At 42.3% G+C, this 141,017-nt stretch overlaps 12 protein-coding genes across 15 annotated transcripts; 6 read left to right on the top strand and 6 right to left on the bottom strand.

The window, feature by feature from the left end:
• Positions 1–29,804: 29,804 nt before the first annotated feature.
• fbxl15 (F-box and leucine-rich repeat protein 15) lies at positions 29,805–33,931 on the bottom strand. Its single transcript, XM_061095098.1, has 5 exons — positions 33,804–33,931; positions 33,317–33,476; positions 31,920–32,422; positions 31,600–31,818; positions 29,805–31,411 (listed from the first exon to the last, which is right to left on the bottom strand). The coding sequence occupies exons 1-4, from the start codon at positions 33,827–33,829 to the stop codon at positions 31,629–31,631; spliced, it is 879 nt and encodes a 292-aa protein (XP_060951081.1). The 5' UTR covers positions 33,830–33,931; the 3' UTR covers positions 29,805–31,411; positions 31,600–31,628.
• A 1,708-nt stretch (positions 33,932–35,639) lies between these two features.
• On the top strand, positions 35,640–37,165 carry gpx9 (glutathione peroxidase 9). The gene is made up of 5 exons (XM_061095228.1): positions 35,640–35,771; positions 35,875–35,968; positions 36,677–36,807; positions 36,904–37,034; positions 37,108–37,165. The coding sequence occupies exons 1-5, from the start codon at positions 35,640–35,642 to the stop codon at positions 37,163–37,165; spliced, it is 546 nt and encodes a 181-aa protein (XP_060951211.1).
• Positions 37,166–39,171: 2,006 nt separating this feature from the next.
• On the top strand, positions 39,172–42,588 carry ndufb8 (NADH:ubiquinone oxidoreductase subunit B8). Its single transcript, XM_061094891.1, has 5 exons — positions 39,172–39,277; positions 39,526–39,652; positions 39,808–39,907; positions 41,444–41,599; positions 42,425–42,588. The coding sequence occupies exons 1-5, from the start codon at positions 39,187–39,189 to the stop codon at positions 42,515–42,517; spliced, it is 567 nt and encodes a 188-aa protein (XP_060950874.1). The 5' UTR covers positions 39,172–39,186; the 3' UTR covers positions 42,518–42,588.
• Positions 42,589–42,772: 184 nt separating this feature from the next.
• On the top strand, positions 42,773–55,138 carry sec31b (SEC31 homolog B, COPII coat complex component). 3 transcript variants are annotated; one of them, XM_061094546.1, is made up of 26 exons: positions 42,773–42,877; positions 43,993–44,221; positions 44,380–44,575; positions 44,684–44,779; positions 44,873–45,013; positions 45,467–45,609; positions 45,690–45,789; positions 45,890–46,051; positions 46,275–46,427; positions 46,518–46,748; positions 46,838–46,912; positions 47,036–47,128; positions 47,222–47,336; positions 47,445–47,623; positions 47,747–47,873; positions 48,050–48,195; positions 48,517–48,690; positions 48,788–48,940; positions 49,067–49,256; positions 49,335–49,733; positions 49,891–49,929; positions 50,522–50,580; positions 51,341–51,466; positions 51,550–51,669; positions 51,799–51,870; positions 53,362–55,138. In XM_061094546.1, exons 2-26 carry the CDS (start codon positions 44,019–44,021, stop codon positions 53,539–53,541), a joined length of 3,672 nt encoding a protein of 1,223 aa, XP_060950529.1. In that variant the 5' UTR covers positions 42,773–42,877; positions 43,993–44,018; the 3' UTR covers positions 53,542–55,138. The 3 variants fall into 3 exon arrangements, with proteins under 3 accessions (XP_060950529.1, XP_060950530.1, XP_060950531.1); XM_061094547.1 differs by having other exon boundaries at positions 43,973–44,221; XM_061094548.1 differs by lacking the exon at positions 49,891–49,929.
• Positions 55,139–57,109: 1,971 nt separating this feature from the next.
• Positions 57,110–63,074, bottom strand: scd (stearoyl-CoA desaturase (delta-9-desaturase)). 2 transcript variants are annotated; one of them, XM_061094475.1, is made up of 7 exons: positions 62,958–63,074; positions 62,696–62,800; positions 62,135–62,415; positions 60,472–60,602; positions 60,161–60,366; positions 59,541–59,773; positions 57,110–59,250 (listed from the first exon to the last, which is right to left on the bottom strand). In XM_061094475.1, exons 3-7 carry the CDS (start codon positions 62,388–62,390, stop codon positions 59,051–59,053), a joined length of 1,026 nt encoding a protein of 341 aa, XP_060950458.1. In that variant the 5' UTR covers positions 62,391–62,415; positions 62,696–62,800; positions 62,958–63,074; the 3' UTR covers positions 57,110–59,050. The 2 variants fall into 2 exon arrangements, with proteins under 2 accessions (XP_060950458.1, XP_060950459.1); XM_061094476.1 differs by lacking the exon at positions 62,958–63,074 and having other exon boundaries at positions 62,696–62,888.
• Positions 63,075–65,820: 2,746 nt separating this feature from the next.
• dnajb12b (DnaJ heat shock protein family (Hsp40) member B12b) lies at positions 65,821–70,331 on the top strand. Its single transcript, XM_061095150.1, has 9 exons — positions 65,821–65,953; positions 67,123–67,300; positions 67,385–67,530; positions 67,625–67,798; positions 68,207–68,280; positions 68,459–68,568; positions 68,993–69,165; positions 69,323–69,439; positions 69,546–70,331. The coding sequence occupies exons 1-9, from the start codon at positions 65,821–65,823 to the stop codon at positions 69,563–69,565; spliced, it is 1,125 nt and encodes a 374-aa protein (XP_060951133.1). The 3' UTR covers positions 69,566–70,331.
• Positions 70,332–71,147: 816 nt separating this feature from the next.
• ddit4 (DNA-damage-inducible transcript 4) lies at positions 71,148–73,273 on the bottom strand. The gene is made up of 3 exons (XM_061094650.1): positions 73,153–73,273; positions 72,741–72,944; positions 71,148–72,259 (listed from the first exon to the last, which is right to left on the bottom strand). Exons 2-3 carry the CDS (start codon positions 72,916–72,918, stop codon positions 71,760–71,762), a joined length of 678 nt encoding a protein of 225 aa, XP_060950633.1. The 5' UTR covers positions 72,919–72,944; positions 73,153–73,273; the 3' UTR covers positions 71,148–71,759.
• A 1,450-nt stretch (positions 73,274–74,723) lies between these two features.
• Positions 74,724–77,927, bottom strand: anapc16 (anaphase promoting complex subunit 16). The gene is made up of 4 exons (XM_061094884.1): positions 77,832–77,927; positions 77,468–77,621; positions 75,461–75,535; positions 74,724–75,366 (listed from the first exon to the last, which is right to left on the bottom strand). The coding sequence occupies exons 2-4, from the start codon at positions 77,607–77,609 to the stop codon at positions 75,257–75,259; spliced, it is 327 nt and encodes a 108-aa protein (XP_060950867.1). The 5' UTR covers positions 77,610–77,621; positions 77,832–77,927; the 3' UTR covers positions 74,724–75,256.
• A 171-nt stretch (positions 77,928–78,098) lies between these two features.
• On the top strand, positions 78,099–88,945 carry ascc1 (activating signal cointegrator 1 complex subunit 1). Its single transcript, XM_061094742.1, has 10 exons — positions 78,099–78,500; positions 78,910–79,012; positions 79,120–79,217; positions 79,319–79,497; positions 79,576–79,709; positions 80,577–80,696; positions 80,791–80,915; positions 81,549–81,622; positions 82,228–82,372; positions 88,701–88,945. The coding sequence occupies exons 1-9, from the start codon at positions 78,386–78,388 to the stop codon at positions 82,342–82,344; spliced, it is 1,065 nt and encodes a 354-aa protein (XP_060950725.1). The 5' UTR covers positions 78,099–78,385; the 3' UTR covers positions 82,345–82,372; positions 88,701–88,945.
• A 4,291-nt stretch (positions 88,946–93,236) lies between these two features.
• LOC133027994 (testican-2-like) lies at positions 93,237–127,561 on the top strand. Its single transcript, XM_061095184.1, has 11 exons — positions 93,237–93,413; positions 111,452–111,460; positions 113,201–113,246; positions 119,688–119,802; positions 122,941–123,049; positions 123,570–123,684; positions 124,353–124,472; positions 124,581–124,799; positions 125,753–125,815; positions 126,732–126,869; positions 127,416–127,561. The coding sequence occupies exons 1-11, from the start codon at positions 93,237–93,239 to the stop codon at positions 127,559–127,561; spliced, it is 1,257 nt and encodes a 418-aa protein (XP_060951167.1).
• Positions 127,562–130,328: 2,767 nt separating this feature from the next.
• On the bottom strand, positions 130,329–135,285 carry sar1aa (secretion associated, Ras related GTPase 1Aa). Its single transcript, XM_061094699.1, has 7 exons — positions 135,223–135,285; positions 134,188–134,260; positions 133,845–133,964; positions 133,364–133,429; positions 132,323–132,426; positions 132,089–132,220; positions 130,329–131,982 (listed from the first exon to the last, which is right to left on the bottom strand). The coding sequence occupies exons 2-7, from the start codon at positions 134,243–134,245 to the stop codon at positions 131,866–131,868; spliced, it is 597 nt and encodes a 198-aa protein (XP_060950682.1). The 5' UTR covers positions 134,246–134,260; positions 135,223–135,285; the 3' UTR covers positions 130,329–131,865.
• A 1,290-nt stretch (positions 135,286–136,575) lies between these two features.
• ppa1a (inorganic pyrophosphatase 1a) lies at positions 136,576–139,709 on the bottom strand. The gene is made up of 11 exons (XM_061095217.1): positions 139,649–139,709; positions 139,177–139,241; positions 138,623–138,676; positions 138,224–138,343; positions 138,040–138,126; positions 137,828–137,954; positions 137,620–137,747; positions 137,333–137,418; positions 137,110–137,179; positions 136,692–136,731; positions 136,576–136,604 (listed from the first exon to the last, which is right to left on the bottom strand). Exons 1-11 carry the CDS (start codon positions 139,707–139,709, stop codon positions 136,576–136,578), a joined length of 867 nt encoding a protein of 288 aa, XP_060951200.1.
• Positions 139,710–141,017: the final 1,308 nt, after the last annotated feature.

Here is a 141,017-nt window from a genome sequence, read left to right as displayed (position 1 = left end):
AGTGGAGCAGTTTTGGAATAGATCCAGCATTCCCTTTTTTACTTCCTTTAACAAGTGTCCTTCTAGTTTCCTTTCCTTAGACCTCCTCAATACAAAGAAATTCATCTTCCTGATCCATGCATGTGTACGTTATCACACGCCTGGAGGAGTAAAACTGTTCAGTATTTCACAATGAAAGGAGAAGATTGCAGAGAAGTGTCTTTCTATCCCAGTGATCAGACTCCCTTAGAGTCATGCGTGACCCCTTGTGAGGGTCCGGACCTTACACCCAAATTTATTGGATTGTTCACTGGCGCAGGCCTCATCCCTCCACCAGGTTTGATGCAAATCAGCTCTGTTCTATTTGCTCAGTCTTGCTGACAAATAAACAGAACAAACCAACAGACAGAAGCAGGAGGTGACACCAACACAGAGGCTGGTAACTAAGGCTATTGTAAATCCAGCAAATAAAAATAGGGCCAAGGCGCAAGACCATGCTAATATCTTTATTATTGTATTCTGTATTTGAACCTCTGTTAATTATCATCAAAACATGAATATTGTCTTAATCTTATCTTTCCTTTTCTTCTATGCTTTTCTCTTTACTGTTGACTCCTTTACTGCAAACTGAGTCCAATGAGCTGTTGCATTACATGCGAGTCATTCTGTTTAAACACTTCTGTATGAAACAAATCAAATTCATAAACAAAGGAATGGCTGACCTTATAACTGTTGAGTTCCTCTAGCTTTTCTAACTTTGGAGTGTTAATCTAACAAATGAGATGAACATGAGGATTTCTTTTCTAGAAAACAGCATGTCCTCCTCGAGTCCGTTTTCTCTGCTGGAAACTCAATGAGACCGCCATTGACCCGTTCAGTCAAAGGTTTGATCTTTCTCTTTTGTGCCGTGTTGATCAGCTGGTAAATATTTGATGGAACCTTTTCTCTTTAGCACATTTTGCCTCCTGGTGTAACAGGAGGATAGTGCTAGCAGCTGGGAAGCTGCTAATTCACCAGGGTATTCCTTACCAGCATGACACAACAACCTGCAGCACGACAACAACATCACCTGCACTGCCAGCATCACAAAGAACTTTGAAGAAAGAGGAAACACACAGAAACTTAATGAAGGGACGTTCAATTACTTCTCATCCGATACCCTCATTGTCACGCGTGTTGCTACAGTGTTGACCTTAATGAGTGTCTTAATCCACACAGGCATCACAGTTACGACCCTTAACTTAAGACCCGCAATTGAAGAGAGCTGCTTCTCTTCAAGTTTGAAACAAAGGCACTGGAATCCAGAGGAAAGCAGAAATAAGAAGAAGAAGAAGAAGAAGAAGAAGAAGAGCTGCAGTATATAATTAATTAAATGAGACTAATTAGGAACATGAGAGCAGGTGCCAGGCTATGGGCTGACAGCGCAGACAGCCAGACAACAGGAAGGAGAAAAAAAACCTATGGGTAAGGGGTGTAACGTGACAAGAGGAGGGACAAAGCAACTTTCTGTGTTTTGTCACATGAAACCTCCAAGGAATATATGTGACAGAAACTGTAGACCCAGACGCCATGGGGGTCTCTCCCTTTGTTTAAGACAGATTTTCATTTTGCCAATTTGAGCTTGATGCAAGCCAGAGATTTTCCTCCTCATTATGTCTGCTCATGGATTTAAAAAGACAAAATAAAAAAAAACAGAAGAGAGAGACTTGTACCGCTGAGAAACTATATGTGCAGCAGCTCACCGGAGACAACACGGAGCATTTAGAGATACTGTGCATATGAATTGAAGCGAAGGGCTTGCATCACAGACTGCTCAGGCTGGATATGCACTGCTACACCTTTGTTTGACAATGCATCACCTCTGCTGCGGATACGTGCACATTGGCGTACACACTACTCCGGAGTTTTAGAGCCGCCACAACAGAGAAGTTTGGAAAACGCTGCCGGCTTCGTTTTAGTGTGAAAACTCCCGGGGATGCTTTTTAGTCTGGACAGGCAGAAACGATGCAAACACATTAACAACCACTTGCTGATTGGGTCTTTTCAGTCACGTCATAGCCTTCACTGATTCGTCAGGCTCCTACCCCCCCAATGATCCAATGATATAACTGCTCACATGCATAGGAGACGAACTGTTATTCAAGCAATAAGCAACAGTTCCACAGCTAACAGCCAAATGCTTCCAGTTTACATTAGCACACGCATATGCAGTGTAAGTGATCGATATCAAAATATGTATTTTCAGACGTGTTACTATGGACGGGGATTAAAACTGAAAGAGTCAAAACGCTTGTTTAGACAGAGAACCATTTAGATAACAAAACATAGTATGGATGAAGTCTCAGCCTTTTTGTTCTATATATAGAATTCCAGCAATACAGGTCCAACAGAAAAAGTAATAGTTCCAGAGTGATATCAGCACGAATAACCTTTCTGTTACATAACTAGAGTACAACATGTAAGAGAATCTGTATTGTGCCACAAAAGATCCTCTTGTTTTGCTCACACATATGTGGTTCACCACATTATGGAAAGTCCAGCTAGTGCAGCCAGAGATGCTCAGAGGGGGCATCAGCCTATTTTATCACAATTTGCTCGCTAACCAGTTACAAATGTGGCATGTGATGACAATAATGAGGCTTGATGTCACTTAGCCTTTGGGCCGTGTGTGTGTGGAATAGCAAAGCAGGATGTCAGGGAGCTGCAGGTCCTCCACTCCGGTACTGAGAGGCTTCCTGCACGGGAGGTGACAGACACCTCGGTTAGAGAGAGAGCCGCCTCTCTAACAGCATTATAAATTACTGTAGATCCTATTTGTGTCAGTGGAGGCAAGTGGGGGGAAAATTCAACATCAGCCTATTTATTCATTTACTTATTCCCTGGCTCGGTCAGGCTCAGTGCTGCCGGGGAGGAGCCGTGCTCCCCTCTCTGTAGTGCCTCTCTGCCTCAGAACAAATGCTGTGTGTTTACTGGGACACATGGGCATTTTATTTTAGAGACACCGGTGACATCAGAGTCAGTCAGGCCAGAGGAGGGAGAGCATCACAGCAAAACCATTTTTTTCTCTACTCCCAAGCTGAATGAATTCAGAATTTTTAAATAAACCTGCATGAATAAACAGTACGAGTAAAAATATTCTTGCTGGGACATGGATTTAAAGAGATCATTCTTCTATATTTAGTAGTCCTTGTTAGTGTTTGACAAAACAGGTTAAGCGTAAATATGCAATATGAGTAGGTTGTTCTTTAATAGAATAAAACCAAACCAAAACTAAATATATGACCATAATGGAAACAATTGGTAGGCTCTATCAACTCTATTGTCACAGTTTGGTTTAGTTTGTCACGAGAAATTTGTGAAAGATTGAAGTAATGATAGTAAGGTTTAATGTCGACAGGATGCCAATTAATGTTCTCCTTTGCTGTATTTTTGGCTCTATAATGCTACACTTAGTTTTCTCCACAGAGGAGAAGTCACATGTTAGGAAAACTCAAGGTCGTTTCAAACATTTCAAGAGTTTTGATTCCGATGCTGGTGATTACAAGCAAATAAGATAGTAACAAAGAATAGTAACCATAAAATGTGTCATAGGTCTGAGTTAAATTATAAAACAATTATTGCTTTCTAGGAACAACCTAAAGTAGAACCAATGAGAACATGAGATAAACAAATTATACTATTACATCGTCTAAAAAAGAATTTAAATCCAGGTAAGAGAGAGATTTTTCTGACTGTTAATAACAAGATTAACATTTCTTACTTTGCGTAATCAATAACACAAGACAGAGAATGAATCTTTAAAAAATGCATGTCCTTGCTAACAGTGAGAGGTGTGATGCAAAGATACAAAGTAACTGAAGCTTAAAGTTTTCTGTTATTGCATGCATCCGTTTATTTAAAAAATACAATAGCTAATAAAGAAAAAGAGACAGCACTTTTTTTAATTATCGTGGGATGGCGTGGACTGTGCATCATCATTAGTTTGACTAAATAGCGTCGGTCAGTGACTCAAGCAGTGGTAAATGGTACAATTAGCAGGCTGAGCAGGGAGAGGTATATTCAATTTGAAAGCCTTCTTTCTTAATCCATCTCCTGTGATCATGAGAAATGCTGAGCTGTGGGCTTTTACGCTCAATTTTAATCAGGTTAATTCCGAGTAAAATGTCAACATTGTAATCAAGAACTAGCACACTCCAGCAAAACAGTAAATGTCCTCGGACGCTAAATTTAAATGTCCACCGCCTTTTATCTTCCTTATCTCCATCTTAATGTTCTCTGTCCTCTTGTGTCTGCACAAATTCCTCTGTGCACAGTTTGGCACATTTCCTCTTCAGCTGAGCATATTTGATTAGCAGCTAAGGAAAAAAAAGGAGCTGAGATTAGTTAGAAACCTACATAGCAACCGACAATGAATAGCTTTAACTACAGACACCAGGGAGGTGTTGACATGCTTCCTTAACATGAATCTGTTGTTCCTTGTTCTACTTCTCCCAGTGCCCCAGTGCTTAATCCCTCAGTGCACTTGCTCCGTAACCCCAGCAGGTGCAGTGGGAATCTATAAACACAGCTGGTGCGTCTCAGCGTCGAAACCTTCAGATCTGCCCTCACCTCCCAACCTCTCCCCACCAAAGAGCCCCCCAGTTTACCCAGAATACCACACATAACCCAGATTCACGATGCTGGCGGATTCTTTAATCAGAGCGGTGGGTACAACAAGAGTTCATGTCAACTAATTACAAGTATTCAGCGTTGCCGTCAGGACTTAAAGACATTTCTCGGGGTTAAAAAGCCACTGACAAAGCTTGTGCATCAGCATGAGACATTAAAACTCTCAGAATCTCTTAAAAATCAGGATCGCCTATTTTATTTGCATTTACTGTTGGTGTAAACTGAGAAATAATGTGATTTTAAACAACAAATTCAATTGCAAAACCAAGAAATTAGAGGAATAACTCCGTTGTGTAGCACTGATAATAGTTTTTGACAGCTATGATAAGGATTAAGGGAAATGTGCACTAATCTAGACTAGAGCAAAAAATGTGTTGATCCGACATCTCGATAGAAAGGTAATCATATTTACTGCAACCACTAGAGGGCTTTGTCACTTCAACGTAAAAAGACGCCGTGATTTTGGGGCTTTTGTTGAAACATTTGATGTTGTTTTTGTGACTTTACAAAAATTATCCATTATAGTTACACGTTACATCAATTATTTATATTAGAATTTTGTGGTTATGGTTTGGTGGATTTACCTATCATTAAAATCAGATTTCCATTGACAAATCTATGTTTCTATAATATTGCAAGTATAGTTTTTCTACAAAACAACCCCCAACTAGCTGGTCTGCTCCTCGGCATTATAGCAATATATACACACAAATGCGCACAAATTACACGCAATGCACACAAGCACCAGCTGTTGCAGGATTTTGTGTAATACATGCACGTTTTAAGTGGATGACCGGTAGTGTGTTTTTTCGAATGAATGTATATATTAATGTATATGTAGTGTCACTTATTTGATTTCAAGCGTTTAAAAATACGAAATCAAGACAGAGAAGTGATCTATGATTGTAAAACCCTTATAACTTATGACAATAGCTGTTAAAATAATTTAATACCTTACACTGCATCTGTTTTCCTGCTGTATGTACAGACATGTCACTGGGTGCCTCGTCTCTCTTCTAGGAACTTGATGACTCGGGGTATCGGCTGTCTCATTCACTCTGATTTAATGTTCTACTTGGCTTTGCATTTTAACTTGTTAAGGTGTCGTGGTCTATACCTGCCCGAGAACGCTGGTCCTGATTGCTTAGGAAATTCAGCGGTGCCTGTGTGTAATGAGAGTGGACAGAGGTTAGAACAGCTCAATAGAAGAGATAACCAGTCTTTGATCCAAACAGCCATGCAGAACATACAGGCAATACCATCAGAAAATGTACTGTCAGGAATTTTGGAGTTTAAATTACTCCTGATTAACCTGAGTGGAAGTGGAGGAACAGTTTCGGTCAACTTGAACAGGCTGAAAAGAAACACGAAGACAGTTGCTCACAAAAAAAGCCGTCAACTTTTCTGAAATCTGATACGGCATTTACACAAAGACACAAATAGAATGCAATGCTAAACATAAGCTATTCATACTTACACACATCTAGGAGTATTATTGAAGCTCTTATTGTAATGAGGCTTTTTTATGTATGCACCTGTCACTCACTTCCATCTAAAGTGATGGTGAAGTGTGAGAACAGCCTTCACTGATCAAGATCAGTGAACAGTCTCATGTCTGCAGATGTCTGCTTTGTTAGTATCACTAAACATCGACACATCAAACCACTGCAACGAAACATGAAGTAGAAAGACTTTTAAATCTCTCCAAATGGCATTAAAGCTTTGATAAGAAGGCTGTCAATCCCTCTACTCAGTATCTTTCATACTTCGCAAGGAAGCCATTTTCGCCCCCTTGTCACGCCCCAATTATTAACCTCAACACACCAGTGATTTCACCTCTTGTGTCAACTATTGTCAGGTGTAAATTATGCTTTAAAGATTGTATTCCACATCCAAGCTAAGCTAACTAGCATCCAGGCTTACAGTGGACGCTATTCTGATTAGCTAATGCTAGCACCATAGAACGTGTACTCCCAGCTAAACAGAAACAAAGCCAAAATTACCAAGATGCCAATGATCCATCTTGCGCCAATGACGTCATTCTGCACCAGACTCTGTAGACGATTCCATTGGAGAAAATAAAAAAATATGCATTTGGTTATTCAAACTAGTTTTGGTTAAATAATGGCACAAGTCAAAAACCCATGGATACAATAATTTATAAGCAAAAACATTTTTCCAGCTGAAAACTGACAGTAAACTGATATAACAAAGACAATAATGAAAAACAGGAAAGTGATTATTTTTCTTCTCTTCAAGATAAAAATGGCCTACTATCTGTTGATGTCACTGCCCCCTGTAATTAATATTTTTCTTCAATCAGGGTTATGTTTGGATTTTTATTAAAAGTGTAAATTGATACTAAACATTGTCTCAAATCCCTCGGCTCATTAATATTCACAAGGGTGAGTTTAAAAAAAACAACACCTCAGCCACATTGTGACAGTGCCTTCCAAAACACCTGAGGGGGGGAATGATTTCCTCATCGCCAGGCTAATGGCGTTCATTTCTGTTAATCTGTGGCCCAGTGTTTTCCAATTTGGAGGGTGTATCCTCACTCTCCACTGTCTAATGTGCTCCAGGGCCGGGGAGAGGCCAGCCGCTCCTCATCTTGTGGCACTTGAATAAATGGAGGCAACCTGATCGCTGGGAAGGACGTGGCCAGGCAATAAAGCAATTAAGACGTTCCAATTCTTATCCAAAAGACAGGGCAGCACAGCTCCAGAGAGAATTAATTTGTATATAATGGTTTCTTCTTTTTTTTGACTCACATATTTAGCTCCACGGCTTTTTGGGGCCCTTTTGTGTGGGGAGTACACTCCTCCATTGGCTTGTCAGATAGATGGAAACAAATCTGTGGTTAATAGGTCCTCAGTGGACAAAAGAAGTCTATTGGAGAGTTGTTCTGTAACGAGTGGGAGGACAGGAAGTGACCAGAAGAAAGGACGCTGATAACAGGGTTGACAAACAGCTGCTCTTCTGTGGGTTGACCGGCTCTTGAGAAGATTACAGATACTACTGACAATGAAAAAGGCAAAATGTTTACCAACAATGTATCAGGTAGAGTTAGCAATCATCAAATATATAACTTCAGCTTGAACACACTTAATTAATTTGTTAAGTTTTTAAGTTGGTCCAACATGTCCTCTTTTCACTATAGATTTAACACATGGAGGTACCATGGACCATTGTTGAAAGGATTAGTTCACCCAAAATAGCACAAAGTTTCCCAGTTAACTCTCCTGGCACAGCCACACATGTAGCGTTGGCTGTTACGGCTTCATTGCCATTAGTCTGTCTGTTAGCAGGATTACTCAAAAACACCTGAACTGATTTCCATGAAATTTAGTGGAGGGGTTGTAGCAGGATTCATCAAACAGAACAGAAAAAAAGTCAATGCTGACTTGAAGCATGAGACTGGAAGCACTTACATTTAGACTGTTTTATCCAAAGGGATGATCTTCAATTATTCCAAGGGAATTTTTACCTCAGCCACTCATGGGTCATAACACACCAACTCCAGTCTCCACATATTTGTACTGTACAGCCATCTAAAACAAAACATATACCCGTTTAAGTGACAAACCCGTTTCTTTTCCATTAGTAATATAGGTTTTCTGACATTTAAGCGTAATTCGGTTCATTACAGCCAATTTTCTTTTGTAAAGAATTTAACTGTTGTCCCAGAAAAACTACAACAAAGGAGTTCAAAGAGTGATAATCATTTTCTAATCACAAGTGTGATGGCTTATAGACACTAAATGTTTGAGAGCAAACAATTTTCTCTCCAGCTGGTCTCTTTATAGATCATGAAAATATACTACTTAAATCAATGGGAGACATCCCACACACAATGGCAGCCCTGCTGTTCAATGATGGCTTTTGTATTGGGGATAATCTACTAAGGTCATCAATCATGTCACGCATCCTCTTAAAAAGAAAAAGAAAAGAAAAAACGGGCTGAGGAAATGGATTGAAACATACATTTTACAAAGCAAGTCACACCAAAAAAGACAAGTGAGCCCACGTGAATTCTGTATATATAAGAAATGCATATGTTTAGCACCATGCTAGGGGAATAGTTTAGATGAAACACAAAGGGAGTCAATAAGGCAAAGTGTTCCAAATTCACTGTCAGGCATGTGGAGAGACAGGCGTTTTCACAGCTAAAGACTCCCTGGTTGAGCTGGAAATGTACAATTGACCCTGTCTGCCTTTTCAAAATGGTGCAACATTATAACCTGGGGGAATGTGTTGTCATCCAAATGAGATAAGTTTATTTTCTGCGATGTAGCATTTGTTCCATCAGGCGGGGAGGCTATAAAGCTCGACGGATCAGTGGGGAGTCGAGCTCGGCACATGTGGTGCGAACAAGGAGCCCGACGAAAAGGCTTGGCCAGCGCCCAAATCTCTGCCTCTGCCTTCTGTGCGGGCCCAGCCTTGGAAAGCAGGAGGCCACAATATTGTGGAACAAATTTCCTCTAATCTGAGCGTGCTGGTCCGGGGGCTCCGGCGGGAAGACTGCTCTCCTGTGCCCTCCCCGCCTGTCCCACAGATCAGCCCAGTTTACCCTTCACAGTGCCAACACACTGCAAGACGGATGAAGTGTCGGCGGGGGGGGTGAGGGCTGCCGGGATCTCGGCCTTCACACAGACCGCTCATGTGTGCTCTCAGCAGGCCAGAGCTTTGCCCTGGAGAAAGGAGCCGAGTGGAGAAGAGCTGGCACGGGATTGGCCAGATCCCACCTGCACCCCCACAGCCACCGCTCGTACAACTTTAACAACTTTAAAGCATGTCACCGTCAGTCTGAGACTAATTGTTGTTGCTCTTTAAATCGAGTCAAATACAAAAATATTAACTCATATTTAGTTTTCTTATTGTCTGGGTGCTCAAAATAAAACATTAACAGATGCAACCTGTCCCATTTTTACAATCACACACACAAGAAAGAAACGCATATATTCTTATACATTCTAAGTGCAGAGCTACTTCTGTTGTCAAGGACTACATTTAGATTAAATGCGGTGCCATAGGCGCCGATGGAGACAAGTCACATGCTCTGCCGGGGACTGTATCCATCAGCTTCCAGTCATTTTACAGCAGCATGCGGAGCTCCTCGGCTCAGGATTGATTGAGACAGGAAAGGAGTGGGAGTGATGAAATATATAGCAGATAATTATTTATAGTGGCGATGCTGTGAAGCTCCTCCAGCACTTTCTTTTTTTGCAGGGAGCTTCTCAGGAAATAAACATTGTTTATACACCACAAGTTTGAGTGTTAAAACTTTAAAGTGACAGCTTAAAGATGAATTCTCCACGCTTATGTGTGACGACTTTCTCTTGATTTGAGAAGTCATGAAAAGATTATCATGACAGAATAACAATTTGAAGTTTAAACTAGTTCACATATGACTTTCCTTACATTTTATTTCTGGTTCTACTCCGGTCAGTAAATTTCTTCTCTTATCTGAACTATTTGGTGTTTCCTTGTTTGTGTGGAAAATACTTTACCTATGAAGTTTAATTAATTCAATCAATCATTCTTTGTTTATTTCAAATTGATGACTTGATGGGTTTTTTTAACATCTTCCTCCTAAACAATGTCATAAACCTTTTTGCAGTGTTAATAACTTCTGAGTAAAAACATCCTGACACCAGGCAGGTGGATAAATATCAACACTGGACATCATAACAGGAGTCAGATGACCATATGTGTGGTGGAAATACATTTGGACTCTGTTGTTGTAGGGTGTAAAGTGATAAAACACATTAAGTTGCCTAAAATGTACTTTTTTGGTTTATATAACTCCAAACAACATAAAAGAAATAACTCAAACATGGATGCTTTGTTTCCTGTGCACATGGATACTCACATGTCAGACGGATTCTGCCAGGAACCATGAAAACCTATTTGGGGAGGCGAGAACAGAATGTAAATACACTGACAAGTTTTTTCTGAACACAAAAAGCACAAAAAGTATTGTTTAATACGGTGTCTTAAGAATGTTTCCTTAAATTATAAGCAATAATACACTTGATCACGATCAATAGGCCTCATCTATAGACTTTATTTTCTATAAACAATCTTTTCTATTTATATACAGCACTAACTTGCATTCTATTTCTGTTGTGGTCATTTAAAAAGGAGGTAGAAGACTGTGAAGCACAACAGTTTATCAGTCTTCATCTCTGGACGGCTTACGGGAGCCCATTCTAGGAAATTTTCCAGCTGCAAAGCCTAGCTGAGCGCCGTTAAGCACCCGAGTGCACCCCGAGCCATTTTCCATTTGCAATAAACCCCGTTTGAAACAGGGCAGAACAACAGAAAAGTTGACTTGTTAACACGGGGAGAAGGAGGAGGACTTGTATGGTCTCAAATGAGCAGTCTGCAGTCTGGGGCATTTTCATGCACCCCAGGAGGGGGGGAAGGGATGGAGGGGGGGGGACAGGCAGGGAGGAGGAGTGTGGGTGGGGGGGCTGTGATTTCCATAGCAACAGTCAAGTCCCCAGCTGTCATGTTTGGGCTGAGATAGGTGCTGTGAGCATAGGGACCACTTAACCCCGGCCACACTTCAGCTTCGGAAGTTAAGATGCTGCTGAGTGTCTGTGCCGGGCCTCACTTAGAATGCAAACTCTATACCCCAGGGAAGATAAGGGAATGCTTCTGAATTAACCCGGAGATACGGGAGCTATGCAAAAAGCCTCCTCAGAAATAATTAACCATTAATGTTTTTGGATGTCATTGAATGAAGTGCCATAGAAAAAAAGAGAAGGCACAGTGAGATCATGGAGCCAGGCTCACACACACAACGATCGAACAATGGTGGGGGTCTATTGTTTAGTAACCCGAGAAGATCAAAAGTATATTTTCTCTAAGATATTTGAATCCACTCTAGACTTTAATCATAAATAATAATTCAAACCTTTTTATCCCAGCCGGTGCCGTGGGACAGCTCTATAGTTTATAGATCGGTAATGTCAAAATAAAAGCCTTGACAAATGAAATTGTACTGCAATTTACTTCATGCAATATTCTCTGTAAAAAAAGACGATCATCTCGCTTATTATTCTGCACCATTGTCCAGGTCACATGGTTTATCCCGACAATCACGAGCAGCTGAGCGCTCCTGATGCTGAAATGAGCAGAAGTGAATTCAAATTAAGTGTGAAGCTACAAGCCTTTGGTTCGACAGGGAACATGGTACCATTCAAGTGTTTAAAGTGGGGTCCTTCAGTTGATGAAATACACCACAGGCTAACGTAAGGTCAGAGCATGAGAAGCAGAAAAAATGGAAGTAAAATACAGAGTAAAAACCTCTTTTACTCTCAGTAAACAGAAGTTGCTGAGAGGACATACGTTTTATGACTTTCCCAGCTAATAAGTTAGCTCATTTAAAATGCTACACATATAAATTGTGTTGGCCAGTCAGCTGTTTTTAACCTTCCACTGTTTGTATTGGTCACTCGTTAGGATGTACGGCTAGCGGTTAACCACTGAGAGATTCCCAGCGGTTAGTATTACCGTGGAAAAGTTAAATTAACATTAAAACCGCACGGTTGATTACCACAGTGTAAAGTTCATGGTAAAAACTGTCAAGCATCAACCACAATAAACATTAACAAAACACACGCAATATGTGTTTCAGTCATGCTAACATTCTGCACCAGCTACTGAGTGTTAGCTAGCTAGCTAACAAACAACATTCTTATTAACAAATTACAAAACACACTCAACATTCAGCCAGTGTTTTAACAAAACACAAATAAAACAACAATGCAAACATGTTTAAAAGTTCGAGAGCTAGCGTGCTGATGACGTACCGGGAAAAAGTGAGACGCAACACTTCCTCTGTGGTGGCTGCTTCCAGAATGAGGCATGGTGGCCGAGAGCTCCCCCTTCCGGACGCTGCAGGCATCACTAATCAATCACAAGAATGAGGCTCAACAGGTAGATCCCAGATGACCCCCTCTGACACACGTATGGGTGTTTTCAAGGTTTTTAAACCTGATCATCATTTGTAACATTTCAAACCTCTCATAGAACATTTTAACCTTTTTAAAGAATCGTTTTGATGAGTCTCTTTATATTTACAGTTGTGAAATAATCACCTGTTTGACGATTAATGAAATTTTGTCCCAATGACTATTTGACAGATTCTCAATTCATCAATCCATCACACTGAAATGTGTTTTAAATCACATATTCTTATTATACAGTAAAATCATGTTATATCTTACTGCTTCATATGACACACATATTCTAATACACTTATAATAATCTTTTTACTTTTATTTTTACTTTTACATATATTTCTGAGACTTTACACACATCCTTTTATTCACTGTACTCTGTTATTATTGAAACGCTAATCTTGGAGTAAGCTTGAACAATAATTTCCCTCTGTGTTAATAAAGTCTTATCTTATCTTATCTTAAATACCCACAGCCCATAAAAGCAGTTGACTGTACAATCAGGGTTAACAATAACCCCTTAACATCCATCAATATTTAAAATGAGATTAAATATTATCCAACTAAACAGGGGATTAAGTCAAACGGCCTCTTCAGGAGCCACTTCAGCACATGATCCTTGTTTTAACCGCGGCAACTGCTCATTGTAAGTCGTCGGCCACACGCTGTGACGCTCTGTCCCCGCTGAGTTTTTCCACAACCTAACAGACATTGCTCTCGACAGGCCAGACAAAATGTCCCTGTTGTTTTGCAAGGGAAAATGTGGCATTGTCCCTCCGTGGCAGTCCCCTTCTGGGTGTGAATGGCCATCTAATCAAGCTCTGCCTTTCACTGCAGCTGGTTTACAGCGAGCAGCGGGGCTGACCTCTGAGGGGCCCGCCTCCCCCCTCCCCGTCCTCTGGGACCCTTCAACAAGCTTTAGAGGCCAAATGAGGTGTAAGTCTATTAAAAGGGAGTTTGTGTGTAGATCACGGTCCCTCTGGGGGTGGGAGCCTTTGCCTTGTCATTCAGGTGCGGCTAATTTCCTTCTGCTCCACACGCAGACGTGAGGCCTGTGCCCGTGGTCGTCATCGCGCCTCAGACGGGTCCCGCTGCTAGAATTTCAAATGACAGCTTCTCGCCGAGGCGGCAGGTGATTTATTAAAACAGAGCAGTGAAAACAAAGAGAAGTGGCCCTAATGTTGTGGATTATTTTCACAGTGAATACAGTGTATAGCTGTGGCGCGTTCGGAGTCTATGATCCAGCTCATTTATGAGGCGCATAACTAGTGTAAATACCACCGGATGCAAATTAGATGGAAAAACAAACAGCGACATTTATTTTGCTCGCATGTTTCACAATAGTCCGATTCAGGTGGAGTTTCGGGACGTGAACGGAGCTGCGATGACAAACATTTGATCGAGCCGACTGCTGCTTGTTGATCTGAAACAGAAAGAGAGAGGCTGTGAAAAAAAAAAACAGGGAACGGAGGAACAAGGCCACGGGCGATGCTTGAGTGAATACGAGTCGGAATCTGAGGCATAAATTGATTGGAAGTGAGGGTTGTCAGAATAACATGATGTTCTACCAATCAGGGTCCCATAAAGAGATCTGATTATCGCAGTACCACAGAGGCACCTTCAACCTCGCAGCTCCAAACACAGATACAAGCGGAGGAAAAACACCTGACAGTTACAGTGCAGTCAGGACAGGGATGGGATTTTCTACTTGGTGGCTCCAGTGTACCGGCCTTGAGATGAAGCAAACACCAGGTGCAGTTCACATTACATGTGTTGCTGTCTTGTGATCGGGAGTCTTGGAGTCGTTGTGAGTTCATACGACTCAGAGAGGGTGTCAAACACTTCATGATCTTTCAGTAGGAGAACCACCCGACTCCTATGTCCTATGTTTGGCCTTTATAAGCTCTCGAATCTCATTGTATCTGTTGACAAATTCATCAGCACCCCTTTTTCATCCCTTGAGATATCTCTATTCTTTTGGTTTTAACAGACATTTTCCTGCTGTATAAACACTTAGGCTGACTCTGACATTTTCTGGAAATTTGACTATAGGAGGCTGGCAGGAAAAGGTCCAGAAAATGTTCTCAACAACCGTCTTGGAATCTTTGCGTTTTCAGACACAGCCTCTCCGACACATTTGTCTGGATTTCAGTCTGAAAGCAGCTAATGTGTCTTGCCCCATGTCATCACTCTTTGTTTTAGCAATGTTGCCATGTTACTATAGCTCCCAGTGTTATTTTAACCCATACAAATGATATAACTTAAATACTTCAAATATTCTTTCAGGTTCAGTACGTTAAAGTCATGGTCATAGTGATAATACAGAGCCAACACAATGACAGATTTACCCCTGTCCTTTGAGCTCACTGTGTGACGACTGAAATTACTTCCGCACAAGTGAAAAGACTTCCTCCATAATAGATCTCTCTGCACACCTGAGTTGTTCTTTATCTCCTCAGCGTCTTCAGCTTCGCTCACGAGTACGCTCTCAAGCAGAAAGACTAATTTCCTAAGACCAGGCCTGCACCTCATGCACGTATTAATGTCTCACCTCTGAATCATGAAAGCAACTGTGCTTGATGATGAAGAAAAAAAAGTGACACACTACTGGATTTTTGATTAACCCCTTGAGCCTCCCTCCCAACAGACTGACCTGATATTTGGCTGAGGAAGAGCTTTTCGGGATCAAGCATTGACAGTGTTTGTCAGGGGGGGCCGGGGTCAGCCGAGCAGCATTAACCTCTGGGAGACCATCTCTGTGCAGTGCATTAGTCACATGGAGGAGGAGGAGGGACATCCTGTAATAGATTATTGACCAGCGGGCAGCGGCCTGCACCACACCATGTGGTCCTAGCCAGCTACTGACCTCTTCATCACAGATGGAAGAGCCCACCTGCAGACTGGAGGGGACACACACAGACACACATACACACATGCACTCACTCCCATGGCAGCATAACCCCGGCGACTAATGACAAACACACAACGAGTAAAATTCTCTGTTTGGTTGCAAGGTAGTTAGCAGGACAAGGAACCTGAGGGGTATGCAACCATATTCACTCATAGCTATAAAATGGGAGTCTTGGCTCATCAAATTGAAAGTGTTGGGGAAACAACAATTGCTTCCATGAACTTAGACTACCTAATTAAAGGCAGGCAATTTCTCTCCGAGAGTCACACTCAGGATCTTTAATTGAAATCAAAATGAATATGGCTGGAGCACAGAGAGCAGGGTGGAGCGAGAGCTGGGGGGGGGGGGGGCGGACCACATTCTCTGCCAACTCGTCAGCTTGTGTTACTACATATTTGATTTCCTGAAAATAAATTTTGTGAAATCCACCTTTACATTTTTATGACAAACAATGTTTTAAAGCAGCCAGAATTCACAAAAGTAAGAGAATAAAACAAACCTGAAGACAAACCCACAAAGACGAGAGCATCTCAGAACCGTTGCCAATATCATCTGTGCTCTGTTTCCCTTTGGCTCAGCCTCACTGTTTTTTTTTGTTTTTTTTTTAATTGTTTGATAATTCATCTCCAAGCTCTAATTTACCCCCCATCGTCAGCCCTGTATGTTCAACCATCGTGTGAGACATTCAGCTGAATTTCAAATGAGCTTGTAGCATATAAAGCCTCTCTTCCAGGGAAAAGCACCTATTTATGGGCATGTTTGTTTTCCATCAACATTAACCCTTTGGGCGAGGAACGTCCGTATGCCGCCTTTTCAAGAGCAGTCCAAGGAACGTCCTTGGGCGGGGAGTCACACTGTTTCAGTTGTCTGGCGTCTCAGTGACTCCCAGGGTGAAAATACGAGATAATTAATGCGAGTACCAGTAACCGGTTAGCTTAGCTTTGCACAAAGACCGGAAACAGGCAGAAACAGCTCAGTCCGAAGGTAGCACATAGTGTTTTCTGCTGGGAGGTTGGACAAAGCTGAGCAGTTTAACAAAGAAAATAAAGACATTTTCAGATAGGAACTCATGAAATGCCATGAAAATTGGATCCAGACATTTGCTTTTCACATATTAAGAAGGCGGCAGGAGATTGTCCAAAAAAATGTCCTGTACATTCAGGTTGAGGGTGGTGTCTGGGTTGAGCAGCAGAGGACAGGATATATTGTATAAATTGTGCGGCGGAAATCATGTGTTTTTGTTCACAGCACATCGATACTGGTGTTGGCCTTTAATCGCCAAAAGCTGACAAATCTAGTTTTCTTTCCATGTCTTTGTTTCCTTCTTCTAATTGTATGGCACCTTTTCTTTCATCCATAGATATTCCTTTTGTTTGTGTCTTTTATTTCAGGTTTGCGTCCGTCAAGTGTTAGAAAAAGGCCTTTACAGACTTTATTATCTTGTCCTCCTCGTTCAATACGCAAATATTAAGAAAACAAATAACTATATATCATAAGAAAATCAGCAGAGTTATTAATAGGTCACTTCCTGCCTCTGCCTGCACGCTGCTGATCCACCTCTCGCCTGAATAATGCAGAGGATTTGTTGCTGTTGTGAACGTGTCTGTGCAGAAAACCTCCCGCTGCGTTGTGTATGTGTGAAAAGCAGACTGAGGGTAAACTCCGGAGCTAAATCTCTTCCCACATACAACCCCAACAGAAAGATGTCAGGTGAGTATCTCTCTCAGATGTAAAAAGAAAAGGATTTATCATTTGCAGATTTTTTGGTGTCTATGAAAAACCTTTAAACATAAGAACATTCGCTATTCCTCAAGAATCCCTGTGAACCTTTTCGAATGTGCACCGAACACATACATCCAGGCGAAGAAACGCCCACGCACCCACACAGGATTGAGAATATGAGGCTATCAGAGGCGCGCACATTACATTGACTGGTGGAGGTCTTCACTGTTTAAGTGGAGCTGCCTGCTGAGGTTTTCCTCGCCGCCAGCAGGCCTATAAGAGTGGTAAGTGGCGGTGATGAGACACTGTCCCCTGTGCCTCCTTCAGCTGCCATTCCCTCTAAATTGAAACAGAGTCCTGCAAATAAATGCCACATTCGGAGAGGGGAGAACGCCTGAAAGTTGCATTTCATATAAGCACCCGTTGGGGAATTGGCCCCGGCACAGTCTGCTTTATTCGCTCTGCTTTTTGTTATTTATATGATGAAGGAACACGGCTACGTCAGGGTCATTCAGTGTTCATTTATCTTTTTATGTTGTGTTCTTCTGAGGCAAGCGGCTACAGCCAGGCTGCCTATAGCAACACCATGCAGCCGCCCCCCCCCCCCCTGCCATGATTCTGAATATTACAGACATTCTTATTCTGACGCTCTCACCTCTCGGTATCCATCTGCATTAGCTTTACCCCTTGTTCATTAGCTGTGAACGGCATCTCTCCTTAAGATTAATTGAAGCCGGGATAAAAGAAGATGGCTCCTTAAGTGTGGTCCACGGCTTCGTTATTCATGTTTGCCCGAAAACAGCGACTGTAAATCCTCTAAGTTGTTGTTAAGCTGCCCGTATTACCATACGTGTGCCGTTTCCACGGAGTGACAGACCCCCTCTGGATCAAATGGGGACTATTGATCCTGCAGCACTCCATTTCAAGTTAATTGTGCTTGAAATGAGGTGCACACACTCAAGCATACCTGCATCGGGAAGGTTTTATTTATTTATATTTGTCAGGGAACCCGTGTCAGAAAATATTCAATTCACGTCTTGTTCAATTTTGCTCAAAAAGAAGCCGGTTGTGCTGAAGTATGCTCTGGAATCCGCTGAAACAGATTGAATCAGACTATGCTCCTTGGTGCGACATGAGACTCGGTCAACGTGGGAGCGTTCTAAAGGCAAAACGATGCAGGGGATCGGCTGGACTTATAGTGTGGCTGTGATTTAACCTCACCAGTGGAAAAAGCCTCATCAGATTCAGCCCCCTCCTCCTCTTCCCTCACACCGCTCCCCAGCTTCGGAGCCTCATTCCCCCCGGTAAGTAAACCTGGCTGTAATATTTCAGCAGAGGTCAGGAGAAATCTGGCCTCCCCGTGACCCCCATTCCCGACGATGCTAACAAAGCAGCCTCTAAGGTAACCAGGCATGACCAGCCCTGGCAGAACCGAGGAGGCTGGAAGCGCCGGAGTTCCTCGGCAGACGTCCTGCTCAGCCTTCAGCGTGATCATGTGCCAGATTATGACTTCGAGTACACACACATACTGCAACCTACAAATCACTTATCGCCCCGCAGCACAGCGAGGCTTAAAGTGGCGGGAATGCGGAGTGGAAAAGAGGCACAGGAGATTAAACGTTTCAAACATAATCAAATCGGAAACAGATCAAATCCCTTCCCCTTAACATACTCTCATGATGCATTATATAACCTCACTAAAAAGCCTCCAACGTAAAGCAAAACACTCCATAATGATAAAATACACCGACGGGAAAAAAACTTGAGATAAGATAAATTCATGGTTAGACGTGAACTGATCATTTTCACTTTAATATATCAAGTCCACACCACAGGCAGCCTCAGTGTCGGTGACTGGCAGCGAACGTCACAGCCCCCTCCGCTGGCCCCGAGCCAGAACAACCCCATTTATAGAGCAAACCCCTCCCGCGGTTTGTTTATAAGCCCATTCTTTTATAATAGTATATATAAATAAGTGAAACTGTGTAATGGATCGCATTAAACAGGCAGGCATATTGAGGCAGGATTTAATTTGCATGCCAGATTAGCTTGCTATTGGTCGGGGCAGCGCCGTAGGGCAGCCTATTCATTAATAGGATCTAGTCTCTTCAAATCCATTAAGTCAATTGAACCCATACATAATCTGATTTCAGCGGCACCATGTAAATGTTGTACTGGGACAGGCCTTTGCTCTCTGCTAACTGCAGCGGTGTGCTGGGATTTGAAGACGTGAGGTGGGATTCGTAAATAAAAAGGTAAAACATATAGTGTCCATGGAAATCAGTTAGTAGGCTACAGCATGGGATGTCACGTCACAATTTATCAGCTGTTTTCAGACATGAGGTCCTGATCATTTCTGGAAAATTGGTTGGATGTGCACAGGGGTTCTATGAATAGTTTGGGATCATATTATAGGTGCTTTTTGGATTTAGGGATGCTATTAAAATAATTTGTATAGATTAGATAGACTGTAAATAAAGATGGGAGACACGATGGCTTCCCAACAAGTGAAGCCAAAGTGTCGCCACCTGATGGCTGGCTGCGGTATATGTCATAAACCCCTCCATGTTAGTGGATGGGACATGGGTCAAACAAAAAGTACACTTCAAATATATTTTTTTGATTTTAGGTAATTCTTGCCACAAGAAGCGTCAGTTATTTGATTCAATAAAAACAGGGTGAATCATCATAACTGACAGTTGAGACTTACTCGTGATTGGTCGAGCACGTGTATCAACAGGACCTTGATGCCTTGGCTACATTCCTTGATCCCTTCTCCACAGACTCTGGTTCTAAATGCACAAGATGACCGCGATAGCAACTGAGACATTCTGGCTTCATTTCTTGACAATGGGAGGAAGTGGAGATGCGTCGTCCATCTTAATACACAGTCAATGATAGTTATAGTGAGCCGTTTGTAACTATGGGTGAGAAATGCTGCTCCAGGTACAAAGTTGAGCAACTGAATTAAGAAACACAATGTGCATAATACCTACTTATACAAATTCAAGTGTCCTGTCGTAGCATTAAATATAAAGCAACAAGGCAAAAAAACAGTTCTGTCCAAACACCTATTGTAAGCATCAACTCTGCATCCACAGATCATCGGAGGCGGCGACTCCCTGCCATGTTAACAAACTGACGGCGGATGCAGGGGGGGGGTTGGTGGTGTCAAGATGACCTAAATCCTTGTTTGTGAGGCTGGCTGGTCAGAGCTGAGGAGGGGAACACTGCTGGAGGCGCTCGGAGGACAAGGCCCAACGTAGACCAGGTCATGCCTGAGTGACCCGATGAGCCCCAGATTTACACACTGTACACACCCCAGCATCTGGGCCAACAGGGAGCCACACACACACACACACACACACACACACACACACACACACACACACACACACACACACACACACAGCTAACTCACAGATACACACACATCCACACTATCACTGGGAAGACAGGACAGGGACTCACCATGGGGAAATCTATACAGTTTATAATTGGGGGAAGGCTACTGAAGGAAGAAGAGAACCATAACAAATCTACACAAGGGTGCATGAGGCTAAATAGACCTGAATGTCTGAGAGGAGACTCAGAAAAAGGGGGATGATTTCAGGAGGGGAGATATGATAAATACATTTGGAGCAGTGCAAGAGTATAAGTGTGTCTGTTGTGTTATCTGTCAAGTCTGTGTTTTCCCTCAATTTTGGGTAAGATTTTCAAATGGAAGTTCACGCAAAACATTCACGTTCAGTAGTACATGTATTTGGTTGGTTATAGGTTAAAAAAAAGTAAAAAATATAACTAAGGGATTACAGTAGGAGGTTGTTAAATATCTCTCACCTTAAACACGTCATTCTGAAAACCCTGAGCTGTGTGTGTCGGAGGATTTGTCACCTCCGCTGTGAGGTTTTCCTGCTTTTTCAAAACACACAAAGAGGGAAAATTAAATCCTTGGAGGAGGATTTAGACACTTATATAACTCCCCAATTATAAAGTTTTTTTCCCCCCTTCCCCTTCAAGAAGCCTCAGTGCCCTCCCTTCTGTTTATATGACTCACAAATATCTAATACTGAACTGTGTATAATGCCAGTGTGCCCACATGACTGCAGAAAAGGCTCTTTCGCTTTCTGCCCGACTGAGTCAGGCATAATGGGAGGCTTGAAAAGCTGCAAGCTTAAACCAGCACAGTCCTGACAAAGCCTCGGTGGCTTGCTGGGAGACTGTGCATCCCGGGAAGTTGGCAAAAAACTAATTTTCAAGAGCACTCAGCATGCTCCTAAAGCTGTCTAATGGAACCACACCCAGGCCGGACGCTAAATACCTCCACTCCTGCATGGGCAATTTGCTGACAATGACGAATGGAGTGATCACAAATTCAAATTTAAGAGAAAGACATTAGAAAGGATGGAGAAAGAGCTTTTCCCAACATGCAACACTCTACTGTATGGCCAAAAGTATGTGGATGCTTCAACCGTTAAACCAGTATGTGATTGTTGAATATATAATAGTTACTCCACTCTTCTGTGAAGGTTTTAAACAGTTTGTCAGAACCAGGTTGTAGATCTTTTCTTCCAAGTAGCCACAAGAGCATCTGTGATAATGTCTCTGATGTTGGGTGATAGGGTTTTATTAAGGTCAGTCCAGTTCTTCCACACTATAGTGCTGCAACTAATGATTATGTCAATCTAAAGATAAATTATTAAGACCAATAATAATCAATTCATTGCCAGGTGAAAACACCACTGAGCTTCAACACAACATCTCACTTTGAAGACACTTGTTTCATTTATATATATCATCATATCATATACAACAACGGCAAAGAGAAAATACTCTAATGAGACACTAGAACATTTTGAATTGCGGGACTTTATTGTGATGCACTTTTTATTACTGAGGGTCGGGAAGAAATGAACTCCTAAATGAATGAATAATGAATAACCTTAATTTTGTCCATAAAGAATGTGTTATCCTTATCGATAGCAATACCTGAGTTCTGCACAATGTCTGAAATGAAAAACTAAAACTGGTTAATTGAAATCCGTGTGAAAAAGAAACAAACTAAAGCGAATAAACTACCAAAACAAAAATGTAACTAATCAAACACATTGTTTATAAAGTCTGGTTATAAAAATGCACATACCTGTGTGTTCTATCCTACGATAAGGTAAGTAAATCTGATTCACGAGAGAGTATCTTGTACAAAGAATGCTTGGTATTTTCCTCCGTTCTCTCAAAAGACATATTTTATGATAAACCACAATGACGCTGAGTCATCGAGAGGTCCCTTTTTGACCCCCCCTCTTTACCTGATGGCCTCAACCCTCCCTTTCCCCTCGACTTATATTTCAACCAACCTTTGGTGTACCTGTTTACGTGTCTGTGGGTGGTCCGGCTGGAACTTTATACAAAAAAAAGTCCCTTCCCCCTCACACACTGGCAGACCCAGGCAGAGAGAACCTGTTTATCCGATATAAGTAAACGGCCGAAGCTGCTGGCTTGTTTTGCAGTTTACGTTTTGGCAGAAAAGGATTGAGGGAGGGATTATTCAGCGAAAAGAGAAAGAAGTCCCCCTGGTCTGGCCTCAGGACCACCTAACCTGTGGCTTCTATTCCTGAACCCTTAATGTGTGTGTGGTTGGGGGGGCTGGGGTGGGGGGGACCTTTTTCTCCGACAGTGCTTCCCCATATTCCCTGACCCCACAGAGACATACAGTGGGCAAATATAAAGCAGGGCTTCATGAAGCCTGAGCTTATCTGGGCTCTGAAAGTATGTGAGACATGCCTGGGAACAAAAGGCCGTCTCTCAGCCTGGGAGCGGGCCAAGGGGATCTCTTTCAGCGGCCACAGATTGCCCTGTGTTTTCTTAATTGACAGACCCTGGCCACATTTGATAGAAATGACATGCAGCTGGCAGACAGCCCCCGTCCGTCCAGGTAGGGACCACCTTTCAGCAGCGAAATTGTCCTCAATCTGCTTCATAAAGAAGTTCCATGGAGGTCTCCCACGTCTGCGTCACACACGCATGGTGCTGTGGTGGGTTCATCTCGCTGGGCTTTACACCTGCGTGGGAAAAAGTTGGTTGAAAAGTTGTGGGGCCAGCTCTCACTCATCTATGCTATACAGTGGAGGTTATTTCACAAACTGATTTATTTATCTACAAACTAAAGAATCCTATATTTCACTGATTGTATTTAAGTCAACTTTTAAAACCTATAATTCTATTTAAAACATAACCAGCCTCATGCTAATGAATATATGTCAAAAAATGTTCATTCATAATGTACAAGTGGTATATTTCTTTCTTGTAAACCCTCTGGTATCCACTTTCTTAGTTTTCTCTATTTAGATACTGTAAAGATCTATATGCACAATGGCCTCTGTGTGGCTTCATGTTCCCTATACCCCCAGTCTGAGGAAAGCACGTCCTCCGCTGGCCACACACAGTAGTGCACCCTTTTTTTATAGCAGGCCTGTCAATCAAAATGCAACCACACAATCTGTGTTTGTAAATTGAAGCCTGATATCGAATCTTCAATAGAATTAAATGCTACTTTAAATAGATATGTGGTAGTTTGTTTTTATTGGGAAAAACCTTAAAATCTTTAAATTATGCTTTAAAAAAGTGTCTAAAGCAACATATTAAACTTAATTCACTTTTTTATTTCCTCTATAAATTGTTTGTATTCTGACTTAGTATTATTATTATTATTTGTTTCACTGTGGTCATGATTTGTTGTAGGTTGTGTTTATGTGACTGGAAGGTCCTGAAAAAAAGCAATATTTCAAAAGTTAATAAGAGCAAGAACAAATCAAAACATGCTGTAGGGATGTGAGGCTTTGATTTAAAAAAAAACAAAAACATATTATATGGAGGTTCAGTCCGAGAATGATGGTGTTAATAATGACTGCATTTAAATACTTTTCCATTCAAATCTTAACAACTTCTTCTTTATGATAGTGTGTCTTTAGTGTGTCGCCACTTCAGTGCTGAAAAGATGCTAAAGCGTCTCGTCGATCTTCTCATGATGACAAGCAACAACATAAACTGCCCAAATTCCTTTGTCACGTCACATATTGTCCAATTCTCTCGTGTGCATTTAGATGCCGGGCATCAGAGAGGCCCGAGCTCCACAGGGAATAAAGAGGACGACATATGGCATCCATGTCTCAAGCCCTGTGATCCGCGTGGGCTGATTTCCCATCCGGTGCAGGAGAGAGGGGATTTCAGGGTGCCAAACGGTGTTGGTCCCCTGTGGATATTACTGGGCCATGGAAGATAAGAAACCAGCCACCCCAGACATCCACGTCCATCAGGGACAGATAAGAGATGAAAAGGCCGATCAGCTCCATCTGAACCTCCTCTGATCTACTACAGGCTGGATGTGCTGCGACCTTAGAGCGCTCAACACCAGAAGTTTTCCTTTTCTTTTCTTTTGGTTTTCTTACATTTACGTTCGTACTACTGCATAAGTATATTTCAATAATTGAGTGTTTATTATTTTTTCTGTTTTTATGAGGGTTTACCAGGGTCCTGATAGATCAAGTTGTTTATTTGAGAGTCAAACAGTCCACGTGAACTTAAAGCAAATGTGCAACATCTTTCACAAAACACAGTTATCCTGAAAATCACTCATCCAAATACAATTAGTCAGAAATGTGGGATATTATTATACTAAAGAGTGTAATCCTTAAATGGTAATTCAAACAACTATGAAGTTTTAGATGGTACAACCAGACCTCAACAGCCTGTCATTCTTTATGATAAGCAATACATTTATACACAATATAACCAGGTAATTAAATACAATGAACAACTCGCCTCTCGACTTGTCCATGTGAAATATCACTAATAAATTCAAATCTTTACATTGAGACTCATTTCCTTTCAGTTCTCATCCCAGGCTGCTTCTTCACATATAACAAAAACAAGAAACATTTTAAATCAAGGTTTAAATTTAAAAGCTTAAATGTTGTACTTGAAGTAGACTGAAAATAAGAAAGGTCATTGGTCTTTTAGTGACAGCAATAACTCTGGTTTTCTATAAAAGGTAATTTTCATTGCACAGCTAAAACAGAATAAGTAAAGGAGATACTGAAATCAAATAGGAATAACTTAAACCTACTTAAAATATACCTAAAATAATGTAATATGTTTGCCTTGGCCTGTTGGGGTATAAAGGGGGAATCTAAGGCCTTTAACCTTTAGTGTGTAAAACATTAAGCTTAAAATGTTCTACACAGAATCAGGGAAGTTAAAAACTTGAAAAACCTTGTTCACCAGCGTATGTTCAGCATATTCAGGCATTTCAGTTGCATTCTGACACCTCCTAATCAAATACTCCAAATATTAGATGATGGACTGGAGAAGTGTTGGTTTAAAAGCAGGTCCATTCCTCCACTCTCTCAGCCCTGAGAGTAACCCCCCCCCCCCCCCCCTCCTGCCCCAGCCCTCTGACACCCAGGGTTGAGTCCCTGCCCAGTCCCTGGCACCCAGAGGCCAAGTTGCTTTAGTTATGCTTAATTTACCAACGATATAAACACACGCTGATTTACCTAATAGAGAATACAGTATACGCATACAAGAAAAAAAAACATGATGAGTATTCGTCCTGGCAGGAGCATTTTGCCCTCTGACTAATCGGGGCTGTTAAATTGTGAGTAACTGTGTTGAACTTGTGTCCTCCAGCCAACAGAGATCAGAGTTCAGCATTGTGCTGTAATCGCAGATCACATCTTGTTATGCTTAGTGGACACTGAGAGATGCCGGAGGCTGTCATTTACTTTGCAGGAACACAAAGATCTGCTTCAAGACAAAAAGCAAAGTCTGAATTCGGTGAGCAAAGGCCCAATTTGAATTAAACACCATCCATGTCTGTAGATGGGGATTTCCAAGAAATGAAGTGTGATGATTTGGAGGAGGATATCTCTTCATGTTTGATTCCACAAAATGATTAACACATTTCAAAAAAGAAATACAAAAACATCACCTTAGCCTCGTCTGTCTCATTCAGCCGAGCTGCTTCACTCTGACATGAAGGAAACTCGCAGTATTATTTGACAAATGGAGCACAAACAGCAAAATATGTGTTTAGTACATGTCCCGGCCCGTAGATTAATGACATTAACGAAGTTTCCATTAGCGCAGCGATCGGGGGAGACAGAGGCGTCCATGCGTGAATCCACATGACTGAATCACTGATAAGAGAAAATGAAACACATCTCTGTGGGCCAAGAGGGGCCAGGAAACGCCACTCCAAATTAGCCCGCGGCCCAATTTGTTGTTACTTCATTAACCGACCAGCATCTGCAGAGGAGGGGAGGGAAGTTGTGACCCATCTTCAGTTGAAAAAAAATTCCCATCTTTGATTTGGAGAAGGCCTCAGGAAAAGCAGCTCCCTGTGCAGAAAGGGTGGAGTGGATCAGGGATGTGACAGGAGCTCCATCAGCTGGCTATTGTGCCCGAGCAGAGTTTCACCTGGTTGTGAATCCCCTTCGTAAACATCTGGAGCATGACAGTGAACAAGAGAGGACACGTGGGTCTGTTCAGCTCAGGTTTCATGATCTCAAAGCTGATATCTCCCCCGTTGCTCTATTGTTTCACTGGATATTCACGACGACCATGAAGTGTCTTAACGTAAGAATTGTGGGAACACAGAGTCTCAGAAGGGAGAAGACCAGGTTTTTGGAAAATGTGCAGTTAAATCATTTGAAATACTGAAACTTTTTACACACACAGCCACGTATATGCCTCCCCTATATATAAAATATGTTATTATTGATATACTGTAAGGTGTAGGTAATGGCTTAATGGCTTAAACAGGTGAAATCACTAGAATATCACATCATAAGTTCCCTCAGCTCAAGGTGATGGATTCAGCAGATGGAGAAACCGGCACCTGACGGTAATGCCATAAAGATAGTGGCAGATATTTTAATTAATATTGTCATTCTTTTATTCTAGTGAATTTTTTGTTGTTTCTCTTAATCACAACATCTGCTATAAGCAATGATTGGTTAATGAAGACACCACCAAATGACGATGCTGGAGTGGAACCCAGGGTTCCTCCCAAAGAACTGGGCCAGCACATTCTTCAGCCATGCAGTCAGGGAACAGTCGAGTCCCTCTGGCTGTGAGGCTCCATTCATTCAGAGCAAATCACACCAAAAATGTCTTAATGAAGAGGTAAACTTAGTGCGGCCTAACTAAGCGGTTTGCGGGGCCGGAGCCGGCTGACCATGTGTTCCCTGTCCGGGCCCGGGGTAAGGGCCTCGGTAATTAGGGAGGATGCTAATGGCTCTGACAAGTCTGAGTCCCTGGAAAGCTGGAAACGTCGCTTCAATTAGACGGCACCCTGAAGACGTCTTGTGTGGTGTTGTCATTCATTCCACTCGGAGGCTGCAAACACACATATTCTAGTTTGTTTTGCTCACATCCCTGAAGCCTGAAGCTTTTTCCATCACCAGCACCTTCACTTCCCTCCCAAACCTGAGCCCACCAGATTCTAAACACACATGTTTATTCATGCCGATTTTTAAAACCCCGACATTATTTCCTGCTTGGTTGATCGACATTTCGATGGCCACGCTCACAAAAGCCACTTTAATGTTGTCATTAGTTATGCTTCTCTGGTGGGCAAAAGATGGATCCCTAAGTCCCGGGATCCAACGGGGCCGTGTGTGAATGGTTGGGGGAGATAAACTACATCAAATGAACGGGGGAAAGACTCCTTCACTGATGGAAGACGGCGGCGGAAAAAAGTCTGTTAATTAAAAATATGAAAATGAACAAAATCTCTGACACAGTTTTGGGCCCGTCTGAGCAGCTACAGTGATTCTCGCTCCACCTTATAAGAACTTCATTTAATTAACAGGAGGCTGCAAAGTATCCTCAAGCAGTTTCTAATTATTTTCCTGAGCAGATTTTTAAGATGTGTATAAACGACTCGAAGAATTTAGCTAATTCTTACTTTATTATTCAGTTGGGTGATGTTACATGAAAAATATTCCCAAGTTTACTTATTTCTCTTGTTTTTTTTCAACTTAAATGTGGTTTTATTTGCAGGTGGACTTAAGTTACATTGACATTCAAGTCTCTTGTTTGACTTGTATAAATACAACATGAAACACAAGGTAACTGACCTTTAGGTATGAGGTCAAAAGCTAGTTAAAAGTAGAACTTACATTTGAGACTTACACTTTACCGTCATAAGGGGGGAAGCCTTATATATTTAATACATATTCTTTCTTATATCATAGAATGAAAGTGTTTGGTAATGGTTGATGAGATTCAATAAAACTATATTTATATATATATATATACATATATATTTAATTGTTTATTGGAAGGATAACAGTCAGTAAGTTACTCTGTCAGGGAGGACATCGAAAAGCAAATTTAAAAAAAACTCAAATTTATTCCTTCTTTTAATAAGTACAGTATATTACATGCTGCCAGGGGCTCAAGCTGCATTCTGAATAAAATGAAGCAAGCACATTGTTGTGCCTCGGTATAAAATGATCAGTTTCTATTGATCAATAATTTAGACAAGTGCCAGATTATTGGCAGGGAGACAAAATATGTTGGGCCGGCTGCGTTTGAGAAAACCCCCCATACACTCAATCACTGGAACAGAAATTGCTCCATGGTATATAATAACGCAGCGATGTTTCTTTCCCCCTCCTGCAGATCAATGCTAATTGAAGTCTTACATGATGAATGTAGTCTGAAACGTTTTTAACCCAGTGGCTGCTGGACAGGAGCGTGGACGGTTCACTGAGCACATGAGGTGTTTTTACACACATTATTGAGACTGAGCAGTTACAGCTGATTTGTATAATTCCCTTTGCGTGCATAGGAATATTCTCCACTGTGCATCATTTGATCACTTGATGGTTTTAAGTGTGAATAAAATACAGAGAGATTATTCAAAGCGAGTGGCTTCGCGAATTGAAATTTCACAACCACCGATGCTGTAAAGTCTCCTCGGTGGCAGAAGGAAAACCGGTCGATCCTCCAAATGTAACTCTCTGTAGGTGCACGCTGAGCCTGTGGACGGCACACAGCAGATGGGGTAAACCGTGCCATCAAGTGGAAAATAGACCTGTTGTGTTGTCACAGAGACAAGTTACAATGTAGTCTGCCCACCACCGGACCTCCAGGGGAAACTGAGGGAGTTTAACACCTAGCTGCTGCGGCAAGGGGATTCTTACTGTGCATTCACTGCATCAGGTAGATGATGCTTCTGTTCACAAACCTCCTTAGTAATCAAACAACAACTTCCCATCATCTAAATCTTAGAAAAAAAGATTCTTGGCCTTATCATAGAGGTTCCTCCTGATACTAGCAGTTGATACATTTAAATAACAGACCTGCATGCACTGTTAGTTTAGATGTAATCATGCAACATGTAGAACATAAACATCCTGACTCACTGCTGCCACCTTGTGCCTCTTTGAGTCATAGACATAGGATGTTGTGCTTTTACAATGCTGCTAATATAATTTTAGAATACCATTTACTGCTTTTTCCAAACAGACGAAGGAGGAAAGTGATGGTGTTGTATTTTATAATTTAATATTTGTTTGTATAAATCATACATTTTGTTACAGGGAAACATTTCAACACAGTTGCTTTGTACAAAAGTAATTTCAAAGGCTTAAAAGGAAAACAGTCATAATAAACCCCTATACTTATTTCAAACATGTTCTATGCATTTATCACCTACGTCAAGGATGCTTTTATCCGTATGTCTGTTTGATTGTTTGTTGGCAGGATTATGGAAAACTACTTTACTGATTTCCATCACATTTTTTGGAGGGGTAAGGCTTGATGTAAGGAGGAAGATTTTGGTGGACTGACAGACAGTGAGGCCCTATTGAAATTGTAAGGATTATTATTATTATTATTTAGGCAAATGAATTGGCTTTTTGAGGGCTTTAACATGCTCAAATTCTTACCAGGAAAATTTGAAAAATGGTGAAAATTTATTTTGCATTTATTTATTTTTTATTTTTTTAAAAAGCAGTCTGCTGCTGCTTGTTTCCATGTGATGTCCTGACGCTGCCCCATGCTGGCTGCTGGGTTCCTCTGTTGTCCATAAAAGAAAATCTTTATTATCCTTCAAGGGCAATTTGATGTACAACCAGCAATGAGTGCACGACAAAATTAAACCATTATATACAATTATTTTAAACTTTTTATAACAGTTCTCTACATTTTCTTGAATTTCTCCTGGAACAATTAATGGATATTGATAAAAAGTCATGTTAAGGGGAATGATACATTTATAAGGGTTTGCAATTTGGTGCAGACCCAAATAAGAATCTGGTTGTAGTGTATTTAATTGTGGTTTCATACAGGGACTGTTGGGCCTTGGTGGAGATACTCTCTCCACACAATGCCATTTAGGTTGCTAATCTAGATTAAAGGGTCGCATCACACAAAACAAAACAAAACATTCCCAGTTACCCCAGCATCATTTAGCCATTAAGACTTGATTGAAGTGTAATAACTGTTGCTTAAAACAGTTTTCATCAGGAAACATTTAAGCACTGTAAACAATGAGGTCTGATGATGATCCTGAGGAGACATTCTTCCTGGAAGACACATGATCTACACAACAAACAAAGCGCCTTCACTGTGTTGTGATGGCAGGCAGAGGTATCAGACAGGAAGATAATAAAAAAAAAACGGGGTGAATACAAAACAAAGGCTGAACAGAGCTGGTGGTAAGTGGGAAAAAGCTAAACATTGGGTGAACTTTTCCTTTAAATGGACACTTAACATGCAAAATGAGACGTTTAATTCAACTCAAACATGTTTTAAATGTTTCTAAATTAAACATAACTTTTACGGCTTCTTTTTTCCTCTCTCACAATATCATGTACACAAGGTACAAACAATACAACACACTCACTGCACTTTGGTCGGAATTGCTTTTTTTTAAAAACCCAGATTATAACACCCCCAAAAAAGTGCTGTGACATATTTTGGACATGAGGCAGCAATTCTTTAAAATGTTAAATGGCTTTCTTCAGTCATTTAAGCATTTTCAGTACCATCTTGAATACGTATCTCATATTGAGTGCAACACATTCAGGATTTTTTTCGGATTGTCTCACAGCAGCTCATGAGCGTGTGACTGCTGATATGAAGACACCTGTAGGAAAGAAATGTGAAATGTTGATTACCATCGATTGACTGTTTCCAACAGTATTTGTTCATGAAATGTATTATGAATTAATTCACTGATTTGAAGTTCTGGCCACCTTTGGATGTTTGAACCTTGAGTTTAGACATTAACATGTATTGAGCTTGTAGAGTAGATATACTGCTGATACCACCTACCTGTGTCGTGCAGATTCATGACCCTTTGGTTATATCTGGAGATTGATAAAAGGAGCGAACCCCAGCACGTCCTGAAGAAGCACCAGAGCCCTCTGTAATGGCGGCTCCACATCTATCACAACGTTGCGCTTCCGTAGAGGATCGAGGCTCGACTCTGTCACATTGTGGCAGTGATTCACCTTCAGGGACTGGAGCTTTGGGCAATACTCCGCAACGGTCCTGTGAGCACAGCACGCATAAGACATTACGGATGGTCGCACAGATGAGACGATACGTGTCGACACAAAGTTAGTTGGATTCTACTTGAGAGTAAGAAGTACCTGATGGACTCGTTTCTGACCCTCAGGCAACCCGTCAGGTCCAGCTGCTCCAGACCCCTGCAGTTCTTGGCCACCTCCTCCACCGACTCGTCAGTGACGTTGGCGTTGACTGCCAAAGACAGAGACCTCAACTTCAAGCACTTCTTGGCCAGGTAGCAGATGGCGTCGTCCTTGAGCTGGCGGCAGGCGGTGACGTCGATGGACTGCAGCCCCCCGCAGTGGTCGGCCAGGCTGCGCAGGGACAGGCTATCCACCCACTCGCAGTGCGCCAGGCCGAGGTGCTGCAGGTGGGCGCAGCTCAGCGACACGGCCACCAGGGAGTGGCGGGTGAGCCAAACGCAGCCGCTCATTTCCACTCGCTGCAGATGCTGGTTCTGGCCGATGACCGGCAGCAGCTCCTGGTCCGTCACCCAGTCGGAGCAGTTCTGAAGCGACAGCCTCAGGAGAACCTTGCTGTCCTTTAACATGGAGCAAAACGCTTCCTTGGGAATGCTTTGTCCAATCTGTCAACAGAGGAGAAAGCAGACTTCTTCAGGTACCGCAAACAACTTGCCTTTCAGTATCAGCAGGCCTTGAAACACACTCATTCCAGTTCTGCATAAAAAGGCCTTAAGAAGTTTTGGAAAGTATGATATTTCATTTACAAAGTCATGTGAATGTGGGAGACAAAACACTTAAAAAAATGCAAGTGAACTGTGTGTGAAGAAGGCTTTTATTACATCTGCCAAGAGGTTGTTTTCATATGCATTTATTTTATCAATTTTTTGCCTAATCCTGCAAAGGAACAGACATTTTACCATGAAACTTACTTTAACATTAGGAGATTGGACATTTTTCAACATTTTCATTTTGATTTCTTGGAGAATAACTCATGGATCTTGATGAGGGGACTTTAAGGGGACTGATATTTCTAATAGCCAAACTAAATATCTAGTGAACTTAAAAGAGGTTTGATTGGTTTAATTTCCCTTCGGGGAAGAATAAAGTACTCTATCTATCTATAAGAGGAATGGGCGGCAAAGGAGTGTCATTTTAGTGTTATCCTCACAATCATTCAGAAGAACAGTTGTTAGGATCTCATTTTAGCAGGAAATGCAATCAATTTATAACTGTTTTTTGTATCTTCTACCACTTATCTAGGTCCAGGTTCAATAGATCATAAACAATCACATGCAAACTAGGAAGAACATCTAAATTCAAGTAAAATCTCTGGTTATCAGATGCCTAGTTGTGACTTTTAGGTTCCTGTAAGATCTCATGACAGTGAAATCTGTGTAACATGTGTGATATTCAGCTTCACCCCACATTGCACTGAGAGGGACACACAGTCCACACACTCACCGGGGACACACAGTCCACACACACTCACCGGGGACACACAGTCCACACACACTCACCGGGGACGGGTCGAATGTCCTGCAGTTGGACAGGTAGACCTGGACGAGGCTGTGGAACTGCTTGCTCACCCGCTGCAGACTCACCACATGCTGCAGGGGCAAGTAGCACAGGATGTGAGGGACCAGGACGTCTTCCCAGGGCAGATCCAGGAGCTGACATCTGCAGAGGACATACACACACACACACACACACACAACTGAGTGTTTACAGTGTGTACAGCTGACACAACACGGTGACACGCTAACCCTGGGGTTTAAAGGGCAGGAGAACAGCAGCGGGGTTACATGAGCAGACTGGAGGGTCTCTACCAGCGGTGTCCCGGGGGGGTTAACATGCACAACACAAGTCAGCTTCCATGCTTAACACACACGGACACACACGGGCTCGGTGACTCGGCCGTTGTGTGTCTGTAGCCGCTAGCGGAGAAGCTAACCTGCCCCTCTGGGTTTGTGAATTAAAAAAACACTGCATTTTGAAGCCACTCACGTCCGTATCGTGGCTTCTTCACTCATTGTGAGTCCGAGGCGTTAGACACCGTTTTTCAACGTGTGTTGTTCTTCAGGCGAGCACAAAAACAACGTGTTTATCTTTAGCATCTTCCGACCGGTTGAGGTGTAGCCCGACCCGGTGCTGCCTTCAAGGACCGTCGGAAGAATGAGCCACAATGTTGTTAGTTCATTAATTATTTACTATTGCCATTATTCTTATTATTCTAATTATTAACAATAATAATAAAAGAGATCATGCTAAACAAAACAACAAGCAGCATTCAAATCCAACAGTGTATGTATACAATTAAAGGATGACAGTGATAAACATGCTAAAATTTTAAATAATATATCTCCACAAGGATCATCCTCTTCCCTGAATCAGGGACGGACACACACACGATAATTTGTTCATCATCTAAGGGTGCTTAGTTCCTCACTGGAGTCAGCAGGTGGTTTGCAGGTCGTTCTACAACACTAAGGTCGCGGGTACGATCCCCAATCTTTCTTATCTTCGTGCTGGCAATATACTGAACTCTTAAAATTGGCAGGATTTCAATCACCTATTAATTGCAAAATATATTACACTATGTAAATTTTAATTAATTAATTAAATATAAAAAAAGAAAAGTTAAATTAAATGGATAAAAAAAAATGCGCGTGCAATTCCTGCGCAATGGGCTTCTGCGCAGGATGTGGGTGCACAGTTTTTTTTTAGTTTTTTTTATTTTATTTTATTTTTTTATTTCATTTATTATTTATTTTTTTATATATATATTTAATTTGAAATGGTTATGGTTCATTTTTGTTTTTAAATTTACATATTATTAGATATTGTGCAATGAGTAGGTGGTTGAAGTCCTGCCAACACGACAGCCTGCCAAACTTACACATGAGTTCGGACCTAGCTCCTGTGTCCACTGGTGTCCTGGTTCCACCCATGGCAGCGTAGTGGCGTGGGGCTGGCTCATCCCTGCGACCCAGGGAGCGCATTTCTCCACGCTGGTTCAGGGGTAAATGATGCTGGTCTTCACAGGTGACTGACCTACGCAAGCCTGTAGCTTCTGTAGCCTGTAGCTGTGTAATCTTCTGGCATTTCTGTGGGGAAAAGCCGAGAATTGATGATTGAGGTGATTCACTAAATATATACGTCAAAAGAATTTATTAAACGTCATATGATATATATATTTATACCTAGAGTGATTTGAGCCTAGTATGTCATCAAAGGTGGAGGCGTTTACAAGGAACAAGTGAATGCAGCAATATATCAAACATATAAAAAAAGTTCAGAATTTCATATAAATGAAAATAATATAAATGTAATTATTGTGACAAAGAAATGTTTTCGCTTTCCTTTCAGTGCTTCCATATTTTACAGAAAAAAGTACAAAGCAGGAAGTTCAGACTATGATTTCATGTAAAAGAAATAATATATATCTGTTGAAAAAAACTTCAATGTAAAAGATTTGTTTTGTGATTATCTCTTTACTCTGAGACCTCGTCAAACTGTCAGTTGTAAAGAGGAATTAATGCAGCTAAAAATAAGTAGAAACATCTATAGGTGCCCACATGTTTGTTTAAATTATTTTATTTCCTAATCCCAATCGGCTGCCATCAGCTCCTCTTGCCGATACACATGTGTTGAACAATTGACCCCCCCCCCCCCCCCCCCCGCCGGCTCACCTCTGTCCAGAGAAACAATGAAGGCAGTCACGAGGAACAATTGCTGACCCATGAGTTATGTTTGCGTGAATGAGATGACCCAACAGGAAAGCAGAGTGAATACTCACTCCTGACTGACTAACAGTCCCCCTTTACAAGCTGGAGCACAAACATGGCGAATAAATCAGTGTATGATTTCTGTGCTGAGACCCTGGACGGACAGCCGGTTCCGCTCAGTAAGTACAGGGGTAAGGTGCTTCTCATCGTCAACGTTGCCACCTTTTGAGGGTCAACTATAGAGGAGGTAATATCCCGCCAGAGCCCTGATTGATTGCGGTCAGATCCATAACAACGGGAGTTGTGTCACTTTTATTAGAGCCGTTTGCTTTTGTGTCCTGTTCCCTCAGTACCACCGACTGAATGCACTGATGGAAATGTTTGGTGGCCTCAACTTCACTGTCTTAGGATTCACCTGCAACCAGTTTGGTCTTCAGTCACCTGGTGGGTTCATTGAAGCTTCTGAAATGTGACAGATTGTAAATCTGATAGGACAATAACTGTATTAACTGCACGAAGAGAAATACTGTACTGTGGAGCCTCCCATAATACTTTGTGGAATGTAGTTTTACTCAAGCTCTCTATTAAGGAAACATTTTTAGATACTGCTTTTTGCTTTATTTAACTATTTGGATTCCACAATTTATTTGACAGCTATATTTGCTAGTTAATATTCAGATTCAAATTTGTTGTATGATATGACGTTTACAACATCCAACATATTATTAAAGATGATACACAAAAATGTATTCTGTCCAAAGTCCCAAAAAGAAGGTACAAATTTTTTATTTTTTTTTCTTCTTCCTATATATTGTGTAAAGGAGGACAATCACTGAACTTCAGTATGTAAGGTAGATGCGTTTATAGCCGACCACAGTAAAACGCTGCTATATGAATGGGGCCATTTTTCTGCCTAACGAGTACCTTTACAATTGATATTTGAAATACATTTACTGCTGATACTATTTGTGTGTGTTTTTTTTTTTTTACTGTTATTTACATTTATGTAACGGTATTTTTATATAATTAAAGGATCTAAATACTCATCTCTGACCTACAAACAGTTTGTTTACGTGTTCACACCTGTATACAAAGATCAAGATCACCTGTATACAAGATGTATACAAATCATTAATACCACATTTTTTTCAGAGGTCAATCATGAAACCCTCAATATTCTGAAGTATGTGAGACCTGGTGGAGAGTTTGTGCCCAAGTTTCCTGTCTTTGGCAAGGTTGAGGTGAATGGATTAAATGAAGAGCCTCTTTTCAGCTATCTGAAGGTAGTATATTTACACAGAATCACATTCGTTGTTATATGGTATATATTCTCTGTCAGAAGTGCAGCTGTCACCTTGATCATTTCTTGTTCACCACAGGAATTGTTGCCATTTGTGAACCCTGTTATTGGAGATATAAAGAAATTCTACTGGTCCCCAATCAAAGTCAATGACATCCGGTGGAATTTCGAGAAGTTTCTCATAACTGCTGATGGCCGGCCCTTCAGAAGGTAAAGTAACATGAGCTATGGCGCTCCTTTAGATCTAACATGCATAACATCTAATGTTTTCCCTTTACTGCAGATATGAGCTTCACTGCCCCATTGACAATGTGGAGAAGGACATAGCAGAACTTCTCTGACGGACTTTCTGAAGTTGAACACCGGTGGCAGAGTGACGATCCCCCAGTAAATGCACACATGCACCTGAGCTGGATCTGATGGGAAGAGGAGCAGGACTCAGAGCTTTAGTGCATTCACTCTGAGAACAGTTCCCTTCGGCCACTGGAGGAGTTTTCATGTCACCGTCACACTTTTGTCTAATGTTATGGGCATTGATACTAGAATTCAATAAAGCATTACAAAACAAATCTTTTATGAATGGCTGCTTTTGTTGTCTCTTGTTGTCTCTTTTGTAAAAGTATCCCATTACAAATTAATCCTACACTTCAGTAGAGGTATAATCAACAGACTATACTTAAGGTATCAAAGTAAAACTCGACAAAAAATGTTTCCACATTACGCTTTACTATTCTATCAGAGTCTGCTCATATCCTCCTCTATGATGTCCTTGAATCTAAAAATGCAAATCAAGATGTCAGATAAATATAGTGGAGAAAAGTACAATATGTCACTCTGAAATGGAGTGGATAAGAAAGTTTTTATCTACTTGAACAATGTTCTTCTTTGCCTTACCGCCACCATTATGTTACTTGTTCATAATTAGGGCCCGAGCACTGACATGAAAGGTCAGGTGAGACCCTATTGAAATTGTAAGGAATATAATTATTATTATTCAGGCAAATGAATTGGCTTTTTGAGGGCTTTACCATGCTCAAATTCTTACCAAAATTTGCAGAAAGTTAGAAAGTGGTGAAAATTTACGTATTCTGAAGGAATTTTCAATGGGCATCGCAAAGTGGCTCAACGTTGCCCCCCGAGACCCCTGGAACGTGTTCACATTGACCGGTCTTCACAAAAATCGATATACAGGTGTATCATGACCAGACAAACAAAAAAGTCTTTGGGTGCAATTGGAAAAACACAATTTTGCATTTAGTGGCCATTTTGGCCATATTCCACATTTTTACTTTGATGTACTTGTACCAGGGCTTTCATCGAATCAAAGGTCAGGTGAGACCCTATTGAAATTGTAAGGATTATTAGGGCCCGAGCACAGACATCAAAGGTGTCTGGTGAGACCCTATTGAAATTGTAAGGATTATTATTCTTTCTTATTATTATTCAGGCAAATTAATTTGCTTTTTGAGGGCTTTAACATGCTCAACTTCTTACCAAAATTTGCAGAAAGTTAGAAAGTGGTGAAAATTTACGTATTCTGAAGGAATTTTCAATGGGCGTCGCAAAATGACTCAACGGTGCCTCCCGAGACAGCCCGAGACCCCCGGAAGGTGTTCCCATTGACCGATCTTCACAAAAATCAATACACAGGTGTATCATGACCAGACAAACAAAAAAGTCTTTGGATGCAAATAGAAAAACAAAACAGGAAGCCTGCTATTTTGTATTTAGTGGCCATTTTGGCCATATTCCACATTTTTTCTTTGATACACTTGTACCAGGGTTTTCATCAAATCAACTTCAAATTGAGATGAGTGTCATCACAACAAGATGGAGATAAAAACTGACTGACGGATTTTTTTTTAATCACACGGTGTGACCGTGGCGTAGCGTCAAAGTTTGATTACACGCCATTAAAACACGATGTTCCATGGACCATGAATCCTTTGATTTCAGTCTTCCTAGATCAAAGGAAACTTTATGTCTTGCACAACTATTTATTATCTTTTTTATCTTTTTTTTATCTTATTTATCTTTAAGGCAAAACGCATGCAACACTTCAAAATGCATGTGCTCGGGCCCGCCCAGTGCTGCTTTGCAGTCCTAAAAAAATTCTTACCAACATTTGCAGGAAGTTAGAAAGTGGTGAAAATGTATGTATTCTGAAGGAATTTTCATTATTAATATATTTTGTATTAAAATGCTATATGTAAATATTATAAATAACGTTTATGTACAATTCTTTATTTCGTTATTGTCTGCATTAAATAAGTTCGCGAATATTCCACATTGAATTGGTCCTTATGTCGACCTGTACTTCCAACCTTGCGCATGCGCCCTGCTCATTTGTCAGACCGTCAACATGGCTGCTGTTGGTTTCCGACGCTTGGCCCAGGCTCTCTGCAGAGGGAACCGGTCCGGCCTTCCGGCCCTGGTGTCGGGAAGCAGAGCGGGTGAGTCCTGTGTTGTCTTCTCGTCTTGCAGCTTGATGTACTTTTCTGTGGATACGTGAGTGGAAATGTGAAATTCAAGCCCCTGAATGGACGTAACCTTGACATGCTAACGTTAGCTCATGCTAGCTGAGCGGCTATCCTGAATGAGAGTGAAGTTGGTCAGATTAGCTTTGTCATTTCTTTGTTTTCATTCGCCTTCTTAGAGCTTTATAACTTGTATTGATCGTATATATTTGCTTGTGTTTCAGCCTCTGGGTTGACGAAGGATGGTCTGCCTGGTGCGTTCCCGCAGACCCCAGCGGAGAAAGCTGCTGCTGCAAAGAAGTACAACATGACGCTGGCGGAGTATGAACCGTATCCGGACAAGGGAGAGGGGTGAGCTTTATTTTGAAAATCTCTGCCTGATGGGAGTTCAACTGGGGGTGCTGAAGGAATGTGTGGAGCTCGTTATTTGTTTTGTTTACCAGGTACACCCACACTTCACAATGAAAAGTGACACGGATAATAATGCCATCGTTGTGTTTTTGTAGCTTCGGTGACTATCCAAAGCTACAAGATAGATCTCAGCATGAGAGGGACCCCTGGTACAAGTGGGACCATCCTGACCTGAGGAGGAACTGGGGAGAGCCGGTGAGATACTGGTTTTATTAACTGCTCCTGGAATGATTTGGTTCTGTTTATTACATTAGGTAAACTAATGAAAACCCACAACAAGCTCAGTGAAACATAAACATTTGAATTACACTACACCTTATTACTAAGTAAAAACATACAATCAGTACTGCTGAATCAATTCAATACAAACACTACTGTACCCCCCACCACATGCACACAGCTCATCCCTCTCCACCATCACCTTTGTTGTGTAGATACACAGAATCAATAGATAATATAACGCATTAATACTGAACCAATGAACATATCTTGGATCCAATAAAATAAGTTTACTCTTGAAATGTCATTAATAATGAATCACTAAAATGAATATTGGCTGATTAACATGTTTTAAATCATATATATCAGCCTCAAAAATCCAGTATTGCAAAGCTTACCATTTTTTAACCTTATGGCATTCAGATATCAATTGCACATTAATTGCAAGTAGGGTTGCAAAAATTCCGGAAATATTCAAAGTTGGAAACTTTCCATGGGAATTAACGGGAATAGACTGGAATTAACGAGAATAAACTGGAAATGTTCTGGGTAATTTATACTAACTGTATTTACCTTGTCATATACAGACATAAATATAAACATTTTGTTTTGTCATAGGCTTATTTGAGCTCTGAGGAAGCTTTGGGCACTTGACTATATGCTTCTGCATGTTGTGTCATTCTTAACATAGGTCTTTGCACAGTATTTGCAAATGTACACAGCCTTTCCTTCTACATTGGATGGGGTGAAATGCCTCCACACATGAGATAGTGCACGTGGCATTGTTCTGTAGAATAAGATGAGAAAAAAGTTTGTAAAAAAACACTAATGCAACAATTGGAATCGTCTGTAAACATATTTTACAATTGATGGATAAATTAATGGAAATAGGCTAGATGAACAGATGAACAATCCTCAATCAGCATGCTAATATATTCTCCCCAGTAATATCATCAAAACTTACCTGACTAGTCCTGCACACTACAGCAGGCCTCAATAGCCCTGCTGTAGTGTGCAGGATGCTGGGAGTTGTCTGTGCATGTGATGGAAGAATGAACAGTGGAGGGTTGAAATTCAACGTAGAGTTTTGAATGATGTTTTTATTGCTCAGCGTTTAATTTGCGCACTTGTTACTTTTTAAATTCCCAAAATTCCCCAGCTAAACTTCCCATGGAAAGTTTCCGGAAAGTTTCCGGTAAATTTCCGGAAACTTTCCGCCCCTTTGCAACCCTAATTGCAAGACAGATTGCAGTCTAATACTGTAGCGATGAAAAGCCAGAGTTCATACATCACAATGGATAATGTCTGAAGGTTGTTCATGTATTTTTGTGTCCTTACTGTATGGAAGCAATAAAAACAAGCATAAGTTCAAAGTGCATGTTATCAGTCCTCAGTAAAGTAATATACTTGGGCAGAAACTTTTCTTTCTTCACACAAGACAGCGCCACTGTGTATATTACAGTATCATTTTTTCCTCAATTATTTATGTGTCTGGTCTCTGTCTATTTGTAGATGCACTGGGATTTTGACCTGTACATCAGGAACCGTGTGGATACGTCTCCCAGCCCTGTGTCCTGGTCCACCATGTGCAAACAGCTGTTTGGGTTCATCGGGTTCATGCTGTTTATGTTCTACCTTGGGGAGAAATTCCCAGCGTACCAACCTGTTGTAAGTACAGATCAAAGCCTGGAATTATATGTCCACATCACAAGTTCATTTTCAAAGGATGGTCTTAATGACTGATGCAGAGAAGATAATAATTCTCAATATCTCCTATTATCTTTAAAAAAGGCTTTTCTTGCATCAAATTCACATTCGTGAGCGATGGTTTGATTTCATTCATTTTATGTGACACATCTTAGAATATAGGACAAGATTGTGAATATCCCTTGTACCGTTAAAGGTCTTGCACAATTCAAGTCACCAACTTCCAGAAGATGTAAGCAGGTGTTATAGGCCACCAGCAGATTTTAGTTACATAACTTCGGCTGTGCACCTTAGCGTCATCAAGTGTTTTGGCCTTGTAATCAATGATAGAGGCCAAAGTTGAGGATTCTCTGAGGCTAAAGTTAAATCTGACCGGCTACTGGCTTGTATGGCAGTACCATGAAAGCCATGTGGCCTTCTCAGTAGATCAGACGTCATTACCTCTATGCGTTTTTTAACCTAAACACTGTCCCATTTTAGAACATAGGCCAAGATGGAAAATATCCCTTGTATTTTCTAATGCACTAATTAACACAAAATATATTTAGAAAACAGCCACTTGTACAGTTTGTGATGATATCCGACTTTTAAGTATGATTTAGATACTCATGCTCATTGTATTTACTGTATTTCTTATATTTTCGGTAAATCTGTGTTGATAAGCAAATGAATTTCTCATGAATGTCAGCTGTTCTCAGGAAAGTTATGAGTATATACAAAGTAGTCATACGGAATATGCATCTGTTTGAGAGCTCATTTCCATAAAAGGGTTTGTCTGTGTTCCAGGCAGCGAAACAGTATCCCTACAACAACCTGCACCTGGAGAAAGGAGGAGATCCAGAAAAAACCCCGGAGGAAGTGAAAAACTACGAAATCTAAATGATTTAAAATCTTCTACTTGTGTATATATATATTTCTGTGAAGAATAAAAACGTATGATAAAAGTTAAATTGTGTCCGTGTCTTTTTCTTGTATGTGAGTAAATAATATAAACGTTTTCAGAATAAATCTCAGTTACTGAAAGATAAGATAACTCCAGGTTATGTTTTTATTGAGCGGAGACAGTGGGGTTAACCCAGGCCACTTCATATGAAACGTGATCCGCGTCGGCCACCGTAGCGCAGTGACAACACAGCTAAGCGCTTTGGTCGGACTTCGCCTGTAGCTAAGCTGTTAGCTCCGGACTAGCCTCTCAGTTAGTTGTGGATGTGGACTGTGCGGCTGTGCTAGACAGTTGACGTGAGTTACACTTAGACCTCTTTGTATTACTAAATGTCTTACAGGGTTTAAATAAGCCGGATACACAGCGTTTCTGTTGGAATGGGTGGTGGCCGGTGACTAGCTTGCTAGCTCGCAGCTAAGTCGGCTCCGTTTATACACTGGGATAAATGGACTGGGGAGGATGCTACACCGACCTGTTAGCCAGCTAGCTACATGATTACTGTTTAAATACAGTGGTACATTTGAGCTAATTAACATTAGACTCTATTAACATTATAGAGTTAGATAATGGCCGCAGTCATGTTGTGTTCAACGTTAAATGACGCTAACGATACGTGTGCTATGACGCTAACGATCTGGTTATACTTCCTTAAATTGTAAGAGTCTCGTCGACAATTGATTAAAGACAACATCAGCGGTAACGACAACCGTCAAATAAGATAAGATCGTGGTGTAAATAACAGCGGTTTTTTATGGTGGCTCGTGTTATTAGTTGCTTTGGCATAAAATAGCATTAGCCACAATTCCAGGAAATAGTCGGAGATAATCTGTCAGTAAGGGTGGAACCCTGCTGCAGTCAAGCCAGGTAAAGAGCAGGAACATGTGCCTCCAGGTTCTAAACTCATTCTCCAGATTGAGGAAACTCAGTGACAGTATTGATCGATCAAGTCTCTGTTCTTTTAAACCAATTTATCTGTGAACGTGGGTTAGATATTGTAGATCAGTCCAGTCAGCAAAAGATAAATGTTGTTTGAAACCCACTTTATGACGTTTTTTTCCCATCTAGACTAAATAAGACCAGGTCCAGATCAAAGCCATTACAGCTGGTAAAAAAGATTGTTTTAAACCAAGGTTATATTTATGAAATCTTTATTTGATGTGTGAAACCAATGCAAATGCCAGCACATAAAGATTCACCCAGTTTTCTGTTATTTGAATGGAGAAAATACACGAATCACCATTATTGTGCTTTCAAATGTTTTTCCCCTTTATTTAAGAATCAGACGCCAACTTTAGTTTCATATTTGTGTTTCTTAATTTGTCTCCTTTGATGTTAGTGTGAGGTCATAATAAATGTTAGGCAAACAAATGTTTTACCTTTTGATTTGTAAGGGGTCCAAACGTCTGTCCAGGACTTTGAACTTGTACTCGGAGGAAGATGAGGCTGAAGGAGATCCAGAGGACTGCCCACCTGGCATGGAGTCCTGCAGAGCACCATCCCATCCACCTGGCCTTAGGGACATCCGCCCAACAGCTGGATGCCTCTTTCAACACCACCGCTGCCCTGGAGATATTTGAGACAGACTTTTCTGACCCCTGTCTTGAGATGAAGCTGAAAGGGTCATTACCCACCGCAAACAGGTAATCAAACAGAGCAGGTACAATAATATGATACGTTTAGATGGCAAGATGTATGGAGGCAGAAATGCTGCAGAAAGTTTGAAGTACTTGGTGCACTTCAGGTTAAGTTATGAGTTTGTCATTTGCAAATATATCACTAGATATTTAATATTCCACAGGTTGCACAGCATTGTGTGGGTGGACTTTGGAATGGGAGCAGATGGTATTGGAGGAAGACTGGTTGCAGGCAGTGAAAATGGCGCGTTGACCATATATAATCCAGAGGAAATAATGAACTCCGGACCGGATACAGTTGTGGGTCAATCTGACAAACACACAGGACCCGTTCGAGCTCTTGATTTCAACCCTTTTCAGGTAAATGTCTGACTTCTGAATCTTCAGTATCCTGAAAGATGATTTATATTCTCTTTCCTGGTACTGTGTTGGATGTTATCAATCTTTCTCAATTGCTTCCCCACTCAGAGTAATCTGCTCGCATCAGGAGCGAACGATTCAGAGATATACATCTGGGATCTAAACAACTTAGGCAGTCCGATGACACCCGGAGCAAAGTCACAGGTGGGTGCATGACTGGGAGAGCACATGATGTGAATGGTTGTCTGAGAAAGCAGGTTGGTTTTTGACAGTAACGGCCTCCATCTCTTCTTTCAGCCTGCTGAAGACATCAGTGTAGTGTCCTGGAACAGGCAGGTTCAGCACATCCTGGCCTCTGCCAGCCCCAGTGGGAAAGCGGTGGTGTGGGACCTGAGAAAGAACGAGCCCATCATCAAGATCAGTGACCACAGCAACAGGGTTGGTGGCTTGAAAAACCTCATACAAGTCCAAAGTAAACCTTCTGCCAAATCATTGCAAGTTTGTTTGTCATGAATTGACCAGAAGGCTCATTGGCCACACTTCAACATTTAATTTTTGTTCTTACCCTCTGACCACTGTACTGTAATCGATGTATATTGTGACCACTGGGCTCTTAAATTATTCAACAACAGCTCTGTATAAAACAGGCTGTAAACACTTAAGTATATGTTGAGAAATAAAATCTTAGTGCACCCTGGAGTGTCTCTAACAGACGGTGATTTGATGATTGATTTTCAACACGGCAGCCTCTCAACAGATGATTCTTATCTACTTTTAAAGAGCAGGGTTCATATTGACAATCTTTTTAAGCCTTTAAGGTTTGACAGAAAGTTTAATTGTTTGTGTTGCGCCCTGTTGAAATCCCCCTTTATCTGTTTTGTGTACTTTCAGATGCACTGTTCAGGAATGCTCTGGCACCCGGATGTAGCCACTCAATTGGTGCTGGCCTCTGAGGATGACCGACTGCCAGTCATCCAGATGTGGGACCTCCGTTTTGCAACTTCACCCCTCAAAGTCTTTGAGAACCACACAAGGTGAAGCTTTAACACTTTGATGTCTGTTTTGTCTTTGACCATCTTGTTGTGTATCTAATATTGTTAGTATGTTCTTATAGGGGAATTCTATCCATATCCTGGAGCCAAGCCGACTCCGAGCTCCTGCTGAGTAGTGCTAAAGACAACCGGATCCTCTGCTGGAATCCAAACACTGGAGAGGTATAAGACATTAACTGTCACTCCACTAAATTGCCTCGTCCCTGTAGAGTGACTTGATGATGAGGCTAAAAGTTATCATGTGTCATTTTCCTCATTTTAGGTAATTTACGAGCTTCCAACGACAAACCAGTGGTGTTTCGATGTCCAGTGGTGCCCTAGAAACCCAGCCCTGCTTTCAACAGCATCATTTGATGGGAGAATCACCGTCTACTCAGTGATGGGCGGGAGTTTGAAGGCTCAGCAGCAAAGCACGGCTGATAAGGTGGGGGCTGTTCTGTCTTAATCTGGTGTGTTTCATTCCTAAATCCTGTGCTGTTCATAGCATTTTTTGTCCACAAGATGGAGCTGGTGTAAAACAGAATTCTTTTTGAATTTTCTCTTTAGTGATTACTAATATACTTGAGTTTTCTCTTGATTGACTAATTGTTTCATCTTATGTCTCCAGACTTATGCTTGTGTTTAACATTTAATATTTTATTCAACAGATATCCTCCTCATTTGATTCAATGGATCCCTTCGGTACAGGGCAGGTGCTGCCTCCCCTGCAAGTCCCTCAGCCTGCAGCGCAGGACACCATCGTTCCTCCTCTGAAGAAGCCCCCCAAGTGGGTGCGCAGGCCAGTGGGAGCGTCCTTTGCTGTAAGTGCAACAGTAAAATATTTTATAAGCATGTTTACCGAAAAGGCAAAATTCTTTACCTTTACAACCGATCCATTGTTTGCTTGGCAGTTCGGTGGAAAGCTGATAACCTTTGAGAATCCCAAGATGCCTCCAGTGCAGAGCCCCCAGCCTGTCCCCAGGCAAGTGTTTATGAGCCAGGTTACCACGGAGACGGAGTTCCTCCAACGCTCCAGGGAGCTGCAGGCAGCGCTGCAGGCGGGTTCGTTCAACAACTACTGCCAGGCCAAGATTCAGAACGCCAAGTCAGATGCTGAGCAGGACATATGGAAGTTCCTTCTGGTGGGACCTTACACACTGAAATATTATTTATTCTGTCAGTCGGTGTTATACGCTTGTATTTTAAAGTAATGACCTTTCTCTGGTTACAGGTTAATTTTGAAGAGGAAGCTCGTATTAAATTCCTCAGACTTTTGGGTTTCAACAAAGATGAATTGGACAGAAAGGTATTTCCCCTGTGATTACAACTGCAGCTATCTGCTAATACCTTTCACACATAAACAGTTGCCTATGAATCATCATCATCATCATCATCCTGTGTCATTGCTGTGAAAATGTTGTTCCTTTAGATTTCAAAATGCCTGGGGAAGAATTTTCAACCAAACGGTCATGGAGTCGATGCCAAAGATCTGGCAGAAAAGATGCAGCAGCTCTCCACCGAGGTCTGCACACAAAAGTATTCTTTTCATGTCTTTCTGATCATTTGTACATTTCAGCTCATGTTTACTGTGGAATGGTCTCTGTCGTGTTTCCAGAGAACTGATGAATTTGCAGGAGTTGATGCGAGAACATCCGGGTCTGTGTCACCAGCAGACTTTTTCACTCAGACCCCAAAGGAAACCTCCAACTTCCAGATCCCTGTATCATGTGGTAAATACTATTTATTACACATTAGCTCTGATATTATATCTTGCTCCTCGTATTTGTGTCCTTGTTACACTTGCATGATTGACGGCTAAGGACCCTGTTCTTTTGAAGACACCGATGGGTTGATAAGCCAGGCGCTGCTGGTCGGGAACTTTGAGGGAGCTGTGGATCTGTGCCTGAATGACGGTCGCTACGCTGAAGCCATCCTCCTCTCGATCAGCGGAGGAGAAGAACTGCTCAAGAAAACTCAGCAAAAATACCTAAGCAAGCAAAAGAACAGCATTTCAATGGTGAGAGAATCAGTGTCAAGCTGATATTGTCACATTTGATTCATCGATTGTACTTCAATTGAAAGAATCCCATGAAAAGAAACATCTAAACGGGAAGTTAATAAAGTGTATTCTCTTCTCTAGCTGATATCATCAGTAGTGACCCAGAACTGGAGAGACATAGTGCAGAGCTGTGAATTGGACAACTGGAAGGAGGCTCTGGCTGCTCTCCTGACCTATGCTCACCCTGAAGACTTTGCCCGTCTGTGCGGTAAGTCTCTCACACACTGAACGTGCTGCGACTTGCCCACATCTATGAGAACTGTACTGTTTCAGCGGTACTTGTTTCACTTGCTGAATAGCATTCCTGCCTGCGCTAATCCTCTGTGCTCTCATGTTAACCTTTGCTCTTTCTTTAACATTGTTTGATTGTCTACTTCCCGGTAGATACACTTGGAGGCCGGTTGGAGCATGAGGGGACGGAGAAGCGTTGCCTGCAGGCCTGTCTGTGTTACATCTGCTCTGGGAACGTGGAGAAGCTGGTGGAGTGCTGGGCCTTGCATCGAGACTGCTCCTCCCCTCTGGGTTTAGAGGTCGGGTCCTATAACAATGAAGCAAATTATGTTTTGAAACTATAGTCAAGCCTGCCAAAGAAGAAACTGGATGAAAATATATATTATTAGCTCATATAATTTAACTTTATCTTGACGAACATGTCAGAAGGATCCCATCCCCTATTTAACAAATTAAGCATGTTTCAATTTCCATTATAAAGAAACACTATGGCATGCAAAATGAAAAACACCCTGAAAGATCATTTTTACGGGCTGCATATGCAATTCCTTATTGTAGCCCCAAGGTGAGAGAGCTGAGGATTGCCCCACTCACAGTGTCATATGCTGTGTGTTTCGCAGGATCTGGTTGAGAAGGTCATGATGCTGCGGAAGTCAATCGAACGCCTCCGCAACAGCGAGGTGGAAGTCCAGAGCCCAATCCTGGCCGAGAAGCTGACCTGCTATGCCGGCATACTTGCTGCAGAGGGCAGTCTCTCCACGGCCATGACCTACCTGCCTGAGAACTCGGAGCAAGTGAGAGAGAACACAGCTGACCTCAGTTCAAAACCCCGTCTTTTGATTTGGATTGCAAAAAAACACCTTTTTGAATTTGTGCTCTTTGTCTCCCCAGTCTGGGATCATGATGCTGAGGGACAGGCTGTTCCATGCTCAGGAAGAAGCTGCCGTTAGACAGCAGCCTCCAAATACCTTCAACAGAGTCGATGTGTCGGCAGCCAAGCCGGCTCCTGCTGCTCAGGCTCCTGCACCCAAAGCACAAATTATGGTATTCATTTTACCAGCAAAACTTAAAATCATTTGTGTATTCGCAAGATTCTTTCCTATGTAATTATTAATGTTGGGGCTTTTCCTTAAAACAAATTGAGCATCCATTTTTTTTTTTTAATATTAGGGCCAGTACCAGCCCTCTGCTCCTTCCCAAGTGGCTCCACAGAATCCTATGGCATCGTTTTTTACCCCGATCGCTGCTCCAATCAGCACTGGCCCTGGTCTGCCGCCTTCCTCTCATGTACCGCCGCCCGGTGCAGCCCACCCTGCCAGGAGGCCATCCTACCCACATCCAGCTCCGGCTCCGGCTCCAGGTTTGACTTATTGTGAGGCCTATATTTCAAGCTGATTTTATTTGATGCTTAATGACAATTACTTGTGTCTTCTCCCAGGTTTCCTGCCTCACCAGCCATTCCAGCCTCAACCTATGTCCATGGGCGGACCCTCTTCTTTCCCTCCTCCAGGTCCTTCTATGCCAGCTGCTGGCTTATCTGGACCTCCACTACCGCCGTCGTCGTCGGCCCCGGGAGGCCTCCCCCCCATGCCCAGCCCTGGGGTGCCACCAACAGCCTTCATGCCGTCTACCTCTTTATCCTCAAACTTCATGCCAACCAGCTCCCAGCCCGGAGCCCCAGTTCCCATGTACCCAGGGGGCCCCCAAAACCAGGGGCCAGTATCCCCCATGACCTCCAGTCCCTACGCTCCTCTTGGATCAGGGTATCCACAGGGAGGCCCCGGAGCTCCTGCTGTAAAGCCGTACCCAGCCCCCAATGTTGCTCCTCCTCCTACAGGTACATGTCGATCACGTTATATATAGAGATCAATTATCTTTATTCCATTTTTTTTTTTTCACAGATGTTTATCCAAATATTTTTAGATAGTGATAAACCTACAAAGCAATACAGATAATTCTGTTACTCATGCTTTTACTCCTGATTTGACTTGCAGGACATTTTCCGTGGCTGTATTCCCAGTGTGACCTTGAAGGTGACAGTGTTAGGGCTGGATATGGAATAAGATGCATTGAAACATCTACTGAGTGACAATTATAACATTGTACACATGTACAATACAATATTGATACATTATGTTATATCTTTGTAATAGATTGCATTTAGTTTTTGCAATCTATTTGTTTAATTTCTGTGGTCACTCAGTGTGTGTTTGATGGTGTATGCTTTTCTTGCAATGTTTCAGGGAACTGCAATAATTAAGAAAACCCAATGTGATAAAGAAAACTACTTTCCAGGCTTGAATTACGATAACATACACATTTCCATATTTATTGTGCAACTCAAAAACATGTTACAATATTTGCATTCACTTTATATGTTGAATGCTCATGATTACTCAGCCTTTGGTACGTAAGGCATGTGAATGCTGCCTGAACATTTGCTGTTTTTGTTTTGCATACATAGCTCAAGTCTATGGACTAAAGTTGTGTTCCCACTGAAAGCGTTTTGCCATCTAAACTAAACCAAAGCTTGTCACGCAGACATTATTTGGCTGCTTGAGTGTGACCACATGAAGAAAAATCTTACTAGATTCTCTCTAATTCTCACTCTTCCACTATTCGTAGGATTTCATGAAGGCTGGAATGACCCGCCCGCTGTCCGAGGGGGACCCAGGAAGAAGAAGGTATCTCACATTTATCTCTATTAAAACCGTCTTTTTGGTTCTGAAAGTTTTGTCCCTGTAACAGTGAAATGTTAAATTCTAATAATATACTTCCTAATCAAATGTCATACGTTAAAGACATTTATCTCTTAATTTTACAGATCTTGTCACCTTCTCTGCTCCCCTTGCTGACTCGTTTTCTTGTTACTAGTTATTGTGAGAAAAATGAATATTCAAAAACTAAAAGGCAGGGCTACCACTTACACAGTCATGGCTGAATTGCTACACAATCCTTTCACTTACCCTCAGGTGAATGTAATATGCTCCGGATCAGAAGCACTTCTCTATAATTCATGGTCCACACAGTACAAGTCTGCTGTGTAGTAATACCGCAAAAAGGTAAATAATTGAACCCACCAAGAGCCCAGTTCAATAATTTAAGTTCATTGTTAAAGCTGCACTTCTAAATGTTTTATTACTAACAATGTATTTAATTACTACATTTCGTTTAAAACCAGATTGTGTAGTAAAGAACCCACAGAGATAGAAAAAACCCTGTTCTCATTAAGCTGATTTCCAGCAGCAGGATTCAGATGTTTAGAGCAAATAAGGTCTAATAAACCAACTGTGCACTACCTGCTCCGACACAAAGTAAGCAACTAAAAATCTATATTCAGTCAGCAAGGTGTGGAGTTCCTCTGCCCTCATCTGAACCTAAATAATATGTTGCATCATATCCTCCCCCCCACAGACTGGTTATGTTACTTTTTTCTGTTCACAGATCCCTGATAACTACACTCCACCAGCACCCATCACAGCCCCTGTGATGGGATACCCAGTGGAGGCCCCTCAGCCTCACGACCACGCCCAAGTCCCCCCCGGAGCCCCCCAGGAGCCCAGCGTGCAGGTACGTGTGTGACACCGGGCTGCTCTTTGAATTCTCAGCGGCAACACACATAGCAAACACCTCTAACACCTTGTCTTGCTCAGCTCCTCCAGCAGATGCCTGCGGAGAGGGTGGAGCAGAAAGAAATCCCCGCTGATCACATGGTCCTCAAATCCACCTTCGACAGCCTGGTGCATCGCTGCCAGCTCGCGGCAGGAGACCCTGTAAGTCCTGCTGCCTTGTCTGCTGCTGCTGCCTGTCATCCAGGTCTCAGCCAAGTGTTTGTGCTAAACCTTGTATTGATTTAAAAAGTTTGATGACATACTAAAAGAGGAAAACTATTTTCATTTCAGCAAACCAAAAGGAAACTTGATGACGCAGGCAAACGTTTGGGATTCCTCTATGACAAGCTAAGGGAGCAGTCGGTAAGGAATTTCTATATGTAGGCAAGGCTTTTGTTATGCTGCTAAAAAAATTATACATGGAACAACAAAGAAAAGAAAAAAGTTTTTCAGCCATGTTCTGAAAGTAAAACAGCCAGTGTCAGAAGAAATCATTATCTTTCAGAAAAAAGTAAAACCTCTTAAGCTTAAGGGATCATCAATCTTATGAGGAAGGGAACTGTTCGAATGAATGACAGTATATATATAAAGATGGACAATGCATCTCAGAGTCGGAGCAGGAACGAGCTCCCATCGATAAATGAGCTTGACCAATCACGAGTCAGCCTCAGCTGTCAATCAAGATGTTGCAGCCCTTTTTTTTAAAGCATCTTTTAACTAATTAATACCAATCTTACTGGATGAAACGAACACTTGAAAATACATAATTTTGATAATAAACCACCTTAAATGACAAACTCTTGACTTGCAGAAGGTGAGTTTATAACCTTTACTGCAGTTAGCCACCAGGGGGCAATTGAGACACTTTGGCTTTCTTTTTTGCAGAACTTGCTATATTCAGTCTAAACCATAACCCAGTAACTATATTAATGTCTGCTTGATTCAAACATTACTTTTCACTTTGCAGATAGAAATCGGAGAAGCGTCAAACAGATCAGCTCAGATCAGTCTCAGGCTGAGGTTTAATAATCATGACCTCAACTTGTCACAGCATGAATGTCATTAATCCCTCACCTTATATGGAAGACAGCCGTTATGTTTAATGTTATTAACCACGCCTCTGCTTCACCTGTTGGGACACGTCAAAATGTCTGACCTAGAAAAGGTCCCCTCAACGACTTACTACTTTCCCAAGAATATATGTCATTTAAAACTAAAATATAAAAGATAAAAAACACAGCAGTGGTGAGACGGCAACTTTAAAACCCAGTGCATAACTCTTCTGAACCACAGCAGGGTTTACTCACAAAATGTTCTTGGCTAAAAAACTATTTCAATCATTAATCTGTGCCTGTTCTAGACCTGGCGGCTATTTCCATTGTCCCTGTTCTGTGGTGGTGCTGGTTGCATGTTTTTCTATCTGAAAGTGTGAGAGCGACCTGCAGTGACTGAGCCACAGCAAGTAAAGACTGGCTGCAGGACTTAGTCTGTGACACGCCAGCTCGGCCTCACAAAGAGCTGCTCCCCACTCTTTATTCACAGTTCAGTGAAGTTCCACTGAGTACGCAGAATACCAAACTCATCAGTTGCCGTTGTCATGATCCCCCCCCACACCCACCCGCTGCTACTGCTGCAAAGCGCTGGTCGCCTGTTTATTCAAAGTATATTGATATCGAACGTGTCACCTGTCCAAATCACACAAAATTCAACTCTCTACCTCCTTCAGCCCTGACAACACACATCCCATGTTTCCAAGGTGTCCACTTACAGACATATTAAAGGAATCGTTAAAAGTAACAAAATGATGCATGGACTGTTTTCACATCTGATTTTGTTCCTCTGCCGATCTCTCAGCTCTCTCACAACATCCTGAACGGGCTTCACGAGATCAGCCGCTGCGTGGCGAGCCAGAACTACCAGCGCGGCCTGGAGGTCCACACCCAGGTGGTCAGCAGCAGCAACTTCAGCGAGATCTCGGGCTTCATGCCCATCCTCAAAGTGCTCATGACCATCGCCAACAAGCTGGGCGTCTAACCCTCCCCCGGGGGGGGATACTCCACCAACCAGACTTCAGTGTTATCATACTGTTATATATGTATTTATTTCTTTTTGACCTGATGACGTGCTTTGAAAACGAGAAATCGAGAGGGTATTGCAGATTTGTGATCTTTGTCACTCCATACGTGCTCCTTCGCGAAGGACTCGGCTGATTTTGGGCGGTGAGGAGGGTTCTTGTAGAGATGTGTCGATGTTGCTGTGGTAATTTTACGAAAAAAAGAAAGATGAATGTATTCTGACAGTTGTGTTTCTGTGTAAATTCAACAGTTGATGTAATATATGAAGCAAGTTTGAATCAAGGTGGTGTTTATACGAGTAGATGCATTTTCATAATCCACGTTTGCGACACACTGGTGCTTAATTCTCTTCTCATCACGTTTGTGAATGAAACAAAACGTCCGACACAAACAACCTCGACCTCCACTGTCGGGATGAGGGTTTAAAATACTGTTGACTTATTCAGAATAAGACATTATCTTCGATTATGGTATTTACCTTAGTTGCTAGTTAAATATTTCATTCATATTTTCGTTAACATGTTACAGAGCAGAGTCTGGTTATGAATCAAACAGTTAAACGGACAATGCTAATATATAGAGTTTTGTTTATTTTCTTTCTAGTTTTACAAAAGCTACAACTCCATTTTATTTTGCGTTAAGCAGTTGGCGAATACTTTAGGTTACACGTCGATGTCACAAAATGCAGTGAAAACTCCAATAGGATGCTATCATTTAATTAAGAAGTAGCCATGTCTTCATAATCTAAGGTCAGAATACTCCACACGTCTTGATTGCATATTCCTAGTATGCCGTCATTTGGGTTAAGTTGATCATAAAATGCTGTTTAGTCTTACTCAGATTATTTGCTTTATCGGGTTAGTATCGTACACTGATGTCCATGTAAACCGTCTGTGTGAGTGAGAAACCGCCTGATACTTAAGTTCTTTTTACAGAGGGGCGTGTCGTTGCACAACAAGCATCAGAAGCATTAAAAAAAAGAATAACATACCTACTGATTGTGCTCTTCACCTGCAGTAACCGATTGTGTCCAGTTCATTGTGCCATGAGAGGTTTTTTGGGCCGAAGCTCTGCAGAAGAATGTCACTGATCCCTGTTTCCTGATGTTTGTGTCAATGGCTGATTGTAAATGAGTTTCCTCCTTTCACCCTCACACCTGATACACTCCTCTGACTGCTGAGGTCACACGGCAGCTAGGGAACAAAACAAAAGATTACTCTGATTTATGTCTGAACTGAAAATGAATTGACATCCTTTTCTGTTAAAGTTAAAAAATGCTTTTCCTCCGGCCGCCTCTTATCCTGTGTAACTTTGATTTACTTATTTTTTTTAATTCATACCGGTCATATATCAGATCATAAAACATGAATAAACTGTTAAATGGAATAAAAAAACAACGCTCTTGAGGTTTGTAGCAGGACATTTAGGTGTATCATGGCAGCAGAAGGCAGTAAAGTGCCTCTGTGCTAATTTTGGTTGCACAGATATTTATACAATCCATGTTGCTTATTTTACTCATTTCGGTATCTTTTTCAAATAAAATCCCTCTTCCAAGAGTTTGAGCTTTGATTCGTTCCTTCCATGATGGTTTGCATCATTTATGAGCAAAACGTGAATATTCCCTCATTCATTCATCATTAATAATTTGAGCTGTTGGTTTATTTGCAGGAAAGCAACATGTGACCCTTTGTTCATATTTGAAAATGGAAAACCCAACAAACTTTATATAGTGAGACAACCTTTTCATTTTAGCGACTTCCTTTTTGTTTTAATCAACAGCTGATACCTACATTAAAATTTGAACATTTGTAAACGCCCACAAGCACGTACACATATACACCCTCTCTCTCTCTCTCTTTCTCTTCCCCCCCACCCCCGCCTGCTGCTGAATGCACCTCAGTCTATTTTTATGACCATAGCAGATTTCAGAACGCGCCACTCGGATCCACAGTCACTTCCAGAAAACGTCTTGTGAGTTTGTGATCTGGATCCTCACCCGCCCTTCGTCCCATTGGTCCAGGAGGATCATAAGTCAGATCTTGGCCCGTGATTGGTCGGCTGCAGTCAGACGCTCCTAACCGTGTGGCGTGAATGTTTCGGGGGCCGATGATGAACTGCAGTAACCTGGTGTCATGTCACCCTGGGGTGATGGCAACATGCAGCATCACACCACAGCAGTTGAATAAGTGAGCCAAGTGCTGAGTGTGACTCTGTGACACGTCACTGTGGGAAATCTAAATCCATATTTATGCACAAACAATATATATTGTTGTATGTAAACTCCACGTATGAAGACGTTTCATCTGGACCGGAAACAGTCAGTCAGCTGATGCTCTCCTCAACGAATTCTTCACCACTACATTTACACATGCACATCAAATACATATACAATCATATAATACAAAAAGAAAGTATATAAAGTTGTTCAAAACTTAGTCCCTCCTGCCATTTATAACACTCAATTTATAATGCATAAATAATTATGATCACATATTATTTTGAAAACTTATAATAATGGCACCTGTCAATATAAAGGCCTAGTAGTAGTATGATTACTTTTTTATGCATGTCCTTAACCTATATTCCATAGTGTAGTATTTCCACTTTTACTTAAGTACAGTAGGCAGATTTTTTTGTATTCATTCAGAACTTCCACTTACTATGACTTCACCCTGAAAGAGTCTGATGTATTTTAAACTGGTCGACATATCGGTCCTACATTCCACTCTGACCCGTGGAAACCTGACTCTTATACTCATCTGCGGGCAACAGCTAATTACTGCAGCACTAAATACAGGAGATATCTGACTCAGTGTGTGTGTGTGTGTGTGTGTGTGTGTGTGTGTGTGTGTGTGTGTGTGTGTGTGTGTGTGTGTGTGTGTGTGTGTGTGTGTGTGTGTGTGCGTGTCAGTGTGTGTTCACAAAGCAAAAAACTAGTATTTTATGTAATTTACTTTACAATATTAACTTTTTAGGTATGTTTGTGCACCCAGTGCTCATAACACATTATTCCTATTATCATTTCTTGTTGTTTAAGTCTTGTGATATTTATTCTGACGACACAAGAACTTTCTGTTCAATAACTTGGAATTTATACAATTCCTTTCCCCTTAATCATGTCACACCCCCTCAGGTCGAACCTGTCCCTGAGGTTGTTAAAAAAACAACTGTAAATTAGAAACAAGAATTTTAATTATTTACATTATTATTTGATGATTGATGCGTCGTGTTTGCAGATGTTATCAGAGGGAGTGTTCTGGCAGCAGCTGAAGCCACATCACCTGTTTCACTTGTCAAGAGCCGTGCCGGCAGACACTGATAAACCACATTTTAAAAAGCAGACTCGGAAGCAGCTGGAGGGGAAGTTTCAAGTGGGTGATCAAAGGTTTCTTATTGATTTAGCAAAACCATAACAATCTGCTAAAAATGGTTTGAATTTCTGAGCGGCTCGCAATGTTGATCAGAGAGAGGTGAGTGTGAAGAGAGAAAGAAAAGCAACGACAGTTAGAATTGAATTACGAGTGTAGTGAAAATATCGTGACTTTTATTTCAGAATAGAATACAGTTTAGATTTGACATGATCATTCAGACTGACAACCTCTCCGTCCTCCGGGTCATTTAGGAAAACTAGATAGAGGGAGTTGTTGGCATGTGTGGAGATATTTCACTGTCGGGTTTGGTTTGAGTGACGTCTGATCACGGCACCCGTTTGTTTGAAGGGTTTCAGAGTGAGATGCTGTGAAAGTACAGTTGGCACATCCAGCAGGGGAACCATGTTTTGCAAGTTAAATCTCATGATTAAACACCGGGTGTTAAATTTGAATCAGATCCATTTGCATTCACAGTACCGTAATGTTGTCATGCTGCCTGAATTGAATAAAAAAATAATAAAAACAATAAGTAATAAGTAATAATGTTGGACCTGGTGCTTCAGCCTGTAAACATGGACCTCAGTCAGGTTTTATATCTTTATCTGACAGGACATATATATATATTTATATGTATATATAAGGCATTAAGTTGTATTCTGACTCTTGGGGGGGATAAAAGTACGCATGTGCTCCAATTTGGTATTTTTGATATTTAAAAGACAATCTTCCAATTCTTGCAAAGCAGAAACAGGTTCAGGTTAGAGCAATATTCGTTTAAGTCAATAAGAAATAGAATAAACCAGAGTAAACACCTGAAATCTGCTGGGAAACCAGACCCTCTCTGTCACCATGGCAACAGCTCTGTTGATCCAAAAGAGATGCAGCTCCGCGGTTACGTCACAAAATTAAGACACAGCTCTGCCGTTGATAAAGAAAAAACACCTCACTACAAACACCTACTACGGTATATCGTCATGCATGGGGTGGCATGTTGTTTCACAACGCCAGAACTGTCACATGACCGGGCTGCTGCTACGTCGACCAATGAGACGTCTGCGGCAGGTGTTTGTGGACAAAGGAGGAACATGTCGAATACCACAGTTAAACTTCCACAACGGATTTTAGAGAAGCAATATTGACTTAGCGTGCTGGATAGAGATGGTTATGAATGAGTCAGTCGACAACAGGAACCCTCTTCTGTTATGTAACCATCAAAAACACACAACACATTGCATGGTTCTTAGGTAAAATAACATTTATCTTTTACTAGTAATATTTATTGGCAGTTTTTTAAGATTGTCTCAAATTACTACACAGACTAAAGAAAGCATTAGTCCTTTTCAAAGTTCTGCTTTCCGCAGAGAACAGCCCAGTTAGACAGAAACAAACCACATGACTGAGGTTTCTGTTCACTTTTTGGCAATGTGGTTGTCAAGTCGTAAAGAGATGGTCTGGGTTCCCTCAGTCATCCATCAGGTGCCATATTTCATGAAAGCCAGCAACTTTGTTTCAACAAAACAAATGTGATTTTAACTCTCTTTAAACTTTGACACATCTTTAAGAGTGCTCCAAATCTTAATTTAGATCAGAACTGTAAAAATCCGATGTAAACTGTCAACAAAGGCAAAAGTATCACAACTTATTGATTAAAACGTTGTTTCCTTTTTTGTTACGGCACTTCTCATGTATTTTCATTAATAATTGAGTAACACCTACATAAAAATGGCTACATGACTGATCTTGCATGAGGAAATGCACACCAAAGTGGCAAAACAGCCAAGAATGAAGTTGACTTTTAAAACGTATCTACTTCAAATCTAAAACAACTTTGCAAGACCTTGGCCCGACTGAACAATATAGAAACTGAGGCCAAGAGCTTAGCAACACGTGTTTTTTTTTTTTTTTTTAAATCCGACTTGAACAATTTGTTAAGTTACAGCTACAAAAAACCACAAAAACAAGCAAAATGTGGTCAAGGCCCTCATGAAGCTGACGTTCATCCTCTGAGGATGAGAAATGTATAGCTTTCAAAGACTGGGAAGCTTCTTCTTCTCCTTCGGTTGTTTTCCCCTCGAAGCTGACCGCGGCGCACCCATCTTAGCCACTCCGGTGGCTCCCGTCTCCGGTGCGCTGCATCCGCGCCAGGATCAGCTCGCTGGACACTCGCTTGCGGTCCTTGGCCAGACCAAAGAAGCACATGAGGTCGATGAAACACGTGGTAAGGTTCAGCTTGCACCCGAATTCGCTGGTTGCATAGTCATAGGGGAACGTGTGGTGGTAGTTGTGATATCCTTCGCCTGTAAGCAACGGGAAACAGAGGTGAGCGATTCAGACTGAAGACAGACGTTTCCAATGTTTAGGACCAGTTCATTGAAAATGTCAGCAAACATGTAATGGCAAACAAATTTAACAATTTCGATGTGATTAAATCCGGCAAAGAGATTATTCTATGTCAAGATAAACGTGCATAAAGGTACTTTATTCAACATTTTGGCAAAACCTAAAGAGAGTAAAGTTCTCGTAAAGCACGACAGAGACTTGCAACAGGTTTTGAAATGAGATCCCACTTTTGACACGCTGTCCATACCTATAGCGCTGAACGTGACAAACTTGTTTTCCCTGGGGTTGATGCCCGTGTCATAGGGCCTGTTCCCCCACATGTGCGCGGCGCTGTTCACGAGCCAGGTGGAGTTCAGCACCAGCGTGTACCTCAGCAGCGCCGGGACGAAGTAGGCCACCCACAGGGACTCCCCCCACAGGTACCAGGGCACGAACATGGGGATGAAGAAGCACATGAGCACCACCGACAGCTTGTAGTAGCTGTCAGGGAGAAACAATGGGTGGAGATGGAAAGAATGGAAGTCAGTATTTACTCAGTGCAACATAAACATGGAACAAAAAGTGCTCGTCAGACATGCTCACGCCCTCACTTTCCTTCACATGACAGAGTGACTGTTGGCACATCTCCCCATGCAATGAATGACATGTTGGTAATTGGGACCTGGTTAAACCAGAATGACTAAGTTAAACCGCACTGCTTCAGTGACCCGTAAATCCAAAGTAGGTGAAGTTCTCGCTGTATTTGAGACAATGCTTCCAGTCAAAACCACCTGACAAAAGTCTAAAGTCCTTTTTTTTTTTTTTTACAATTATATTTTTTACTATATCGACGAGTGTAAAAATAGATCATTCACTGAAGTGACTTACTTTCTCTGAAACATAACGACTTTGTCGGCCTGCAGGTCGGTGAGCTCCAGCTTGCGTCCCTTCTCGATGACGTCCGGGTGTTTGCGGAGCATCAACCAGCCGATGTGAGAGAAGAAGAAGCCTCGGACGGCGTTGTGAGGGTCCGCGTCCGTCTCTGAATACTTGTGGTGAACCCTGTGGTCCCGGGCCCATTCATAGATATCGTTCTGAGGGTTATAGGATAAGACGCAGATTACACACAGTGAAGGACACAACATGGTATTTACACTGTAATGAAAGTGTGTGTCTGTGGAGCTGTTAAATTCAGGTACCTGAAATGCCATGGAGTTAGCTAAACTAAGAAAGATCTTTAGGGGGGTTGAGGCCTTGTAGGATCTGTGGCTCCACAGGCGATGAGCTCCTGCAGTAACTCCCAGAGCACTTACTACAAAACAAAGTACGGCTGTGGAAAGAAATGCAAAGGACAAATAAGTTCGACAACATTATGCTGAAAAGAACAGACACTGCTCGTTGCAAAGTCTTTGCATCACCTTGTAGTTCATAAAACCTTTACTGTTTGTTAAAGGCAACAAATCAGTGAATTCACATCCAAAAGCTTAAACATTTCAATGTTTAAAATCCACCTTTGACTGAGCTGGTCTGTACTCGTCTGCTTGTTTCACAAGACAATGCATCTATTCCACTCTCGTGTAATTACATCATATCAGATGATGACTGGACGAATTAAACCATTTGATGATTGCATGTAGGATGAAACAGGAAGCATTAAAATCTACCCACGTTCAGTCTCTTTGCTCTAATGAAAAACCTACATCTCAATATATGTTATAACCAATATATGCTGCAACTAAATGTTGTTTTTTATTAAAGGTTCACTTGTAGATTATTTTCCAGATCAATCAACCTGCCAGTTATTTCCCACAATTCACCCGATTAATTTCCAGACTAATAAATTTGATTTGTAATCAATTCCCTCCGAACGATCGATCGATTCCCAAACTATTTGCTGGATTGTTTCCTGCTGAGCGAGTGATCAACAAATCACGTCGTCTCTTCTGTGTTGTTACTGAACAGCAGCTCTCTGTCCATGCAGCAGCAGCAGCGGCAGCAACATTCAGACATTAAATCTCTGATGATGGGTGCCTCATCCATACTCCCCCCCCTACACGCAGGCTACTGGGAGGAGGATTATGCACTGATGAAAGCGACCATGTTTTTGCAGTGGTGTGAGAGAGAGAGGGATGAGAGAGAAATAAGAGAGATTGAGAGACAGAAAGAGAGACCGGGATGTGAAACACTGCCAATCTTTCCATCGCACTTCTTATTCTCTGATAGAAAGATCAACATGTTCTCGACACAGGAGGAGAGTGAAAATTACCATTCACGCATTCAAAAACATGGCGAGGATAGTCAATTACCACCGAGGGCCTGTTACTGATTTAAGCGACCATGTTGTTGCATGCATGAGAGAGAGAGAGAGAGAGAGAGAGAGAGAGAGAGAGAGAGAGAGAGAGAGAGAGAGAGAGAGAGAGAGAGAGAGAGAGAGAGAATAAGAGACAGAAAGAGAGACAGGCCATTCCACAGCACCGGGGATGTGAAACACTGCCAATCTTTCCATCGCACTTCTTATTCTCTGATAGAAAGATCAACATGTTCTCTCTCGACACAGGAGAGAGAGAGTGAAAATTACCATTCACTCACAAAAACATGGCGAGGATAGTCAATTACCAGCGAGGGCCTGTTACTGATGTAAGCGACCATGTTGTTGCATGCATATGAGAGAGAGAGAGAGAGAGAGAGAGAGAGAGAGAGAGAGAGAGAGAGAGAGAGAGAGAGAGAGAGAGAGTGGGCAGGGCTGCTGACATAACAGCCGAGACGATGTTACACGGATACATAACTGGGAGAATGAAAGCCCCCACTGGCCCCCCCTCCGCCCCCCCACAGTAACAGGTAGAAGACGTGTTGGTCACTCACACCAGAGCAAGGTCAGGGGGGATGCTGAGGGGACGAGCAGGAAGCCGTACGCGGCCGCCAGGTGCAGGACGGTCATCAGGACCACGTTCCTCCACACGATGACCCGGGGGGGTTTGGGCCCCTCGCTCTCTTTGTACGTGTGGTCCACGCCGTCTTCCCTGGGGGGCTCCGGGGGGACGTTGCTGGTGGTACCGCTGTTCCCGGACGTGCCCCTCTGCTGCAGCGGCTTCTTCTCCAAAGCCTCCGCCTCCGTCATGGTGGCTGCGGCTGGTGGGGCGATGCTGTGACACGGAGGAGGGGAGAGAGAGAGAGAGAGAAACGTCGGTGGAGCCTCACACACCATCCACACATTGTGCTACAATAAAAGCGTCCATCTTTAAATCGTTATTGTTGTTATTATCCCCGCTAGCCAGGTTAGCTAGCTAGCTGCGTGGATGTGGCGATGATGCTCCTCACTTCTCTCTGACGACACTCGCCGGCGGTTGCGTAACGCAGATGTTACACCTGTGGGGAAAAACGGAGGGATGAGCAGCGGAGAGGGAGAAAAGAAGAGCAACTCACCGAAAGAAGACAGACGAGTGGGGGTGCAGTTTGTCTCTTTCACCGGGAGGAGGGAGCGGAGGACACGGGACAGCCTGGCGAGTGGGACGCGGGGCTCCAGCAGCTCTGAGGGGGAGAGAGAAGCTCGAATCAATGGGAGCCGGGGCTGGAGGTGCGAGCAGCCAATCAGCGCGCAGTGCTCGCCTCAGCGCCGGCTTCTGATTGGCTGCCTGTTTATCTGCTGTTCACCTTTTTATTCATTTGCTGCCAGATGTATATTTACCTCCGCGCGGCGGCAGCAGCTGCACCGCTGTCTAGACCCGTTGCGACTTCACCGTGGGTTCGATCCCGCGTTGATCTGGAGCGTTAGTACAAATGAGTAATCATGTGGCACTGAGACGTGTATGTGTGTGTGGGGGGGGGGACTGGCTGTTCTAGTTGCCGCTCGTACAGGAAACCTCTGCCCGCCCACAGGGAGAACACAGCTGTGGCACGTCACCCTCACCCCACCAATGCAAACACAGAACATCCCCACAGTGATATGTTAAACTCCTATGTAGACACACGTGATCTATAGGTGCTGGGTGAAAACAAGTAAATAGAACCGCTTCAGCAAACCCCCCAGAATCAGAATCAGAAAGGATTTATTGCCAAGTTGGTTTACACCTACCTACCTGGAATTTTCTTTGGTGAAAAGGTGCATACATTTAACATAAAGCATAAAAACACAATAAGTACTTCCCATAAGAAAGAAGTAATATATACAAATATATATACAAGACATAAAAGTTAAATAAAGAGTAAAATGCAAAAACAAATAAATACAAGATATAAAAAGTTAAATAAAAAGTAAAATGCAAAGCAGGAGAGAAATGGGGATGTGCAATATGCAATATACTGTTATGTTATGTGTGTTAATGTAACAAAGAATTGACACTTGGGTGCGGAATAAGAGTCACAATAAAAAGAGGCTCTCTGATAATAAGGGCCCGAGCACCGAACAGTGGAAGCCCTATGGAAATTGTAAGGATTATTATTATTTTCTTTCAGGCAAATGAAAAGTCTTTTGGAGGGCTTTAACAGGCTCAAATTGTTACCAACGTTTAGTGGTGAGAATTTACGTATTGTGGAGAAATTTTAAATGGGCGTGGCAAAAGGCTCAACAGCGCCCCCTGGAAGGCAGCCCCTGAGTTCCCATTGACCGATTTTCACGAAAAATTGATACACAGGTGTATCCTGGTCTGACGCACAACACAGTCTCAAGGAGCATTATGAAAAACTAGCAATTTTTGCAAACATGTCCTAGAGCTTTCATCAGATCAACTTCAACTTGAGATGAGTGTCATCTAAACAAGATTGAAATAAAACCTACCTCACAGATCGAGTTTTCATATTTCATATGACCGTGGCGTGGCGTCAAAGTTTGATTACACGCTATCGAAACACAATGTTCTATATCTCGGACATTCAAGGACCATGCATCCTTTGATGTTTAGCCGTCAACCAACAGCTCCTGCAGTGACAATGTCAGTGGTCATAGGTCAAAGGAATCTTTGATGTCTTTCAAAGGTGAGGTCTCTCTCTCTCTCTCTCTCTCTCTCTCTCTCTCAGAATTGTGACATTTCCTCAAACCTTGTAAACATTGAGGTACGGCGAAGGTTCAACCTTCGCCAAAGGAGACGAGTCATAACTCCACTGTGCATTGTTCTATCACCACCAAACTTCTGTCACATGATCAGAGACTAAGCCTGAACAGCTCTATGTGTCAAAATTTCCTCTCTCTTTATTTTACAAATTGTACAGAATCTCTACTAAAAAAAAGGAACGTGAATGATTTTCATTCAAGTGTGGAATTACAGACTCAAGGCTCTGTAATAACTTCTTGGTTTGTGAAGACTGTTTGAAAACCAAATAACAAGGGACAATAAAGACCACCGTTAACCTTACTATTTGTTCTAAATGGTGTAAACAGTCTTTTAACTGAGTCATGGGTTGATCCGGGCCCTGGGGCCTGTGTACAGTTCAGACACAGCAGAGTCTGTTGTGGTTTGAAATGGCTGTTAACATTTAGTGAGTTTAATAAAAATCAAAAAGACCTGAAAGAAACACAAAAAACGGAGAAAAATATTAGACGAGATGAAACAGTTAGGAATGAAAAGTTGGAACATTTCACATAACGGTTTCATGAACTATCAGAATCAGAATCAGAATCAAAATCCTTTTCCCAAGTATATTTTCACATACAGGAAATTGCCTTGGTGTGGTTGGTGCACATAAATAACAATCAGACATTAAACAACAATATTTACATATATATAAATATATATAAAACAATATAAAACAAAACAATATATACAGTGAGAGAGTTATGCACATACAGTGCTAAGGTGCAGAGATTTTCTGGAATAGGCGGTGACCGTTAATATTCATTAACAAGGAAAACAGCTGTGTGTGTGTGTTGTGTTTAAAAGTAACTCTGGTGACTTGTCAACTGAGGTTAAACTAAGTTAACCTCTTAGTAAACTGAACAGTTGCATATATTGGAAATATTTGAAATTGCCACTGTACATAAAAACAAAACAACAATATATACAGTAAGAACAATAATATATACAGTAAGAATTGAGATAAATTATGTGCGAGGGGGGGGCAGAGTCATTGTGAGCCCCACTGCCATGGGGAAAAAACTGTTCAGGTGGCGTGAGGTTTTAATGAAAAAGGGGAAAGGACTCAATATGTTTTGAATTGCTCCTACTCAGGGATTTACTTGTTGCATTTGTTGCATGTTTTATATTTTTATTTGAAATAAAAACTTAACCAAGAAGAAAAACTCGTGTTGTTGCCTATGGTTGTTGCTCACACCTATTCACTCCTCACGGACCAATCGGAGGGCTCCTCTGAAAACAAGCGGTTTGTCTCCATCTAGTGGAGAGACGAGGCGGCGCAGGGAGCGGACGCTGTCATCACATCGCGCACCCAGGGCTCGAACGGATCTCCAGAGGCTCCAGACTCCAGCTGCAGCATCACGGCTCTGACGGCTTCATGTCACCGGCCGACGGGATCCGATTCCGCAGCATCCACATGACGGCATCAGCAGGCGCCTGTATTTACTGCTGCTCCGCTTCTCTGCCGCTGCTGCTGCTGCGATGGAGGTGAACCGGGACGAGGCGGAGCGCTGCATCGACATCGCCACCGCGGCGCTGAGCGACGAGCAGCCGGAGAAGGCGCAGCGGTTCCTGGAGAAGGCGCAGAGGCTGTTCCCGACCGAGAAGGCCAGGGGTGAGTCAAAATGGCCGAGCTGGAGTAAAAGGGAATCAGGGGGGGAGCTGGGGAGGGAGGGGGATAGGGGGGTGCACAGCAGCAGCAGCATCAGCATCATCACCTGCAGCATCATCACCTGCATCGTCCCGGAGGAGCCGGGGCCTCGCGTAGACCCCCCCTAGCTGCAGTCCCAGCAGATGGGCTGTTGAAGTACATCTACCATGATAGGACCCTGGTGGTGGTTCACTGTACATGAAACAGTACACAGGGAGTCAGTGGTGTCACTTTGCTATTGGCTGCTGGTTTTTATTAGAAAGCTAAACCTAGAAAGTCAGTTACAGGGCAAGACATACAGCCAGTTGTGTTATTACATGAGATAAGATGAGATGAGATGATCTTTTAATGGTCCCACCACTGTGGAATAAACCGTGTTGCAGCAGCAGCAAAAAAAAGGAATACACTCACTAAAGGTAATAATTATGTAAGAAATACAGTATAAACACAAGGAACCACAAAAGATACAAAATATGTACAATGTACATGTTTATATTAGTATATGTAACATATGTGTACTGTGTTTATTGAGTTTTAAATGTATACACAATTGCCTACACACACACTAAAGCTCCAGAGCAAGAGGGAGGCTGCAATGAGACACAAGTAGGCCTACACACACTCACACTCACTCACAATTACACACACAACCTTTAAACCAAACCTGGATCCTGCAGCTGTTCAACGAATGTGTGCTAAAATGGGAGGACCAGCCCAAATGTCCTCTTACCCAGAATGTCCTCACTCAGCAAAGTCTGTCTTATGTCCTCACAACGGCAGAAGTCGATTATCCAATTAACCCATCCCCCAATCCGCATGTGTTTGGACTTGGGAGGAAACAAAGGCAGAAGTAGTACACACAAAAAAATGTTGATTGTATGAATATATAGATTTGACTTACACATAATCCACAGTCAAAGAAACCTACAACACATTATTAATATTAGATTGCTGAGGCTGCCACAGTTTCTGATATTTCATGGTATTTACCCTTAAAGTGTTTCTGGACCATCCTGGTTAATCTGACCAGATCAAAACAGGAAATATCGTTCTGTTTTTATCTCTCTATGCAAGTGTGTTGGATGCCTGCATATATTTGAATCCTCACAATGGTGCTTTTGTGTTGGTTCCAGTGCTGCTGGACCTGATAGCGAAGAATGGATTCACACCCAGAGCAGGCGGCCACTCAGACTTTAGTGGGCGCTCGGGGCCTCGACAGCGGCAGACCCCCGGTGAAGATGCCAGACCTGAACAAAAACCCTCAGACGCCTCCAAACCCTACACGGCCGATCAGCTGGAAGCCGTGAGGAGGTCAGACTGACTGATACCGAGTCTACTCTCCGGGTATATGTTCTCCGTTTATATGGAATCTGATGTGATGTGTTTTCTTCACAGGATAAAACAATGCAAAGACTTCTATGAAACCCTCGGGGTGGAGAAAGACGCGCCTGAGGACGAACTGAAACGATCGTATCGAAAACTTGCTTTGAAATTCCATCCAGACAAGAACCACGCCCCAGGGGCCACAGAGGCTTTTAAAGGTAACATGCACGAAACTGGGGTTCATCAATCATCAGAGTCTGTTCTCTGTGATGCTCTAACACAATTTGACTTTGTGTTTTTCCTTTCCACAAGCTATCGGGAACGCGTACGCCGTCCTGAGTAACGCTGGCAAACGGCAGCAGTATGATCAGTGTGAAGAAGAGAGGCAACATCCGTCCACACACGAACCCAGTCAGGGAAACTTCGAGCCAGACATCTCACCTGAAGACCTCTTCAACATGTTCTTCGGAGGAGGATACCCGTCAAGTGAGTGCCACTGCTACACTGTGTGCTTTCAGACCAGAGACTGTAAATCAAGATGGACGACATTACGGCTCCATCGTCCCCTGGTGGTCATTAACCCTTCCTCCTCCATGTTAATAGATGGACCAAACAAAAAAGTCAAATTTAATGTTGCTCTCATCACACAGACTTTGCTCCAAGTGTTTATTTTGGTTTAAATTTGTTATTTGAGGCTTTAAATACGGGATGAAACGTCATCATTGACAGACGACCCACGATTGTTCGTTCTTTGTATATACAGAACATTTTGGCGTCATTTCTGGATAGTGGGAGGAAGTGGAGACGTGTTGTCGACCATTATAAACAGTTTCATTCCAGGTTAAAGAGGTTATGATCTGTATGTTAAGTGCCACTTGTGCTACCTTCATCCAGGTACTGCTGGCGTGTATGCTAACGGGAGGATGCGTCCTCCAAGGAGAGAGAGGGGACGAGAGCGACCACGAGAGGTGAGTTGGATGTTTTCCTTTCTAGCTCCAGCAGCCTGCAGACGTGATGTAATGTGACTATTTTCCAGCAGGGGGAGACCTTGAGTCATCTGTGATTTTTTTTTTACCTCTGCAATATTCAAGTGCCTGTTTTTTTAAAGCAGAGAGAGGTTGGAATGATGTCATGTTTCCTCTGCAGGGGGGACTCGCTCTCTTCGTGCAGGTCATGCCCATCCTCATCCTGGTGATTGTGTCAGCGCTCAGTCAGATCATGGTCAACACCCCCCCCTACAGCCTCAGCTTCAGGCCGTGAGTTTGAATCCTGCCCTGAAATAACACTGTCACACTGTACTCTGTGTACTCAAACCATTGATTGTTCTATTTCATGCCGTTTTTGAAGAAAAGCAATTTGAAATGTCTCAGGTTCATAGATTTGTTTTCATGTTACTAGTTGTTTTGCAGCCTCAGATCTATTGCGACTTGTTTGTTTTGGACAGAACGGTTCCATATCGCCTCCTCATGAATTGCTGGCTCCGTGTGTCTGGCCTCTCTCCATGTTTCTCTCCTGCCTCTGTGTCCCTGATACACTTCTGTCGTTTCTGGCCCGTACTCCAGCCGTTATCATCATCAGAGTAGTGCCCTCACAGAGACAGACGGTGCCAGGCCGGTCAACCTTGTCATCGCCGGTCACGTGTTGCATCGCTCACACTTTTTTCCTTTCCCCCTCGTGCAGGTCAGCAGGTTACACCCAGAAGAGGCTAACCGAGCACCTGAAGGTGCCATATTACGTGGGGGATCAGTTCTCCAAAGAGTTTACGGGGATGAATCGGAGGAATTTAGAGCGTTCGGTGGAGGACGATTACATTTCCAACCTTCGCAACAATTGTTGGAAGGAGAAACAACAAAGTATGTGTGCCAGTAGAACAAATCAGGCTGATATCTTTATTAAGCTGCGAATATTGACTGTTGGTTCTGCCAGTTCTGGGCGAAGGATTAAAAAACATATTCTGTTTTTTTATCACCTCCCTCCTCTCTTCTGTCTTTCATGAATCGTTTCCTGCAGAGGAAGGCATGTTATACAGGGCTCGCTACTTTGGAGACTCGGATCTGTACCAAAGGGCGCAGAGGGCTCGCACTCCGAGCTGCGTCAAGCTGTCCGAGATCACGGCATCACAACACGGTTGGAGCTGCTTTCATATTCACAACACAAGTATCCAGATTCAAACTGAAAACCTTTGTACTGAGGCCAACTGCATATTCATTCATTGTTTTCTTATCATCTCTAGGTTTCCCTAATCAATACTGAGGTTTGCTGGCTGTAAATAGACGAGCTTTACTATCTGGAGACTGACAACGACTCAACGAGCAACACAAACAAACCAGCAGCAATCTGCATCTAACTGAACTCAAAACAAACTGGACGAAACTATGAATTTTAATATGTCAACTTTAAAATGTAATATTAACATAACGATATGAAAAATGGAAAAGCCACTGAAAACAGCTCGTCCCCATGACAAGACACCGGTCTGGAAAACCTCCACGTCCCAGTTTTGCCTGGAAGCCGTGACCCTGGCTGAGCTCACTCGTTTTTTTGTCTCCTTCTAAGAATGCAGTATGGAACGCCCCTCATTTCCCTTAAATTGCCATCAAGCTGCATAGATATATGTTCTCTAACGTGCCTGATTTTTTTTCCCACCAAGATCCATGAATTATTTCCTGGGAAAACATGGGAAAATGTTAAAATGAAAATTCCTGCATCTTGATATTTTGGATCTGTACAAAAAATTCATTGCATTGGGTTTAAACATAAGCTCCTCTGCGGATGTAGCCAGAGAGGGGGGTGGGGTTACTCACTGTATGGATGTTATATATGTAGCAGCTGATTAGATACCACAGCGAACGCTTCCTCTGTCATTTTAAAGAGTCAAATCAGTACAGGGGAGAAGTCGGGCGCTGGATTTTTGCTTGTTTGACTTTAAATGCACATTGTGAAACTATGCAGGGATAATGTGAAACCTCTGATGAATACACACTCATGTCTAAGGTTTGTCGAGACATGTGAAAACTGAGATCTGTCATCTTTTTCTGCTGTTTGTTTGTCGGTGTGTGCGTGTGAGAGAGAGAGAGATAACAACTATGAAATGTCCCTTTACACTTTGCCTCCTTTAATTATATGAAGGATAGAGTGATATAATGTACTGTAAACGCCAACGCCACGAGTGAGAGACGTGCCTAACCACAGAGAGGGGCTTTCACGGGTTTTATTGTTGGAGTGTCCTGTCCCATCTGATGTCCATCTTTTTGTTCATAGAATGCTATTTATTCTCTGTTTTATTGTTTAGCTAAGAACAGACTATCACACAGAACCTTTTTCCACCATGTTTTTAGTCCCGGATGAAAAATAAATGTGGATGCTTGAAACGTGTGGGACGCGACTCATTTCTCCAGAGCAGAATGTGGAAACAAAGGCTTGAGTCAGCACTAAAATCCACAGGGTTGGCTCACGGAGTGAAACTGGGAACTGGGAACATGGCTCCGTGCACGTTCACGCTTTGGGGGACGTGCAGAATGTCCCCGGCTGTTTTTGGCAGTTGTTGCGAAATTTACTTCCACACTTTTTGTCATCGTTGTGCATGATATGTCTGGTTCAGCTGACGTTCATGCCAAAATAGCTGAACACTATTCCTCAATTCAAATAGGTTAGTGCTAGTTTCATAAAGGTTCTATGACTGTTTACTTAGCAGAATGGAGCCAATTTTTCCACTGCTTATATATTATAATTAATTTATTGATTTACACAATTACCATAGGAAACATGAACCAGGATGTAAAACTGCAAACTAGATCTGACCGGGTTCATGAAATAAGCCGACAGAGAAGAGAGATGTAAAAAAAATAATTTATTTGCGATCATGAAAATACAAACTCAGTGCAATGTTATGAATATTTGAATATCAAATAAATAAAGTTAAAAGCAGGACAGGGCTACACAGATACAGGATCAAGTTACATTGGAATCATTAGCCACAGCTTTACACATATACTGCACAAGGCAAGCACTGGTAGTCCTTTGTTTCAGTCACTATAAAAGGTCCCTAATGGTTTGCTTATGGTACAGTTCATCACGTACAATCAGTTAACTGCATTGTGAAAAAAAAGAAATAAAACAATGGGTTTCAATGAATATAACCATAGAGCTAGCTGCCATCATGTGGTTTCAATAGAAACTGAGGTACACACTTTAATACTTGCAAAATAATGCTATTAACCATATATAGCATGATAGTTACATGTTGCAATTGAAAATATGGAAATGTCGATGAGGAGCAACATCCGCTCACGTACCATAACCTTCGACTACCGTACAGTAGAGTCATCATCCTGACTAAGTGCATCCTCGCACCGTACGCAGAAGGCATTACACACACAGTAAGAGTACTGAGGCCCTTCTGGGAGAGTTACTGGGCATTTCTAACAATGTAGATCCCTTGCATTTCTCAACATTCCTCAATGAGCAGTTCTTCAGAACAATACAGTTTCTTCTTAATCACACGGAAACCAGTCCGAAGTTTAATCTCTTGTCTCACTACTGGAGCGGAAGGAGACTTTGTGCTAAAAAGTCCTTGGATCTTGGGCCACAGCCCGTCCGACTCCAGCCTCAACACCAGAGTCAGCTGGAAGGTGGGGACCAGGTAGGGGTCTACGGACAGCTGCCCCATGCTCTCACAGACGGGCCCTTGCTCCACACACAGGTCGATGAGGGCCCCCCTCAGGCCGCAGGGCTCGCTGGCCGCCAGGTGAAGGAGCTCCTGCCCGATGTGCTCCAGGAGTTTCTCCGGGATGAGCAGTTTGGTGCAGCGCAGGGCGCAGTCTGAGTCTTTGGCTTCTCGCAGGCTGGCTTCTATGAGTTCCACTAAGTCTTTCAGGATGGTCTCCTCCATCGGGTCATAAAACAGGTCCTCATCGGAGGGAGAGAGGTCACCGGAGATGTCAGAGCCTGTTGTGAAGAAACCCTGGGTTAGAACTGGAACCAGGCATCGATTGGAGAATAATGAAATCCACGTCTAACAAAAAGATTGCGAGTAGGGCTGGGCGATATATAACCAAAAGTTCTATATAGAAAATTTACTTTATTTGTATAGCACCTTTAAAAAACGGTTTTAACAAAGAGTTTTGGCAGACAAAGGATACTCAGGGGAACACTGGTAAGAACATTTTTAGATGAAAGCCATAAAAAAGATACTCAGAATGACTTCAAATAGTCATTATTATAATTATTTATTTTAAGTTTAAAACCTGACACAAAACAATTTTTTTCTCCTAAGATAAAGTTGTGGTTCTAATCACTTTACCAGCAGTTTGCACCATGCACACGCAATCTAATGGGACTTTGGATGAAAATAACCTTGCACTAGTCACAGATATGGTTTTATCCTCGCCCAGCCATTGTTCCTGGATGCCTCTGCAGCACTGCTCACCTGAGTCTGACAGATCGCTCCTGCTGCCATTGTTGTAGCCGAGCTCCAGGCTGCTGCTGCTGCTTCCAGATGTGCTGAAGTCGGCCAGTCGCTGCACCAGTTTGCCCCAGGACAGCCTCCTGTCCACCGGGGAGTGGGGGGAGCCGCTGGCCTCGCTGGGTGCACACAGAGCAGGCATGTCTGTCCTCTTCTGTGGGCGGATTGCTAAAACCAGGAGAAACAAAGACAACAGGTCAGTGACGTTAAACTTGCAGCGAGTTGCTGACAGACAAAAAAAACAGGAAAGTTGAAGCAGAGCAAGCCTCAGACATCTTTGTTCAGAAGTAGCTATAGCAGGTAGTTTAGAAGCTTTTTAATCTGTTAAAACGAGCTAACAAGCGTAGAAAACCAGCCATTGTGACCCAATACTTACAGCTTGTGTTAAGACGACGCTGTGTGAGTCCGTTGTGTGCTTCGGGTTGTTTAATTCCACGGTTATTGTCTCGCAAAACCACAATCTGCTGTCTCCTGTGACTCCTCTGTTCCTCATCAGCTGTCTGAGCTCCTCGATCTGTCCTGCAACAATGGTTATATACTACCAGCCGGGCCACGCCCCCCGCCTCCCGGGCCAGCCAATCAAAAACGGAGGCACGCCATCTGACCCAGTGTCCTGCCTGGTAACATAGAGAAGGAGAGAAAAACAGCAAGAGGAGGAGGAGGAGGAGGAGGAGGGGGGTTAGAGGGGGATGGTGGCGATGAAGAGCAGATCCCAGTGTGGTGGAAATGTACAGAGACTTGCCTGCATCAGATTGTGTTGCATCTCTTTGTTGTTTCATGTATCCCACCACCTCAGCATGGGTGACTATAGGTGCTGTTGTGTGTCTTTGTGTGTCTGTGTGTGTGTGCAGCCTCACTGTTGACAGCCTGGAACAGAGTCCAGGCAGCAGGCAGAACTCGGCCTGATCAGTGTTGCAGTGCACATTACGTCACTTGTTTTGCAGAAGCATTACATCAGTTTTCTCTCAGCAGCCACACAGGGGTGCAAACAACAAGATCTGCTGCATAGTGCAACACTGCGTATATGACAGAACGGCAATAACATGATGGTGTGCCCTGTAAAGATATGTGACAGCTCTTTGTCCTCAGATAGAACAAAGACAGGCAGAGCAGTAGGAACACAGTACAGTATCTATAAATGTGTTATCTTGCATTTTGTTGTTCACCCCGACTTGAGGTAGAGGCACAGGCAAACTGCAAGCACAGTGGAAATGTGCACAGTGCATTGCACAAACTGCCTGGTGTTGTGTTTCTCTCTGGCAGGGCCTCACTGTGAAGTACTGCAAGGTTTGCACAGGGGGAAACTTTTTTTGGAGATTCGCCACATATGTGCTGCGTCGCTGCACGTGAGTGGGATGGGCTGTTCTTTTTGTCAGGGAGGAACTGAGAGACGTAAACACGTGTAGGTACAGTATGTTCTAAAGGGGAGGATGTTGTGCGTTTGCCGTCACAAAGTTTGGGGTGGGGGAGGAGAAAAGTTGGTTCCCTTTTGTTTTTCATCCGACGGGACGGAGGGGACAGGCAGCTCTTGGAAAAGAGGCAGCTCTTGGAAAGCACACACTTGTAAAAGTTACAGTACTTCCAAGAAGGTTGTGTTGTGAAGTGAGCTGTTGTTCAAGGAGGAATTTTGAGCTGCAGCTGTATAAAAGGTGTGGCCTCTCATGCTCAGGGTTTTCAGACATTTACACTGAACAGGACGTTCTGTACGTGCTCTCATTTGTTTAAAAAAACACTCAACTGAGCAAAACACAGAGATCTGCATCTTTCCTCGTTGAACACGCACGGCAGGGACGTGACACTGAATTCATCACATCCATCAGTGTCAGGCTTCAGCTCGTTCAAGTGACGGAAAAACATTAAAAAACAAACATGCAAATTGAATCTATCCCCCTATAGTCTGGGACAAACTACACGACACAGGGAAAACAAACAGAAACAGAGCCGTGACATGTCGAAGTGTGACTTTATTTACAAGCTTTCTTTGTTTTCGAGCAGCGACCAGGATCCACACAGAAGAGGGTGGACTGAACAGGCACCAGGTTTTCAGATTCATGAGTTACAGAGCAGCCGAGTGGAAAAACAACGTCTCACTTCAAGGGATTTATTACATTAGCAAAGATAGTTTTCTTATCTCAGCCTTAGGGCAGAGTGGACTGGCTTAAACCAGTTGAAAAGTATTAACAATCTATTACAAAAGTTGAATTTGTTAAGTTATCATAGAAGATTTGAAGTTGAGAAGTGTTTATCTAAATATGCAGGGATGAATAGAACACCTTGCTTTACAAGTAATAAGTAAACCATGTTCATACAATAAAAAGGAGTGATAAAATATTACATCTCACATTGTTTATCTCCAGGTAACATTTCACACAAACCCATAAAAGAAGGGATATAATTTATGAACTGAAATAAAAGTAGCTCCTTCCCTTTTCCTTATATTTGGCTGATTTATTAACCGAAGGCATCTGGGTCATCTTTACTTAAGACGGTGTAAATCCCAGCAGCTGTTCGATGGGTTTGTATCGCCACTCGTCCGCTTCCAGCTCCTCCACCAAGCTCGCCAGCTTCTCCATACGAGACACTTGTTGATCTGGGAGAATGTAAGACAGTGGGTCAGTTGGCGTAATGGTCTATATTGGAGCATGCAAATTCAAGAAAATCTGCATATACAGTTACTGGCTTACCGTGTTTGACCTGTTTCAGTGTTGAGGCCACTTGGTAGCTGAATACAGACTCGCATAAAAATCTATCAGAGCCATCTGAAAAGACACACACAAAAGTGGAAATTTAAAGATTTCTTCAGAAGATTTAACCGCAGAGTTGGAAAATGAGGCTGTCAAGCTTTTTCAGTAAAAAGGCCCATTCAGAGTTATGAAATAGTCAAAAACAAGACAACAAAGAGAAGCAGCTTGAGACCTTCAGCGTCACTGTGCTCCTATTCATCACTTTGTTGGTTGTTTTTCCAATTCACGGTGCTCTGCTGCCTAAATAATCACGTTAATTAGTGTAGTTTGAGCCGCACAGGCAACAAGGGGGAGTAAAGAGCCAGGTGGCCTTTCGCTCCCATAAACAAATCCTGTGTGCGGGGCAGTGACGAGCCAGTGAATGAAGCACGAGGGTGGATCAGTGGAACTCGGCTGCCGGCTTAAAGCTGGATTTAGGTAAAACAGAGAATAGACACGTTCTAAATAAATGTTTCAAAGTGCTTTGTGATGAAGAATTATTTTAGTCCCTAGTTTTAGCCACTAATTCAACTTCAAAATAATGAAGATTATCAACATAAGTTTCCCAAAGTGTCTCAAACCAGTAACCAATGGAAGAAGTACTTAGATCTTTTACTTGAAATAGCAAAACTATGTACATTTACTCCATCACAAGTAAAAGTTGTCATTACACAATTTACATGTGTTTAAAATAAGAGTTTAAATATCAAAATGGACTAATAGTACCAAAAGTAGAATTACTCATAATGCAGATCAGTCCATTCATATAGGCTGGTTTAGCATTATTGGTATATCAATATGTAAATAACTTAAGCATTGCTGCTGGTAAATGTAAGGCTAATTACATAAACTTTACTTAGTTCTGGTTTGCTTAGCTTTTAATATATCATAAATATTGATAATGTTCATTACCAAACAGAAAGTGACTTGATATCAAAAGCTGTACTGACGACAATAATTCATCTCAAAATGTAGTGGACTAGAAGGAGTATCCAATAGAAACACTCATGCAAAGTACTGGTACCCGTTACTAAATTAATTTAGATTCCACTGCTGCATCTGCATTTATTGACACTCAGAAAACAGGATCAAAGGTCACAATTGTGAAATAAATTTTCCGACAGTGAATAAAAGACACGTGGCTGCATTTGGAAATGTCCTAGAGAAAGCTGCAATCAGCATCAGTCAGATAAACGGGTGCTTAGCTCTGAGATCTCAGTGCTTCATTCAGCACATAATCTGCAACTCTCAGGAAAAATGATGTTGCATTTGCACCAAGTGTCTGACACCAACCTATGTGGCTCAGCTCTCTCTATGTGAATGTAGCCGTAGCATTTATTATTTTATTTAATCTTTACTTATCAGATATGATTGAGACTGAAATCTATTTTTCAAGAGAGCACAGAACATTCATGATGAGATAAACACAGAATCAGCAAACAGAAATAACACAACAAATAGCAAGAGTCCTAAAACATTATTATCAGGATACTTAAGTTTTGAAATATCCAATGGCAATGAACGCCTTCAGTTCAAAAGACAGTTTGAAGCTCATTCCAATGAAAAAGACATGTAGCATTTAAACCCAGTTGTGTCAAGGTGAGTGGGAACATGAGGTGAAGTCACTGAGGGATCTGGGGTTTTAGCTGTTGAAAGAGATGTGGGAACTTAAATACTAGAGCTTTAAATAAATATGAGGCGATAACTACATTTTGTGTGTAGAGGAGATAATCCAGTGTTGTGATGCAGGGACCACTGAGGAGTAGGACGTTTGTCATTGCTGATAAAGCAAATACACTATGATAAACAGGGTTTACCTGAAGTAAGGATGGAGCAGAGTGACATTTAGAAACAGACACAGCCTTTAACTCTTTAATGTTACTGGTTCTTTATGGTTGTATGGTTCATCTCTTGCCTAATTGTGAAGATAAGAGAGAAAGATAGCTACAGATCAGTGTTGGCTCTTACCTTCCATCATCTCTCCTGCACCTTTAGGATATGTGTACAGCACTTTCCTGGGGGGGATGAGCTCTGAGGCGCTGAATCCGGATCCTGTCACCGAGCTGCCGCTGACACCCCCCGCGGAGGAGGACGAAGAGGAGGCAGCCATCGTGTTAGAAACCTTTAAAACACACACACACACACAGACATGAGGCTCAGTTAGATAAACAAAACCTGTCAACTCTAACGCTAGTGGGAACAATCAGCTGTGAGTGGCTAGCAGGGAAGCTAACGACCCTGCTAACAGAAATAAAGTCAACAACCAGCAGCCATTAGTATCATACGACACATCACATGAATAATACGTTTTTTTAAAACTATATGAACCAACCGTTGTTTTCCAGTTGAAGCTGCATCGACTCTAAATCCGCGCAGTTCTTTCTGTTTGTTTGTGTAGTTGTGGTCTTGCTACCACTTTGCGACACATGCAGCGTTTTACGCTCCGACAGCAGATTTGAAAACTATGCGGATGAAACGCTGCCACCGCTTTTTAAAGGGAGTGGTCGAGCCTTGTAGTTTGTAGATCTGCTCACGAGAAACCAGCGGAAACGTCGACCCAATTGTACGTCACGACACTGAAGTCAGACTCCAAGTCGACAGTGATGTTATACTAGAGAGAATAATAACTTTTGAGAATGGGACTCGAACATCGATGGAACTTAAACTAAAATATCTAAAACTATTTCACTGTATTAAAGTGTAAACAAACGGAGAACGTGCACTTTTCAATCTTTCTCCTATCTATCGAATTGGAAGCTAACTTCAACGTTGTTTGAAACGTCATCAGCAAGTTAGCTAGCTGGCTGAATTAGCAACGAGCTAACCAGAGACTTGCCTGTGTTGTTAGCTGTGCTTTGCTTCAGCTAACCTTGTAAAGTTTCCACTATGGAGGTTTTACGTCCCTCGCTCATCAATATAAATGGAAGAATATACCGAAGAAATGTCATCAAGGAGGAAGAGTATGAGGAAGAGGAGGCTTTCTCCTACATGGATCCATCAGGTTAGTGTTGACAAGCAGAACTTCACTTACTCAGTTTATTAGGTACATCAAGCGAATGCAGTCTAATAGAAGTGCTGAAATAACACTGCCATGAAATGCACATTGTGTGTTTAAGATGTGTTGAACTGTACTGAATAGTGTTAACAGGGGTTCCTATTATTGTGACCATCCCATTCAAATGAATGAGGGTGGGCTAATCAGCAGAAAACACCTCTAACAACATCCTACAGGAAAGACCATGCAGCTGAATCAACTCCTTTTTTTTATCACAGTTTCAACAAAACTTCACATTGAAACCGTCATAATTTGAGGGCTTATTGTGGGACTGCTCTATTTGATTGATTAGTGCTGTCAGGCTTTAGCCATAATAGAAAGAAACCGATAACTTAATTGTCTGTTTGTTATTTAGAGAGCGAACAGCTTGCGTCAGAGGAAACCTGTGATACCCACCTCATTGAACAGACTGATAAAGGATACCGCTGTGCCATCGACGTCCCAAGTGTCCTCTACAAGTGAGTGATCTACAAAACAAAAGTGTTGTAATGCGTCTGCACATTAGTTTTTGTTTACAGGCAGCACAACCTGAGTCTGTTTCCCTGTTTGCTTCAATTCTCCGCAGATACATCATCGGGAAAAAGGGAGAAACACGAAGACGTTTAGAGACGGACACAAAGACGTCGATCAACATCCCGAAACAAGGGGTGGAGGGACAGATTGGTGAGGATTAATCAAACCATCATAACACAGATGAAAACAGATGAGAGGGCATATCATGACAGAGATTTATTCTCTCTTGACTTGCCTCCATCTTCTCACAGTTATCACCGGCTCCCACAAAGCTGCCGTTTCATCTGCTGTCACTCGAGTTGAGGTCCTCCTTGACGGTTTCCGGAGAAAGCAGCCTTTCACGCACTTCCTGTCATTTCCTCTGAATGATCCCAAAATCCAAGAAGGATTCCTTCGGTTTAAAGATGAGGTGTTGGAGAAGTGTTCACAGGTATGTTGTTTTATATGTATGGCACATTATATTGTTCTTATAGTCTATGTTGACAAATTGTTGTATCTTGATGTGTAGGATCATGGAGTAGATGGAAGCATCTTTCAGAATCCTGCAAAGCTTCATCTGACAATCGGCACAATGTCTCTGTTAAATGAGATGGAAGTGAGAAAAGCATGTGAACACCTCCAAGAGTGTCAAAACGTCCTCAGGTAGGGGCACGACAAAGATTCTATATAATACTCAGATTTTAACTGTTCAACTAAATAAATAACGTCTTTATTTGAGTTTATAAAAAACAAAACTTCACTGCTTTTCAAAGGATAAATCTGATGATGTTTAATCATTTTCTTACTGTTTGCAAAGCCCAAGAAAACAAAGAATAAATTCCTCCTACAAACAAGTATTACCTGTGTAGCTGAAGGCTAGTAAACCTTTCTCCTCTCTGCCACAAAACTCTATTGTCTGGCTTTCATGTTCCTAAATGGCAATAAACGTTGGAACTGGAGTTAAGTTCTAGACAAGCTGACTTACACCTTCCTGCTGTAAATAGTCACTAGGGCTCCATATCTACTGTGGGAAATGGTTCCCAAAAAACACCAGTTTGATTTGTATTTCCTAAAATCTACTGTGCCCAGTTTTAGGAAATTAACCAACCTGATTTTCAACTTAAAGTATATATTTTTGACTTATTTTAAAGACGTCTTCAGCTTTAATGGATGAACCCTGGATGCAGAGGGGGTTTGGCAGTGGGAAAGTATCGTGAGACTGATGTTGGTTTTAGTTCAATGATGGGATTTTGGCTTAGAAAAATAAAGATTATCACCAGCCTTATTCTTTAATGAAATTTGTACTTTTGAGAAGGGAAATGAGATCACATGTAACTAGATGGGATTTGATTGCGTAGATTAGATAAAGTCAAACTTAATTGTCAGATTTGGGCTAAAAAAATGTGTGGTGTCCCAAGCCAAGTCTGCTAAACAGCAGAATCCAACACAGAGAGCTGCAGTGTAAGTTTTAGGGGCAACACTGAACTACTGAGCTGGTTTGTGATGGTGTTTTGTGTTGTCGCACATCAGGGAAATCGCTGGAGGAAAAGCTCTGCCTCTGGAGGTGACGGGTATAGAGTACATGAATGATGACCCAGCCATGGTGGATGTGCTGTACGCCAAAGTCAATGTGAAAGACAGATCTGACAAGTAAGTGGATTAGTGATAAACCCTGTGGAGAGATAAGTAAATCAAAAAAGCTGACAATCTCTTATCCCTTATTTGAAATATGATCACACTTTAGGTTACAGGTGATCGCAGAGCGGCTGGTCGAGCACTTTGTGTCGGCAGGTCTGATGGTCAGAGAGTGGGACCGTGTGAAGCTGCACGGCACCGTGATAAACACTCTGTTCAGGAGGGACACCACAGGTAAAAACATTACATACACATGACGGGCTAAACGCAAAACAGCATCTGTGCCTGGCGCTTGTGTGAAAACAAACTCGCCAACCAGCTGTGATCCCATTGGAACCTCCTGCCCTGACTCCATCTGCCAATGTCCCCATATTGTGTTTTGGCTCGGACTGGATCTGCAGTGACGACAAAGCTTAATGTCGAACAATTACAGCTACAGATTCCTGAGGAGAGGCAGGATCGGGCTGCTAGCTCTGCGTTTGGCCACAGCTCTGTTTACATGCTCCAAGCGGCGTGTTTTTCCAAGTACTGCGACAATGGCTTCATTCATTTTGGCCATGGATCAAGTCCAGCCCCAGTTCGCAAAATTTGTACGGAGCTGAGCAGCAACACAACACAAGAGAGGCGCTGTGTCACTGCCGACCATGTTTACCAGCATGTGGCTACGTCCTGTTAAAATTCTATGTTTTTTTTCACAGGCTAAATTGACAGACTAACTGACCTTGATCTCCCTTTATTATTGTACTACAGCTGAACAACTGTGTCAGCAAGTAAACACGTTTATTTGATCAGGAGATAACGGGTCCACATGTGTTTGCCCTGTGCTACATTTTCGAGCTCGTCTTTTTAACTCCAGTGTTTTTCCAGGTGAAGACACAGGAAGCTCCAAGAGACAAACCATGAACGAAAGAGAGGCTTTCGATGCCAGGACCATATTAAAGGTGCGAGGGAAATCTTGTCCTGCCTTTGCTTTCAAGATAATAAATCTCAAACATTCACATGTGACATCACAGCTGTTTTCCTGTTTTTAGCTTTTATCTAAATGAACAACAAACATATGGGCTTGCTTAAAAACTCTGTTTCATACACAAAAGTATTTGATCTGTGTGAAGCGGCTGTGAATGTTTCGTAAAAGATCCTGAAATTGTTGGACACAGCACATTCCCCTCTTGCGTTGGAAAGAAGTGAGGAAAGAGGGTGTCAGGGATTCTTTAGTGATGAGGTATACTGAAGCCTTTTCAATTTCAGAGGAGAATGATCGATTCATGTTTTTTTTAAAAGAAACACTTGACAAAATATGATTGTAAGGTGAAGTCTCACCCCAAATTGACACAGCAGATAGAAAGCATGTGTTTAAAAAAACAAAATCCTTGATTTTCTTTCCTCTGAAAATGACACAAAGTAAATCTTCAGTCCCCCGTAACTATGGTAATGGAATGTTTGCACACACTAATCTTTGTTTCTCTAAATCTCTCACTGGTTAAAACTGTTTCTGATATAGAAAAGATGCATTAAATGTAATTTATGTTCGCTGTTTTCGTGACAGGAATTCGGTGCTCATCGTTTTGGAGAGTTTGAGCTGAAGACTGTCCAGCTGTCCCAGAGATATTCCACAGATTGTACGGGTTACTACACGTCTGCAGGGAGCATGAGCTTCTCATGAGTTACTAAAGCGCTGACCTTATTCTGAGGTAAGAAACTAAACAATGGAGAGATACAGTTTCTAGTTTAGAAGGAACACTGAAGCGTTGTCAATGGTGTTGTCCAGTAGGTGGCAGGAGAGGACATCTTGTTTTATTGAACAAAAATCCTGATAACCAGTTTCCTGGGGAGCAGTTTAAGGAGGAAAAAACCAAAATGATCAGAGTGCAGAATTATTGAAAGTGGAGAAAAAGCTTATTTAATAGATGAAACAGTCATGCAACTTATTCCTGTTCAAGAGAGCTGAATTAAGTGTTTGTACAACTCCAAACAACTGATTCTCTTCAGGGAATCAGAGTCAAACATTTAAGTAAATTACATTTTTTATGTAACAGACAAAAGAAGGACTCATCAAAAACGTTTGTCTCGACTCTGATTGTGCAGAGTTTTTATTTTGTATGTGATTCTCAGTAAAATAATGTTCCTCTGTGAGCAACAGAGAAGGAGATGAGACTACCACTCAATGTTCACACTGGGAGAATAATCAAAAAATAGTCTGTGGCTTTACCCAGAGCTTTATCGCTTAGGTGCTAAGAACTGGCTTATACTTTAACTCAAGTAAAGGATTTGATTACCTCTTCAACCACTGTTTGACCATCCACTTTTTGTCACGTGTTGTCATCCAAATAGAAAGTTACCCCACTAGCTGACAAAAATGTAATGTGATGTGTGGAAAAGTGTTTTTTCTACCTCCCTGCTCATTGTAGCTGTTGTCAGACATGATTTGCAGAAAATGTCTTGAAAATTGGGTCCAGAAGACTTCTGGGGTTTTCTTTTGAGATATGAAAAACGAGTGTGCCCGAGTCAGACGGGTTCACAACAACAGGAATATTCCTGTGGCATATGGGCAGAGGAGGCAGGACATGACATGTGTTAGAAATGTCATCAACAAGCCCACTCGCTCGCTGTGAACTATCTTGACATTTACAAGAGGGCAGGCAGGAAAAGTTCCACAAACTAACCAACTCAGACGTTTGGGTTCTCGCATGAAGCCCCTCTGGGGAAATGTTCATGTGTGACAGCAGCTTGTGAGAGTTAAGCGTCTCATTACTCAGGACATGTGAGGTTCCCAGGAAAAAGTCACAATAATCGTTCCAAAGATAAATCGCGTGCCAAACCAGGAAGTCTTCATAGATGTTGAAATGAGCAGTTTGAGCTCGAGCTGATCACTTCTCATCTGCAAACTGGTGGTTATTTTAAGTCTTATCCATTTCCTCTCATGTCGCTGCCTCATGAATGTGTTAATGCGTCATGGCGTGATTTATTATACCAGTCTGGGCTTTTTTGGACTTCTTTATCAGTGTCCTTCCCACACGAGCCACAACCTTGTCCCCACTCCCGTCTGCTCAGTGTCAGTGAATACAGACGACGGACACAGCTTTTATTTTTTTCAGCTCTCCCTTCAGCTGCCGACGTTCTCTGCTTTGCATTCAGGAGGGCGCCTGCCGAGTGGCCTAAAGTTACACTGATGGAAACTGAGGGCCCTTTTTTGTTTGTCAGCTCTGCCATCCTGTGCTGTCCACCCTGCCGTCTCAGCAGTGGGGTGATGTCTATTTTTTTTTTTCGCCTCTGCCCCCGGAGCCATGTCAACAGACACCATTAAGACAGGGACATGCAAATTTTTGTCATCGGATACACAGGCAGCCAGGCAGCCAGTTGATGCCGTCCATGCATCGACTCCAACACCGTCTGGGCATAAGATGTATCTGTTCAGACCCAGAAAAGGAACCTGATTACCCGCTCCCTGTCTCCTGGGAACATGCTTGTTAGTGGGTCAGGAGAACACATTCAGCTTAATGCCACTCGAAGGTAACTGATGCAGCGAGGATTCTCAGGATTGCCAATACTATTCGTCACAAGCACGCAGAGACCGAGAGAGAGAGAGGGAAGATGGTTTTGGAAGTTAATGAAATTCAGTGCGACTGTGTGCGTCCTTGTTTCTTTTGGCAGGGACATGATTAAGGACGTACTGGGCAGATGTCTTCACTAATGATCGCACTGAGAACACATGTGAGGGAACATACGCCATCCGCAGCCAGACTGACTCTCAAGACAGATTCAATATGTCATGAGATTCATAAGGTTTATATTAACGCAAGATGTTCACACTGTGTGTTTATTTAAATGAGCAAATGTTGGTTTTGTTGCGTTTTTGGAAAATGTATCAACTGTAAGTCTAAAAATAGGAAGAAAATTTCAAATTTCAAACAGGGGGCATAAAGGGAATTGTTGAGGAAAAATGTGTCTCATGGTTTGTTAGTGCCCAAGGCAACATCTTTAAATCATTTGTTTTGTCGGACTAACAAAGAAACACCCAAAGAAATAAAAATTTCAAAGATACAAAACAGAGAAACGCAGGAAAGTCTCATATTTTTTAAGCTGGAACAAGCAACTGTTTGGTAATTTTGGTTGATATGTAACAGAACTGATGATTGATTCTGCATTTTCTTTACATTCTAGTTAACATTATACATTTTAAAACACCTTTATGGGGTTATATGATTTCTAAAGAGTCCTTACAGGTAGAATTGATTTGATTCGCTGATAAAATCATCTGTGTGTGTCTGTGTGTGTCTGTGTGTGTCTGTGTGTGTCTGCGTGTCTGTGTGTCTGTGTGTCTGTGTGGGTGCAATTGCTTATGCACGTACATCTTTGTTCTGTCACATCTCACCCTAATTAGTCTTCTCTGTGCTGTAGGGACTTCCTGTCTGACCCTTGAGATTTCAAGTCCCCTCGAAAAAGCCTGATAAATAGGACCCCTCACTCTGTTTCTCTTAATGTAACCATATTTCCTTTGAGGGTTTGTATTCCTATTTCTGAAGATCTGAGGAGACACGAGAGCTGATTTTCAAATGTTTCACAGTTTAATTGTCTTTGCGGCCACGTGTGCATTTTCTCATTTACATGCTCTGATGAGTCATATCATGTGATCTGAAGTTGTTTCCAGATCTACTCTTAAAACAAGCCATCTGAGATAACTTACTTATAACAGTTTTCCCCTGTATTAAAAGTATAGCAGGAAATAGGTGTGACTTTTTGAGTGAAAGCAAAACCAGTCCCTTACATGCTGGTCAAAACCTGCAGTGAACCATTCAATAATAAGAATTCAAACCATGTTTTGTAAGTGGAGTCCCCTCTTATCTAACCCAAGTATTGTTTTGGCCTCTTTGCAATTTGCATATTTAATTTCATGCTAGTTTTCAAAGTGGGATTTTACTTGATCCATGTCAAACTTTTTGAGCACAGTTTTGAGTTTTGATATTCAGAACCACACAATGCTATTTTCCATAGTGTAATTAGAAATTAAGCTTTTATTCTGGAGGACTGGGGAGAAAGAGATGAGGCTTGAGAGACGTGACCTATAGTAATTGAATAGATATGTTTGATTTGCATTCTCCAAGGAACGATGAACATGCATGAAATGGACGAAGCGCCTAATTGTTTTTTTTTAGGAAACAGTTTTACCTGCTTGTGCCTTAAGACCGTTGCTTAAACACAACTCCCAAAGCACATGGTGTAAGTGGATGTCCAAAATGATCTTTGCTTGTTGAATGGTGGAAGAAAGATTTATGCACGGGATCATCACGCAAGGATCAAAAGAATCGCCCTAGTCTTTATCATTGGTGAGCTTTGAGCGTGACATGCAATAAACCAATCAGAGCGCCATCCCCCAATCAGTTAAACAGCCATTTGTGCTTCGACTTAGCTGATTGCTAATAGTGGGGTTAAAAGATAGTGAGGGAGAACACGTCTCTGCAGGAAATAGATTCTGCTTGCATTAGTGTGCAAAGTGAAAATGCCTGAGCAGCTGTGTGTTTAACAAGAGGACCTGTAGGGACCCTGGAAATTCCACAAAAAGCAGTGCAACTGACCACAACTAATTTTGAGACCAACATGCACATGAGCACTTAAATGGGTGTGAGTGCATTTTCATTTTGCTGGGCAGGAAAATGACAACGCTGTTCTGTGCCTGGTGTAAGATAGGTCCCTGGATGTCATGTTTTCTTTAAAATCCTCGGATTGTTTCAGGGACTTGTTTGATTGATCAAACGCGTCTACCCGTGAGAAATTACAAAGGTACCCTATAAGTAATTCTGCCAGACCAAGCCGACAAATCTTTGAAATTGGATCTCGTTGGCTGTGAAGTATGACAGCGTGCCTCCCTTTGATTGTTCTCTTATGTTGTCTGTGACTCTCCGTTTGAGTGTCAGTGCCATTTGAATTTCACACTAATCACTCCGCCACGGATGGGAATGAGCGGCCTTGATAGACAGCCAAGGCTAGAGCTTCTGAAATGTCTAATGTGTGTCTCCAGCGATGAGGCAGGTGATCCCTGCAGCAGCTCTTTATCATTCCGAGTGCCGAGTGCCGGGGCCGCCTGCAGCTGTCCACGTCTGTTTACTGCTGGAGGCATTCACACACGGGGAGGAGAGGCGCACAGCCGGGTGTGTTTGAACAGCAGGCAGTCATTCAGAGCTGCTGTTTACTTTATGTACTCTTTGCACAATAAGAGTTTAAATAAGGCTGCAACAAACTTTTATAATTGAATCATCCCCACCACTTTCTTTTTGACAACTGGTCGATATATAAAATGTCAGGAAATGCGATTTTTTTTACATTTTATGCACCAACCAGGAGCAGCACTCTATAATGTTCTTGTATTCTGCACAGTACGATGACCATAAAGGATTTCTATTCTATCAAGAATCCAAAGTTCTGTCTTTGAGTAAATGTTTGCAAACCATTTCAAGAAAGAAAGAAAAATGGCTCATAAAGAAGTAACACATCTTTGCATTAGAAAAACTGGTTGTAGTTTGTTGTGTTTGTTTGATATATTTTAATATTTTAGGAATTTCCTCAAAAGAATACATATTTCATTAAAATAAATCCCAGTGACATAAATGCAGCTAACCACAGTTAGCAATGCCAGCATGAGGACTGTTAAAGTAGGTTTTGTCTAATGAATTTAAATTTCTAATTCACTCAGTCAGGGCATTAAAACCACATTAACAGCAGAACAAGCTGTGCCAATGTGATGTATCACCTTGCAGAGATCTTGTAGTAAACATGTTTGCAAACAGGTGCCAACATACACATCCAACATTCACTTTCATTTGGAGTTTGAAGTCCAATATTGACTCTTTGCTTTTGGCTCCGTTTTTGACGTCTCCTCAACTATCTGACTCTTTAGCTGCTAACCTTGCTTACTTTATTTGAGTGATGTTTGGCGCTGGGCTGAAAAGATCAAGATGAGGTGGAGACTGTTGAAACTCTCCTGTGAGCTGTGGAGATTTATTGATTAGAGCAGCTTCAAAGAATAAACAAAAGTCAAGACACAGATTGATGATGATGACGACGTTTCAACACTGTGCTCCTCTTGCTTTTGATCGGCTCAGAAAGTGACGGACTCCCTCACGGTGATCGATGCACATTTAATATGCAAAGGTGATGATTCACTGCTGTAAACACTCTCTATTTAAAGCTATGACTCTTTAAAACCTCCTTTATTCAGATGTTTTTACTCATCCACTCCACAGTGGGGAATCATTTCACACCGCACTCAATGATGTGTCTCATTGGCAGAGTGAAGGTGACGGGGATTTGTCACTTCTAGTCGCTGGTATAAGCTTTCGAACACGTGATGTGAGGAGTTGAGAGCGTTGGCCAGTCTCTGCCTATTGTGCGCGTTTAATTGAAAAAGGTGAAGCCCTCTCCCCCCCCCCCCCCCCCGTGCTCCGGCTGCCCACAGTGCAGAGCAGCAGCCGCGGTGCTGGAAACCTGCTGTCACACCGCTCGCAGCTAACTTTGCACTTTTAATAGCCCTGTGACCCAGTTTGAATCCCATTGAATTAAATCTATACACATTTATAGCGGCTCCACTTACAGCTGTAAGTCACCCGAGATTACTCACTAAATACGTCCCGATGTGGTTTCTCTCTCTCTCTCTTCGCAACTTTCAGCATAACGTGTGATGGTTCTTCTATCCAGGAAAGTGCTCTCAGGCTGTATTTGCTCAGTTTCTTCTCTACAAACAAGAGAAGATGGACAAAATGGAAAACACCATTGGTTGCAGCTTCTTTTTTTATTTTTTATTTTATTTTGATTAAGATCATTGTAAATTGAATATCTTGTGAATTTGGAACATTGGCCGGACAGAATAAAGCTACTTAAAAAAAAAAATTTCATACATTTTCTAACCTTTTATACAGTAAAAACGGATTGTGCAGTAAACGGCTAATAACAGATGAATCATGAATTGGAATAATCACACGCTGCTGCTTTTAAAGTACAAGTAATGATTATGATTATATGTTGCAGGTCCATGATGGATGAGGCAGGAGGTGCTACCGGATCTTTGCTGATGAAGGAGCTCTCAGCTGACAGCAAAGGATTGTGGGAAACCGTTTTCCATTAGGCGATGAACAGGAATGGACTTCAAACAAAGTGTCTCAGCATATTTCTTTTCGCTGAATCCTGCATTGGAACGAGTTTGGGGGATTATGTTTGTGTTTTCCTTCATGCTGGTTCATTTCGAACACTCGAAAATAAATGTGTAAAACATCCACTAGTTGCCATTAATTGTTGCGTACGGGGGAATTCCTGCAGCGATACTCTACACATGTAAAACCTCGATAAGCAGTGAAGTTCGCGTTGGGCCTCACAAGCTGTTTGGGAGACATAGAAGGGATGTGCTGTGTTTACATCATTAGACGGCAAATAATCAAAGATAAGCCAGACTTCAAATGTTGCTGCAACCTCGTCTGATGATATTTAAATGAAGCTTCCTCAACCGAACCACCTTTGTGCCAATTGATTATGCTCGGTGAACAGGATAGATCATTTTCTTTTATCAACATCTGCCGAGAGAGGAACTGGAGGAACTGATGACATCAGTTAATCCCTTTAGAATGAACGTCACTTGCACAGCTTAGCTCTGATATCAGAGAGAAGATGGTAAACAAGATGCTTCCAAGTGTAAAATATAGGAGGCTGCACATTCAGTTTTCTCTCGGGTCTATAAGTGATCAGGATTTGTTCAAATCAATGAAGGACAATGAATCAGCGGGAGAGTGTGATAATAAGCCCCTTTAGTGGCTGTGAAAACCAGGAATTTGCGTCATGAATCAGGATTAACTTTACTTCGCTGCTGAATCAAGTCTCATATCATTGATTAGCTCAGTGATTAAAAACGGGCCCGGCGGCTGGAGAAACACTGACCAACCACAGGTTCGAGAGAGCTGTCGTCTTGAGCCATGGAGAATATAAAAAAAAAATAGGATAAGATTGTGGCAACTACAGGTTTGGGCGTCACTAAATCTTTATATCTGACATATTTCTATGAAAAACTAAGTGTACTGCTCATAGAAAACACTTCTGTTTCTACTGTGAATCACGCATCAGGACACGTATGTGACTGGTAAAACTAAATAACCCCTTCCTGTTAACACAATTATTGTCAATGAATGAAGGGAAACAAAATGTAATTCTGATTATTAGGTTATTTTCCCCTCGTCATTCAATTTAAACGTGTTGATACAATAACTAATGCTGCACTTTAAGGCTTCTTCAGGTATCAAAACAATATGAAAGAGCCACATCCGTATGAGTCAACTGTGAAAGGAAGCAGGATCTTAGAAAGGTAAGAATAAAACCATAGACTTGGAATAAAGATGGACGACATGACAGGTGCCTTTAAAAAGCCAAAGTGACTCGATTGCCCCCTAGTGGCTGGCTGCAGTATAGGTCATAAACACTGCCTTTACTTTAGCTTAAGATGGCAGCGTTCTTATCCCTGATATTTACCTTTTTTAAAAAATCTTATTTACAGTCTATGGATAACACCAGATGCCAGATGTTGTGAGTAATTACCGAACTCGTATTTTCTGTTGGTATTTTCAAACGAATTTGTCTTTATCACCACAAATGAAAGAAAATTAAGAATCACTGATTTAACATTCAGCTGGGCGACTCAGCCTCTGAAGTGTTGTCAGGGCCTCATGAGAGCGTGAGTGCAGCTGTTGAATGTTAACAAGGTGCTGAGAGGCGCAGAGACACTCATCTTTAAAGTTGATTTATTTGTCGATGAATTCTCAGTAAGCGCACACTGTCTGGTTAATATTGAGAATTTTTCCAGGAGGTTTGCTGGTGCTGTTATTCGGCTCCAGGACATTGATCTCTGAGAATTCAGTCCGATCAGTGGAGCGCTTCCTTTCTAGAAAATAATTTACCAGAGTGGTTTGCTGTGATTGCTGGTCCCGAGAGGCTCCTGGTCACTGCTGCTACTTCTGGAACAGATCCTCAGAGTCCTCTCATCCTTAAAAACGTACAATCTGAAGTTATGTACAACCCTGTCCTGAAGCATGTTTGTCATTTGCAGCTGCACATGTAGTGAAACCTCAGGGGGCTTCCTCTGTCACGGTCCAGAAGGAAGCTTCCCGATAACATCTCAGCTCCAAAACAACCCTCAAAGGCTAATGATGCAAAGCAGGACACAGTCTTTAAACGCGACCTGAACAACCCATTTCAGCTCAGTGACCATTAGTCTGCGTGGGCACATCCATCCCCTGTCATCACATGACTAATGACTAGGGTTGCAAAGGGGTGGAAAGTTTCCGGTAAATTTACGGAAACTTTCCGGAAACTTTCCATGGGAAGTTAAGCTCGGGAATTTTGAAAAAAAAAAAAACGCAAATTAAACGCTGAGTGATATTACTGGGGAAAATATATTAGCACGCTGATTGAGGATTGTTCATCTGTTCATCTAGCCTATTTCCATTGATTTATCCATCAATTGTAAAATATTTTTACAGACGATTCCAATTGTTGGCTAACTATTTATATCTCTGGCATTGCATTAGTGGTTTTTTTTTACAAACTTTTTTCTCATCTCATTCTACAGAACGTGCACTATCTCATGTGTGGAGACATTTCACTCCATCCAATGTAGAAGGAAAGGCTGTGTACATTTGCAAATACTGTGCAAAGACCTATGTTAAGAATGACACAACGATGCAGAAGCGTATAGTCAAGTGCCCAAAGTTTCCTCAGGGCTCAAATCGGCCTATGACAAAACAAAATGTTTATATTTATGTCTGTATATGACAAGGTAAACACAGTTAGTATAAATTACCCACAACATTTCCAGTTTATTCCCATTAATTCCTGTTAATTCCCGTATATTCCCGTTAATTCCTGTATATTCCCGTATATTCCCGTTAATTCCCATGGAAAGTTTCCCACTTTGAATATTCCCGGAATTTTGCAACCCTACTAATGACGACCTCTTGATTAACACATCGTGACCGGCTCCTTGTACTGAGGATGTGTGCAGCCGGCTCACGCTGCAGGACATATCTCCTGCTGCTCTTCACTTCCCATGTGGAGCTGTGCACCCGCTGCATCTGCCACATCAACTGTTTTAGATGCCATGCAGTGTCACAGTCAGCTCAGCAAGGCGCAGCAGGATCACAGGAACACCATCCTCCCCCCCCCCCCCCGCTCAGCCTCAACCAACATTGGGAAACTCAAATGAATCAGAGCACGGCGCTGGATTATGTTTATCTTCATGGGCGTGAAATAGAAAAGCGGGGGAAGTGAGAGGCAGAGGGCACAGAGAGTTGAGGGAGCGGCGAGGGTGAGGCTTGAAATGATGTGCAGGTGCAGCTCAGCCGGGATGTGTCACAATTTAACTCGTCAATCCTTCCATCCATCTTAACCTCACACAGACGAGTCGTTCGAACAAATTAAAGTCTTCTCGATCTGGAAGCCTGTGTCCTGCTGGTTTGCAGAAAAACGTGGGAATGCACAAATCACCACAAGCTTTCCTGTTGGTTTAGTGTTTAATGTTGGGTTCGTATTCTTATGTTGAATTAGCACAAGTTGTAAAAACCCTTATCCATAGACTTCAAGCTATAACAAAGTGTTGTCCTCATGTATATGTTCAGATTTGACAGAAAAACACCTCTGAAGTGTGTAACTCTTATACGCAGGGGTGGATCCAGAGAATTTTCATGGTGGGGGCACAAGGGCAGCCCAAGGCCCCATGGAAGACCCGCCCCTGCTCATACGGTCCCTCTTTCAGCTTTTAATGAACAAATGACAGATAAAATTGAGCAAATGTTAAATAAATCACACCTCATTTGCCCCAAGGCCACTGGGCAGTCCCAGTTTGGACACCGCTACCCCTGTGGCATCCTCTCCACTGCACCAATTCTCCTCACCTGTTGTTTCCCACTCTCAATTGTTTTAAATTAAATCGCTAATTTCACCGTGTAATTCTGTCGGGTCCTGCTGGAACAGATATGGGACAAACACGTGGTTCTTTTGCCAGGAGCACTTTGTGAAATGTGGATCATTTCATCAGTGCATCTGTTCCACTTGTGTGATTCATCTGCAGTGTGGGACTGTCAGAGTGTCTGAGAGAGGGAGAGAGAGAGAGAAAAGAGAAAAGAGAAAAGAGAGAGAGAGAGGGTTTGTGTGTGTGTGTTGGGGGGGGGGTTGGGGGTGCTGCTCACAAACAAAAAGAAAAGACAGTGAAGTAATGAAGTAAGAAGAAATGAATGATTAGTGGAGATCTAATCTTCCCTTTAACTGCCTCACTCCCTCCCTCCCTCTCTCCCTGTGTCCTCTCCCTCTCCTCCTCTCTCTGCCTCTCATTTCCATTTGGTGTGTTGAAGCAGCAGCAGCAGCAGCAGCAGCAGCAGCAGGCTGGTGTTTGTGGATCCTTGGCTAGAGAGCAGCATCAGGAGCAGCATCAGCAGCAGCATCAGCATCAGCAGCATCAGCATCAGCATCAGCAGCATCAGCACCAGGAGGGGAACCAGGATCCATCCCGGACCCATCTGCCCGAGCACCATGGTGGCTGCGCGGCTCGTCGCTTGCCTGTCCCTGCTGGCGGGCGTCTCGCTCCAGGTGGACGTGAAAAGTGCCAAAGACGCGGGGAAAGCCGGGAATTTCATGGAAGACGAGCAATGGCTGTCAACCATCTCCCAGTACAGCCGCAAGCTCAAGCACTGGAACCGCTTCAGAGACGTGAGTGGCGTGTTTTTTAAGTGTCGGTTCCATCGCCTCATCCCGGCTCGGGAGTGCGCCTGCTCGGGGAAGGACGCTGCACTCATTTATCAGCAGTTTGCACGTTATATAAATACTTTTTAAAAAATGGAAATAGAACACAGCAGAGGCAGCAGGGACGATTAAATGCGCGTGCGTGTACGTGAGAGTGCAAGCGCCCGATTGAAATCTCATTTTTTCTTGCAGGATAATTCATGACAAAGCTTGAAAATGACTTGCATGCAAAGGGCCACGATTTCATTATAGGTTTTCTTATTTTTAAATAACCCCTTTTATCCATGGACCTTCTTGTAGGAGAGTGAATTAATATTAATATTTATATATATATAGTTTAGAGGAAAATCTTTGACATTAGCCCAAGTCTCCCAAAGCCATTTCCAGGCTCCTCCTGGGTAACTGTGATGTTCCTGAACAGTGTCTGTATTCACTGATCAATACCCATTGATCTGCACATAAAATGCAGGGCTTCACAGTCAGGAGGCTTCCAGAGCTTTCAGACTGAAAAGCCACACAGCAAGAGAGTTGCATCCTCTATAAATCACTTATATCAGGTACATAAGAGAGCAAACAGTTCTCATTCTGAACGTGGAGCAGTCGTCCAGACTCATTTCAGCTTAATTTGTTCTGTTCAGTCAAGCCTGGAGGATTAGAGGTGGTTGAGAAATGAATTTACAAAACTGCAGACGGGATAAAGCTCCCATACTAACCTGAGTATAGTCATAAAGTAATCAGAGCTGAGATGCATTGATTAGTCGATTTGACAGAAAATTGATCTGCAACAATTTTTTCAGGCAAACAAAACACATTATCTTTCCTTTTGACTTTTTTGATTAATGGGTAAAATAATCAGCCGTTGATTCCAAAAATAAAAGCAGTTGTTAGTCGCAGTATAGAAAGGTTTGAAATCCTCATGGTGAAACTGAGAGAAGACATTTGATGCAGTCTGTGATCCAGACTCTCATCTGTGCTATTGATAAAATCTTCGACATTAAATCATATCAACATTTATATACAAAAGGACCAGTTGTCAAATGGTCTGTTTTAATGGATAGGCACAACAGCTGTGGCCATTGGCATGATCATTTATTGTTCAGATTCCTGCAGCGAATCACGTAAAAATGTGCGACCAACATTCACTTGAGCTCCAAGATGACAGGACTAGATTTTAATGATCAGAGGTCAAGGTCACTGTGACATGTTTCGGGCCACAGCTCAAGAACTGATACAGTAATTACCATAATCTACAAGGATAAAATGATGAAGTGATCACATTTAATACCAAAAAGGTCAAAGGTCGGCTTTACTGTGACATCATTATTTCTGCCCGTTACCTCCGGATCAGAGGGGGAGAGTGGGACCCTTTTATACAGCTGGCTGGTGGAGGGATACAACTGGGAAGTGGTGATTCCAATCCACTGATTAATCAGTGTTAAAGCAAAACCCTTTTCCATCCAAAGAAGCCATAAAGCTGTAATGTGCCTCGTACTGGCCTGGTATAAACACAGATATAGCAGGAGTAGCTGCCTCAGTGTAAACAGTGTGGGCAGTCTACGGTGTAAACAGAAAACCACACCGATGTTCACTGATCCACTTCTGACAGGGCGAGAAATTCCTCTGTCTCTCGTGTCATCTGCTAAATGCTTCGGAGAAGTCAGGTGATCTTCAGTCTGTCATTTACCGTCAGTGAGTTTAACCAACGTTGTTATTTGAGCCCCTTGAAAATCTGCTGGGATGACTTTGGCTGGATGTCCACCAGGTTTTATATCACGCTGCCACTGGATTATATTGTTATATTAGATATATTTGTACGTTTTTGGTGTTTTCATCTGCTGCTACAGACAAATTTACCCTCAAGGACAATCGAATTCAAATTACAGACCCTGGTGCCTCAACAGCCTATGGGACATTTCCTGATACTGATCTGATACTGCTGCTCTTTTTCACCATTTTAAATCCTGCATACCTCACTGCAGGCAACTCATTGGAATCAGGTTTCTTTAAGATGATGTGTGACTAGGGAACGGTACTAAAAAGTAAAAATCCCTTTTGAAACACAAAATGTTATATGACACTTGATTAAAACACTGTCTTACAAAGTGGTTTGAGTTAACAGATGCAATTTTGTGCCAATACTTGCATATCAGGTTGGTGCATAATAGCAAAATCTGTATAATTATACCTTTTTTTCTCATTTCATCGCGTCTACTGCTATATTTGGAAGTTGAATAAACCCATGTTTGAACTGTTTCTTGATTCAACATGAGGGTAATGTTACAGATTATTTAACCAGGAGATGTGTGGCTGATGGGGGGGGGGGATAGGGATCATGGTTAAGGGGTCAGAGGGTTTTTGACGATACCGCGTTCACGGCTCCTCGGCTCTAATAGACGGGAGCCGTGGCGTGAATGAATCTGTATGCCAGACGTATCAGAGGAGGTGTCGATAAGCACAGCTCCGATCCAAGCCTCCACTCTGACAAGCAGATGGTTGTTTGATCTCGCGGCTGAGAAATATCAACTCAGACAGATATGTCTTATCAGCGTCGGCCCAACAGTAGCTGGAGAGAATTACCTTTGACAATGTGCGGCGGCATGAAGGAGAGGTACCTGACATTCTCTGGACCTGCAGGGCCACAGAAAGACCGATCAGAGAATTGGGAACTGGATTGCAAAGTTATGCAAGTTTGAATATATTCTGGGTTTTTTGAGTAGGTTTGCATCACCCCAAGGTTTCCAGATGTTGAGTAGATGTAGATCTAAGCAGAATATATAATTAAACTGTGGCACAGGCAAAGTTTGGAGCATAACTTGACCACATTATGTGATTGAACTAAAAAGATCATTAATGATACAGCATGCTGGTATAAGAACTGTCATCACTGGTTTAGAAGGTGTTGTTGATTCTAGGGGCCCACAAGTGATCTAGGGCCACAGCAATTTTAGCATTATTACAGTAAATACTATAAGATTAGACTATAAGAAAACTACATCTGATATTTTTCTTAATAACCGGCATCACTCTTTTAATCAGTGATTCAGTTTTATATCAGATTTCTTTTGCAGGTTGTCTAATTGATCAGTGTTGTCTCCTTCATTCACCTCCACTGTCTGACCTTTTCTTGTTTTCCTGTTTTACAACTTTGAGGCCCAGTGGATTCATTAGTTTTTTCTTTGCTGCAACCGATCATTAGAGAAAGTCTCTTAAATGTCAAAGCGAAAACAAATCTGTTGATCAATTTCATTAAAGTTTTATTAATCTGCTGCGTCTCAGATTCATGAAACCATAAAAAGATGAAAAAGTTACAGCTGGGGGTGGATACTGTTTATAACCCAGTGTGTGTTTGTGTTTGTGTGTGTGTGTGTGTGTGTGTGTGTGTGTGTGTGTGTGTGTGTGTGTGTGTGTGTGTGTGTGTGTGTGTGTGTGTGTGTGTATGCGTGTGTGTGTATGCGTGTGTGTGTTCTTGTGCGTGTGTGTGTGTTTAGTCTGGACCCCCTTGGTTTAACATTGGTATTCAGATTAAATATTCAAGTAAATACATAATTAAAGTGAAGTAGTTACAGAGACTTGTAGAAAGTTTTTGGAATGAGGACAGAACTGCATGCAGCCCAAACAAGATCTACTCTAATCTAATGAAAAAACAAACTCATGTTATACAAAGGAATTAGGTTTTCCCTCTTGCTGATATAAAGTGAAATGTCTGCAGCCCTTATGTCACCATGTTGACATCTCATATTCGACATTTGTGTTTGTTACTTGTGTAGATTTTGATTCGTTGTCAATCAAAATGGCTTGGATTGGAGTTTACATGCATGGGAAGTGTTTCCTTATAGCCCCGCTTCTCCGTGTTGATCTCATCAAAATGTCAGGGCGCATGTTGATCTGCGCTTCACGAGGAGACGAGATGCTGCAGGAGGACAGACAGATAGTTGGCTGCTGGTGCTGCTCAGATAGGACTCTAATCTGCTGTATGCAGGGCGGCGAGATACGTCGTCTGAACTGTGAGACAGTATTTGTTTACTGGCAAACAGGTGGTGTGGAAACAGCAAAGCAGAAATGTTAATTTTTCTTCTGAATGTAGCAAGGGTGGGTGAAGGGGGGGGGGGGATCACCATGTTGACATTACAAACACAGCCACGGCAGTTTGATTGATCGGGCTGGTGTTTCAATTTGACCAGCGTACATGTGATTATCCGGCACGGAGGAAATAATGAGTAAATGTTGAAAGGAAGAACAATAAGGAGGCAGGAAGTCGGGATAATCCGCCGCACGTTACAGGATGTTATACAAGCTCCAGTGTGACGGCCATCAGTGTTCAAGCTAGGCGGCAAATGTCAAAACGTCAAAGTCTCACAATGGAGTTACTCCTTTTGCTTTAATCAGCATCTTCTTGCCTCTTCCCTCTATTTGATGAATTCTGGTGCGTTCAGGTGGATCTCCTCAGTGGGAGCTCTGGCCACTGCTCATACGAACAGTACTGGGTTGTTCATTCATGGGCCAGATTCTCCCATCTCTCCGGGCGGCGCAGAGAGGGATCTCATTAAGGAGCTGTGCAGCCTTTCAGCCAACCACAGAGAGGCTGTTTAAGGTTCGCACCTGCTCCACTGCCAGCCCGATTTTTTAATGAGGGGAAATTGCCACGTCTCTTTCAGGTAAACAGCTCCTTGACTCCGCTGGCTGTTAAGATTAGCACGGAGTGAGGCAAACAAAATACGAGTGACCATTAGCCTTTTTGGTGCTCGTGACTTTTATGTGATATAGGACGGTCATAAACGCAGTGATTACATAACAATGAGTGGCTCTGTAATGTTACCCAAGCCTCTCAGTGTTTAAATCTACACCCTTAATATTCATGAGGGAAGGATTTAAGAAGCGGAGTAGAAGAGAAGTAATTTCAATGTTTTATACAGTGAATGTGTAAATGCTTCCAGGCTGCAACTAATGATCCTTTTCATCATCTTTCTTGATGATTTTCAAATAATAAAATCTCAAAGGATTGTAACAAATGCAAAACTCAGGGTTCCAAAGCCCATAGTGGCATTTTAACAAATTAAAGCGTCAACGATTAGTTGATTGAATTTTGGCTAATCAATCCATTTTTGGAATCATCTTTCAAGCTTGTTGTTTTTCATGGATTTTCAGGGTGTTTATCTCATTCTAAACAGAATGCCACTGGGTTTCTGTGGCTGATGTGCTGTACACACAAGGCATCCGATCAATGTGAGAGACATTTTTATAAACCTAATAATATAATGAGTTGATCTTAAGAATTCATCATCAGTTTAATCTACAATAAAATAGATAAAATGGCATAAAGATAACTTCTAGCCATACAGCAGCCATTCTTATAGCTAAAATCACTTAGAATTACAGTGCTGACATGATAAGGCTTGCCAGGCATTTACCATGTTCACCATCTTAGTTCAGCGTGTTCACATATAGATGATTTCTAATTAGCACATAACACGAATTGCAGCAGAGGTTAATTGACAGGTCATCGGCTCAGCAGCTAACACACCAAAGCAGTGGGCAAATTAATTTTGGGATCTGACAAAGGTGCTGTATGAACAATGTATTCTGTCTAATTATGTCTGGAAGAGATTTAATTTAACAATCTGTGAGCAGGTTAGCACTCATGACTCTGCCCCATTTCAATCATAAAATGTTAAAAAGGAGTGGTAAAATCCCATTTTGAGAGTTGAAGCATATGTAAGAAGCTACAATTAGATAATATTTGCCATTTTTCGTATGGCTTGAACATTTCCAAATAATCTTGACTTTCACAATTCTCAATATTTCACCGCGATATCACCGCTCAACTAGACTCCAGCCCCAGTGACTTATAAGCACTTATATTGGCAACACGTCCATTAACGACAGCAACCAAGTCTCATGATCTAGCTCAGCTCTAGCACGCAACCTGTTGATTTATCCAAACACGAATCAGACTCATGACTGTGGCTGTTAGCGAAATGACGACGATTGACCGAGTCACCGCTGCTACATCGGCTCCACTCCTCAGTGAGGGCTCCTTGATAAACACAGGGACCAGGGTTCACGCCGTCTTTCTGTAGATGGTCAGCGAGTGAGCAGGAGTTAGACCCTCAGTGACACGGAGCTCCTTTACCTTGCTCAAAGTCACACTAACAGCTGTGTGGCATTTTCCTGCTCCTGTCATCAACCTCAGCCATTTATTAGCCTCCCACAGGATTTACGCTGCCGCACCAACAGCCAGGGTAATTATGAAAAATAGGAAACGTGAGAGGACGGCATGCAATTGTAGAAAATACGAGAATGACACCTATTTCCAATTAAAAGTAAATGGAAGTGCGGGGGTTGAAAGTTAAGACGAGGAAATGCACAGCAGTTAAATGGGCTATTAGTTATCTGTATTTCCTCTGCTGTGTGAATCAACCTATCAAATCAACTGTCTGTGGAGATCTGCTCGCCGCACACTAATGAGATCCAAAAGGCAGAAGTGGGGGTAAGACACACTTTTTCCTGCTTCTTGTCATTACCACTGTGTCTTATACGGAGGTGAATGTTGGAGGGGATTTGTTGTGTTTCTGGACCAGAGAAGAAAAGGAATCCTGCTTCCAAACACTACTCGAAATTGAATTAAGAGGCTTTTTTTTGCGTTGTTGCTCCTGTGGAAAAGCCAGACATCAATTTATGCTTTGCGAAAAAGAAATGGAAACACAGAGAGATACAGAGAGAGAAAAACTAAACTGCTGCCTCGAACAGCAGGAAAGCTTTTCTAAGCTTCGTTCCACAGTCCAACAGATTGTCCAAATATAAAAAACATCTCTCCTCCTTCCCCTTCTGGTTGTGATGGGACAACATGCAGATCAGCGTGTTCCACAATGGAGCCTGGATGCACCTCCAACATCAGTGTATTAACACGCACCAACAGCAATGTGAGTTGCTGAATTGTCGAGCTGAATAATTAGCTGTTCCAAGGTTCTTCTTCTGGCTCTTTTCTTCATGCATTATTTATAGTGGCATCTGCCTGAGAGTTGTCTCTGTGCTGGTGGAGCTCCTCTCTGCCCTGCTGCAGGCACAGCGATAAATGCTGCCACTCTGCTTGTGTGTCTGTCTTCATTCATCGCTGGCACGACGACACCGAGACTCAGTCGACGATTGAGCTTTTCAACAGACAAAACCATCATGTATTAAAAACTATATCAGGGCGGACTATGAGGCGACAGTGGAAGCTTTTAGGAAGATTGCTCACAGGATCCCCTTTAACTTCTGCCAGTGTGGTCCACAAATATAATTAGAATGGCTATCAGTGGGGCGCATACCTCCGCCAAGGCCCAGCATGCTCATAGGGGAACTTGGCATTGGGTAATGAGCACTAAACACAAACAGTACAGCTGAGGGTGGTGGGAATGTAGGGGAATGTCATTGTTCTGCAGGTATTGTCAAAATTCTAATAAAGACGCTAAATAAATATCTGTACCCAATTTTATGCTAGTTGATTTAATGTGTCGAAACAACAGAAAAAAGAAATGTCAAACTAAAGGTGGCGCTAGCAGAAAATTCAGGGGAGGATATAAATTTAGAGGGATTCATCCTCAGGAAACCATGGATGTTTGTCCAAAATTTCATTGGCACAAAGTGGTGGACTAACCAATCGGATGAAAGTAAAGGAAGGACAACAACAAAGAAGAATAGTCATAGTAATGCAACCAATCCTGTTTATATTTTTGATTTGACAGTTTCAGAAATATACTGTATCTAATGTAGAAAAGCTCCCTGTGCAATGTGGTGTACTTGTGGGTTGGGAGCAGGTTCCTATCTGAAAAGACTTTGCATATAAGAGATAGGATCCTTCCTCTCATTGCTGGAGAGATTTAGATTCACAAAACGCTCAGGTTGGAAAAAATAAAATCTAGGAGAGAGGATCTCGACGATAAGAAATCAACCTTTATTTATTGACAGTGGGAAATTCATCCGCCACTCGACAACGATGACGACCTTATCTGTTTATCTGCGGTGACCTTTATTGTTATCGCTCACAGACACAACAGGCACCCGCTGAAATCTTTCCCCCAGAAAAAGGGCAGTCGTGGGACCTGATATTTGAGTGGAAATGATTAAACCTAGCTGTGCATACACAGTGTCAGCCGGGTGGAGATATATTGAGGCTGCAGAAAAGTGCTGCCCTGTATATATTCAGGTTTGCCTCGGGCGTTTTTAATATTTTTTGATAGATGCGCGTTCTGGGCCACCGTTAATGTAACGGGACCAAACGACGCTAAACTCATGGTCGGAGCAAACACACTCAGATCGTTTATGTTCAGCAACAACAGGCGTAACAATGCCAGGTGCACAGGTTCCTTGCTCTAGGCCACGAATCGCTCACTGGTCTAACAGCGGAGCAAGTGCTGTACAATCAGGGAGCTGCAGAAACTTAGAGGACACGCTGTTGCCTCGGGGAGAATCGGCTTCTCCGACTGTTTTCTGTTGTATTGATATTAACGTCAGACAAGATGGGCGTCTGTCTGGGTTCGGCCCGAGAGTCCCCGAGCTTCACGTGGAGGAAGCTGGGAGAGCTGAGCCTCCTCTTCGCATTAACGGTCAGAGCGAGAGTTTGGTGTCAAGGGCATATGCTTGGAAGTGATCCTGTGTGTGTACACGCTGTGTTTAGTATGTCTGGCATGAGGGGGGATATGTTTGTTTATGTGTGTGTGTGTGTGGAGGAGAGAGAGAGACCCTTAATATGCCGAGTTGGCAGGATAATGGATACACACTACAAAGTCATATTGAAATGACCTTAATCAAGCAAATCGAATAGCAGGGATAGGGCACACAGCTAAAGCGCTAATAGCTTTTTTCTCACTTGAAAGAACCCGACAGAATCTCATTTATGCATGATGTAGTCCTTCCGAAAGCCATAATGTGACATCTCAATGTGGCTCTCAGTTTTACTGTAATATCCCGCTGCCACTGCCGGAGATTAGCATTATCAGCAGCCACAACAACCCAATTTGTTCTCATTGCCGTGGCAGACGGGGGGAATTAAATGTAATCAGCCAGCTAGCATATTTAACTTAGCTACCCCTGTGAGCTTGTCTCCTTCTGATCCCTGCGGCATTTCAAATGGGATGGTTATCATCATTATCTTCTCTTAACCATGCTGCAGGTCTCTGAACTCATGTGTCTGACAGTCGTAAAAAACAAAAAGAAGCTCGGTAGCTTCCATGGACTTGTCATCAGACCTAATTAATTTAAACAACAGGAGTTAAAAAATTCACGAATGGCTATAAGACAACATAATAATCATCGCACAGATTACACAGCTGTAAAATAATATTGTTTGTTTTTTTTGGGAGGTTTGCTGAACACACATAATGATAGTGCGCTGCAGCACGCTCAAATGGTTTCACAGCATTTTGATACAATAATATTCCTGATTTCGGGCTAGAGGACAATGTGTTACTGGTGATATTTTTCTATTTCTTTTTACTCACAACAAAATGCCGTACAATACTTTCTCACTCATTGATGTCTATTGAAAACATTGATCTTCAATAAAACGTCACAAACTTTCACTTTACAATAATTTCTGCAAAGACCTGGTTACTTTGATTAGCCAACTGATTTAAATAGTGGCTAATATGGTTATATTTGTTGGACACTATTTAATAATAAAATAACAAAAAATGTGGTGCTCTAGTGAGAGTTCAGGATGTTTTTCGCCGATGTAGGAATCACGGAATCGTCAAATCAATAATGGGTTTGTGCTCATTGATGTTTATTTTCACTGGATGGATCATAGTATAGAAAGATGGAAGACCCATCCTCACTTCCTCCCACTGTACAGAAGTAGAGATTGGCGATGAAGCTGCGGAACATGGTCTCGATGACGCATTTGTTCGAACAATTGTGAGACCATCTCAGTTTAGTCAATTATGACAATTTCACCCAGTTTAAATGGCATCAAGTAATGAGGAGACACGGTGACCTATACTATGCAGTCTGTATAAGGATGGACAAACAAGAGAGTCATTGTCCTACTTTGCTAGCTAGCCACCTCGCTACATCTGTGAAAAACAGCGTCAGGAAAATGGCATTGAAGGCCAAGATGAGATGGACTCAGCTGTGCATGTTGTAAGATAGACTGAGAGGAATAATACATCAGATTCTTTTTCTTAAAGTGAAGACAATGTTACTCACTCTCCTCCACCGACGGTTGTAACTTAACCTTGTGTGAACAAATATGAATAGTCAATGAGAAAAGAAGTCGTTGAAAAAATAGAAAACCTATTTCAACGAAGCCAGACATCGAAACAATAACAACTGCTGCATTCAATCAATTTATAATACAAGATACAACAAAGCCTTAATAGCAGCTGGGTTAAGATAGATCAAAGTATGTAATACCTTCTTGTAGCATTGGTTTGGCTTATTCCTTGGATCAAATCAAAATTCATGGCGAGGGACAGACCTGAATCTGGTCCTTAAAATTGTCTGTTTAATCCCTGAACATTTTCAAATCAATCCCAACTCTGAAATAATCACTTGGTGAAGATACCTCGTATTTTAAGTAGCTTAACCTGAGAGGTTTGTCTTATTCTTCAGGGAAACAAAGAGTCTATTGGAGTGGAATTTATTTTCTTAGCCTCCAAACATTTTCAGTATTGATATTGGTTTCCTGGTTTAGATGAGTACGCCAACAACAAATTAAGCTTTTTCTTCAATTTATGAAAGCTGATACGTTTATGCAGATCAATATTGACGAGTGTCGCCACCATAAAGTGAAAGTAGAAAAATTGCATCAATATTTGTGCTGTTGTGGAACTGACTCCTTGAGCTTGTCTCATTTTTGCTGTGTTTCTTTCTGCTAAAGCCTGCATGCGGAAGCCAGAAGCAGCATGGCTCAGCAGAGTAAAGGAGGCCTGCATAAGCTGCAATCTCCCTGGGGCATCTGTGTGGAGCTCAACCTGAAGGCTCGCCTCCTCTCTTACTGCTTCTTTGTTTTGCAAATGGGGGGCCGGGGGGGTGGCGTTACATGCTGCACAGACTCCAGCGGTCCACGGTTCTGCTTGGCTCAGCAGCGGAGTCCAACGGAATCCATTTTTCTGCGTCCGCTCCGTCCTCCTCCTCTCCAATTACTGCATCCCTCAGAGCATGCGATGCCATGATTCCACTGTGGAGTCTGTCCCGTGCAGGCGAGCTGAGCCCGGCCACTGTTTCAATGTGCAACTTCATCGGGGATTCGCAGACCACAGCTGAAGAGCTCCTGAGATGAGATACTGAAAAAAAGGTTCATTCCTGTGATGCAACTTCCTGAAATGTAGCCTAATTTACACATGGTAGAGGCTGTAAAAGAGAAAAAGCCTCTCATCCGAGGGTGTTAATGTTTTTAGAATCCTGTTTCAGGTTGAGGGGAAAAAAACTACTTTATTTTAATGACAAATATACCAGCGTGTGATTTGATAAAAAAAGAAAATGTCATTGCAGGTTTGTTCAATCATTTGCATTCATAAGCAAACGGAGTCTGCCTGATTATTTCTGAATTTCAGCGCAGTGCAAGTGTTTCAGACGGATGCTCACTCGACAGTTGGCTCCTCGGCTGCTCGGGAGGAGAGAGACGTGCCCTTCAGTGTGCAGAGATGGCTGCAGATTGTTCTCCGTGTGCTGTACTGCATTGCAGGCAGGCGTTTTACCTTGTGAAGCAACATGCGTCCGCCGCCCGCAGGCCCCCGAGCACTCCAGCTCAGATGATCAATTTGATCCAGCTCTGTGTTGCCGGGCTGCGACTTAATCCCATAATGCTCTGGTGTTTTGTTGCAATGGAGACACCCCCATTTTTCTCTGTGGGTTTCTTGTTTTATCTCTGGATTGTGATGACAATTCTTATTTATATATTTATATACTGTCTATATGTATACATGGCATGTAATCACTTCAAACAGCCTGTCATACAACCAGAGATCACTTTAATATCTGTCAGAGCGAATGTGAGGGAGAAATCTAAGAGCTGTCACGGCTCAATAAGAGCAAACTGAAGAGAGCCACAGGAGCTGGTCTATAGGAGGACACATGTATATTAGAGGAGACCTGATTGTCCTAATTGATTCCGTGTGCTTTCTGCCTCATGTTTAAGTGAATATTTAATGTCGCTCTGAAGCCGGCGGGTTTGGCGACGAAAGACAGTGTAATTTCGGAACACTCTAATGCTTTTCTAAGTGCTTCAATCTGTGGTGGGTCTGCGCCATTAGTGTATCCCATTTCTCTGTCGTTTTCAAAGGCAGCGGGGTACAAACAGAGCGAGACATTACCTCCACCACTCAGGCCCCAGCATGCCGTTACGGGGCGGCCATAATGACCCGGCAACGGTGAGATGCACTCCCGCTGCTCCCTGGTAACTACATGGAGACAGAGGGTGGAATGTAGATTCACGACCGCCTCCGCCCGTGTGCCCTTTTGCAGCGATTTGAAAGTAGGGAGACGCCCGCTAATTCGGCTACATTAATCAAGCAGAGCGCATTACTGGGCAAATGATGGCCGGGGGAGCGGTGAGCTGACAGTGTCCGCCCAGGAAGATCGGCAGATACACCTCGGTGATCTGATAGGATGACAGGGCCCCGGCCCCAGAGCGGAGCAATCAGCTGAGGAGGGCCTCTCCCATGCAGGACTCCGTTCATTACAGACATGACCCGGTTCACCGGTCCATCCATCAGCCTGTGTTTATCCAGTCACTGCCTGAGTCAATGACTTGGTGAGGCTGACTAAAGGACGACCGGAGGAAATGCAAAATGTCCAGATCATCATTTAACCTCTAACTCATATCCTGCTGCTTAAGTTGGGTCTTTACTGCAAATATCGTATTCAGCATATCAATAAGGACGAGTAAGGAGGATGAGGCACGTAGCCATAGCCTCGACTTAGAGGGATTTCAGCAGCTCTTGATATGAGTGTGTCTGTGTGAGTTCAATGTTTTTGAAGACGTTTTCGTTCACTTGTTTGCTGCAAAGGATCTGCATCTGAATAAAAAAAGGGACAAACATTCTGATGGGGAGCCTTTCAAAGAAATATATCTTATCCGAGTAGGAATCATGATTACTGCCGTAGTGTTACATTTTCACTTTAATATGCACAATACTCTGCGCTTTTACTGCCTTTTTTGCACTTCTGGTTAGATGCTAAACTGCATTTCGTTGTATAAGTACTTGTACTGTGCAATGACAATAAAGTTGAATCTAATCTAATCTAATCTAAAAAGCCAAATACCATCACATTTTAACGGCTCATTTGAAATTAGTCTGTGTACTTGTGGTAGGTTGTCCACCCAAAAGAAACACATGATACCAAACCTCATCATTCCACTCTTCAAATTATTTTATTAGTAAAGAAATGACAGTTCCTTCTGTCCTTACACATATATAATTATATTTTATTAAGTTTATGTAGGCCATGCAAGTTTGAAAGCCAATTTGTGTAAAACAGCTCATCATGTTTTACCATCCAGTTGTGTCATGGAAGGAGTTTGAAACGGATTGGATGAAATCTGTCATGCAGGAGGATTAATGAAAAACAATCTTAAGCACGAAATGAAAAGACAGAAAATATGTAAAGTTGAAATTTACGCAGCTGGATGGATTCATCTGAAACCAAAGAAATTAGTGTTTACACGGAGCAGTTTCTACAAACATCAAATTGTCATAAAGTGCCACATGCTGCTGCCATCAGATCTGGCTGCACGTCAAAAAAACTAATTACGATACTTGTTTGTCTGGTGGCCTGAACTGATATTCCGCCAAATATCACAAAAATCTGCCAGACATAAAAAGGAATGAGTTTGACATTTGGAGAAATACGCTCAATCATTTTCTTTTCTTCTTTTCTTTGTTGTTTTCAAACATCTTAAATTATACAGTGGAGCTATAACATGAGAGACAGTCGAGAGGGAGAAACCAGGGCAATGTGGGAGCCTCAGGTGAGATTTAAGTCGGAGAGAGAGCTCTCGTCTGGATTAGGAGCGATACAAGATGCAGCGTAGATCAAAATCTTGATCAGAGTTATTGAGATGAAACGTGCAAGATAACGTCGATGGAGATTTAACAAATGTACCTAATCTTCTCAGAACTGGCAACATGACCGAGCATTTCACAGTCAGGCTTTGGTTAGCTGTATCTCAATCCAGGAGCCACATACTTTGGAGGTTGCATTCGTGGACTCATTTGGTTAAAGTGGCCCAACTATAGACTGTCTGATCTGGAAGGCTCCTTCAAATGGGGCCGAAAAATGCTTCCTTTCATTTGAGAGCAACGAAGGATCCAACAGGTGGATCTCTCTTGGGCCAACTTATCCCAGGATTCATTGCGTGCAGGTAACAAAGATAACAGGCTTGTGTGCAGCCACTCAAAGTAGAGAACAGTGCAACTGAGCGGGACAAACAAGTGACACAATTTCGGTTTGGCCTACGTCCCTTGTTCTCTGGAAAATCTGGGAAAATTGGGAACTAACTGTTCCTTTAAGGCAGAATGACCAATTCGTTGGAAGAGGGTGTTTAGATACAGAGCTAAGGAATCAGTCAACAACAGAATATGATATTTCTGAACTAGACCAGGAGATATGCTGTCCTGTGGTTAGAGAGGAGCTCATCTTCCTTTCAGCTGTAGATGAGATGATAGTGTGTGTGGAGGTGACGTCTCCTTTTGTGTGTATATCAGCGTGTGTGTCGAGGATGTAAGTGTCCTCCTGCACGCATGTTTCTGACCCTGACACGTTACAGGGACAGAGGAGCTGCAGCGGTGAAGCGAGTGGGCGGCGTGCGCGTGACGGATCGTTGCAGCAGGGCGAGGAGAAGATGCAGATTCTCACTGTGACGTTTCTTTGACTCCGTCGAGCCGAGATGCCGTCGTGCTCCAGCACCTCTGGATTTGAAAACTCAAAAAGCATGCCAGCTTCTCTCCAACGTCTCCTCCTGTTTCCTCACTGCTTAGTTTGTATTCCACATCAGACGCTCCAAGGATACAGGGCGTCTCTTGTGAATTGCTTTTGACCTCTAACACTTGGGCGGTGGGGAAACATGAGCAAACATTACAGCTGGCTCAACACTTCCTTTTCACATACAAATGACACAGTAGCTGCCATTATTGATACTAATCCAATAGAGATATTTTGTCAATGATTGTAACTTGATTTTGATTGTTCATGGTATTTAACTAGATGTATGGGCAGATGTGAGAGCTGCACTTCAGAGGAGAAATTATGGTTCATAGTGAGATGTCTCCAATCGTGTCATAGTGGTTTAGTGGTTGGTTGTCAAAATAAAACTCCATGATTTCCTCGCCCTGTTAGCTTTGCTTTGTTTCTTGTCTGGAGGGAGTTTCTGACGCTTCCACACACACCTTCCAACACCTTCTGGTAAAATCCTCTTTTCTTTTGTCTGCACTTTTTTTAAATTTCCCCTCAACACAAGCTCTCTCTCATCTTTTCTAGATGCCCTTATTAGCAGCTATTCACGGAGGCACACATTTTGTAGAATTGTCATATTTATGCCCTCGATATGGATGCTAAGACCTTCTGAGGTCCAGTCGTAGTGGACGAGGTGTTTCCACTTTCTCACACTGTCCAGTAAGGAAGCCAAAATATCCATTGAACAATTTGTGCCATTCCTGCGCCTTTTGAGCCAGTAGCGAACCATCAACTAACATGGAGGAGTTGGGATTTATGACCTGTACTGCAGAAAGCCACCAGGGGGCAATCAAGGCACTTTGGCTTCACTTTGGGGAGCGCTCATGACATCGATCTTTATATTCACTCCGACCAGTTCTAGCCATTAATGCTAGCTCATAAACTCAAGCTATACACACACCTACTTCCTCGCTACGAAATAAACATGTTCTTAAATGGCGTACGAGTCAGAAGTTCGGCTCCTCCCTGTGGTTCTCTTGCAGAGCCGGGATGTGTATGAACATTCTGGTGTCACTCAGGAGGACGTGTGACGTGTGGGTTAGGTGGTTCATGGCTCTCAGGGGTATTTATGTCGCCAGCAGACAGGGTTCAGTCGAGGTGAGATAGACGTTAACTCAGAGGAGAGCAGTCGGGCTTGTGGCCAAATGCCGTCTGCTTAATACGGGCGAGCTGGTCCTGGAGGAGCAGTCGCAGCATCTGGATAGTCAAGCTCCATTAGCCTCCCCGGCTCTGTTTTACACCGGCTGCATTAAAGCCTTGTTGACAAACGGCAGAAGAGGTGGTGTGTGATATGAATCACAGAACTCTGGGGACCTCCACCATGAATATCGTACCCTCCTTGCCCCCTGATCCTCTCCCTCCTCCCTCCCTCCCTCCCTCGTGTCTGGGCTTGCTGTGGAGCCTGGCCGGGATTCAGTGGGACAGCATTAGTTCTCAACCTTGGTGAAGGACTAAACGCAGCCTCCGCCTGGTGTCCTTGCTGTCACACTGCTGCCGGGAGGAGATAAGCACTCCAGCCTTTAGGACACGCTGTAGGGCTCCCTCCGGTCCCAGCAGCAATGTGAGCTGGGTAATTGAGGAGGCCAATGCGAAATAATTAAATAAGCAATCGGTACATCTGACGTGTGACATGCCATCTTTGTGTCTCTGATGACGAGGGAGGTTGTTTTGAGGAGAATGTTATGACATCTTTTTCCCCAAAGCGTTTGCAAACACAGATTCTGCACTTGATTTAAGAGCTTTAGCAATTATCCCGACTCCCTGTGCATCACCCCGAGCGCTCGGTGTCACGGCCGCAACCTTTAAAACGCCGTGAAAAGATGCAGATCGGAGGAGGAAAAGTAATTTAACTTAGCAGTGGGGTGCTAACATTTCATACGACATGTTTAAAGTTTATTTTTCTCCCCCTCGCATCAGTCATCGCCGACACGCAGCCGTTCGGGAAGATTTTCCGACGATAACAAACGGTGATGCTGCCCCTGGTGTGTATGTAGCACCTGGAGGTTTTCACTGCTGCGGCAGAGAAATATATTTTCCCTCTAAGAAACAGCCCCTGAGGTTGAAAGCTTTGAGAGCTGCGGCGGCTCAGCTTGCCTCAGCCTTTTAAAGCCATCCGCTGGCTTTTTGACTTGTCCTTGTGTGGCCTGTAAATTGTTCATAGTGATATATTAAGCTGCTGTCACAGCACTGTTAAGTAGACAGGTAAGGCTGTGTGTGTGTGTGTGTGTGTGTGTGTGTGTGTGTGTGTGTGTGTGTGTGTGTGTGTGTGTGTGTGTGTGTGTGTGTGTCTGTGTCTGTGTGTGTGTGTCTGTGTGTGTGTGTAAGCATTAGGTTTATTTACTGGGTGGAGTTGCTGAAATAAACCATGCAGTGCTATATTTCTCTCCAACACACCGGAGCGCTGAATGATGTTGCACACGGGGAGTGGCTGTGGTGGCTATTGATGTGTAATGCCCTTGGACCTAAGCCAAGACGGTGGAATGGAATGAAAGGAAAGTGGTCGCTCCCCTGTTAACCCAAGGTTGTATTTTACAGGAGCTATATCTGTCTGCGTTGTCAATGCTGCGCTTAGTGAATGTGCTCCTTATGTCTGCTGCTGTATCTATAAAAAAAAAACATCAGAATCCCAATCCGCCCACCGACTCTGAAGATTCCCACCGATTCTCCTCTCTCCTTTCGCCCCTGAGGCCGAAGCTGTGTCGTGGCTCATCCACAAACTTCTGAGCCGGTGGGAGGCTGGCGTTTCATACTCGCTTGTAAACGGCGCCAGAGAATGAGTCCTCAGCGATCGGGACCCCTGCCAGCTCCCAGAAGTGGCAGCTGATCATCCTCGGTTAATAGGCGCTCGTAATCCTCTGTGAATGTCTTGTGTTGTCCCGCGAGACGAGCGAGACTAAGGCATGTATTTGCAATCAGTGAGCATTAAGGGGCTGACAGTTTCACCGCCGCCATAAGTGTAATAAACCTACCCACTGATTACATGCTGAATGGAATGAACACTGTTTTTTTCTTCACCTCTAACAATGGCTCTCCCTTTCTTCCTCCCCCGCCGCTGCTTGTCATTGCCACAGGAAGTCGAGGTTAGTGTCTCTTTTGTTGTTTACAAAGCCCTGTGTCCGTCTTTTCCCTTTACATCTCTTCCCCAGCTGTAGGTGTCACCTGCCTGATGTGTAGGAGCTCGTTCTGCCTGCGGAACACAAAATTACACAACAAAACAACATCACTGCTTCCAAGGAGGAGCTTTATCTCGGACAAAAAGGCTCAGCATTGCAATGTAAAGACAAATAAACAAGAAACGATAACAAATAAAACAGAAATAACAGCTGCCTAGAAAATAAGTAGTAACATCAATAAGAATAAAATAATATGGTTCATCCTTGGAAGCACGTTCGTCATTTTTGACAGTCAACTATTAATTCCATGCAGGAAAAACAGGCATCAACACTGAAACTCTCCCTTTAACTCCTCACCCGATGCACAGTATTTAAGACGCCTCTTCCCTTGGACTCGAGACTTCTGTCTCTGTGTCCCCTCAGCAACATAAGACCCAGCTGGACTGAACAGACCTGATCCTCCGGGTCCTCTCCGGGCCTCGAGCCGACTAGTAACCGCTTTATTGTTGATCCTCTCCGTCCTGACAGAGAGAAGTGGGTCAGAATGGATACGGCGTTGGGGGGGGGGGGCGCTGAATTTTTATTATCGTTGCAGCGCAGCGCCGCCGGGGAACCAATCTTAAAAACCAGAGTTAGTTTGCAAATATTCCCCCTGCAACAGTGCGTGAGCTAAGATAGTCCAAGTCCTTTTATGAGACACATTAAAGCTTTCAGAGTCTTGCTGTGGCCGTTTACTTAATGTTCGAATGAGCATTCAACCACAGTAATAATAAAAAATGAATTATTATAATTAGTTTGCACGAGGAAGAACTTCAAGAGTCATGCAAAAACAAGTTAACATTGTTAAGTTTGACTGTTTCATTTTGACCTTGGAAAGAATCTGTGAACAAAACAATCTTAACTCAATGTTCTCTCACTCACTTGTTCTCCTGCTTTTGACAGATTTACATTTTCTTTACCTGCAGTTTGAGTTGAAGAAGAGCTGTAGATATCCACCGTCTTCATCATTCTGAATTAACTGGCTGATGAAGACCTTGTGATAAGGTGGAAAGCTCTGGAAGCTACTAAGTGGAACATGAGTCTGTTTTGTGGACGTTATTATTGGTCTCAAATGTATCTCTGCTGAAAACAAAAAAACAAAACATGCATTTCCAATTTTCTGTCCATCAACAAACATATAAATTAATAATTTCACATTTTGGGAAATACAGTTGTTGAGTGAAATAAAAAGTTTGATACCATTCGTAATGTCTGCAGGCTAAATATATAGCTGGTTAGCTTAGCTTAGCATGAAGACTGTAAAACAGGCAACAGATGTTGATTTGGTGCATTTCAACTACCATAGAGTACTGTGTCTGGAGTTGGTGATTGTGGTAGTAATACCATACATAAATACAATACTACAACGGAAATTAAACTAAATTGGAAAGACAATGACCTGCAAAACGCCATCAAATAAACATGAAACAAAGACACCACAGGTTCAGACTTTCAGGTGTGAAAACTCCTTCACATCGAAACTGTCATTTGCAGCAAAGTTTCTGTACATTTCTTAATATCTGTTATTTTCCTTTATTATTAATGCTTAACTGAAATATTCCCTTAATGACTGACAAATCATTAAGTGTGAGAGGAAGTGCACATCCTCCACAGTGATGCCTAACATGAATTATTAAATTAATTAATGCAAATGTATTTCCTTTCCAGGATGACTACATCAAAACCACGGAGGAGACCACGGGTTCTGATGAAAGTAAGTGAGAAAAAAATATTTGATGCGATGAGATTAAGATTTTCCCACGGACGTGATTATGCATTTTTGGTTTCATTTGAAGTTTGGTGTGTTTTTTCTTCTTATTTGTGCGACTGCACTTTATGCAAAGTTGGTTTGCAAAGACTTTCCATATTTAAATAACTTTCCTTTAATGGTGTTTTCCACTGTAGAAACAACAGATATATCAGACATTATCCTTCTGCATGTAGCTCCAGACAGTGGATTAACACGGTGCATATATTAAGGGAGTGAAAGGCTCTTACTAATTGCAGTGGTCTGAAGTTGTTGTCTGAGCTCGTGCTGCTCGTGGGGAGCACAGGGCTGAGGTGTCAGATCTTTCTGAGGGTGAGAAACGGTTATGATTCAGGGAAGGAGAGGCTGAGACTTCAGTCACATCCATTAGTTTGAAAAGGCTGCTATAATTGCCTTTGTTGCTGAGGGCTCAGCTCAGAACTCCCACCAGGCTCCATTTACCTCGATGGGGGTCTGCTCCTATCGTCCACAGAAAGAAGATGACTGACTTCTACAGAAGCAGCTGTGAACACGCTGAACCCTTTCAGTCGGATGAACCTGTTTGTATACGTTAACTGTTTTGCTGAGCAACAACGGCTCCTGCAGCCACAGGTCGTGATTAATTCTGCTCGCCTCGGAGTCCGAGCGGTTTTCATGCACAGAGAACAAGGCTGATCCATCACCTGACCAGAGCTCCCACTGTGGAGTCCCTCCCACTGAACTGATACACAGCTGAACACTGGATCTTCCTCATGATCGATGATCCCTGATGAAATGTCATTATTAAAAAAGTCTCAATTTAAAGGAGACATATTATTCAGACTTGACATTCACATAGTCAAGTTCATAATTTGGTTTATTTCTTGTAAAGCTTTAAGTGACTTGTGCATCACTTTCATACTGTTCATTGCTGCAGCTCCTCTTCTCAGCCTGTGTCTGAAACACTTGTATTTAGCGCCTGTCCCTTTAAAGCCCAGTCTGCTCTAGTTGGCCTACTCTGCTGTGATTGGTCAACCTTCCAATAATAATTGGTTAGTTTCAATGCCTTGCCTATGAAAAAAACATGAAATATATCCCTTTATTATTTCTTTATAATTTGCCCTAGAAATTTGCCGAACTGGATAAATAGGAAAATTCAGAAATTGAAAAACTGAAACCAATTCTCAAGACTAGTTAGAAATCAGTTTGTGAAGTTTTACATGCAGCAGTGACTATAAGCTCTGGTTGAACTCATCTGTGGCTGTAAGGCTAACTCTTCAGTTGCGGAGGTGAAGAAGTGAGGTGTGAATCATCCCACATGTTATAAAGATACTGCTCATACCTGTTGCAGCCAATCTAACACACCCGCAGGGCTGCCGGTGTGTTTCCCGGGCGTGAGGTGAGTGTGAGAAGGTGGCGGTGTTAGCCCCCCCCACCCACACGGCCTCACTCAAAAATCATTGAGGACTTGCCTCAAAAGAGAAAAAATGTGAGAGTAAGCGGCTCGGCACATTATCCCAGTCATCTGTTTCTACAACAGGGGGAATAACTAATGTAATCTCAAGAAAACACCTAGCCCGCTGCCATGTGGGCGACGCTCATTTAAATACCATTGATTTCAATCCCCATCGCTGCTCCCAGTGGGACTAATTCCGCAAAACCTAATTGATCAAGGTCGTTTTCGTTGCAAATCCGACATGACGGCAGAGACTCCGGCGGGGGGGTGTACCTGCACGCCCCTGAAAGAACAAACAGACCCGACCGGAGGCTTCCGACAACTCAAGGTCTTTCTTTAAATGAGCGTTTGAGGGACATCTCAGAACAGTAGGGTGTCCGCTGCTCAGGCTTAGCAGAGGAGCGGGTTGTATTTGACCTTGAGCAGCTTTATTTCTGCAGATTAATTAGACTTCTTTTGTGTTTAGAGAAAAAACTGTGACATTTTTTCTAAAAACAAGCGACTACGATCATGCGTCCATTTGTACGACTTCAGGAAAAGACCCGAACATGATAATTAGAGGTGGACGTGTGGGTTGTATCCTCTCTAATTATCAGTAAGTGATTTTTTTTTTATCTCCATTCAAGTTGAATGAAAGAAACTGCTTTAAAGAAGCAGCAGTTAATTAAGTCAAAGGATGTTAAAGGCTCTTTTAACATGACAGTAACGGCAAATCCAGTAGAAACTAATTTACTCAAAGCTGTCAGATGGGCTCATCTCTCTCAGGCTTTTATTATCCGTCAGAGTATTTTCAGTTTCAGATCCGTGCTACTACTTCTTGGCAGCTCATTAACAGGTCTTTTGCAGACTTCCTTGTGCAGTAAAAACATCTTATTAAAAAGAACGTTCTGGCAGTTTGAATGTTAGACAAATTGTTGATGAGGGGTTTGGATGGGCGACGCTGTCCAACTGTGAGGTGTCATACTGAGTAGTAGGGCAGATATAGTAATTAATAATACTAATAATGAAAATAATGATATGATTACAGGAGAACTTAAAACCCATAATACTCATTATCAGGTCCTGGTCCTGCACTGAAATCTAAATGCAGCGCGGTGCAAACAACAACCGGGGGAGCAGTGGAGGCAGAACAAAACACCCTTGATCTTTCATGCAAATTAAATGCTGTGTTTGGATTTTTATTTTCAAGAGTGTAGGTGTTGTGCAAGAATTCTTCTCTATGTAAGGGATGTGCTGGGTTTTTACGCCGCTGCTTGGAGGCGGTTCAAGTTCTCATATATGCCGAGCCATCGCAGCAGGAGGAGAGCTGCACATCACCGTGTGACGCCATGATAGAAACACCAAGCTGTGTTTCTATGGGAACATACAGTATTGTATAAAACGTTGTTTGTTACTCAAGTTAGTCTGGCATCCCCCCCAAAAAGTGAAGCCTCCTGGTGGCTGGGTGCAGTGTAGGTCATAGTCCCGGCCTCCTCCATGTGAGTGGGTGGGACATAAATTCAAAAGTCAAAGTACATTTTTCTCAAAGATGGTATTGGTCAAACCATAGCTGATTGGACAGACTCATGATTGGTCAAACTCATTTACAGTATTAGTTGGACCTAGAAACAGCAGCTTTATTTCCCAATCGCTACTGTGAAGACTCCAAATGAGGTATTCTGTGCTAGATGGCATCATTTGTTTTGATATTCATCTTTATATACAGTCAATGGCACAAATGCATGTTGAGGAATTTGAGATTTGATCACTCAGAGGTCGTCTGGGACGCATTTGGCCTTGTATTTTAAGCCACTATTTTCCAATGTAAAAAAAATTCCACCATCCTCTTACAAATTGTGTTCACTTCCCACAATATCTTGGGATCCAGCTTAGTGATTAGCTTCAAGATTTGGACATATGCACAGTTATCCGGCAAAAGGACATTTCAACTGTAGGTGGCACAATGGCATTGGGATTAGATTTAAGATTTAGAAGTCGTGAGTTAATCCATTGAAATTTTGCATAATTCAAGCTGTATAATTCTCAGCAGGAATTACTTCAAAAAAATGATCCTTGGCTCTAAGATTGTTGATCGCTTTGTATTTTAATCTTGATTCGGATGCAGGTTCAAAAATTGTTTTGTTATGCAAAACAGGATGGAGCTGGTTATAGAGCCTGGGTGGAGGATTTTGCTCTCTGAGTTGTTTTCTGGTTTTATTTGAGTCTTGGTGCCGGCTCAGTGCACAGCTCACAGCTCAGCCTGCAGCTGCCTCTCTCTGTGAGTGGAGGGCAGGTTTACAGCAGCTGCTCACTGGTCAAGAAATAATAAAATCCCTTACATTGAAGTGGGAATGGTTCGCGGTATATTACACTACTAAAAAAGAAAAGAAAAAAAACACGGAGTTTGGTTCTCTGCCTCCATAAAAGTTTATGGTCCGTGACTGGAACCTGTTTCAACAAAAGCACCATCCTCCTCCAGCACCTGAGGAAAAGGAGTGATGAGAAGAGATGTTATCCACTGAGGCGTTCGGGAAATATGAGATGACTTTCTTTGCTGTAAAAGAAACAATCAAAATTATATGTTCGCCAACAGTCGTGGAAGGTTTTTTATCTTTATTTTTAAATAAGGGGAAGTAGGAGACAAATGTGTCGTCCTCTGTCGTAGTCTGGATATAGTATCTCGTTCGGCCTGTGGGGTTAAATCACGGCTGGGCAGAATAGGTGTTGTAGCAGATGAAGTGAATAAAAGTCAAGTGGTCACAAAATGTTTTATATGGAATGACTGTTTGGACTTTATGGGCGACCACCACTGCCAGGATCCAGTTCTCTGAGCTTCTCTGCTGAGGCTAAAGTCTACGAGTCTCTTCCCTTCTGAGGAGTACATTTCAAATTCACAGATTTGTACTTAACAAAGCAAATTTCTTTTTTTTGGGAACCAGGATTCAAACCAAGAACCATCTCCCTGTGAAACCGGACCCCTGTGCCTTGCCCTCATTATATTTCCCTCCCTCTAAAATATGTGTAGTGCAGAATTACTCCAAAGCCGTTCCATTGTTCCTTGGCTGCGGTTTTAACCAAATGAAGATAAACAATGATAAACAAAGAAGGTTTTGAGGTAGTGTGTCTGCGCCATTTGTGAAGCACCTCAGTCTGTGATTCGGTCACGTAGCATTCCAAACATCTAAATGTTCTTTCATGAGCGTTTGCAGTTGTGCAGCAGCAGCAGCAGCAGCAGGTTGCCTCTTCAAATACATTGTTTGATCCCACGGATGTTATCTGTGTGCCCACGTTACAAGCTGCTCTGCTCTCCCTTTTTTGCTGTGGATTGTTTGGAAGTTTGCTCTGCAGGCAGTGGCAGTCTGGGAAAAATGGTGATTTCAGAGTTTTGAGCAATTTATTCAAAAGTTAAAAGTCCAGTTGCAACGTGAGGTGAGAGAGGAAACGTTGATCTACTCTGTGACGTCAAAGTTGTGCGTCATTCGTGTAATTTTAGTACTTCTGAGGTAATTGCAGGGCTGAACTGATGGAAAAGGTTGAAGCTGAAAAACATCAGACATCGAGTATGGCTCAAAAGGTATAATGATACACACAATAGTCATAGTACACCATTACCTGATTTTTAGTTATTAGTAATAGTGTGCATAGGTGTTGGCAAATGTGAGCATTTCCCAGCAAGATAACTAGATGCATATTTCCTCAAGTTTACTTCCCTGAAGTTTTGCGAACACCACATAACTAAAAACAGGTCGATAGATATTTCAGAACCTTGTTTAAAAAGGAGAGACACCTGCTGTCCTGAAGGACAAATTCGTTACCTCTATAATAAATTGTACATTCTATAACTCTGCCTTCCGGAACTCTATCCAGCTGGGAAGTGCTGCAGTACTTTGGCTCTTTGTAAACTCAAGTCGACAGCTTAGTTTCATACCTAGTCTTCTTCTCTTATGCTACAAAAGCACCACAGGCACCGAGCCTCCTACCAGTATTTTTGGAATCCCTCAGAGTTACCTTGTCATCCACTGATTCCATGAAAGTCCACTGTTCCCTCCCACCTCCCTCCTGCAGCATCAAAGTATCGCCTTGTCGCTGGATTCCCAGGGATCTGGCTGGCAGCCACCTCGTCTGTTGACTGTGTCGACTACAAAGCAGCTGCTCGGAGCTGACTCAGGGTTCCACCGCTTCAATTTCTCTCGCCGAGCGCCGCCTGCCACTCACTCTTAAATTTGCCTGAGAGTCTGCAAGGCCTCGGTCTCCGGCGATGGTGGTAAATGGGGCCGGGCGAGCGTGGCATCCAGTTTCGGGGGCGGCATTGACCACAGAGCAGGGAGGGTGAAGGACACTGTGCTATTTCCGTCTCAGTCTATCAGTGGAAAACGGAAAAAAAAAAAGAGGCTAGCATTGAACCATTCAACTCTCCAAAGAGATGCAGCAGAGGGAAGAAGGGAGGGAGGGAAGCAGAGGAGGGAAGAGGAGAGAAAGAAAGGGAAACTGGGAGATAAGGATGGAGCATGTGTGTGTGTGAGAGAGAGAGAGAGCGGGAGAAAAGGCAAACTGGGGAGAGACAGTGATAAGTTGACGTGGGGGAAGTGAGATGTGACAGGCCGAGAGAAAGAGACGCTCAGTCAGTGCTGTCAGGTTTCTCTCGCAATCAGAGACAGCCGTGGGAGACTGCGGGCGCCGCTATTGACGATGGGCTGCCTCGCTAATGACAGCCAGGCGTCCATGTTTTCAGCAGTGCTGACTATAAAATCAATGGGCTCATTTGTGCACACTGCCAGAATATTTGTCTTCGCACGTTTCTTGATATTGCACACGTCTCCGGTAAAAAAAGACAATTGCATTAGGACGAAAGATCATTTAAACTTGATTATACAGAACATAAAGCAAAAGATGAATAAATAATGAGGTTTTTTTTCTCCTGGTGGTGAAAACAAAACACCTCAGCTGTGTTGGACACCTCTGGATTTTCAGTGTTGTTGTTTCTGTGTTCGCAGCCATGGACATCACCAAGGACCCGTGCCAGAATGTGAAGTGCAGCCGCCACAAGATGTGCGTCGCTCAGGGCTACCAGAGAGCCATGTGTGTCAATCGCAAGAAGCTGGAGCACAGGTGGGTGGAGGCCGGTTTCCCCCGAGACGTGGCGATGTGGCTGCTCGACGTGTGATGGTGTCGTGGAGCAGATCGCTGCGTGTCAGCATCTGAGTGGAGATGTATTGATTCGACTCAGAGACAGAGAGAGAGTCACGAGTCCGAAGTGAAGTCACTGCAGCACCCACACCCAGAGCAGTGACTAATGAGTGGATGGAAGGTGGTGGAACTGAACATGGGCAGTTATGGAGGCAACTCGGACATCAGATATGGCAACTGAATATCTCAATTTTAACTTTTATCACGACTGAATACTTGTTTTTTAACGCTGAAATATTTGACCCGGTCAGATCTGAGTCATATATTTAAATTACATTAAATTGTATGAATGTGACCATGGAAAATAAAGAAACGTGATTTTTTTTCACCTGATCCAAAATTTGCCCACTGAATTTGAGCATTTTGAAAACAAATTTGAAATTATACATTTAAAATTTTGCATTTTCTATGTAAATTTCTACTTCAAAAGCAAACATCAATTTCAATATGATTTGAACTCAAACCACTTGAATGCATACAAACGGCGTTCAGAGTTAAATAATTCAGTTTAGTGGTATTTCATTCCATTAATATTTACATTCATTATTTACCAGTGATTAAGAAATAAAAAATCTGGTATTTATTTTCTCATAAAAGTATTTTATATGTGTTGATTACTGCTGATTCTATCAGATCAGTAAAGATATGTGCCCGATTTATGTGGTAACACTTGATATCAAGTGCAAATAGCTTATGTTTAATTAATGCACAACTAATACATGACTCATCACGAAGTAATGCATGATGTATCATGAACTCCTTTGGCTCAGCATTAATAATGAAAGAAGGCACGAATAGTTTAATTATTTAAAGCTACATGGATTGGGAACTCACAGTCGAGCCAGAATAAAAATGTACATCTGCAACAGCATAAAAGCACAAAGTCCGAAACTTTCCTGAGCTATAACGTTGTTTTATTTATGTTGTCGTAGACTATATATAAAGATGGACCTGTCTACAGTTCGGATAAAAAAAGTTTTCCTTCACGTACGAATAAAACGTGAGAGCCCTGTCTGCTAACTTGAAGGAGGCGGGGTTTATGATCTATACTGCAGCCACTAGGGGGCGGTCAAGGCGATTTGGCTTCATTTTTGGGAAGCTCTGATGTCATCCATCTTTATATTAATTCTTTGGTGCAGCCTTACAGAGACGCTAGTTATCTTACTGTCGTTTTCATTTCATCTTCTAAAGTTAGTTGGATAGTTGAGCTTTACTTCAGACGTGTCGGCATCGAGGGAAAAATATATTAATACAAGATAAAGATAAAGCATTCTGTGGTGATAGTTCTAGCGCTGTGACATACTGTCTGTCGATGTTTAAAGAAATTCTTGCCCATTGAAGTCATTTTTAAAGTGTTATTATGAATACTTTTAATTATCACGCAATTGTTTGACCCTGACAAGACAGTGAAATAGAGAAAACATAAAAGCTTTTTAAAATAGACATTTTTTGTTTTTATTTTATTATCCGTCACCTAGCAACACTGATTATTTGTCTCCCGCCACATGAACACTGAATTCTACCTACTCAAGTATAATTTCGCAAAGGAGCAAAATTATACAGAAAACTCTTTAATACAGTTTAATACCTGGGTTTATATAAGAATTTCAGAGACAAAAAAACACTTTGCCTTTCTGTAGTAAACCCCAAGTGAAAAATCATTTATCTGTCCCTTCATCGCCATCAATTCCACTTGGACTGCAAAACAAATGAGCAGGGTTGCAGCCTGAAAAGAACTAATGGAGTGAATTATTACTACCTGCAAAGTCTACCGGCAGCGGCAGGCATTTATCTTTTTCAATAAAGTGCTTCATTTACAGAGTCGCTCCAGAGATGAGAGGGGACTGTGTCGAATAATGGGTGATAAGCACCAACGCAACCACACTAAACCATCCCGGCATCGTTAAGTAGCCTGCCTCAGAAGCCGTGCTGCGGAGAGCTCTGATGCTTGTGCACACTGCACGTGGAGTCGATCACTGAGCGAGAGGAGAGCAAGCAGAGGTTGGGTGATGAAGCCGCGCGTCCAAATATTAACGGGGAGATTACGAGTGTCTGCTGTGGTTGGAGCGATGCTGCAGTTTGCAGAGGAGCGATACAAATGAGTTGCAATGAAAACATCCTGTTAGAGGAGATTTGTAACTGTGACTGTGTTTGACCTCAGCAAGCTGCTGGATATTAACGGAGCCGTTCTCACAAAGGACAAAACATATTTTCTCACTTCAATCTAGTTCTTTTTTTAATCAATGCCTTTCTGGCTTCTTCGGCTGCAACATGAATCCTTTGTGCTTACAGAATCCAAATGTTACAAACAAATTATTCTACGTGTTTGCTCCAAAACTTTGATTCTTCTGTCCAAAGCATTGAAATTGTAACCTAGTTAGCATATATAGCTGCTACATTATCATTCATCCGCCGTCATGTTTCGTGTCACCTAGCAAACATTTCCTCTATCCTCTCTCTTTTGGCTCTGGTTTTGGTCCCCACCAGCGCCTCATTAGCTTCTAAATGCTCCTCCATGGTTACTTACTACTGTTTAACTTTGTTTGTCGGATAAACGATGAGCTGATATGTGCGGAAGCTCTGTTAATCTCAGGATTTTCAAACTGGAACGATCGAGACAGTAATGTTTGGCTAGATTTAAAAAGAAAAAGCACCCCAAGGTTCGGCAGTTGCATCTGTGGACTTAAAAATGTACATTTGTTTTTTTTTCTTTAGTTTCCTAAAATCCTGAGTTAATCTTAAAGGAGAAACAGATTCAGGCGACAATTCTCTATTTTACCCAAAGTTTAAATCCACTGTTTTGGACAAACCTGTCATCAGAGGAATTATAATGTCTCCATGTTTGGGGAAGACGTGTTGCTGATACATTTTTTGAACAATTTTTTCTGCACTGTGAGCAGCACAAACACATTTTGTATCCGGGGGGCAACACAGCCAGATCTCCATGTACTGAATGTAATGCTAGATATCACTGGGGTAGAGGTCAAATAAGAGTGTTTTCTTTTGGTAATTTTGGAGAACTGACACCTTAACTTCCCTTCTCCTCCCTCTCCCGTTCAGAGTCAAACAGTCGGGGAATGCAGAGGCCGGTGAAAGCAGCTGCAAGCCCTGTCCTGTGGCGGCCTCCTCACCTGTGTGCGGCTCTGACGGACACAACTACGCCTCCGAGGTAAAAAAGGAAAAGACTCGGCCCCGGCATCTCTCTTTTGAAAGCACTTACACCTGAAAGCCCAGATAATTCTTCTTTTGGTTTATCGCCGGCTTCTGGCACCATAAAGCCTTGAAAAGAAATGGAAAGTGGACGTGTCATCGTTTTAAATAACGAGAGGAGTCCAGTCAAGTGCTGTTTCCTGCTACGCTGACACATACATGTGGGCAGCGCCGTTCATCACAGCTCGCAGGAGGACGAGAGCGCCGCTTCAACATGGCCGCGTGATTGATGACGGACGTCGTCCTGAGCAGCATCACCGTACACCGGCCACCGCCAGGACTCTTTATTGATTTATGTATAGTTTTTAATTTTGACCTTGCATGAGAAGACGGCGGAAAAATGACAGCTCATTCTTGCTGCCTCCCTCTAAGTGCAGTAGTGTCTCATCCGAATGAGGAATTTCTCTTTCCTGCGGTCACCCCCATAAATATTTTAACTGCTTCCCTCTCTCTCTCTCCCTCTCTCTCTCTGCTGACAGTGTAAGCTGGAGCAGCAGGCCTGCCTCACAGGCAAGGAACTGAACGTCATGTGTGCCGGTTTCTGCCCGTGCGCCACAGCCTCCGTCACCGTCACGAGCGCCGACACCAAACGTGGCAAGTTCCCTCTCGTCACCTTCTGAGATTCATGCGTCTCAATTTTGAAAAAGAAAAGTGATGATTCACCGGGGGGCCACACGCAGCACGCCGCCCTGCAGGATTCGGTGAACGATTTACTGAGACGACTCTTCAACCCAATGCTTGATGTTTGGGATCAATATCCGCCAATTCTAGAGATTACTGTTAGCCAAATATCCCCCATGTGGCTAAACTGCTCTTTCAATCATGTAGTAATTAATTATTTAGAGTGTACACTATCTATCATTGCAGACAAACACTATTGATTGTCTGTGCTCTCTGGCAAGTGAAAATGCCAATTGATCAAAAGGATGAAATGTTACCCTGGTTTTTCATCTCTAGCTCAGAGTGAGTGCTTAGCCTGAGACTGAAAGGGGATTTTTAGTTGAGAACAGCAATTTGCTTCAGCGGACTTGATTGCAAAATAATGTTTTTGTTAATTGGCAGATCAGACAATTATAAAATCGCAGCGTGAAAACACAACCTCAACAGCTTCACACTCTTTTATCCTGTTCACGCTACAGTAGTAAGAACAATATGAAGTTGGTGCCGAGCGGCTGCCTGCACTTTTTGGGAAGGTGAGACAGATTTCTGTTAAGTGTCTGCCAGGGTTCTGAATGTTGGGATTCCCTCTTTTGTCCGTTTAGAGAGCTGCACCGGCCAGGACCTGGCAGACCTGGGCGACCGCCTGAGAGACTGGTTCCAGCTCCTTCATGGAAACGCCAAGCGGAATAACTCTGGCAAGCTCGGAGCTGGCACCGCTTCAGGTTCGGAACTCTCAAAGCGGCTTTATTCTCTGCTGTCTCCCAACATACAAATCAATTGTCCGTGCAAAGAGCTGTAGTGTAAACAGAAAGCACAATTATTTCTGGCAGTGCTGGACAAGAGCCTGGTGGCCAGCTGCAAGGACTCCATCGGCTGGATGTTCTCCCGGCTGGACACCAACAGCGACCTGTACCTGGACCAGGCCGAGCTGGCCGCCATCAACCTGGACAAGTACGAGGTCTGCATCCGACCCTTCTTCAACTCCTGCGACAGCTACAAGGACGGGAAGGTCTCCACGGCGGAGTGGTGCCTCTGCTTCTGGAGAGAAAGTGAGTAGAAGAAGCAGCCGTGAGAGAGGAGTCTATTTCGAAGTTCTCGAAAAAAGGGTGAAATAACAGCGAGGTTACATCACAGGGAGACAGAGGGTTTGCAGTGACGTGACTTTAATGTTTAATCCCTCACCAGTGCTGAGTGGCATAGAAAACGGGTTCGGAAAAGACTGGTGTGTAGCTACTGACTTTTGTTCTGACTCATATTACGTATGATTGCGTTTGTACATCGACACGAGGGAAGCAGCACATCAAAATTTTAAACTACTTGAACCAAGTCCTCTTCTTCTGAAGCCTTTTCAACATGTTGAATTGTTGATGGAACCGGTGCTTTTTCATCTGTGCACATGTTCTCAATTTGCTTCATTTGACCTTCTCTAAATCACAGGATATTATGGCAGTAACCTCATTTGCACGTTGATTATCCCATTGATCGGGCGATTAACCTGCGAGTAATCTGTGACTCTGACCCCACTCATCAATTCTCCATCACTAGCTGGTTGTATCTACTTCACCATTAAATATTAAGTAACAATGGTTACATGATCATTATTTGGACACATTTTGAATGTAAAGAAATAATCAAAACAAGGCCTTTCCCTTTGGGGCCCGACAGCAAAGCCTCAGAGACTTGACGACACCCCATGAATCATCCAGTTTTGTGCAAACACAACAGAAAATCGCCACAGCAGCTCGATATGTCTCTTCTTTGTTCTTCAGGCCCAGCTCATATCCTCGTCATTCTCCGACTGCATCCATATGTTCTTTCACCTAAGCTCTCGGCGATCGATCAGGCTCTGAGGGAATGAAATATAGGACTTCTTAAACAAATCAATACAGGCAAAAAGTGTAATTATGAGGAGCATTGATTGAGATGAAGTTTGAGGGCTGGCGGGACCCGTCTTAAGTATTGCCTGTCATCACATTTTATTTTTTTTATCTGATTCGCACAGAGCCGCCATGCCTCGCCGAGCTGGAGAGGGTCCAGGTGCAGGAGGCGGCCAAGAAGAAGCCGGGTAAACACATTCTTCCTCACTGTGCCCAGAGTTCAACAAGTGTTTGACCGAGGGTTGCTCGACTCGCACAGACAGACCTGTTGGACGGGAAATCACCACCGACTCCCTTCCACCATCCAGCTGGCCTGCTTCCCCCTCAATTCGCTTGGGGGTCTCCGGGTGTGCTTATGTAACAAGGCGCCCTGGAGCGGCAGGCATGGAGCTGGAGAGGCTGCTCATTAGAAGAGATCACAAGCTCATGGCTGGGATTAGGCCCTAATCAGGCTGGGAGGTGGAGGGTGGGAGGGGCTTAGGGGGCAGCGCTGGCTTTGGGAAAGAGCAAGGCTAACACCCAGGTTTAGCTCCCTGAGAAACCCCCCCATGCTCAAGTATCAACCGACGCCGCACAGGCTCCAAAGCCGGAGTCGTGTTAGAACACCTCTGGAGACCAGGGGAGTTTTAGGGGACTATGGGGACCCCGGGCAAAAGGAACCATACACATTAAGATTAAGATACATTTATTTGTCCCAAACACATGCACAGACATGCACAAGCACACTCATGCAAGGAGGGAAATGTAACCTCTGCTTTTAACCCATCTGGTGCAGGACACACAGAGCAGTGGGCAGCCATGTACGGCGCCCGGGGAGCAGATGTTGGGGGAGTAAGGTGCCTGGCTCAGGGGCACTAGACAGGGTAGGGAGAATCCTCTTGGATTTTTGGACAGATCAATCCAGGTTCGTCTTTTTGTTGTTTCTCCGAGGAGTCCAACCAGAGACGAACCAGAGACCTTTTCTGCCCATAGTCCAAGTTTCTGCCACTAGTTCACCGCCTCTCCTTAAATAACAGCAACACAGTAAAGCAGTGAAGTTGAACTCGTCCTGTGTGTGTGTATCTGTGTGTGTGCGTGTGTGTCTGTGTGTGTGTGTCCTTGCAGGGATGTACATTCCCAACTGCGACGAGGACGGCTACTACAAGAAAGTGCAGTGTGACCAGAGCCGAGGGGAGTGCTGGTGCGTGGACCAGCATGGAGGAGAGATGATGGGCACCAGAATCCATGGCAACCCCGACTGTGGTAAGAGGGAACCGACATTTCTCACACTTGGCGCTGCAAGAAATTATTTTTTCTTGTGAACTCATCTTTTTTTCTGGGAAGTCTTTTTTTCAGTGACTGACCTGCGATATTCTTCTATCATTCAAATGACAGATTCTTAAAAATACTCATGAGTTTGACGGGTTGTAGTATTCTTTATTCATTGGGCGATTTTTCCACAAAAGGTTTTTAAGACTAAAATATTATTTTAGCAGGTACAGATGGGAAGCAATCGCTGCATCTGTTCACAAACATTTTGCTTTTTTCCCTGAATCATTATTGTGATATATCAATTATGCCTTAAAATCTTCAATTAACCTATCAATCATCAATAATTTGGAAAATGCCAATTAAAGGTTGTCAAAGTCTTCAAATTCCTTGTTTTTACAACCAAACCCAAATACATTAAATAAACAAATGTATAATATAACAGTGATATACAAAATATATACAAATTTCACAAGAAAACAAATTTTTCTGAGAATAAACACATTTGTTCCAGCTCTAATACATTTACCTTTTTTCCAGATGAAGTGGCTGGATACTCTGGAGATTTCGGGAGCGGTGTGGGATGGGAGGATGAAGAGGAGAAGGAGAGGGAGGACACCGGTGAGGAGGCGGAGGAGGAGGAAGAGGAGGAAGGCGAGGCTGACGACGGAGGATACATCTGGTAGGACTGTCGGCGGAGAGCAGAGTCTCGGCTGCAGGGCCTGGAGAATCTACAGGGATGGCTCTCTCCTTTACGGCAAAAAGAGTTTGGGATTGGACTGCGGAGGAGGCATGGAGTTGTGTATCATCCTGCCGGGATGTAATGTGTTGCTGGGCAGGTCCAGTGATGAGATAATGACCCGTTTTTTTGTCTTAGATAAGTGTAATTGCTTCATTCTCTCCTCTGTTTTTTCAGCAACAGAGTTTTTTTGTTTTGCCGTCCTGAAAAGCAGGACCCACTGACTCCTGCGCCATAGGTAGCTAAAGTCCATCAGAGATCTTGTCCGACCGCCATCTATGCATATAGAGATTACCAGTAATTTTGTATTGTGTCAACAATTGCTTGAGTGTTAGAGCTGTCATCCCATTGGAATGACAAGAGATCGGGATTTAAAGGAACAGTTTGACATTTCGGGAGCTTGTTTGCTTTCTTGCCGAGACTTAGAGGGAAGAGATCCGTACCACACTTGTGTCTGGTAGGTTAGCTTAGCTTAGCTTAGCATTGAGAGTTGACGTTAAATTAAACATCTCTGGCCCGAGTCTGACCGATACGCTCTCACATCTGGACTCATTCCAGCTGTTCCCCTCCAGGGTTGGTTGACAGCCAGGGAGATTTATCAGTCCACAAATGTGTTTCCTCCAAAAATGTTACTCTCCGTGCTGCTGACTAAAACATCTTATATGTTTTTCTGTTGACTCTATGAAAACCACAGTGCAAAGTCTTTATGAAACATTATGGACTGTCCAGGGGAAGAAATACTCCAGAACATAACCCCCTGTAAAAGTGCTCACAGTTGTTGTAATATAAAGGTTTCCCCAATGCTCCCAGTCTTATATCTTCATAATTACAGTGCATGCATCAAAGGAGGCCCCGGAGTGCAATTCACAAAAAACACAACAATAAATCCTATAAAACAAAATATTAACTTCTAATGGAAAAGGAAGGTGATTGCTGTCAGCTAAGCTTGCTGCTGATTGGACAGAAGCACTGTCCATCTTTTCAATTGGAAGGAAATTCTGGTTTTTGTGTGATTTGAGTTTGGGTTTTCTCATATGCTGTTTTATTCCACATTGGGGTTAAACCCCCCCTCCGAAAAAACCTGCTTATTGTAGATTTAGGTCAGCTGATCATCCAGCTTCATATTTACTCGACCAATCTTCTCCTCTAACTCTCAGCAAACAGGCAAACGAGCCCGTCTCTCAAAATGAAACGTTCCTTTAAATCAGTTCAGTGCGACGTGTTGTGTATTTCTGAGCGGATTCTGTACATAGATCCAATTATCTGTGAGGTGAGCTGCGAGGACTTCAGGTTACCATGGTTTCAAGCTACCTTTATGCTAAAGGTGCACCACAGCTCATAGCAGTTTTTAAATCGCTGATGCGTTCGGGAATTTAATGGACACACACACACGCATACAGACACACACAGCTACACAGGACCTATATTTCCAGCCGGATTACTTTTATTGAAAACCACACATCACTGTCCTTTGCTTCCTCATGTCAAAGAATGTGGCACAACTACGTTTCATTTGCAACTTGAAAATCTGTATTTTGTGTTTCTTAAAAAGAAAAAAGAACAACGTGTGCATTACTTGAAGTTCTGTGTGTATACTTGAATTCACATTGTAATTTTTGTTTTCTTTCTATGAGAATATCGTTGCCATGTCTTCATTCATGCTATCGATGGGCCAGACGTTTGGTTGTTTTTAGTATTGCATGTTAGTAACATAAAGAATGTACTTCTAGGCTGAGCACTTTACTAATAAAGGCACCGGGAGCCAAGCTTGTGTGTTGATTGGAATCTTTTCTCGCTGTTTCAGGGTTGAGATTTATCATCCGGGGAGGAATTAGGTTTTCACTGCGGCTGTGCCACTGAAGTCACACACCATTTCCCTCCTTAAAGAAAGAAACACTGGGCTGAGGTGGTTAAACTGAATGAATCAGTGAGATAACGGCTCCTTTCTTTGCTCCGGAGAGGAAATGTTTCACCATCTGCGGCTCTTTCACCGCCGAGGATCAATATTTTAAATTTAGCTTGTGAGCCAAAAACAGATTTTCAGCATAAAGGAACCAGCCTTGTTTTCACAGATCTCACGTTCTGTGGAGTAATCTGTTTATGAAGCATAAGCTGGGTGAGCAAATAAATAATATTTCACAGCACAGAACTACTTCCTCGTGACCTTTGGCTCCTGCCCCTGGCGTGTGGAGCTCTGATTGCTAAAGGGTTTTACAGCCAGGACTGCAATTACATGTGATTATGTTTAATAAGGTGTTAACGAGAAATGATTTCACCGTCGGCTACGATCACGGCGATGGAATACAAACGAGGAGGTTTGAGGCTCCAGACTTTCCTCTCAGATGAGATACGGGTGTTTGTTGAGGTTATTTTGGTGCCGAGCTGCCACCTCATGCTGGAGGAACAAATTACAGCAGGGTTGGCTGCCAAATACTGAGCCACTGAGCAACTGCTATGTGAAGGCAGCACTGTCACATGGGAGACGGAGGATAAACCCTGCAATGATGGATCTTTACTAGTTTACAATTGATAATCGTACAGTTACAAGTAAGTAAAGTCAGGAAATTATTATTATTATTAGGCCTACAACTGTTGACTGGTGCTACTATCATTAGTATCACTCGTATCATTTTAAACAGTAGTTCAGCCTGAACTAAGGATATAAGCACATTAAAAACTGCATGTAAACCACTGCAATAAACAAAAGACCCAGATGAGTCTATAAAAGGTGGATTTTATTACAACATCTCATCTCATGGAGCAAACTACTTCTAGATGTTCTCATTTAAGCTGAAACCATTTGCACACATACTGTAATTGCTGAAAAAAATTGAACAAATAATAGATCTAACTTGATAGGTATAAATAACTAACAGTACTTTCTGAGGTCAGCCAGAGTATTTACAGTACAAACATTTACATCTGTATAATACATAATTTACAGGAGAACATTAAACAATGATCACACACACTTCTCTTCCTCCTTATCTACTTCCAACTTTTTAATAACGAACATACAAAGTCATACAAATCATTGTAAACACGTCCGCATGTTTACTCAAAGAAAACATAATTATTAAAGAATATTCCTTTACAGGTTTGCAAAGTGCACTCTCATATCTTCTTAGATAGTCAAAAAGTGCGTCTGTACCTGCAGGATTTCAACCTTGTACAGCTTACATGCTGATTACATTTACTTTACATAACATATATTGCTCTGGAATAAAGGACTTAATCATAAAAAATAAATAACCCTTTTACTTTAGTCTCTTATTTATAATATTGCTGCTTCATATTGGATTTTAATCCACTTTAACCAACACTCCGCAGAGATACAGAATGAGACACTGTTTTATTGCAGGAGTAGCAAACACTAATTGAAAGGATGGAAAGATTTTAATAAACAGACTCAGAACTGTGTATGTTCTAACAGTACAGGTTGGTCATTCTTATTTACTGCCTCCGTAGAGCTGCTGAAAGTCAGAGAATGTCTGTGTGAGCCTCAGAAGAGACGTCTCTCAGTCCAAACCAGCGCTCCTCAACTTAGCTGCCTTCGCGTGGGAGAAATCAAACTGCAGGAGCCAAGATTAACAAGCCAATTCCACCGGGACACTGAGAGTGAGCCACTTATTAATCACAACACACTCATCAGCAGGCTGCTCAACATGACTCTGTTTACTTCACTGTGTCGGCCTCTGTGGGACGTCACGTCGTCCTTTCAGCTCGTTGGACTCTTAAGGGGATTTGAGTCAATTTGCCTCAGTGAGAAGTTGGATGTCTCCGTTGTAACGCTGAAGACGTTAGCAAACATCTGTGGCCATTTTCTTTGAGGGCGGTGGCTTCAAATCATTGGAACTGGAACCGTTTTAAAATCTAAACCGCAAACTATAATAAATTATAAACTAGATACCACCGTAATCTTCATTCCTCTTCTTAATAAATTCTAACTCAAGCAGTTAAATAATAATTAATGCAACACTGATGTCTATTAATCTACATTCCTGCACAGTGTACGGCTGCACATGTGATGTTATCGAGTACGATGTAATCTAATGAACTTGTCATGCAGCTGGACGACTCTCACATTAATAGTTCACCATGAACCACTCTTAAAAGTTTGCATAGAAACCTTTAAACCCTGAATTAATGCTAAATAAAATAATTTGCTCCTTATAATGTGATTTGATCGACGTTGACGAAGAGACAAAGTCGTTCGAACGTGTCGAGAGAATTCCTCCTCGGCCGTGCAGGTCAGTCGATGTACTGTGATAACCATCGGAAGCCTTCGCCGTAGCCTTGTTTCTTCAACACGCTACACATGAAAATCTCCATCGGTCGAATGTTCAGCTCCTTCAAAGACACGTTTCCCTGTTGGTGACAAAGATACATGAGGACGACACCAGGACATCGGCCCACACACATGCAGGGATCGTCATGCACGTCATCTCTGAGAATATAAAGATAAGTGGCCGACCTTTCCTGTGACTTGACCATCGAGAGCAAAAGCTCCTCGAAGTCCTCCTTCGCTGACGGCCTCCGGACGGTCGATTTTATTACCCAACACCAATACCGGTACATTGGTGATGGTTTCATCCGCTAGCAGAGCCTGGAAGTACGAGAGCAGCGCAATCATCATACTGTTTATCCGGCGTTAACAGACAACCGTCAGTGCTGCGCGACGGGAACAACTTGTAAGTGTGAATCTTACGTCCAGTTCTGTCTTGGATTCTTGGAGTCTGTCGTGGTCCGCGCAGTCCACGAGGAAGACCACTCCGTTTATAGCGGGCAGGTAGTTCTTCCACACTCTCCGTGCTGTAGGAGAAACGGTGAATCGACAGCAGCTCAGTGGCAGTGAATGAAACTCTCAGCTTGTTTAAATGGAAACTGGAGAAAAATCTATTGTGTCTATATTGTGTCTGTGAATATCGTGGCACAATAAACAAATAACTAAACAACTGCATACCCACACGGGTTTATTTAATCACTCCAAATAGGTTGAAGAAGGTGGAGCTGTGTTGGGAATTATGTCAAGTCACTCAACTGTATGAATGGCAGTCAGTGAGACCACACCATTGCACAGTAACATAGATATTAATCCCTAAAAAAACGACTCACTCTCTCCATAAAGATCCATAATTTATTTCCTGTGAAAATCTCACACAGTAAATGAAAGAGACAAAACCGTTCCTGGATCCGTCCCCATAATTGAATCCACTCACACATGTAATAGCCTCATCACACCCCAAGTGAAAGCACCGCTATGAGACTCTATTTCTGCGACATAAGAGTGAATTTACTATTAATGTGAATTCACTGTTTTACCATGCGATTTGAAATACTGTTATAATTATTCCTAAAACATGTATCCATTCATTTTACACTCTAGTGGATTACTACTCTGTTTTTTCATGCATGTTCTTCAGCAGCACATCCTGCCTTTGACTTCTCTTGTCCCGTACATTTAGTTCTAATAGCTGCATCTTAGTTGATTCGCAACCTCCTGCAATGTCATCACAACTTGGTGCCACATGGAAAACAGAGACACCTAGTGGCAGCAACAAGAACTGTAAACGTATATGAAAAATATGTATTGTGGGTTGTGCATGAGAGGATGCCTCTAGTGTGACATCTAGTGGTAGAGAATATGGAACGTGACTTATTTAAAAAGCTTTCACGGACAATAGATGTAATAACTAAATCTGTGATGTGTTTTTGTTTTTTCTGTGTTATTATAGGGGAGAAATCTCACCTTGTACGTGTCCTCCCAGATCAAACGTGGTAAACGTCATCCCACCGATTGTCAGCTCCTCAGAAGCTGGGGGGGGGGGACGATAATTGCATTTTATGCCAGTGATAGTTTGAGCAACAAAACACTCACACGATATTGTCACAAGAGTGAGCACAATCGATTACATGTGAAAACTAGCAGAAGGCTGAACTTCTGGAAACATGACAGCTCAAGATCTTAAGGTACAAAGAAGGAAAACACCCCTAGGATCTGAGCAGATCATGGTATCACTAATACAGACCTGTAGATTGTTTTGTTTTGCACCAAAAGGACATCACTTTAAAAACGGTGACGTTAAATGTACTATATTTAGAGAAGAGAACAATGAACTGTACTATACTATGAGGTGGTGTCACATTAACTAGAAACCTGTCAAACAACTGAGCAAACACACTTCACACATATATGGAACACCACAATTGACAGTACAAATGTCGCTTACTCGGATGCAGTGTCGGTACGTGTTGACCTAGTCGATCATCTTTCAACATGTGGAGCAGTGTTGTTTTACCAGCATTGTCCAGGCCCAGAAACACCAGCTTCCCACTCTTCTTGTAAAGACCTAGGGGGGAAAGAATTTCTTATTACAACAATTCATGACTTTTAATTACTTTGCAGTCCCTTTACTGCCTGGACCACATGTAACATTTAAATACTGCTAATGTGGAAAGATTCATTCAATGTAGTAAAGCAGCAGATTGAAAGGTTATAGAGTCAGTTTGTGAGAATTCCTTTCACCTCACATGATGATGATTGGTTGTATTGCTGCTGGTTTTGACACTTACCTAAGAACTGTAAAACGTTGCTCAGCCCCCTGTAGAGCCAGTCAAATAAAAACGACATCTCGCTGTTCTTTGCCTGAAAAAGAAAAAACAGAAAGTGTTTGGATTATTGTCACAGAATCCTGCTCTGGAAAAATGTTTTCGATAACATCATTATCAACAGAAAATACATTTTGAAAACGTTTTTTCAATGATAATTGTCACATATTTGCTGCTCTCACTTGCCCAATCTGATTATTGCTTGTCTGACGAAACAAAACAATTGATCTTTTCGTAATTATCACAAGAAATAAATTTTTCACCAATTTCTTTAGATTTTTATAAGCAAAACAATCGATCGGGGGAAAAAACAGCAGATTAATCAATGGTGGAAATAATCGCAAGTTTCAGCCCTTGTCTGTGGCAACAACTATCTTTGTGAAACTTATTATGTTGACGATTAGTTGTTCACATTGTTTGTGAGGTGTAGAATAATTTGGGTCATTATTAAGTGAATACTTTTGTCTTTTCAATACATTTTCTCCTACATGTAAATAAAACATCCTGTAGTTTATCCACAGAGTCATATTTTCATTACTTTACATCATGGAGGTGATGAAGTAACGTTGGAATCTATTCTGGTGTCGCATGAGACTTTTGTTCCCTTTAGGCCAAAAGACCACGTCCATGAATGTCAGTGTCTCCAAACTCTTGTCCTCATCTGCCTGTAGCTCAAAGTATTGTCTCGGTTTAACCCTCGTTCGACAGCTTCGTGCTCAGTAGAGAGACACTTACTGTCCCCAACATGTTTCCATCTGTCACTAACAGAGACTGCAGCCATGTTGTTTCTCCAGTTTCTAATCTTACTTCACCAGGGTTCGTGGTATTCAGCTCCTGTTAGCATTAGCATGTTAGCTTCCGTTAAGAGCTCCGGTGCTTCCCAGGCGCCGGACGCTGCGTCAGGTCAACGTTCGACACCGAGCCGGCTCCGCGTTGAAATACGATCTCATCACAGCGTGTTGTCACTTCGTGGTTTATCATAAATCATGTTTAACTCACCTCTCGATCCTGAGCTGTGGTGACAGGTCCGTGGTCTCCTTGGATACAGGCTGTGGGAGGCCCTCTTCTTCGTGGCTTAATTGGCGTCCTGTTCCTCTCAACAGCGCCCTCCGGTGACGAGAAGCGGTAAAGGAGAGAAAATCCCTCCTGTAAAGTGTGTTCCTGTACTTATCACTTTGTGAGAACCATTTTAAGCGTAGACCCTACAGAGTGAGAACATTTTCAAGATCTGTTACTGAATCGTTTCAATGCAAACATGCATCTGTCACCTTTTAGAGTAATTCAACCTTTTTTTTTACTGTAAATGCTTCTATCATAATAGAACTGCTGCTGTCTTTACCTGCCCTTTACTACATCCTGTGGAAAAATACTTCCCATTAAACATGTTTGCACTATTATGTTGTACTGTGTACTGTGTTTTGAGAGCTAATTGTGTTGCATACTTGTATGTTCTGTATATGCGTACTTGTATGTTCTGTTTACTTATATGTTTACACTGGTAATTGGGGTTGTGAATATCCTGACTAACATAGAAGTACAAACTTGTGCGTGTGTGTGTGTGCGTGTGTGTGTTTGAGTGTGTGTGTGTGTGCACGCTTTGACATATTTCTTGAAAGGTTATTTAGAAAAACATGTTTCCTAAAATATCTCTGCAGACAATACAGAGACAACCTAAAGCTTTGGTCGATCAGAGGATTATTCCAAATCATATGATGTCATGGGATCAGTGATGTCACAACCAAGCCATAAATTACTTCATGCATAGATCCAAAAATATTTTTGGGACTATATGGAGGATTACTAGAAACAACTGTGGAACTCACTCCCACCTGACATCCGAAACATTGACTCCTTCCCTCAGTTCAAATCCTCTCTCAAAACCCACCTTTTCAGGATTGCATTTTCACTGTAGTTGCCATGCTGTTTTTACTTGCACTTTTAATTTTAATTGTTTTGTTATTTGTTTGCTCCTGTTTTAAATTGTAAAGCGTCCTTGAGTGACATGAAAGGCGCTGTGAAATAAAATGTATTATTATTATTATTTTTCTTGATTTCTCTCTGTTTGTACTTTCCCATAAATTAACCGTTATTCACTTCTGATCAATCACGTCTGAATGATAATGATGATGTGTAATAGTGGCAATTCAATCAATACAATACACTATAGATTGGGATTAAGTTTGGTTTATTAAAGTAATCTCTCAAGCATAAAATCATGGTGTTAGAACAACAACATCAACAAGTGTGAACAGAAAAGCAGGTGAAAAGTGACGTCCAGTCTTTCCAGTTCATCTGCTGCTCAGACGAGTCGAAATCAGGCGAAGGACGACAGGAGGCTCAGGGTTTTCCTTCCTACTTCTCATAGTAGAACCATTTGTCAACTGAAAAAGGATCAGACATGTGTGATTTTCATAGAGTCACGACACAAAGTGGCAGCAAAAAAACGAATATATCCACTGAACACACACCTGAACTTGGAACAGGATCTTCAGGTCCAGGAGCACACGTCTGCGACAGTTAGCAAATCATTAAAGAGTTAATTTCAATTTAGTAAATGCTGTTAAGTGTTGTATGTATAAAAGCTGTTTGAAAAAGCTGCCCTGATCGCCCATCACACTGATTCTGAATGACAAATTTGTTGTTATTTTCATGTTTATTTGAATAAAAGAAAATAAATAACTGAAAAATAAGTGTTGTACATATCTTAGGGGCAGTTTTCTATAGGCTCTATAAACCAGCACCTGAAGGAAAAGGCCTTCAGCATTTTTCTGTCGCCATAATGATCCTCTGGAGTTTCCCGGGGGCTATCAGGTTATCATGTCTATTTACATCAAGGTTGTAGAATTTGAGGCTACTAACAAGAACGTGAAAATAAAGCAGACTCACAGATTTAACCGCAGCCTCGGCCTCGCCAGCGGAGCAGCAGAACGGACTGTCAGACACACTGGTGTTCATGCTGACACGAGAAAGAAATGAAAAAAAAGGGTTTAACTTCAGCTTTAAAAGTGTAACAGACCTAGAAAGGCTTATTTTCACAATGTCTTGTGGCATTTGTCACATTTATTGTCCTCTGTGTATATGATGGAGGATATTCTGACTGGGAACTCACCAGTTTAAATTGCCAGCACTGGTCTTCTTAGAGATTAGAGCCTTCCAGAACTCATGGGTGCTCTTCACTGTGTTGATGGCAAAGTCCTGGAAGACACAACACATTTCCTTACATGAATCCCATCAATATAACAGTAAAAATTCAGTATTAAGCTTAAATATAACAGACAAAATTAAGGAATGTAAAAAAATATAATTATTATATAACATTTACGCTTCAAAAAAGGTGTATGTAAATGTATATTTGCGAACTCCAATGCTGTTTATTTGAATGTGACAATATTTTACCCTGTCCTTGAACTCTCCATTGAAAGCAAATTGGTTTTCCGGTTTCCCATCTGGGACTTTATATCTCTTGAACCAATCAACCGTTGCCTCCAGGTATCCAGGCTTAAGTTTTCTCACATCTTCGATACCTGCGATCAATCAAGAAAGGACCAGATTAAATAAAGAATTGAGTGGAATGTGACAAATGGCATCTGTTGGTAATTCCTACTGTTGAAATCGGCGGCCTCTGGGTCCTCGGTGTTGATGACAATGACCTTCCAGTCTGTTTCACCCTCATCGATCAAAGCCAAAGTTCCCAAAACCTTAACCTTGATTATTTCCCCTTGTGTGCACACCTAGGAATAAAAGATGTATATTTTTGTTTTTCTGCAAACACTTTAATTATTGTCTGTGATCTCTATATCTATGACTTCAGTATACCTTATTCCCTATGTCACATATGTCAATAGGATCATTGTCTCCACAGCATCCTGTGTCGCCATCCTTGTGGTTGGGGTCTTCCCACGTCTGTCGACAGGGAAAGCAAAGAGAGATGAATGATGGAGCAGAGGTACAGTTTAGTTTGCTGTCATTTAATAAAGATCTGAGTTTGAATTGGACCTGCCTGAGGAATAGCTCCATAATTCCAGATGTAACCTTTGTGAGGAAACACGTTGGCTACGTAACGGAGGTTCCCCTTCTTCAGGTCTTGTTTCAGTGGGTTCAGTGGATCTTTGGTGGCAATCTGAGAAAACGCAGGGAGAATAAAAACAGATGGAAACACACAACTGAACTGTGGTCGCTATATAGGAAAAATGTATAGCTGTTCCCTATAAATAACACGATCAATAAGATGAGTAATTCAATTATGTTTTATGAAAACCTGAGAAATGCCAGTAAAGAATTATAATCTAACATTATGAACGTTTATTTCGTAAGGTATGTCTGAACTGAGAACACAGAGAAAACATGCACTAGAAATTATTAGTTTGCCAAAATATATTAATACATAAACAGTATATACCTCCATCTTTGCATTAGTCCACCTTGGAACCTCCACAACAGCGTGAAAAATGTCCTGCAAGGTGATCATAAATACACTTCAGAGAGAAAACATTTATAACTACAGATGGATCCATCAGAAACTTACTGTACAGAGCAGTGATTTGCGGCCCCAATCTGTAATTATACTGAAAGACGTCACTAAAAACCTGCAGTTATTAGCAGTGAGATAGTTTAACAGGACAATTGACTTTCTGCCAACGCGACAAAACTATTGTCACATATGACCCACAACAGGCACATTATGGGCTCTGATGTGAACCTTTGCATTTACAGGTGGATTCACTGAAGTTCATCTAGGACGCCCCTATAGGTTGTGTTGAGGGAAAAACATTCATCCACCATTGAAGAGAAACTGACTCTAGTGTTTACTGCATCATTCTGCTCTACAGCCTTCAAAAGCCAAGCAAAAATGGCAAAATAAAATCTATCGTGATGTACTTCGCGGTGCAACCTTTGCATACAAAGATATTACCAATGTGTCTCTTTTTCATTCAATAGGCGCATGACGCTCACCTCAGCTTCATTTGCGTAGATGGGAATGTCATGGAACGGAGAGATGTATTCACCCTCAGAGTTTTCTATTTCAGGGGAATGGACATTTCAGCTCTTATTCATGAAATGTCATTATTACTTCTACTGCTACTCCTCCTCCCCCTCCTCCTACTACTACTACCATTAGTACTACTAGTCCTCCTACTACTACTACTGATAATAATAATCATATTTTACATAGGTTAAAAACATAGATAAACAAACTGTGTAATCCCTTTATAAAGCTCCATAATTTCTTGTCACAGAAATGTTAAACCTAATGTTTGTTCAATTTAAAGTGAACAAGCTTTAGTTCCACACAATTGAAAGAATCCAATTGATGTATATTTTGAGTTATTCAACAATTTTCTTTTCCCAATGTTATTCAAGCAACTATAACACTATGTGGAAAGGGATTTTTTTTCTCCTAATAAATAGTTAGTGGCTTGCTTACTGAAGAACACCCGGTGGTCCTGGGTGTTGGGCCGGCCCCTCTCCTCGATGCTGAAGCTCATCTCTGTTGTTGGTTTCAAACTCTCGCTGTGTTGGTCGAGGACTGTTTCAGAAGACTAAGCAGCTGAGTGACAGGCAGACACTGAGCCAGAGGGGCAGACATGCGCAGTGACTCAAACGTTAGAGAGCTTCTGGATGAGGAGTGTGAAGGCTGCTCTCTTTACACTCACTGGATTCTCCTCACATCAGATATTGGCGTCTGTAGCTAAGAGTTTCTCAGAGTACCACTAATCAAGGTTTCTACAGTCTGCGCCTGCAAAGTGATTGTTTTCCTCCTTTTCCCCTGAAGTGGAGCTGAGACCCTGGAGAGTTCCTTTTAAGACCAAAACAGATGGAGCTGACTGGCGTTAGCTGTAAACCGATTAACAAAGCAGGATTAGCTGCTGTGGCCGTGTCGTGACTTCTTGCCTCCACAGTGTCACTGTAACTATTTGATAACACACTTATGAGATACATTTAGACATTCTGAATTTTTTGTTGCTCAATATTGGCATTTTATGATACCTGTTGAATAACACTGAAATAAATCTGTTTATTTGCCTTTTATTTTGAGCTGCTGTTTTTGTTGTATTTTCCACCACATTATTTATTATATCAAAAGAAGACATTGGACTGTACCAACTGCAATACATTCATACAATGTTAATCTAGTAAAACAAATACAGACACTAATTTACCAGATATTTTACAGATTTAGTCCAGAAATAAAAGCAACTGTCTTTCTTCACTATTTCACATTTGACAAATACTTATAATTATATTGTTTTTTCTATCTTTATTGTTCTAACTCTGATATATTGTGTGCAATGGCCTATTCTGTACCAAATCTATTCTTTTAAATTGTATGCATCAACCTGTAGTAGTGCTTGTAATAGGACTGACTATTCTATTCTATTATATTCATTAACACATCAAAAGTTATGCTCTGTAAATATGCAGTTTATTACAAGAATAAATAAATTATAAATATTTAGCGTGATTAGAGAAGTGCCTCCCAGTGAATTTCTGATATCTCATGATCACAATGGACACCAGCCTCTTCTTGTGTATCATCCCCAAACATCAGCTTCAGTGGTCCCGACTCTGCAGTGCTGCTATTTAAAGAACGTCTGCAAACTAAAAATACTTCTAATCACTCACCTACGGACCGGTCTGTGTCATCTGCAGCCTGCACCACAGATGGAGGATTTAAGAGCAACTTAAACATGTCTCTAAGGTGAGCAGGTCACAGCAGAAGTGAACATTTTGATGCAGGTCACCACAGTAAATCCATTTTAATTCATTGAAATCACAGGGCATTATTTCATGCT

Source organism: Limanda limanda, chromosome 21 (genome assembly GCF_963576545.1).
Source record: "Limanda limanda chromosome 21, fLimLim1.1, whole genome shotgun sequence".
Taxonomy (NCBI): domain Eukaryota; kingdom Metazoa; phylum Chordata; class Actinopteri; order Pleuronectiformes; family Pleuronectidae; genus Limanda; species Limanda limanda.
The sequence above is the reverse complement of the archived record's forward strand: the minus strand, read 5'-3'. Positions and strand labels throughout refer to the sequence as shown.

Bases quoted from the DNA above. Each gene is read 5' to 3' on its own strand.
- fbxl15 (XM_061095098.1), bottom strand. From the start codon at position 33,829: ATGAGTGAAGAAGCCACGATACGGAC. The intron at 33,477-33,803 runs GTGAGTGGCTTC...TGTCCTCTGCAG, and splicing joins GAAGAAGCCACGATACGGAC to ATGTCAGCTCCTGGATCTGC. The intron at 31,819-31,919 runs GTACTTCTTACT...CTGTGCTCACAG, and splicing joins GTCAGAAACGAGTCCATCAG to GACCGTTGCGGAGTATTGCC.
- ndufb8 (XM_061094891.1), top strand. From the start codon at position 39,187: ATGGCTGCTGTTGGTTTCCGACGCTTGGCCCAGGCTCTCTGCAGAGGG. The intron at 39,278-39,525 runs GTGAGTCCTGTG...CTTGTGTTTCAG, and splicing joins GGTGTCGGGAAGCAGAGCGG to CCTCTGGGTTGACGAAGGAT. The intron at 41,600-42,424 runs GTAAGTACAGAT...TCTGTGTTCCAG, and splicing joins TCCCAGCGTACCAACCTGTT to GCAGCGAAACAGTATCCCTA.
- sec31b (XM_061094546.1), top strand. From the start codon at position 44,019: ATGAGGCTGAAGGAGATCCAGAGGACTGCCCACCTGGCATGGAGTCCT. The intron at 48,691-48,787 runs GTGAGAGAGAAC...TTGTCTCCCCAG, and splicing joins TGCCTGAGAACTCGGAGCAA to TCTGGGATCATGATGCTGAG. The intron at 51,467-51,549 runs GTACGTGTGTGA...TGTCTTGCTCAG, and splicing joins CCCAGGAGCCCAGCGTGCAG to CTCCTCCAGCAGATGCCTGC.
- scd (XM_061094475.1), bottom strand. From the start codon at position 62,390: ATGACGGAGGCGGAGGCTTTGGAGAAGAAGCCGCTGCAGCAGAGGGGC. The intron at 60,603-62,134 runs GTGAGTGACCAA...TTCTTTCCACAG, and splicing joins CCCCCTGACCTTGCTCTGGT to CCGTACTTTGTTTTGTAGTA. The intron at 59,774-60,160 runs GTAAGTCACTTC...TCTCCCTGACAG, and splicing joins GTCGTTATGTTTCAGAGAAA to CTACTACAAGCTGTCGGTGG.
- dnajb12b (XM_061095150.1), top strand. From the start codon at position 65,821: ATGGAGGTGAACCGGGACGAGGCGGAGCGCTGCATCGACATCGCCACC. The intron at 67,531-67,624 runs GTAACATGCACG...CCTTTCCACAAG, and splicing joins GGCCACAGAGGCTTTTAAAG to CTATCGGGAACGCGTACGCC. The intron at 69,166-69,322 runs GTATGTGTGCCA...CGTTTCCTGCAG, and splicing joins TTGGAAGGAGAAACAACAAA to AGGAAGGCATGTTATACAGG.
- ddit4 (XM_061094650.1), bottom strand. From the start codon at position 72,918: ATGCCTGCTCTGTGTGCACCCAGCGAGGCCAGCGGCTCCCCCCACTCC. The intron at 72,260-72,740 runs GTGAGCAGTGCT...TCTTCACAACAG, and splicing joins GAGCGATCTGTCAGACTCAG to GCTCTGACATCTCCGGTGAC.
- anapc16 (XM_061094884.1), bottom strand. From the start codon at position 77,609: ATGGCTGCCTCCTCTTCGTCCTCCTCCGCGGGGGGTGTCAGCGGCAGC. The intron at 75,536-77,467 runs GTAAGAGCCAAC...GTGTCTTTTCAG, and splicing joins TGCAGGAGAGATGATGGAAG to ATGGCTCTGATAGATTTTTA. The intron at 75,367-75,460 runs GTAAGCCAGTAA...ACATTCTCCCAG, and splicing joins ACTGAAACAGGTCAAACACG to ATCAACAAGTGTCTCGTATG.
- ascc1 (XM_061094742.1), top strand. From the start codon at position 78,386: ATGGAGGTTTTACGTCCCTCGCTCATCAATATAAATGGAAGAATATAC. The intron at 79,013-79,119 runs GTGAGTGATCTA...AATTCTCCGCAG, and splicing joins GTCCCAAGTGTCCTCTACAA to ATACATCATCGGGAAAAAGG. The intron at 79,218-79,318 runs GTGAGGATTAAT...ATCTTCTCACAG, and splicing joins AGGGGTGGAGGGACAGATTG to TTATCACCGGCTCCCACAAA.
- LOC133027994 (XM_061095184.1), top strand. From the start codon at position 93,237: ATGGTGGCTGCGCGGCTCGTCGCTTGCCTGTCCCTGCTGGCGGGCGTC. The intron at 123,685-124,352 runs GCAAGTTCCCTC...TTGTCCGTTTAG, and splicing joins GAGCGCCGACACCAAACGTG to AGAGCTGCACCGGCCAGGAC. The intron at 125,816-126,731 runs GTAAACACATTC...GTGTCCTTGCAG, and splicing joins GGCGGCCAAGAAGAAGCCGG to GGATGTACATTCCCAACTGC.
- sar1aa (XM_061094699.1), bottom strand. From the start codon at position 134,245: ATGTCGTTTTTATTTGACTGGCTCTACAGGGGGCTGAGCAACGTTTTA. The intron at 132,427-133,363 runs GTGAGATTTCTC...TTTCTCCTACAG, and splicing joins TCTGGGAGGACACGTACAAG to CACGGAGAGTGTGGAAGAAC. The intron at 131,983-132,088 runs GTCGGCCACTTA...TGTCACCAACAG, and splicing joins ATGGTCAAGTCACAGGAAAG to GGAAACGTGTCTTTGAAGGA.
- ppa1a (XM_061095217.1), bottom strand. From the start codon at position 139,709: ATGAGCTTCAGCATCGAGGAGAGGGGCCGGCCCAACACCCAGGACCAC. The intron at 137,180-137,332 runs GTGAGTTCCCAG...TTCTCGTGTCAG, and splicing joins AGTGCTGGCAATTTAAACTG to CATGAACACCAGTGTGTCTG. The intron at 136,732-137,109 runs GTGAGTCTGCTT...TAACTGTCGCAG, and splicing joins CCGAGGCTGCGGTTAAATCT to ACGTGTGCTCCTGGACCTGA.